This window comes from Zingiber officinale, chromosome 6A, assembly GCF_018446385.1.
Source record: "Zingiber officinale cultivar Zhangliang chromosome 6A, Zo_v1.1, whole genome shotgun sequence".
Lineage (NCBI taxonomy): Eukaryota > Viridiplantae > Streptophyta > Magnoliopsida > Zingiberales > Zingiberaceae > Zingiber > Zingiber officinale.
In genome coordinates, this window is record NC_055997.1 from 6,589,859 (window position 1) to 6,734,037 (window position 144,179).

The following is a 144,179-nucleotide window of genomic DNA, read 5'->3' on the forward strand; positions in this document are numbered from 1 at the left end:
AAAGTCAAGGTAAATACCTCCCTTATGTGCTAATCACTATTCCAAAGGCTAGTAGCCGTCCGTGATTTACCTCCTCCGTGTTGACCTTGGGACGGGGTTGACGAGGGCGTTGGGAGCGAACGTATTCGCCTTTTGCCACAATGAATACCGGACGCAAGAATGTTATTTTGTTTGTTTACTGTCTTTGCTTAATAAATTCTTGCTAGGGCATCTTTATCAGCTGTTGTTGCCGACTTCATCAATTTGTCCTTGGACTAACACGGAGAAAATAAATCACGGACGGTTACTAGCCTTTGGAATAATGACTAGCACATAAGGGAGAGATTTACCTCAACTTTGTCGAGATTCGAATCCCAGAACTCATGATGACAACACCTCATGCGCTAGCCACTAGACCATCCGAATGAACAAATTCTATACATGATCAATTTAGAGTCTAAGATTAGATTCGAAATCGGATCATACAGCATAGGATGATATTAAAAAATTCTTAAAATTTTATAATATATAATTAATAATTAGAAAAAATATTTAAAAAATATTTAAACAGATCATTTAAATACAAATAATTTAATAATTTTATATATATTGTCGCCATTCAGTATTATAATGATATTATTATATGTATAAATTTAAATTAATTATTAATTTAATTATCATTTAGTAAATAACATTTAATAATATTTATATTTTCATATCACAAAATGAAATAATATAAAATTTTAATTAATGTAATAATAATAATCACATTCAATCTTAAGAATGTTTCCTTGGTTAGCAAGATAACTCAGTCAAAGGATAACAAATTAGCTGATATAACAAAAAATATCGAAACCTTTGATTTGAAGATGAACATCGAAAATAGTTCTATTAATTCTGTAGAATTCCCAACAATAGACATAAAAAAACTTTTAATTGATATGTTACAGGTCTCATTATTCAATTCGAATCAAAAGTTATAATCTCTTCGTATTTTTACCGATCCTACTCTGATTCACTTCAAAAAAAAAAAAATAATAATAATAATCCTACACAATCCAGAATCAATTGAATGTTCCGGATCTATCGTAGTGCCATCCTCGGATTGCAATTTTACAAACACGGTCTCCAACTTCAGCGGGCTAGGCTGCATTACATTCATTTACAACCGTACATGCCTTCCCATATCATTTTTTTTTTTTCACTTCATCCCTAGTTGGGCAAGAAAAGAACAATTAAATAAGATGTAATAGATAAGAAGGGCACGAAATATATCATTCAATCGACAAAAACAAATATTTAATATTCCCAAAAGAATACACTCAACCGAGATGTACAACAATTTTTCGCCTGTAATGAAAAGCAACTTTGCAGCCCCATTTGGAGAGCAAACTACGTTCTTATCTGAGACGACAATGGTATAAACGTTGGTATGCATGTATACATTAGAGACAAGATTGGATGAGAAGAAGAGAAAAAGAAGCAAAAAAGAAAACGTCTTTAAGTGCAATGAACTTGTCATAATTTGTTGTCTGAAACCTTGCTCCAACTGTAGACCAACACCATCACAAACTCCTTGGCTGAGGCTCCGATTGCCGCTGGAAGCCTTTGCGAAGACTTCTCGCTTAGCCACTGCTCTACTAGCTTGTTAATGGCCGTTGTAGGGCTCACTGGTTGTCCAAGGCAAGTGATTTGTACCTACAAATACTGGTTATAAATCGTAACTATGCTCATGCAAATTGTGTATTCCAGCTGATCATTTATAGTAGATAACATAAACAGGTTTAGATTACAGAATGTACGAAAGCATACTGTCTGTAAATGGTAGGATCCACATGTTGAGCCACAACACATTCAGAATTAAGACACTTAAATTTGCTCGCAACGGTAATGCTGAAAAGTGTATGCTTGACAAATTATGTTACTGATACAACAAAGAAGACCTCCTTGGCAAATGCATCATGGCTGTCATCTGATATAAACTGAAATCTAAAGAAGATATGAATCCATAAAACTCATCGCCTCAACCGACATGATTCTTAGGATACAAGTACGAAGGAAGCTAAGGTTGTTATTACAAGAACTTATCATGATCGGGAATCACAGTGATATACTTAAAATTATATATTAATGACTGAAATCAACTTTCATGAGCAATGCAAATGCTCGCAAGACCTATTTTTCATACTTAATCGGTTTATTCATTAGTGAGAAAGCATATGACTTTGAATTTCCTAGAAGTATTGTGATAATGAGGCCATTCTTCCTTTTGTAAGCAAGTCAACAATTTTAACAGTTTAAACAACTTTAATTATATAGACAATGTTAAAGGAAACAATGTTACTAGAAGAGAATAGACAATGATCCCCTCCATGAGATGCTAGTCAATTCTGTGGATCTTAGTGGTTACTCATTTTGGAACAAAATTAATAGATAAGAAAACAAAACTAATAAATAAGAAATCAACTCAGCATAAATCAACTAATAAGCTCGGACAGAATATGGAACAAGCTGGTAAGAATCATTCTGCATCAGGATCAAAAAGCAATGAAGCTTTACCGAACTCTAAGTTAATGTAAATTTTAGCATGAATTGTGTGATGAAGTAAAATGCACAAACATGCAAGTACAAAGTGATTTAAACTCATTTGCAGAAAAAATATATTATTTGCAGAAAGAAGATAAATAAGCAAGACTGAAATGAGGTAGTGTGAGATTGATTTTAGGAGACATTAATAGAAACTAAGGCTATGCTTACATGGATGGAAAGTCAGGAGGAGGAGAGAGAAAGGATCACAAAATTGCATATTGAGATCCATCATTCATATACATGTTTTGTTTCACCTTCTCTTCTTCTCCTCATATCTTCCATCCAAGGAAGCCAACCCTAAGCCTATATGTTTTTGGAGGGGAGAGGCTCATTTTGAGACCCTTTCCCCTTCTTACTCATCCCAAAATGCTGCAGAAGGAGAGAAAATGGCTTTTTGTAGACATGTTTTGCACCATTCCAGCATCCACTGTTGGGTTGACTAGGGCAGATGGAAGGATACCAAATTTTGAGAAGACCTTCATAACCAGACTCTGGATAAAATTTTACATCTTATATGCATCTTCTCTCTTCATCCTCTACATCTTCTTCTCCAGCATAAAATGCCAAGGAATGATGCTTGTTACTCAGTTTCCATTCTGGCCCAACACCATCACCATGTGCCTTGAATGGTGATGCTACAAGATCGTGGCACTCCTTTGTGGCCGCCTCCTTGCCACCCCATATTCACCATTTCCTCCATGGGAATCCTCATCCACTACTTTCCTGATCTCAATTTCCCTTCCTCTCAACTTTGACGTCTCCACCCACATTACCATTGAGCTCAGCGCCAAAAACCCCCCAACCACCTGTTGTTGACTATTAATAGCACTAACACAGTAATATATTTGCACCAAAATAGCAAGCATGCAATAAACAGGTAAATAAAAGAATAAGATCCAGAAATTGTTATCTTCCGGTTGAAGCGTCGGTGTGCCGACTATCTTTAGAGAATATATTGCCGACCGCGGTGCAGAGGCTCTCCGGCAAAATTATCCTAAGATCCGACAACCACTCGCGTCGTCGCACTCAGACCCAACCTCATATCACGGAACACCAAGCCTCAGGACCACACAAAGAGGGAAGAAGGAGAAAAGCAGACTGCTTGAGAGCACTCGAACGACGAACAGAGGCTCAACATTTATTCACTCTGACACGAGCTGGGGATTTGCACCCCCCCTGCGCGCGATGATTGCGTGCGTCGCACCTGGTTTATGGATTTCCGGCTCGAACCCCCCGAAACCACTTGATTTGGGCTCGGCCCGCGCATGCGTGTAGGTCCCCTTAACTTTGCTAAGCAAGGATGGAAGGGCTCCATATATAAGGTCTTCCAACTTTCTTAGCTTAGCAATGTGGGACTAAATGCATGCACATATGCATTACTAGAACAACAACAAAAAACAAGAAAATAGTTTGAATTAAAAACACAGAACTCAACACCACCCCCACCACACAGCTGCACTGTGGCACCATGCTCAGGCTCAGATTTGCTGTGGCAGTATGAATAAATAGGCATGGGTGGGAGAGGAGCAGCAATGTCGGGAATTTGAGAGGGGATCACTTGAACATGAGATAATTTAGCTTCTCCTTACATACTACTCAAGTACACAACATTTTTGGGCTTTCCCACCCTTTCCATTCTCTCTCTCTCCCTGCCTTCTCTTCCATTCAAATACACACAGCCTAAAATTTTGGATATTGGAAACTCCGGTAAGGGGTTACTTTTATTTACCCATTTCAGGGCCAAATAAAATTTACAGTTATATGAAATAAATACAACCAGAAAACAAACTTGAATTCTTTGCAGTTGCTCATTATACCCCAAATCAAATTATTCAAAGCATACTGTTCAAACTTAAAAATGCTTCCAATGATTTTGGGTTTAAACAATGTAGTAGTATAATTAAAGAAACTATTAAAAGTGTAAGAAAAAAAGTATCAGTATTCAGTAGATAAAATGTCCATTAATTAGATGCGCTATCTATCTACATCATTGTCTCAGAAGTAACCTATGTGTTTCCATAGATGGTTATCAAGTTAAATTTTGGTTTTACAGCCACACATATGGGCCAAATTTCCCAAAACATCGATTTGAATCCAATGTTGGATCAAACAACTTTTTGCTATAATTACAAAATCTTAATTGAGCTTAGATTGATTGATATGGAATTATTAGACCATGTTTTACATTGTATTGGTTGCTTAGGTTGATTACTTTTTGTGTTATATAATAATTATTATATTTTTACAGAACTAAAAATTGGTAAGGTTTGTTAGGAATCAATAAAGTATAAACAAATATTATCAAAGATTCACCAAGGATTGCCAAGTCAGATTACTGGTGGAGCATTGACTAGCTGAAGTGTCACTTGAACATCAATGGAGTTCAAATTGGGTTCGATTCATATGATATTAAAAATTCTTTCAAATGACTGGGCAAGGGGTAACATGTACAAATTTTGAAATTGAAAGGAACATCATATACAACTTTACTAATTTAAGGGGGCTAGTTCAATTTGACCTTAAGTAAATATTTTTTTTTATGAACTTCATACATCTTAGCATTCTTCATATGGATTAGATAATAATTCAATTCAATGCATATGATTTTTAAAATTTAACACTTGATAATAAATTAAGTTGCATGTCATATTCATTGAATCTATCATTTATCATGTTCATAGTCAAAATTTAGATTCAAGTTATGAGATATCATGTTATCCAGACAACAATGAAACAGAATTGATTCTATCCTTTTATGATTTTAACAAGTGAAAATAGGAAGGAATAAAAGAAAAAAAGAAAATGAGTTTACTTCATTTGCATGACATGTACCAAAATGAAAGGGCAAACAACTCACCGAAGCTTCATTCTGAAGATTAAGCTTCTTTACAAGGTACTTGTGAATGAATAACACAGGCATGCTACCATCTCTATAAGCAAACAATACACTGGATATCAACAACATCAAACAGAGAAAAAAAATGTTGAAAGAAAAAATGGCAATGTATGTGCATATTGATGCAAATTTATTTCCAATAAACCTAGAGGAAGAACCTACTAAAACTGCAAAAACAATATATATTACTTGTTGACTTATGCTTCTGAGAAATCAAATGAGGTAAAGTGAGAAAAAAAAGGTTTTTTTAACCGACTACCAACCAATGATATATACAATACAAATTACTTCACAGGTCAATTTGCCTCTTTTAGCAATCTTTGCAATAATAGAAACATAGATGATCCAACTATAACAATATATTGCTTTCAATTCATAATCATTAAGTTTATATATTGAAATTTGCTCTACTAATTGCAGTGAGAAACATTATAATCATTGTAATACTTAACTATTAAGATACCATGTGTGATTGAGAGAGCAACTAATCAGTCATCCTTATACAGTTTTGCTTTGTTTTCAATATTCGGTTCGTTACTATTTGAACTTACCACTCATGCCTATTGTGAATGTTCTTGCTATTTATTATAGTCGAGATAATGGTCCTTGCCACACCACAAGGCACATAATGCATGGCAAAATTTGAAGTAATCAGCTTTCTATTTTGATGTGACATGGGATATAGTTATTAATTATTCTAGACCATGTCTGTGAAACAATGTATAAGACAACTAATTTCACGAAATTGACTATTTAAACCATTCCATTTCCATACCATATCTATCTGATTTCAATAAATATACAATTTTGCTAGGTTGATTGTTGTAGAGTTTATGGTAAAATGACTTTGCAGTAGGTAACGCAGCCCTAACCGACCAAAATGCCCAGCCCCTGTCTTAAGACGACCAATCTTTTATCCAAGTTTCAGTCATGATATGAAAAAGAGTCCAAAAGAAAACTCAAAACAAGACAAATTTAAAACTAATAAAAGTATCATGCAAACATATTCAACAAATCTATGCATTTTGATTTTTTTTTTGAAAAATAAACCCAAATCCTAATCATTTGATCAGAGACAGTTCTAAATTAATTTAAACACGAGGAAAACTTAAATACAAAAAGATACTAAATAAAATGAAAAATTCAGACTTGATATGAGAAAAAAGAAACAAGGTTTCTATAAAGGGTTCTGGTTTGCTTGACTTTTTCAAGTGCACAAGACTTTTTCAAGTCATGTTTTTCCTTGAGTCCAACCCAACCTTGATCCATGCTCACCCTTACTTTCCAAGCCATTGCATTTTTCTTTCACTAAAAAATCTAAGAGAGGCACATCTATCAAACGATTAAAATACCACTAGGAAAAGTGGGTGATGTTAGGGACATGGTTGAATAAAGAATTTATTGATTACATAAGCATGATACACGTAATATTAAAACTCACTTGACTCTCAGATAGTTTGAAGAAATCTGTGGAAATTGTGGATCACCTATCCTGTAACAATTCACACCAGATGAAGCTACTCAGAAACATAAACACTTGTGAAGGTAGCATAATCAATATAGATTCCACATGATAAGTACTGTAACTGTTCAACAGAAGGGACCAAGGAGAACCATATAGGATTAATCTTCCTAACAGATTGAGAATTTTGAGCATCATGGGATGATCGAGCTGATGCAGTAAGATCGTTGCTTCTCGTGACTTTTTGCAACCTGCTTTCTTTCTGTGTTACTGGTTGCATTAGAATGCTATCAGTCTTTTCAAGAATTTTAGACTTATGCTGATGCACTTTATGCCTTTCATTGCTAATATTTGTTTCACCACCATAGTCATTAAATTTTTCATCCTTAACAACAGGTCTCTGAGGAACAGAGCTAAAAGCTTTTGTCCTGTTTGCAGCTTCCACCAGACAATTTAAAGGGTTCCAGATATCAACTTTATCCTGAAATGACAAACCACCATTCTGTTTACCCTCATAAAACATGTGGTTGGATGGCTCAACATTTGAATGAGTCTGGAGAACATGCAGAGATGATTGTACGATTAAAGGTCAGCAATGTATTTTCTGCTAAACAAACAAGTTGGTTAACTAGGAACCTAAAATTCACTTCCATTACCTGTTTTCTCTTTAGAGAAACCTTCCTCATTTTCTCAATTGAGTTAGACTTTTCCACATAATTATCAATAATGTTGTCATCCTTTTCGGATGATTCATTGAAGGATGGCCTCAGACCTCGTGCATAGACTGCTCTTTTAGTAACTGCTTTTGTTCGCCTTCCTGTTGAACATGTCTGTGTTGCTATGTGTGAAGTGCTGACAACCAATGAAGAAAGGGATTTTTCTTTACGTTTAGTTGGTATCATTGGGGTAGATGTTTCATCAAGAGTTTCGGTTTTGCTTCGTTTAGGAGGAAAAATCTTTGTCTTGATATCTTGTAAATTGTGGTCCGGTCTGTAAAATGACTAACATTAAAGGCATGCTTTAAAAAAATATATATTTTTGTAAAGTACTTCCCATGGCTCAATGAATATAACTGGACACAAATGGCCGATCTTGGTGTTTCAAAACAAATTAGAGCTAAATTTCCACTATGTAACAAACATTTACACTTTGACAAGCATGGCACATGAAACTTAACACACGACACATCATAAGATGCAATGGCTAAACTAGGCAATTTAGAATAAAATTTAGCAAGAATGCTTGAACAAGATACCTCATGTAATCAGAAGAAGGCAGACATGTGGGCTAACCTCAGAGCAATCTCAATCTGTTAAAATGGATTTTATAACCTAATATATTTTGGATACTTATGTTTCAATATATCCCTAGAAACAGCCTCTTGCAAAAAGTAGGGTAAGGCTGCGTACAATGGATCCTTCCCCGGGACCCCGCATGGTGGGAGCTTCGTGCACCGGGCTGCCTTTTTTTTTTTTTTTTTTTTTTTTTTATGTTTCAATATATCCTAAACATTATCTTCAATATTAAATATTCAACAGATTATTTCATTTAAAATATTCTATAAACTCATATTTTCATTTATTATATTTACATAATTTTATTTTTGGTCTTTGTCCTAGTGTTGCTTAAGATGGATCCATCTAAGCAAATGGTTTTAGTATCCTTGTATATCGTTGCATATTTTTATTTATTTTACTTATTTCAATATCTATTATTAAGATAAAAATATTTATGAGATCATGACGATGTTATCATGCCTCATTGACATAAGTGATCAGGCTAGTTCAACAATCTGAATGAAAAAACAAATAACCAAAAGGGTCAAATTTTAATTTCAAAAAATAAGATGAAGAATGGAGTCTTTTGATTTACTAAAATAACTTCCTCTTATAAATTGTAAGTCATTTTCCCGAACTTTAAGGTATTATTATTTTCAGCTTCTATAATGTTTTTTTTTCCTGAAGTAGTTTCTATAAAACAAAAGAAGTAAAAAAGTAAATATATTGGCTTATTGACAGGATGCCAAATACCTTCATCTTTTTTACTTCCATTCCATAGGCCATAGGGTACGGCTCATATGCTTGAAGAATATCTTTACAAACCTATTGAGTAAATGGAAGAAAAAAAATCCAACCTTGAGACTAAACCATGAGGTGCTACAGCTTCCAAACCAAAATTAGTCATTACTCACAAGCAAATGCAAGCCCATCTACCCCATCTATATGATGGAGGAGGATTAAGGAAAAGGTTAACTGAAAATAGGAGTCCAATTCAGTTACATCATTTTCTGTGTCTCAACTCATAGAACTAATTCATTAACTTTCAAGCTTCACCACTGAACCAAAATAGTTAAACCCAAGAGCTCCCCAGACTAAGCTTATAAACCACCTCAATTAGCTCACGAGTTACCATGTACAAATAAACTAGCATCATCAACTCTTACCAAATGAGACTTGATTTCCCTACCAAGGCCCAAACCAACTCATAGCCTGATATCATCTCTTACCAGTATGTGAATTGTGAGGTGCAATGCTGGCTCCACCATCACGCAAGCAACCCTTTCCAATATGTTACCACCATGCTTATGCTCCAAATTAATAATAGATGGTTCATCTAAGTTTATAAACCACTCCATTATGTACAAGTCATCATATAGAACCAAAGTAGGATGAGAACTGAACTAAGATATCACATTCTAGACAATCTATAAGCATAAAAACAATTTTAAATAAAAATATTTTTAAAAACTCAGATTCACCAACAAACAGATGTCTGAGAAGGGATCATCATTCCTTGTATTCAATTCAGGGAAGTTTGTTTTATTAATGGTAACTCTAAATATATGGTTTTGCAATTCCATTTGTAAAAAATTTTGATCCAATATATAATCTCGTACAGTATAATTCATACATCACAAATATCTATCATATAATTGAGCTAAATAGCATTACCACCATCTTAGTTTAGTTAATAGATTCTCTCAGTAGGAAGTGAAATAACTTTTACGAATCCAAAGGACAAAAAGATTACATTTTAATGGTCCATCTCAGAGTTGATTTTCAAGTGAATGGTGATGCTATTCAGTTTCATGTCCAGAGAAAGAGTCTTGGAGGACAGGGTCTCTTTTTCCGAAACAATGTGTGAACAATCAACTTATTTTAGAAATTACAAAAAGAAAAAGTAGTAAATTTTTAGACCACTTTAATATGAGTAATGATGTTGAAATTGTAATGATGATGTCATAGACTTAACTCACTGTAGTAATAATGCATGCGTCATTAAAAATCTTCAGGGATGTACTGATTCCCTTCAACTTAAAGAAATGGTTAGACTAAAGCATACGGATCCTATTAATGAAATCACCATTCTAGCCCACAGTAGATATTTGTTAGAAAATTAGAAATTAAATGCAGTAAAATGACTAAACTGATGCCTTAGAATATCACCAAAAAACATTAATAGTCAAGCTGAAAACTATAAAGGACAGAATACTGTTGGGAATCCTGTTCTTGATAGGAAAGTTCAACATTCTATATTCCCAATTTGAATTGCTCCCTTTTCTTTATTGTATTCACATGTGGATTACTTTTGTAATCAGCAATTCATTTGCAGGGATGAAGCTACTCTCCTTCTTATCCTAATTTAAGTCATTGTATTTCTTTTCCTTTAGCCTTTTACGATTCATGGCAAGAACTAATTTTGAACTGCATAGAGAGAGAGAAATTTTGAATGAAAACAATTTTAACATACGTAAGAAATACTAGGGAAGAGAAAAGAAACTAACTCTTCAATGAAAAGAAATTAACCTGAGTTTCTCCATTGGAATAACTCCCAAACAAATATTGCATACAGGGCATTGATATGTCTCCTCATCATTGAGTTTCTCAGTTATGCATTTCCTACAAACTGATCGAGTGGACAAACATCAAGAAGCTGTATGTCTCATATGAAAAATACAAAATGATTGAGTAGTCCTAGATCTAAATCATTTGCATAGCCTAAATAATTTTAAATTACACAGAAATTTCAAAGAAAGAAATATCAAAATATGCAAATAAACATCTTAGCAAGTGTTGTGTTCTACTTTATGAACAAAAGAATCAAATGAAATTCATGTGCAAAGAGTGAAAGCTGAGCAAGACTAACATCATCCACAAGTCTAAACTAAAATTTCAGATTTCAATTTCTCTTTCCGGCACTTCATCTAAGATAAAATCTAAGGGATTTACTAAAGATGTAGGCACTGTGCACTGTGAATAAAATTCTCAAATCTTCACGTAGATATAGAAGCATGGTTTAACATTGTACCAAATTGGTAACAATCGAAGGTTACACAAAAATTCAAATTTGGTTCCAGTTAATCAATGTATGCACGGATTCTGCAGCCTAAAATGATTCTATCCTTTATTTATTTGTTTCCCCAGCAACAAAGAACGGAATTAGTGAAGAAAAATCTCACATCGTAGAAACATGGACACAAAGAACAGCACGTAATTGAAAAGCATTGCATGCGATCGCATACCCTTACGCTAAGGCTTTGAACGTCGTAAGAAAACTATACTCTTTCGGTCTTTTGCTTCACTACACAAACTCGCAATATCATAAGAATACCAAGAGAAAGAAAGAACTAAACCGAGAGAAAAACTAGAATTTTTCCCCCCCACAAAACGCACATCATGAAAAATAATAATAAAAAAAGGAAATTTACGTAAGCAGAGGGAACCCTACATTCAATCACGCCACAAAATTTTTGTAGGCGAAATCGTGGTACAAGGAAAACGAAGAGCGAGAGTTTTCGACCGAAAGGGAAACGGTAGGCGGAGGGAATAGGGAACTCACACGTGTGAAGGCATTCGGGGATGGTGGTGGCGTCCCGGAGGAGCTTGTGGCAGAGAGGGCAGGTCATGCAAGCGACCATGACCTCCCTCCTCACTTTCACAACCATCGACGGCCCCCTCGCCGCTGCGCCTACGTCCGCCATGGGTCACGCCCCAAGTGCCAGCTCACGCAGGGCACTCCAGGGAATCCAGCGCATGCAATCTCTCAGATCCGCTGGTCTAGCTCACAGTTGGCAAGGCTTTCCATTTTATCGACGAATCACGTAGCGGCGGGCGGTCGGGCGGCGGGGATCCGGCGGCGGGGAACACGAAAGACGATATTTTGACGGCAGGTGAGGACGAAGAACGAATCCCAAGCGCGGATTGAGAGAAAGGGAGGAGGCGTCGTAGGAAGGATCCGGAAGGGCGGAGAGACCGCTGGGCGACGACGACGACGAGCAGACGCGAAGCGAGAAGGGGACGAGGAGGCAGCAGAAGAGAGCAAACAATATGTTAATGTATCAATAGGACAATAATAATCAAAAAGAGGTAAAAAAAAAATAGAGAAAAGGAAACGATCCAGTTAAAATTAAGGAAAATTTTCCTTCTCGCATGTCAACTGTTCATGGGACTTACCCCCCACTGGCTGGACGTTTGCAACGGGGATTCAGGAGTTGAAGGCCGTCAATTACATACGGATGTAAAATTTCGATCTACTATATTTTAAATTTCACTGTCCAATTTAATCATAATTTATCTCCTCTAAATATTTGTAGGGCCGGATTCAGAGGCGTTAAGGTGACCATTCCCCCTTTTACAACTGTTCATGGGACTTCGTAAGAAAAATTGTCAAAAATGGAAATTTTATTTGAACTTTCCAAAAACTACGCGATTACCGTCCTCCACTTTGACTCAGCCAGTACGACCGCCGTATCGAAACAAAAGACTTCCTCCACTTTGACTTAGCCAGTACGTCCTCAAATGGAAATTGGGAGTTTATGAGATTTAAATACGTAGATTCTCGTTAATTCGGCTTCAGCAGTTTTAGAAAACAATTTAGTAATATTCATTTTCATTAATAAACAAATTTAATAATTAAATCAAAACACATAAATTATATATAGATGGAAAAGAAAAAATAATTAAATATTCAGAAAATATTATGACAAAAGATGAATACGTCCTCCCAACAAAATATTCTCAATGTCATAGAGGGGGCTTAAACCAATGATATTCTAAATTTATTTTAGTTCTAGTAGGGGTTTTAAATGAATTAAATTTTTTATGAGCTATTCGAATCTCGATTCGATAAAAATTCATTTGAGATCGTTTAATGAAGTTCGTTAAGATAAATAAATCAAGTTCAAGCTTCACAATATTTGACTCGTTAGTTCGTGATGATATTTGTTAAACTTATTAATTAATTTTTAAATAAAAAAATAATATTATTAATATTATATTTATAGATTTTACATTTTAGAAATATATAGATAAATATATTAAATTTATTTATTAGAATAAAATTATAATTTTTAATAAGAGTTTTTTCTAAATATATAATTTAATTTTTAATAAATATTTAAATTTATAAGTTATATTTATTAAGCTCGTTTAGGCTCGATAAAAATTCGAATAAGCTCGTGAGCCATGAATATATTCATTAAATAAAGTTCGAGCTTAGTTTGATTATAAATGAGTCAAACTCAAATATTCAAGAGCTCGGCTCGGTTTGATTACATCCACCCCTAAGTTCTTGGTTAAATGTATGGATGCCCCGGGGGCTATGGTGCAATGATAGGGCATCCAGGTTGTCACTCAGGCATCCGCGGTTTGAGTCCAAGTTACGGTGAATTTGTTGGAATTTTTCCTCCAAATGAGACACGCAACTAAATAATACTGGACTCCTGGGATGCCTACTACAAGCGCTTCCCGATCTATCCTGGTAGTTGCTAGAAAATTTTCATGGAACCAGATCGATCATTCCAGATTCGATATTATCCAGTCTGATTAATTATTTGAGCAATGATATACTTAAGGGAAAAAAATCAAAGAAAAACTCAAGGATAGACACATAAAGTCATAATCCATCATTTCACTTTTTATGGATCCATCACTTTATGTGTTTATCCTTTAATTTTTTTTTAATTTTTTTGTATTGAGCATATCATTTTTCTAATTATTTTTTGGGTTAAATGTAAGGATGCTTTATGCCATTTTCCAAACTGCGAAGAGTCTTTTTTTAAGAGGAGAAAAGAAAAATAAAAAGTAGGTTTCCGTCCGCCTCTTCTCGTCTCCGGACTCTAGCGCCGGCGACGCCGTAGCGATCGGCCTTCCTAATCTCTTCTCATCAGCGCAGTTGGAAGAAGTCAATCACCTCAACCCCTCCTTTTGTTGGTCCTCCTCCCCGGAACCGACGCTGCGGTGCTTCACAAGCGAGTAGGCATCCCTCCCTCTCTCTCTCTCCAATTTCTATCAAGTGGTGATCTTGTGCTGATTTCAATTCATGTTGCGGGAAAACTTGTGCCTGCTTTTACGATGCTGCATCTTTCATGTAAATGGTCGTGGACTCGTGGTTTCTTTTATGAATCGCATGCAGTGGAGCAATATTTGTGCTTGTTTGTTCTATATCTTTCTGCAATTTTATGTTGAGTGTTTTCATCCCCAAGTCAATATTGTTTAAACTATTTGTGCTCTCATTAGTAAACACAATATGATCTGCAAATAATATACACAAAGGATGTGATGATAGGAAATTTCAACCACACTCTTGTTGTAGTTATCTTCTTAAATTACAAAAGACATGGCATCCAGGCGCTGAAAAGAAAATAGGAGTTAAGTTTAAAATGAGAACCCCAACTTGAGCTTACCATAATTGCTTCTTTACATAGGAAACTAAATTCTGGCCATATAATCTTGGAGGGACAATATTAAGCTTTGCAACAAACTATTTCTGAAGATCTTGCAGGCGGCTGCTGCAGTCATCATAGAATGAGCTCGTGCATAAAAAAATCTAAGTATTTTTTGCCATTGTGAGTAAATCTGTTTCCCACTAAGAAATTAATAATTAAGCCAAAAATATGAGGTCTAAGTATTAGGCATCCCTCCATCTCCCTCCAATTTCCTTCAAGTGGGGATCTTATGTGCTGATCTCAACTCATGTTACAGGATAACTTGTGGCTGCTTTTACTATTGTTAATCTTGTCTGTAATTTTTTATGTAAATAGTCGTGGTTCCTTTTATTTCATTGTCGGGAGGAGGGGAGATGTTGATTGCTGAACTCAGCTCCAGCCTGTCACAGGTGGAGGAGCAATACTTGAGCTTGCTTGTTCTATATCTTCCTGCAATTTTTATGTTAAGTATCTTCATTCCAAAGTCGATATTATTTAATCGATTTGTTCTCTCATTAATTAACACATTATCCTCTTCAAATAATATACACAAAGGATGTGATGATAGGAAATTTCGACCGCACTCTTATTGTTGTTGTCTTCTTGACATGGCATCCAGTCGCTGAAAAGAAAATAGGAGTTAACTTTAGAATGAAAAGCCCAACTTGAGTTTACCATAATTGCTTCTTTCCATGGGAAACTAAATTCTTTGGCCATATAATCTTCGAGGGACAATATTAAGCCTTACAACAGACTATTTCTGAAGATCTTGCAGGCTGTTCTTTGCAATTCTTGGGATGAACACTTTTGGTCTAAAGCCCAAAACTTAGGAGCCTACCACTAATGTTGGAGCCAGGCTTCAACGAGTTAATGGCCTGAAGGAATTTGATCTAATATGCTACCCTCATGAAAATGGGATGCCCATGAACCTTAACTCTCTTTGTCATATAAGACTCGGATAATATAGCTTTGTATTGAACTTAATAAAGGGATATAATTCATATAGCCGGTCCCAAATACTTGCAACATATATAATTATGATGATGATGGCTCCTACATTTCCTATTTTCATTACTTCAGATTGTTTTTGTTTGCTATAAATGGATAGTCCTCTGATATGAGAGATAAATTTGCTGAGAGTACCACTTCCATTTGTGTAGATGATGTATTTGCCACATGCAATTACCATCTGCTAAATTATTCTTTTTATTTGACTCATAAAATGGGCCATTACTTAGTGCAGATTTTTAGAATGTAAATAATAGATTCTGTCGCTGCATTTTCTTATTTTGCTTCCTAAAGAAGACAGCTATTTTATTCTTGTTGTTTGTATCATTGTAGGTTTATACTGGAATGACAGACAAGTTTGTTTTCTTATTCATTTCTTATTTGTTTTGTACTTTTTGTAGACTATATTTGATCACTCCATCTAATTAGTCATGACAAGTGAAGAATCTAAAGGTTTGCTGAAGGATATGGATTGGAAGACAGCAAGCAATGCTGCTAGTGATTCAAGTGGGCCAGTTACTAAAAAGCGACTTCCAAAGAAGATTAGACAGGTGCCTGACTACTATTTTCTTCCACGAAGGTCCTTGCCTGCTACGGTTGCATTTTATGGTGCTTTTTGTGCTGCTGGAGTAGGAGCAGGAATGTTACTTGAGGTTTGGATTAAGAAAAAGATTAAAGGTATTAATTTCGGTCCAGTGCTTTTTTCGTATAAACATTGCAATTTCTATGTGCATTTAGATACAGTTTGCAAACTGTGCCGACCATTCTTTTTGACCTGTTAGTTGTGGTTTAGTCTAAACTTTGATCCACTCGTTGTAGAAAATTAAGGAAACTGAACACTAGTCAAGCACTGAGAAATTAGGAATATGGAAAAGTTCTATGAATTAGTTATGTTTTATTTTCCCCCCCATATTCTCATTCTATGCTTCCACAAATCTCTGAGTGTTAACCTGAGAGGTATCCATGAAATAAAGATTTTATGACTTTCACCTCATTGGCTGCACTGGTCTGAAACCAATAAGTTCACTTCCTGGAGTGACTAACATAACATTGCTTGTAGCTGGCTGAATTTAATAATCTATTCTATCACTATAGATTCATCCTCTGATCTAAATAATGCTCTCTATCCATAATTCTCTTCTTGAATTTTCTGCTCATATTTTGTTATGAAATATATTTATTATTATAACATTACAAAGTACACGTTTTTTGTATAATTTTTTTCTTCTTTTCCATCTTTAATTTCCACTGCCAAACATTGAATGATTGGGCATTGTGAATATATTGTATTTAAAATGTTTTTTTTTGTCATTACTGATGTATATTTAATATTATGCCATTACAAAGTCTACTTTGTATAGTTTTTTGTTTTCCGTCTTTAATTTCTAGTGGATGATCAGGCATTGGTAAACATTTTGTACAGTTTGTTTTTATTTCAAATCCATTATTCTCATCTACTCTTGGAATCTGTAGACAAAAAGAGTTGAGGCAAGTATTTGGTTGTACTTGATTTGAAGTTGAACTGTTAAGTCTTGGGATTTATTGCCAAGGTCTTCGGTTCTAAATTTGCCTTCATAAAAAATAGTGCTTGCATTTATTTTATCTATAAAAAAAAGACTAATTGAAACACAAACTAGTCAGAAATGCAGTATTATTTCATTATTGTACCATTATCTAACTCAGCTAATTCTCACTGGCAGAGGATAGTGGAGTCATTTGGGAATTTGACTGACACTGAGAGCCATTCATATGGATGCAGCAATTCAGCACACCTAGAATCATCAGAGTTCCTCGTTGCGTAGAATTGTTTGCAATCCGCTTCTTGTTGGTTATCCATCTTTATTTGTAGGCACCCATTTTCCAGGAGTACTGCGTCTTCATCAAATGGGGGAAAAGTTGTAACCTTCGAATAAAAGGAATGACAAACCTTGTAAGGGTTGATCTTTTTTCTATCTTGGTTGTGTTATCCTAGTAAACATTGACTGTGAAATTTTATGTCAAAATTTTGGCAGATGCAGCTATTCTTATTTCCACACTTTCATGAGCATGTTGTTGTTTTTTTGCTTTTTGGCTTATTTGTGCCTTGTAACAAGATCGCATTCAGTTTTGTGATCAGCTTTTGTTTTAACAATTCACTTTTTAAGCAAGGTATCACCATGTTCGTGTTATCCTGAAGCATTCTTATTTCTCCATGCTGAAAAATTCCTTTAAAAAATGATTTTAGAATTACGTACTAGTAACTAGTAGAACTGAAGACCTATCCGTCAATCCGATAAAAAAAAAAAATATTGAGTTCGGATTAGAAGTTTTTGGATTTGGATTGAGGGTTTTTGGTTGTGTTAGGATGGGTCAATAGGGATGATAATGAGTTGGGTTTAAATTTGGCATCGTATTAAATCTGTTTCATTTAGAGTGGGTTTAAATTCGAACAAACGAGTTACGGAATAAGTTAAATTCGTTGATCGAATTTAAAAACAGGTTTAGGATAGTTATATATATATATATATATATATATATATATATTTTCAACTTGCCCCAAATCTGTCAGGTTTTTAACCGGATCGGGATGGGACCGATTAAAAAAGTAACCAAGATGATCCGAATTTGAGTTTATTTTTTTTTTACAGAGTGAATTTTGGGATTAATCAAATCCATTCTTAATTCGTACCATTGTCATTCTTAGATGGGTGCTATAGTGGAGCTCGGACTTTCTCTGGATCATTTTTTACGGTTCATTTACGGTTCAAGGAATGATCCATAGATATATATTGATGGGGATGAATAATTTCTATCTATTTTATAAGTGGAGGTCATTCATCCTCTGAATCGTAAAAAATGGTCCAGAAATTCTATCCTCGCCGTAATGCCGCTGACTTGAATTAGGATTTAATTTTCAGGTTAAATTATATTTTATTTTTAAAATTAATATGAGATAATTTTTTTTAAATAAAATTCTTGTTTCTTTCCGATTCTAGCTCATTCGATCCATTCGAATTGATTGCTACTCTGCGTTTTCGTCAACAGACGTCACTCAAGGCTCGACATGATGAGGACAAAATTGATTAACATAATCACAAAATAGAAAATATTATTATATATACATGTATATATATTATTGTTGTTATAATTGTTTTGGACAAAATGAAACTTCTTATCAGATTTGTTAAATAATTAACGATATTGTCATACGCAATCGCGATGGCCTCGTCGCCTCCACGTCAACGTCGACTCGGTGAACTAACTCAATTTCTCGCTCGGTCGCCATCTTTGACTTACTTTACGATTCGTGCCTCACCATCCCAAAAATTCCGACCCACCACCAACCAAGGATTCCCTCTTTTGCCGTGGCATCGCCGGAGTCGGTAGATCGGCTCCCGAAGGTCGCCTCCGCTTTGGTCCATCATTTTGGAATTTCTGACCTCCTTTTCCGCTTTTATTTTTCTTGCTCCTCTGGTTTGGTATTTGATTCGCGAGCTCACGGTAGAGTGAGGAACTTTCCGAGGCAGTTAAAAGATGGGGGATTTGTACTCTGGCTTCGTCGATTTGATGAGGAAGCCGGTGGTGGCGGAGACTCTTCTCGACATTCTTCTGTGCGCGGTCCCGATCTGGGTGGCGGTGATGATCGGGCTGGTCATCGGCTGGTCGTGGCGCCCGCGGTGGACAGGGTTGCTCTTCTTGGGATGCCGGAGCAAACTGCGGTTCCTCTGGACGGCGCCGCCAGGACTCGGCGCTCGCCGCCTCTGGATTGCCTTCACGGCACTTTCAGCTTTCTCCGTTTGCCGAAAGCTCTGGTCTTCGTGGAGCTTGAAGGGGAAGGGCGAGCCGTCCCAGGATAAACAGCTGGTGTCGGAGGAGAATATGATGGCAGTCGAAGCGGATGGAAGCAAGTCCAGGTGTTTGTTGATTCCTCAACTTTTTCATAAGTTATTTTTCTTTCTTTTTTTTTTTTGGTGCAACCCCAAATGAATGCTGCTACTTCATGGATGGGAGGTGTAGAATTATGTGGGTTACGTAAAGAATTTGTTAGTGCTGGTAGTTTGCGGTAGTTCTATCCAACCAATGTTCTGCGTATTCGACCTTAGTAGCCACTAAGGAAAGCGGTTTGAGTGGGTGAGTGGTTCAATGCGCCACTGGAGAGAGATTTGGTCCACAAGGGTATGATCCAACAACCTTCTAACCTGCATAATTGAGGCCAAGGGTTCGGTGCTGGCACTCTGATGCTCAATTCAGCCTGACTCTGACAATGGATTAAGCGCCTGACTCTGACAATGGATTAAGCAACTTTGAATGAGAAAATAAGGGATTGTTAAGTCATTGGAAAAAAACCTTTATTTAGGCTAATGTCGCAACCTACCTAGCCTTTTGTAGGCTATGCGGTGTATGTACAAAGAATGCCTCCTCCATCCTTGACCAGCCCAAGAATTAAGTCTGAGATGACCCATCGTATTTAATGTGTCTAATGTTTGTACTCATGGCTGTAGGTCTCTTGCTTGTTGAAGTGTCCTTAGTTAATGCTCCTGGGAAAATAGTATTTTCTCTATCGGTCGAAATCAAGAGTGAGAGAGAGTCTGGGGTCCCATTGACCCATCTAGTTGGCATTTCCTCTGACCGAGTTCTTATGATCCAATTACTCCTTTAGTAACTTAAATAGGAGTAACCCAAATAACTATCAAAATTCTCAAGGAAAAAAAATTATAAACTAAATGAGTAGAATGTGACTTTATGGTTTTGTTATGCAGTACATTTTACTAGTTGAGTAGCATGCATACTGTACAAGGGATATTTAATTCCTTTACTAATATACACAACTTGGATGGAATTAAGCTAAATATCTCAGTGGGATGGTGTGCCTACATATTTTTCAAATAGTTCGCATATTAATATAGATAGGATGTTTTATCTTGTTTCATTGAGATGAATTTTTCTCCCGCTTTTACACTCTATTTGATAAATTAAATTGAATAGAGAAGTTGGTGTAATGAGTAGTCAGTAGAGTAAGACCATTGAAACCTCTTGTTAATGTAAGAAAAAGTGATTTTGTTTGTTTGAATACAAAACTAACAAGATTGTTTTGCAAGTTCAATGGGCAGATAAGATCCACGTAACATACTCAAACTAGTTGGTAGTTACATGGCTTGATGGTGATGACCCTTTAAACTTAGAAACTACATGGAAATGTTTTCCAGCATCTGAGCTGATTCATGTATGTTAATGGAACATGATTATCAGAGAACTCAAAATGGCACTATACATCGCATTTTAGAGACAAACTAATGAAATTTGATTCAGATTCAGAAAGCTGCTGTGGTAGATTTTGAATTTAGAGTTGACACTTGACACAGTGAAGGGGTAATATGAGGTCATATGATCAATTTTTACTAGCAGAAGATAATGGCTCTCCAATTGGTTTGCCATGAAGAGATGGCTTTTTGCTTTATTATTATGGTTATAAAAGAAAGATAGGTTTTTTATACAATATTATTGTCATGTTTTCAGCATGGATTAAGTGAGTATTACATAAATCTCAGAGTTTGATGAGATGATTCAAGGAAGAATATTTGAAACAGTCAAATTTGATCTATGTTTGAAAAATTCTATAAATTTACAATTCTTAACACGATACTGTGAAAGTTATGTATAAAGGTGAAGCATCATTTGGTGGATGTCATGTTGGCATATCACAATATCCTTAATTTTTAATGTAAGACTGGTCATTAAATTTTTTGTTGTTTCATTAGTTTTGATGCTAGTTTAATATAGTGATCAATGTAAAGCTTGAACACTTTTCATGAACATTCTTTTACCGAGGGAGTAGGATATTCATCATCTTGATTTGTTTTTCTACCACATCAGACTATTAGAAGAAATTACCTTTAATAATGTATGTTTTATGAAGAAATAAGATTGAGAATTGGATAAACGGCATTTCATTGGATTGCCCGTTCAATATCATATGTTCTTCACTTAAGATTGATGCTGACCCATGAAAAGCAGTCCTATACTACATGGCATATGCTGTTCTATTTGTATAAACATTTAAATGATAATTTTGATTTAGTGTATGCTTATAAAAATCTAACATATGCTTCTATTCTGTTATACTGTTGTTTTCTATTTTAATTTTGTTTGAATGTTTATTCCAAATTTTTGTGTTTCAACTATATATTGGTATCTTGTTTGGACCAATGGCAATGATTGTTTGTCTATCCAAACATTATAAATTATTATCATGATTTAGTTCCTTAGTTCAGTAAGTTTTGAATTCAATTAGATAAAACTTTCCAGATATTAGTGTTGAAAGTTTATGTTACCATCAATCCTCCACCTTATAATTGGCTGAGTGTGGGTGTCCTACTTGTGAGTATATTATGGTTTGCCTCTGTCAATCTAATATTCATTTTGGGACATAACGACTTGATAGTGCTTCAACATGGTATAAATGCCATGTTGCTTCAAATGGTCCATGTTGAAGTGGGATGAACCTCATTCGATAATAACATGACTAGCCACTTGGAAACTGGCATCCCAGAATATATTCACACTTAAGATTCCCACACATGACTACATGGGACTATGAGATGGAGAACCCTCTATATTGTTGGTTTATGGTTTTAAAAATGTGGTTGTCTAGGGTCCAAATTGCATTTCCTAGGTGGAACCATATGGTGGCTGCACATGACATATACAGCCAGGATATGGAGGTCAAAAAGGGAAAAAAAATCACATTTAGTTCATTTATACCTGCTTTACATTGAATCAAATTGGGATAAAACTTTAAGCTACCCAATTTGTAGCTTTTTGTCTTGTAAGTTGTAACATTTGCTTCACAAGCTTTAAACAATTTATATATTGATAAAATGCATGCTACTTAATTGTCATATTTTTTGTATCTTTTATCAATGTGTTTTTATACTTACTAATTCATCACCGTTATCAGGTTTATTTTTATCGTTTGGATTCAGCTACATGAATTTTGTCTCTCCATTAAACTCTACGCATCACTTTAGCACTAATAATATCCAAATTAATTAAATCATTTTTATTACATTAATAGTATGTTGACCATATAAGCCCCTTTGTAAACCCTCTTCTGCATATGGCTTATAGTGTGGATTGACCATGTACTACCATCATATACCTTTTGAAATGCTGGTTGATTGTGAAAGAATACCCTACATATCTCACAAAAGTTAAAACTCAAAGGTACAAGTTAAGGCACGGACCCATATTGAAGCCATGCAGAACCAATTCCATCCAAAATAATTAGCCACCTAGGACAGGGTGACCTCTTAAAATAATCACTCATTCTAGCATGTGGAGATATGAGGTGATATTGCACTCTTTGCATTGATATATGTGAAGCACCTGAATAAGCACTGCATGCAAGCATCCACATAAGCTACCCTATCCAAAGATTTTATCCTAAATCTTGGATAGGGTAGCTAAAAAACCTTTACATTTGCTACCTTATCCATTCTCTAAATTTAGATTTGATGAATAGTGATTCTTTAAATTTAGGGAATGAAATCTCTACCATAAAAATAAAATAATATTTCTTTTTAATCTCTCCTTCCACTCAATCTTTTCAATCTCTCTCCTTCCACTCATTCCATAAATATAATAATAAAAAAAAATAGAAGAAAGAGAAGAAAATAATAAAAAATTAAGGATAATGAAAATTTTAGGGTAGTTGATGTAGTGTGTAGTGAAAAGTAATTGTCTAAATTTAATAAAGTGAGTCATTTACCCTAAATTTTAGATATAGTAATAGGGAAACTAATATGGATGCTCTTAATACCATAACGAGAGGAGTGAATCCCTATACAACCCAAAATGACTAAATTTATTTATTTGGGATACTTCATTCACATAATTGCTAAGACACCCACACTTTTCGATGTGAGACTATGAACTCAGAGCCCCATTGCTTCAAGATGCCCCTTCACTTCATCCTGAGGTACATCAAATTCTTGTACCATTTTTAAGAAGGACACTCTCCAGAGTCCAACTAAATGCTATACTATCTTGAAGGAGCTGTCCAAATCCTAACCCAAATGACTTGCCACTTTGGAAGGCAGCACCTTTCACATAGGCTTAGAAGATCATCATGCTCCCTATCGTCTGTGGGACTATAGGATGGAGAACTCATGCTCCAACACACCACTCATGCCCATCTCATGGTGGGGGCTCACTTTGATAATATTGAAGTGGTTAGGGCTTAAATTATTCTAAATTGAATAGCCATTTGGGAGGCAATCACTCTCCAAACATATTGATGCAGCACAAGTGGAGATTGAGGGTTGGGTGGGTTGGGAAGTAAAAATTTGGAATGAAGGGGTAAAGAGATTGTAGAAACTTAAGTATCACACCTAAGGATTCCTAGGCATCACACCATAGGGAGAATGTATAAAGAAATGTAGAAAGGCATCACACCATAGGGAGATTGTAATCATTGTATCACACAACCAAAGAGAACTCTCAAAACTTTGATATCTATTCCATATTCTAGCTTTATAGCAGTACACATATTTACACTAGGACTCACAAAGGACTCAAGCAACATAAATGCTAGTAGATAGACTGGTTGAAAACACAAAGGACTCATAAAGACACATAGAAAACTTAAAAGACTCACACATAGGAAACTTAAAAGACTCATAAATATGTTACAATTTTTCAAGCATGGGAAATTAAAGCATATTAGAATCGTTGGTCATTTAATGTTGACTTATGACTTTAACCCTTAGGAATTGATGAACTTTATATCATTTTCCAAGTAGGCTTATCATCTTCCAAGACATGTCAAATTAATAGTGGAGTTTTAGAATCTTTATTTATGTGCTTATAGACTTTTAATGGAGTTTGTAACTTGTCTCCATCACATATGTCTCAGTAGATTTCTGCTCTCCCTATGCAAGGCAATGGCGAAGAACAATCAGGCTTCAACATAACTTACGACCATGGAATACCCTAGCTTCATTAAATGACATCTATCAAAACATAAATGTGGAGATGGTGTTCATTTTTCCATAATATCATTAACGGTAAATCTATCTAGCCAGAATTTGGCTGGCCAGAATTGAATTGTAATGCATGCATGTAATTAATATATAGAGATGATATTACTAAAATATCCTTAATAATGACTTACAAAGTGTATTCTGGCTGGCCAGATTCTAGCCATTTAACATTGCCCTATCATTAAATAATTTATTAACCTGACCTACATCACTTTTTATTTATCATCTTTTGCTATTGCTTAACCTATTCTACTTTGCGGTCTATTTGATGAAAAACGTAATATGTGTTAAGTGGAAAAAGTACTTAACACATTAATTTCTGTTCATTTCCAGCTTTGGCCTATCTTTGAGTGAGCATGACATTGTGGCAGAGAAAGATCTAGAACATATGTTGCATCTTCTGGATGGTGATGTTGGAGATTCATGTTGGAATAAACAAATGGAACGCACTACACCAAACATGATCTACCAAGCATGGTGTCATGAACCTGAGGTACAATGTAGCATCGTAGAAAGTCTTGCTTCATGACTTGGATAAATGACTGACTATATATGGCACCAGCCACCAAACCTAGTGTATAATAGTGGCTTCCTCTATTTCTTCTTCATTTGGTTGTCATGTTTAGCTTGTTAACAGATTTTACACTCATTGAATGTCAGTATCATTTTTTGTTGAAATTAGTCATGGATTCTAGCTTCTTAACATCCTCAGGTTGGCCCTATCATTTACCGTAGCAGAACTGTTTTTGAAGATGCATCTCCTGAAGTGGTCAGAGATTTCTTTTGGGATGATGATTTCCGATTTAAATGGGATCCCATGTTTGCATGTTCTACTGTACTGGAGGAATTCCATCAGAGTGGGACAATGATCACTCACTGGATCAAAAAGGTAAGAAGCTATATTATAGTTTTATAGTTACAGTTATTATTCTACTAATAGCTGAACATAAATAATCTAGGAGCAATTTTGTTGTTTACAGTTCCCATTCTTCTGCAGTGACCGAGAATATATAATTGGTCGACGGATATGGGAATTTGGAAAGGCTTATTATTGTGTGACAAAGGTAGTATGTCCTTTCTGGCTTTCTACAATTGATCATGAACATCTCTTTCTCAATGTTTTATGTTGTAGATCAATGGAAGTGCCTTGTCATATCATAGTTTCTTTGGGACAAATACTAGTGAATCAGTGGAACGCTCTGCTTAGCATTGTTAAATAATTTTCTAAATGAATGACTTGAGAAATACCTTAACTTGGCTTGCCAATTCATCTTTAGGCTATCATTTACTTGGATATTTCCTTGTTTATTTTTCTCAGGTATACTAACTACCCCAAGGATAGTATATTACTCATGTTAGGATGCAAATATTCCCTTCTGCTTTCATGATCTCTTTATCTCCAAGAACAAGTATTCTCATTGGTTTTAGCAAAACTTAGTTTGTTTTGGGCTGAGTTATATTTTAGGACAAGAAGATTATTTACAAGCTTAGAATCATAGAACTTAATCTTCTTGTTCTAAAATATTTCTTAGACAAATTCTTAACTATCAACAATTAAACAAGTTATTATATGCTCCTTTGATATAGAAAATTGTAAGTTTTTATCTGTTGTTCATTATCATTTCAACGAATTTCAATAACACAACACGAGCTTAAAAAGCATGACTAAAAAAAATTACTCAACTTGTGCTACCATTTCCCTTTTTTATAGAACAAACCTCCCTTCTTTAAATTTTCAATAAAGCAATGATTTGTTTAGCTTTTAACAAAAAAAAAAACTTTTTTTCTAAATTTTTGATCAAATAATTAAATTTTCCCCATAATTATGGTAGGGCATGTGCCCTAATGTTGATCCGCCCCTGATTGTGGTTGCCTCTTCATTGGGGAGCGGATAGGTGGTGTGTACAATGGAGGCAATAGGTGGTGTGCTCACATTAACTCTCATGGAACCAGATCAAGTGTCAAGCTGCGAGACAGTGGGGTGGTCAATAGGATGAGGCATTGTTAGTTGTTAGAGATGTTGAAAGGAGGAGTTGTCATCAGGGTTAGTTCCTAGGAAGGTCACCGAGAGTGTTAGCAAGTGTGGGAGAAGTTGTAAGTTAAAGGGACCTCTGTTGCTTAATGGGAGAATTAGATTGCATGGGTGGGCACCGAGCATCAATAGAACTAAAATATCGAACTAAACAAGAATTCAGCTCTGAGGCCACTATATGTTGAAACAAAAATGTTGGAGGCAATCTATGTAATCTCATACAGAGGTAAAGGAAAATTTTATCAAGCCAAAGAATGAATTACACTAGAATCCAATCACTTTTATAAACTAAAAACAATGGTCAATTCTCCTAAGAAGAAGGCTAAATTGCCCACTAAAATATTTAAAAAAAAACTAAGAAGAAGGCTGAAATTGGATATATATATATATATATATATATATATATATATATATACATTTTTTAAGTTTGCTTATGCCCACATTTGAGTGGAAAAGAAGTTTGCATCCAAAAAACTTTCTCCCTGTAATCTTTAATAAATTGTCTTTATAATCAAATAAAGGGTAGTTGTGTCTTTTGCATAAGTTTATAAACTTTTGTCCTTCGAAACTTTAAAATAGTTTTCCTTCTTCCAAGTAAACAAGGAAATTGAATCCTGTTATGGGTTTGGATATGTAAAGCTTCTATGGGAAAATATGGAAGGGCAAAGGGCCTATTTGTGATATTCCTTATGTAGAGGGGACTAGAGATTACATAAGGAATAATTCTCCATAGTATTAGAGCCAGAATTCCTTTTTGATCTTCAATCTCATCATTTCCTCTTTAAGATCATGCGATTTTGTTCCTCTACCTAGTTGTGTGTCACTGAGCTACTGTTCTTGTGATTATCCCAGCCGATGCCCTTCATCCCTTCCGTGTTGCATGTCATTGCTCTTGTGATTCTCCTTTGCCACCCCCACTCTCATTGTCTGTTGTATTCCTGTCATCTGTATGAGCACCAATTTCCAGAGTCATGAGTCCTCGGAACACAATGCCTGCAACAACACCCACTGCTGCCTCCCTCTGTCTTCAGCAACCAGTCTGGCCCCTTTGTCCTGCAGTGTCTCTTATAGCAGCTAAAAGCAGCCACTGCTTCTCATTTTTGCTTGTTTCACAGCCATTTCTCGTAGCTTGTGACTCCACAATAAGGGAAGACGTCGTCCTTGAGTATGGACTTGCTCGCATCCCCGTCGAAGCAATCTCCATCAAATCAGTAATCCTTGGCCTGAAAAATTAGTAGTGTGGTTTCCTTTGGCAATTCTTTTAGCTTGCTAGACTGATATCTGTGCCCTTCCAGCTGTACTTCGTGGCCTTATAGTTGGTCCATCCTCAATCAACAGTACAGCCGTACAGGTTCCTCTCTTCCTGTTTGGGCTTGATTTCAAGTAGTGCTTCTCTACAACTGTAATTTCAGCAAGTGGTCTGTTTACATTCTTGAAATGTCTGATTCTCAAGGAGACTGACGAAGAGGTCAATGAGGATGTTTTGGTGGACAAGACAGGCTCAAATCCTATTCTCCTACTATTCATATAGCTCAAGGAGATACTTCCTCACTAGCTAGTTTAGCACCATGATTGTTCTAGCAGAGGAATACTCAAGGCACCTTTGGCTCCAAACTAATATTAGTGCTTCATCTCAGTTGATCACCTCATATGCCCATGGAGATATATCTGCTGTTTGTCTATTCTGTGAATCCTAAACTCAGATATCTTTGAGCATATCTCTGCTAATATATTCTCTTTCTTTGCTCTCACACCACCAACAATGTTGCTACTGTATGGGCACTGGTGAAACGATGGATCAAGAAAAGGCACTACATTATTCTTGTAGGTGAATCCCTATGTATTTGCTAGCATGGGCATGCATCCTAGAAACTGTCTGTGCTATCAATTACAATTATTCTATTATAGGTGACTCTTGGTATATTGTCTACTATATCCATGTTTATATAAGGTTCTTGCCAAGTGCTTAGGCATGTTTAGCTTTCGGTTACAACATAGCTTTTGCAAGAAATGCATTTCCTTTGAAGTGAATTATCATTTTAATTTGTGGCACTAGAGCTAAAAAAACGTATATATCTAATGGATTCTAAAACATCTGCAGGGAGTCCCATACCCATCTTTACCTAAGAACATAAAGCCGCGACGTGTTGAATTGTATTTCTCTAGTTGGCGCATCAGGGCTGGTATTTTTCCTTTCTCATCTTTATTAGGGTACAGGCTCTTCTATTGACATCTCTTCCTTTTAATAATGTTGCAATCCTATCAAATATAATGAGTCCATTTCATTACACTGTTTTTTTTCCTTCTGAAGTACAAAGTCATTGTGAGTTGCATTATTCACAATTGCTGATACGTCACACTGTGTGTAACGTGCCATGACCATGATCAACACATTCTATGGTGGAGCAACAGATCTTGTGCATTGCTAAAGTGTTACTCACAATTTAATTTTAATATTTTAAAAATATATTTGAAATTTATAGTTTTGTTTCAATCAATATGTATATTTCGAACGTTATTATTCATATTATAAAATTATTAATATGAAATATAAATAAAATTATTCATATTATAAATATATGAAAAATACAATATAATTTTTTGTATTCCATATTTATACAACAGGTAACAACTACTATAAATTATAATTATAAGACGAATGCGAATAACAACTATTAAAAGGAATTTCCTGTTAGGAGTCAATTGAAATCGTATATTTTTAAAAACTTTCTCAAAGGATATGGCACAAAAAAATTATTTTATAGTAAATGTCAATTGTTAAAATGTTTGATTGAATACAAATATATTCTAATTAAGAGTGTTGGGATGAAAGATATAGGAACTGTAAGTAGATATTGGATCAGATCATAGGATTGTAAGTTGTAACTCAATTCAGATCATACTTGGAAAGTTCGAATTTAAATCTTTTAGGTCTTTTTTTTATCCTGAAGTAGATATTGCAATTTCGCATCCATGACAGTCCACATAAAAATACATACCAAAGGTAGTCTTTAGACTGATAAAAAACTGAGTTTTCAAAACAAAAGTAGCGAGCAATATTAGGAAATGTGAAATTTTTTGAGGACACCATCTGCATGCTAATGTGTTAGCTACGGAGAAGTCTTTTAAAAGTGGGCTAAGTTCAAACTTGATACTTTTGATAAACCTGCTACCCCCTAGTGTAAAAACACCATCATTTTAGCCCCAACTTTATGCATGTGATTAATTATTATAAAATGCATAGATATTGAGAGCCATCAAGGGTAATATCAGAGGCTAGAAGCTATATCTTTCACGACTTATGGTTGCATTTGCTAAACCAAACATGATTCTTATGTCACCAAAAAGTATATTTTTAAGAATCTAATATACGGGGAGATTGCTTTAGTTATTTGGTATGCAAATAACTTGTATTTCTCGAAGAATGTTTGTTTTGGCTGATCAGCTGTGATGTGTTTTTAACTTAGCTGTTGGATGGCTATATCTTGAATACATGCACCACAAACTCGGTCAAAATGTTGAGGCACCTCTTAACTTCATACTGCAAATTCACTCGAGGTTAATCAATTGAATTATCTTTCTTCTAGTTATCTTTTCCTGTCTGGGAGCTCCTTATTATGGAAAATTTTCTATTTTTATCTTTTCTTCTTTCAATAATGTAACTTGAAAAGAGAAATAAAACAATATTTGGCATTTATGGTTTGACACTTGAATTTATTAGAGTGAATGGTGTTATAACTATTTATTTTTTCAGTGCGTTTGTTTACAATTACAAATTGAAAAAGAAATTCTCACAAATAATGCTTATATATTCCCTTTTTTTTGTTTTTTCTTAAACAGTTGAATCCCGAAAACAAGACGGTCAGCTATCAGCCTGTGAGGTAACTCTTGTCCACTATGAGGATATGGGCATCCCAAAAGACGTAGCTAAGGTTGGAGTTCGTCATGGGATGTGGGGAGCAGTCAAGAAGTTGCAGTCTGGAATGCGAGCATATCAAGCAATGAGGAGAACAGGAACGTCTCTATCTAAATTTGCACTTACGGCACAAATCACAACAAAGTTGCCAAACGATGGAACCATCACTCCCATTGACATGGAGATTCCAGACACTTCAGAAATAGCCAATGCCAGTGAGAGTGCCAAGGGTCATCATGGTATCGATTGGAAATTGGTGGTTATTGGTGGAGTTGCTATCGTCTGTGGGCTTCAAGCTGGTCTGGTCGGAAAGGCACTGTTATTTGGTGCCGCAAGGAGGCTTGCTAGGAAGTGAATCTCTCGTCAGGGAAGGTCTCCCTTGTTTTAATGTCGTGGCTTTTAGAACTATGGTGGAAGTGTCTATACAGAATCATATTTAAGTTTTCATCATAACCAATCATCCTTCCATCCTTGCATGGTTTCCTCATTTATCCATCTTGATTTGAAGTGCTAGCATATGGACAATCGAGTTCCATAACATGGAATGATGTGTGCTTATGATGAAAATTTCATATGATTCTCTATAAGGATCCTCTCTCTACAGAATTTTTTGTCGACCATGCAATATTTCATAAAAATTATTATGTGCATACATTGTAGCATAAGCCTTCAACAGGATAGCCACTTCAGCTGTTGCTATAAAGAGAGTTTTTTTCACATTGATTTTAAGCCTAATATTATTTAATTTTTTGTTATTTTGGATATTGTGTGTGTATATGTACTCCATAGACGTGTGTGCATTCATCTAATTAATTTTTTTTTAGGCACAAAATTTATCCCAGTACATTCATCTATTTGATTAATAAATGTTTCCAAATCTAGTGATTAGGGATTGATCCAGTGGTAAGTATAAGGGGACTCACATGGACAGTGGTCAATGACACGTGGGAGTCAAAGTTAAGAGGGTCAACCTAAGGGTCTTGCCGATCGGAGAGGTCCCATGGCCGCTCGGCCAGGATAGCGCCAGGGCCGGCGCGAAGATAGCTTGACCACGGATCGGGTTTCCGACGTTCATGATTTGCCTGTAAAGAGGAGTTGTTGCGTCGAGCGGCCCGTCCACTCGGTCGAGCTGCAGATTAACTAAGGACGCATTCCCGTTCGAGCATGTGCCCGAGGGCCTTCCCGCTTGGTCTGGCACGCCTTTACGCCCGACCGCCAAGGTGGCCGAGCGGCCCTCCTGCTCGGCCCGAAAACAGACAAAAGGCGCAAAAGAGGGCAAAGGAGGCAGACAGCTGGTGATATCCTTCTTGAGCCAGGAGCCGCCTACGGGCAACATGGTCGGCGGTTGAACCGGATAGAGAATCGTACGGTGGAAGTTTCCAACTGTCATGTCAGAGATATGCTCGGATGGTTGTGGTATGGTGTCAAACACACTTTTCTGACACGGTCATTCTGAGGTATGCTTTGGGAAGTGTGCACGTCTCGAGAAGCGTGCACGCGCCTCCCCAGGATCCTATATAAGGCCCCCAAACTTCGACGGAGGTATGGGCTATTCATCACTGTACCTACAGTCTCGTTACTCTGCTTCTGTTTCATCCCGACGTTGCCTGACTTGAGCGTCGGAGGATCGTCGCCGGGAACCCCTTCCCGGCTCGACTTTGTTGCAGGTTCACCGGAGGTCCACATCACCTCGGAGCTCACCCGAAGACATCAGTAAGCGTCACGTCCCCAGCATCCGTCGACTCGACTCTCGGACAGGATCAGGGATGATAATGGATCAGATTCAGATTTGATTCTATATCCTCGTCCTCATATCTATCAGGTATTAGTTATTCATCCTTATGTCCCTATTAAAAGATCAGATATTTTTTATACTAATAATTTTTTTTTCTTTTCAACTGTTATCATTCAACAAAGTATGTTAGCATTAATATCATATTAAAATATATATAATAAAAAAATAGATTAAACATTTATATAACATACTTCTAATATCAATAAAAATAGTTAGCGGTTTTTGAATATATATGTATATACACACACACTAGCGATCAAGACCTATGCAATAGTACAATACAAGAGTGATGCTAACGATTATACACACGCGTTGCATGTGTAATATAATACATGAATACATATAAATGTTATAAGAATAAATGCTACACTTAATCTTAGCCAAAAGGTCATCCATAAGTTGAGTAATGGTTCACCAGACTCATGCAATAGTGTAATGCAAGGATGATGCTCGAGAATTCCACCAGCAAGCTATTGTAACGAACTCACCCTTAAAAAAATTAATTTAATATATCATACTTGATCTTAGCCAAAAAGTTGAGTAAAGTATGTTTTCTAACGTCGTCGGCCCAAGATATTTATAGAAACTTCTCTGCTAGCAGTGTTGTCAATCCTAAGATGTGGGACCGCCGCAACTAAGTCTCGAACTCTAGATCTCTAATTGATTAATGAGAAAATTTTCTAATAATATGACGCAACTGAGTCTCAAACTCGAGATCTCTGATCAATTAATGAGAAAATTTTTTAATAATACACCGCAACTAAGTCTTGAACGATCACTGATTGATGTGTATGTGGAAATTACTAATAAACCTTAGAATTATTTTTAGTGTGAATAAAAAAAAAAGACATTAACTTCATTTTGGGCTTCACCAAAGCAAAGTTGTTAGTAAAGGGTCCAGATTTTTAATAAAATAGTATATATATATATATATATATATATCGAGTCGGATATCGGTAGTCCATCCATACTCTCCTCCATTCAGATCAAATATTGGATCCTCAATCGGGTTAAGAGAAAATTGTCATCCCTACTAATGATCAATGACATAACCAAGATCTTCAATTATCATAGGTTAAATTATGAACAGTTAGCATCGGAAAGAGCACAGGGCAGTTGGCACCAATGAACGCCATGCTTCTCAGTCGACCAAAAAGGAACAGGGAGGTCGGTGCAGCCCAACACTGAACTATGATTTAGTGTCAGTTCGCCAGTGAACTCCTTATTTTCACGATGAAAATGATAAAATTGTTGGGCTACACTAATTTGAAGCCCAGTGTAGCCTAGCACTGGCTAGGCCATTGTTAGTGATGCCTTAGACTACTTTTCATATTTTCCATCCCACATAGCCTCATTTTTTTTAAAAAAATTGATAATCCAAGTGTATGTCTTGTGATCCAGCTAGTCTTAGAGGTGGACGGACGGTCTGATCCCACAGATTGACCACTAGATAAATTTGGAAGTACAAATGATTCATCACTCAACAGTCAGCATTTTAAATATTTTACCTTATTAGAAGAAAATGTCTATCTATGTGTCATAGTTAGGATTTGAACCCAACTATAAAGTATATTCTCTTTTACCTTTTTTTTTTTGTTTTTGATGGAAATGGGTAACCTTTGATAACCTCATATTTGCCAAAGCCAAGTAAAAGTTACATATAAAGCAAATGGCACAAGTGTAAGTTACTTAAAGGTTTTACACGATGGACAAGTAATGTTAAGTGTAACATTTTTGAATGGAATTGAGGCATTTTTATGCACGTTGGGGGTTGTTGTTAGCTTTTTTTTTGTCGAAATTTACATGCTTTAATCAAATTTATATCTTTTTCGTATATTAGTGATGTGTAGGTACAAGGAAAGAAAAATCATGGCAGCCAGCTCTTTATCAACATCATCTTTCACTCGACGATGTACGAACGACGAGCAATGGGAAGCTCCCGCATATTATGTTATTTGGGTTACGAGTTGCTCTCCAGACATCATGGAAGGAATCCAATCCAGGAAGACAATTTTTTTCTTGTCCAAATATAAAATAAGTTTTCGTTATGTCAACACGGTGTTGTAAATTTTTTAATTATTGAGTTTTAATTAAGTTGATTTAAAATTCAGCAAAGGGAATGTGACTTCTTCTTATGGCATGACCCAGAATCGTCAGAGAGAAATAAGGCAATTATTAATGAGTTGAAGCAGAATAATAAAAAATTAAAGTTGAAAATTAGTGAATTGAAAAAAAATGTACTAGCTACGAGGGTACAGTTGAATACAATAATGTTCTAGATGATGGAAACAACAATCATGTAACTATGCAATTGAGTGATGAAATATATTCATTAAATAGAAATTTTTGAATTGCTATCATTATAGTTATATGTACTTGGATTGTGATGACGAGGATGTGGTTGATGTAACTTGTTTTATGATATAACTCTAAGTGATGTAACTTGTTTTGTGATATAATTTGACATTGTGATGTAACTTATTTTGTTTTGTGCTTACAACTTTAAGATTATCTGATTATCGATCCTAGGCCGGAAATCTTTGACTTTGGCATTTACCTTCAAGCTCTTCAATTAGATATTGTTAAACCAAGAAACTTTCTGGAAAAGTTCTTCTATTGCTTTTGGTGGGACTTACAAAATTTAAGGTACCTATAAAGAAATATTCTTTTTAGTTTTGACTTGATTTTATAGGCTACTGGTACTTAATTTTACACTTAATACAATCCAGTGCAAACTCGATAATATGATTAGGATATTGCTAAATGAAAAGAGAATTGATCACACCACCAATATATGTATACCAGCTTGTTACACATTAGAAAAAGATAAAAAAGAAAATATTGTAAGAGAATATTTTCTCTATTATTTGAGAGAAAGAGATGTTAGAAAAGAAACAAGTGAAGTTTTGTCATCTATTACAGCAAAGAGGGAGGGCAATACCAGAAGAAAGTTATTAATTTGTCATTGGAAGTTGTGGTAAATTGATGAATTTTTTGTAGACAGAAAATGATACTAAGGGTTAAACAGCAATTCTAAGAGAATAATGAGAAATGTGAGTAAGAAAAATTTAGACTAACTAGTCTCAGTTTACTACTAGGCTTTGAGCTGAGGTTGAATTTCGATTGTTAAATAATTTTTCTTTGATGATTTATAGGCCCATCTGTTGATTTTATACTTGATATCTTACAGTGCCCTCGGACAAAATATACAAACTAGTACTTTTTTGTGGGAGATCTTATCTTGCGGTTTTCGTCTCAATGAGTATGGAAAATGTTTAGGACACCTAGTTCCAAGTAAAAAAACATAATGCAGCACCCAACTTCATACACAAGAGCAGCAAAATCTCCAAACCTCTTCAAAATTTAGGACACTTTGCCCAACCATGAAAACATGTGCAAAACTATGCATCCATAATATAACACCAACCATCATTCCTGACTACCATAAACCCCAACCATCAACACTCCATCACTTAGACAAAACTCCACCAATTAAAAATGCAACTCCCATATAGAAACTAATACAAAACTCCATAATACAATATGAAGAAAACAAACATATACCTTCATACATCAGACTCCATCAACCATTATATACCCCCATGAATTAGAAAACCATCAAACATCTCAAAGCACGCCACATCATAATAAACAACCATCAGAATAAAAACATGCTCCACCTTCTTTCAACACAAACTCACAATTCCACAAAAGAGATCACCATATAGCAAAAACAAACTGAATGCCAGTCATACACCAAATCTCATCCACTTATCATCATAAAATAATATCATCACAAGATCTACACATTCGACATCAATACATCCACACTAAAATCCTTACAACCAAACCAATACATCAATAGAATCTTTACAAACAAATACTCCACAAAAACAACAATTACACACCAAAGCTTGCCATCATAGTTCTGATCAACAAATATCACAACAAACTTGCCAACAAACCCCATAAATCAACATAAACTTCAATTTAACACTAAAGAAGTGCACTCAAACTAGCTCCACTAAAATTCTGATTCTTCATCCATAGTTTTCACAATATAAGAGAAATCCAAATCATAAAAAATCTCCAACTTCCAAATTTAACACAAACCTGCAAATGCACAACACTTGAAATTCCAACATTGCATACATGAATCACCAAACCGAAGGAAAAAAGTCATCATACCTTTGTACTAGCCGCATTGCGATAAAAATAACTACCTTTTGTAGCATTATTCTAGATAATTTGTTGGAAAATGATCAAGATGAGATGGTTGATGCACCTATAACATAATAGTAAAGCATTATCAAGTATATACTCAACCGTAAACTATTAAAAAAACAAGCTAAATTACTAAATGGTGCAACTTATATGAAAAATAAATACGAGTAGTAAACTAGGTCATCTAATAAAAGATTGTGAACTTGTATTAAAAATAAATACCTGAGAAAGTTGTGATGTCGATAATGGTGGGAATTGAGTCTCAGTTATACTCACACTATCAACAGAGCTACCAATTGTTGGCACAGAATTTATAGACTAAAACAAGAAAATAAAATACTGTTTTAGATAGTTATAACATAAATTATCTTAGATTAATATAAGTCAAACAAATACCAACTTGATGATTGATCTGGTCACATTGTAAGCTGGCCATGTTAGAAATAGTTTGATTTACATCCTGTGTTATATAAAAAAAAAAGAATGATTTAAGTTGTTCAAATTTAACAACAAATAATACCAAATAAATAAAAATTTAGAGGTTATGGAGTAGAAACCATTACAATCGTTGAAGCTTGGTTTGTTTTTGTCGCTTTTCTTTTCCTTATAATCTTTTCTGATCCACCTTTCAAGACTGTTTCAAATTCCCAGGATTTTTGGCTCACTTTTGATTGTTGGACATTTGATTCATTAACTTGTAATTTATCATCCACCATCTTACACAAGCTTAACATAACATCTCTAACAACCTTGTAAGTGTCATCCCTTTCCGCTGCCTTGGTAACCAATTGAACATTCAACGCACACAAATCTTTGTATCGCATGTTTTGAAGTACTTTTGGATCCAAACTAGCATTGTTGGTCATTAAATCATTAACTCCAAAATATCCAATTTTTGCTTTTCTTGTCCACCTTTTCAATACATACTCACTTGGGATCTTCATGATATTTTTCCATGTAAATATTTTCAGAATATGAGAGCATAAAATTCCAGCAAATTCATATTTTTTACAGCTACACTCAATTTTTTCAGACTTCTTATCAAGTGTAACTATATGATGGTTTCTCTTTTTGTGAGGAGTAACTTTATATTTTATAAATGTATCAACATCCTCACAAATTTCTAGACTAGAATCATGAGATAAGCACCACTCCTGTTGAAAACACTTATATGCCTCAGGAGTATAAATTTCACTAGCATGCTTTAAAATCTCAATTGGAAACATTAAATATGAAACAGTTGTATTTGATCTGAAATCAGCTTTTAATTCCTCATATCGACGATCATCAAGAAGTTTTTGGAAGTGATTGAAGAAGTCTAAAAACTTGTGTTTATAAGTGACATACTTTTTCACAATACTATTCATACTCTCACTTCTTTGGGTTGTAGTAATATCTGCACAAAACATTTGCCGCCCATATACTAAAGCCCATTTTTCCTTTATGTTGTACATGCACCTCAACCAATCATTGTCTTCAAGTGCATACTTTGCCAACATCATGTTCCATGCTGAAATAAAATCTTCCTCTTCATCAAAATCATATACACATGAGGCAAAATCTTTAGCAAAGTCGCTAAACTGAGAAAAAATTCCACTCAAATGTATGGTGGCATTTTGATAAATGTGCCAAATGCACAAACGATGATGTGTTTCAGGCCATTTGGAAGCTAACGCCTTTGCCATTGCTGTATCTTGATCTGTAAGAATAGTAGTTGGTTTTTTCTCACCCATAGCTCTAGTTAATGTATCAAACAACCACTCAAAAGTCAAACTGGTTTCATCATATAATAAAGCTGCACCAAAAAGTATTGATTGCTTATGATGATTAACACCTACAAACAACGCAATTGGGCGACCTTCATTATTCTTTCTGTAGGTTGTGTCAAAGCAAACAACATCTCCAAAATTAGCATAATCAGCTCTCATCTTAGTATCAGACCAAAAAATATTAGTAATCAAATCATCTTCATCAACTTGAATAGCATAAAAAAAATTAGGATCATCAAACTGCATTTTCTGCAAATACTCCAATACACCTCCTGTATCCCCAACTCTCATATTTATTGTTCTTTTGGATCGCAAGTAGTTTTTGTAATCCCCAGGAATACATTCCAAATTCTCCCTCCCACCTACTTGCCTCACCATAAGATCATGAGATGCTTTTGGAGAGATTTCCATATCACTTGTCATCTCAATCTGTTTCGCTGCAGAAGAAGATATATTCCTACGACTTCTATAAAGGTGCATTTTGTTTGGGCTTAAGAGATAATGATTATGCTCTTTAACAAATTGCACCACAGTAAGCTTGTTTTTTTTCCGATTACTAATCTTCATTTTAGCCTCACAACCAAACCTTGTTTCATCACGACTTGCTTTGACATAAAGATTTCGTTTGTCTTTTCCTCTTTTACCTTGGGCACAACAATAAAAAACTCTATCAAGTAATTTACCCAATTTATCACTGTGGATTTTACCTCTTCTTACACCAAATCCAACCTTTTTAGCATATGCCAAATAAAATTGATATGCATCTTCTTCTGTCTCAAATTCCAACCCCATTTGTGGTATATCCAAATCTGTTTCAATGTTCAAACCTATAAAATCAAACAAACAAAGCAAAATGTCTAAAAAGGAAAATTTGATATATTGAAACTCAATACATTTCTAATATGAATCTTATTACCTTCATCAATAACATCAAAGTCACCTTCTCGACTAGCTTCATTTCCTTCAAAATTCAAATGACGACAACTCGTAGATTCACCCTCCATGAGAATTACTTTGATCCTAAAAAAATAACAAATTTAAGGCTAAAAAAATAGCGACAAAAGAAGCATTAAAAAACTACAATTTTATGTCAAATTTCTACATGTCTAACTTCTCTAAAAACAGCGACAAAAGAAGCATTTAACATGAACTTTTTCTTTTACAAAGGAACTATATATTTATGCCAGTGTCATAGACATGAAGAACTACAGAAAATAGAAGAAACTAATTATAAGTCAATTTCATTCAACAAAGCCATATCAATTTTCATGTGATTTTCAGCTAACAGTAACAACTCATCCACAGATGCACTCTTTAGCAGTAGCCAAATAAATCAATATGCAACATACTTATCTTTCTTCTTTTACGAGCTAAATGTGAAAGTGTATGCACAAAATTTAGCATACGTTGAAGAAACTTCCTATGAATCAGATAATCAAATTTAGAGATTTGAATAATTCAACTCTAAGGGACATCTAACATTGTAATACCTTTAACCAAATCAACTATAGTTGAAAGGATTTCCTTTCTGAATTTCTCTTTCAACTGCGAAGAAGGATCAGCAGCACAAAAAAGATTAGATCAGGAAATTCTGACCAGGAGGAAACAGAAACCAGGAGGTCGAATGAAAAGGGAAATCGAAATTGTAACAATAAATGAGAATCGTTTACCTAATTACACTGGCAAAATGGCAGAAGCAACAACCGAAAAGGTCCTCGCTTTCTTCCGCACACTGCCAGGGAGGGAGGCAGCTGGAGGTCGCGGAGGTCGCTGGAGGCCGCGGGAAGGAGGTCGCGGGAGGGAGGTCGGGGCGGACGCTGGAAGCCGCGGGAGGGAGGCGATGCTGTAGCGAGGTCGTGGGAGGGAGCCCGCTGGAGGTCGCGGGAGGGAGGTCGGGGCGGACGCTGGATGCCGCGGGAGGGAGGGAGACGACGTTGGAGGGAGGCCGCAGGAGAGAGGTCGCGGGAGGGAGGGAGCGACGCTGGAGGGAGGCCGCAGGAGGTCGAGAGGTTAGGGTTTTGCACGTTGGAGCGTTTATGCGCATTTCTGCGTGCACGCGTTTTGCACGTGACCCGGACCCCCCCCCCAACAATAAACTTTTCTGGTGTTGACCGGCCATCATCTGATCCAGTCGCATCGAAGGGCCGGCGACGCTCTTAGGTCAGCAGCGCCAGCGCCGGAAGGCGGTTGCTCACAGGTTCTTCCTCTTCTTCTCATTGTTCCGCGATTCGGACTGACTTTTGAAATCTATGATGGATTTGGGGAACTAGGTCTTCGTACCTATACGGACTTCCAGCCGGCGGTTCCGCTTTTCCGTATAGATATTATCGATCAAATTTCCACCTTGATCCTTTTCAAGTTTGTTTTGCTTTGGTTTCTCAGTATTTAGATCACAATGGAATCCGGAGCAGCCTTCGAGGACGAGCTGATGCTGAACGATAACTCTTGGCAACTGGGGGAAATTGATCCAAAACGAGCTCGCTTTCCTTGTTGTATAGTTTGGACTCCTCTTCCTCTCATCTCTTGGTTAATTCCCTTCATTGGTCATATCGGCATCTGTAGAGAGGATGGGGTGATCCTGGACTTCGCTGGACCCAACTTTGTTAGCGTCGACAACTTTGCTTTTGGTGCAGTGGCACGCTACGTACCAGTTCACAGAGATGAGGTGTGCACTCATTTCATGCTTTCAAATTTTAATGCATTGCAGTTTTGCCACAAAAATAGAGAACCTGAATACTTGTTGTTAACCGAGTGCGCTCTAATGCATAAGATGGGCCATATTGCGTCAGGTGTTTGCTTTAATTACAGCTCGTCTAGATTACTTCATTCCTTGTACCAATTGTTAGGATTAAGGAAAGCAGAGGGCACAGTATGGCAAATTATCAAACAAGTTTTCTTTAACAACAATCCAAAATAAGCATTCTGGCGTTGAAGGCTCTTGCAGATGCCTGGCTTACTCCTGTAAAGGAATGAAGTGTTTACATGACTTTGTTATGAAATAATCTCATTGTGTTGCATGGGGATGACAATTACTTGAAAACCTAACCAATATCTACATAAATTTAATGAAACTCCAGTAAGTTGAACATGATATCTTGGTTGAAAAGAACCTGCCAGTTTCATAATGACTAATAGCATATTTCTCTCTTCAAGCTGTTGCAGCCCCTTGCATTTTTCTTCATCAAACAAACTCTCCAAATTAATAGTTTTGTAAATAGCTCATTAATTTGCATAAGCAAATTTCGTTTTGCTATGTTTTGTTATGAACTCCATATTTGCTGAAGTGAAGTGAAGTTTTATTTTGCTTGTTCAACTTGATTGCTTCTTCTTCTAGGTCAAAAGAGAACCTGGTGGCATCATGAAAACATGTCATGTACCAGATTTGTAGTTTGGTGATCAATTGAATTGCAGTTGTGGCTGTTGAGCCCTATCCATTTAGCCAATTTGATGATTCAGTTTATACAGGAGATCACTACATTTCTAATAACTAACCACATTTCTAACAAAAATAGCAGGAGATATTGCAAGGTTGTGTTGTTTGGCATAGAGAGTTTAAATTAACCTACAAGTTATTTGTTTGCACAGAATTTTTAGATTCACAGGCATTCAAGGTTATATTTGTAGATTATAGATCATTTAGATTGAATAACTCTCTCAAAGAAGCTTCTGAGTACTAGTAGGTGCAGTCCTGTGTTATGGAAAGGATGTTTTCATACAAAAGACATGTCACGCTTCTAAAGATTTCCAATGTCACACTCCCAAAAGTTCACATTTTCATAAATGTTTTTTATATACTCCGCTTTTGCTCTCCCCATATGCTCCATACAAATTCTCTTGGATGCTGGACTTTTTTCTCAGAAAATTCAATTCCCTTAAAATAAATTTCTCTGAAGCTGTTTACAATATTGACATGACTGATGTGCTTCCCTCATAAGTTCTTTGTCGAACTGCAATTGCTTTGGTACCAGTTCTCTAATGCATCCTATGCATCTTTTTTAGTTTTATTCTGGAACAATTGAAGGAGCAAATCATCATACATCTGGCCGTGATGAACTATTACTTTCCATTTACCTTGATTAGTACTGAATATCAGCTAGGCTACTTAAATTTAGCAAATGACAACAGAGATGAAAGATAGAAATTCAACATACAAGGTGTAAACCAAGGAGCAAATTAAACCCTAAACTATTATACATTCTATTCAACTGTGACACCACCATTATCTGATGAGTCTGTCCTCTATGACCACAGCCACTAGTATCTGTATGAACCACTGAACATGCTAGAGTACTATCCCTTCTGAATCTTTTAACCATCCTAGGAAAAACTGATTGACTATGTATGTCTGACCTGGCAGTGTAAGAAGCTGACAGAGCCGGGTGGAGGAATGACTTGGGATGACGCACTCCGAAAAAGCACACAAGAGTTTCAGCACAGATCCTACAGCTTGTTTACCTGCAATTGTCACTCTTTTGTTGCAAACAATCTAAATAGATTGATGTACCGCGGACACGACGGATGGAATGTGGTAAACATAGCAGCTTTCATTTTCTTGAAGGGCACTTGGGTGAGGAGAGCATCACTACTGCAAACCTACATACCTTTCCTACTAGTCTTTGGCATTGGGGTGTTCCTGGGCACAACAAAGTTCTTGTTGGGTATTTTGGCTTTTGCAGTTGTGCTTATCGGCTGGTTCCTCATGGGGACATATTGCTTCAAGAATCTTATCCAGTTGTAAGCTCGTGGTATTTTTTTTGAACTGGATAGTTTAGGTTCAAATTGTTTTTGTTCTATCACTTGTCCTTCAAGTGTTTGAATCTTATATGTATATTTTTTTACATGAATCTTGTCTGAATTAAACTAATCTTTTCATCCCAGGTTAAAGATGACATTATTGGTTGTTAATTGCCAACTTAAGTTTTTGCCCTTTTCCCCCCCAAAAAAATATATATAGTAATTTAACTGATGTGCCATTTAAAATAAAAAATAATTTAGCTCATAACTTCTTATCAAAGTTTGGAAGACATCTCCACAGGCGATGCATGACCAAAAGAAACTTTCTAAAAAAACGACAATTTTTCTATTTATGCATACAATGATTTTGTTAAACTGCATGCAACATATGTCATTACTTGAATGGTCTCAAACGAACAAGACCTTCGAAATATGAAGGTATATGAACTACAAATATATGTAAATTGGTTAGGAATGACCTAGACATGGCCAATTATGTTTTCTGCAACATTATTCATATATAGGGAGGTCATATGGCTTCTTTTCTTGAAGGGCATCTGTCTCGGATGTGGAGGTGCATTGCAATATCTTGCCACCATTGTCTTTCTTCATTTTTAGGAAGAAGCTGTGCCTGATGAAGAACAGCATGCCTTTAACACAAACTGAAAATTTGCTGAATAACGCATAGCTCTCATCAAACGATGCTTACCATCGCGAGTCGGAAGTCAATTCAGGGTGAAAAGCAGTTGCAAGTAAGTTCCCTTGCCTAACTGCAACAATTACTCTGTCACTTGAAGCTATCCCCTGATACACAATTGAATATGAGCCATTAGAGGAGTACTTGAATTTAGAAAAGCTCAGACTCATTAACTTGCTATCCAATTGTTAGTCACTGAGTTGGGTCCATCATCCAAGGAGTTGAAAGATTTGTCTATTTGATAGGAGTTCATAAACTAAAGTTTCTCTGCTTAGAATTTAGTAAATATAAAATAAACAATCCACACAAACTTTGATGACAAGCAAACAAAAAACTCTAGCAGTTTGGCAAAGTTTTTGAGTTGTCTGATAAGGGTTATAAACATTAGATTTAAACAAAGTAACTGCAATGAAAAAGAAATGAAGGTATGTCAAATTAACTATTGGTTTGTGCTAATATAAATTCTGGACCTGATACATCAACAACAATTATAGCTATAATACAAAAAGTATAACAGAATTAAAGAGCAAAATAATACACACACACACATATGAACCCTAGCTAGACCCTTCTTAAGAGAATTTAACCTCACAAAAATTTACTTGAAGAAGCATTCGATTCAAGGAACTGTACAGAAATGAAGCTAGGCAGCATATAGAACAAAACAAAAGACGAATTAAAAACTCCAAAAGGATGCAATGAACTTAATCATATTTATGATCAGATCAAAGTGACTTATTAAACAGAAAAAGGAACCGAAACCCAAGTTGACCCTGTTTTTTTTTTAAATTCCCTATATGGAGAGAGAGTGGTAATAAATGCTGTCTGACCAATTTCCTTTACAGGAAAATGACGGCTTTAATGAAGTGTCACTACTACAGTTGTTGGAGTAAATGCCACCGATCATAAGTGTAAACCAACTATGGACCAAAATATAAAGTTCAAGAGTAAATACTACTACGCTAATGAAGACAAACCTTCTGATCATTGGCAATAAGCATCATATTCTTCCTAGTCTCTGGAGGAACAGGACAGTCTGCTAATACCTCTACTTCGGGTCCAACTTCTAAGATGGCTGGTGCACGTATAAAGACTCCACGGAAGCTACTAGGCCCCCCTTCTTCCTCTGCAAGTTTAGGCACTGAAAGTTGTATTTCAAAGCTCTGAAGCTGCAACATAAATGGGTACGAATTGTGTTTTGAAATTAAAAAGAGACGAAGAGAATAATATTAAAAAAATTGACAATGACAAAGTGACAGTTGAGGTGAACACCTGACTACCAAAAAAATTTCGATGAACCATGCAATCTAGTCCCCCAATAAGCTCCTGTCCTCCTGATTTCTGACCTGAATAGATGTTCAACTAATTGCATTTAAAAGACTGCATATTGCAACAGTAGAATTTTGTAGTGTGCTGGCTCACCAATTGCATTGTCTGCCAAGAATATGAGCCCTGCACAGGTTCCCCACACAGGTTTTCCAGTTTTTACGAATTCTCTTAAAGCAGGAAACTGGTGATTAAGAAAATATGATCCATATAACTTTGTATTCAACTAAAATCAAAGGAAAGGCATATAATAAATAACTTTTGAGAGGCAGTAGGGAGACTCTAAGGCTGCAGACAATTCTCACAAAGCCAGACAGTCAAAAGAAGATTATGTTTGATAGCCAAAAATAAAGGAATACATTTAGTGATTTATTATGAATTTTGAATACAAAACCATAAGTAAATGCCCAACTTCTTCATAGTGGATGCGAAGATGAAATATCTACATTTAGTTAAACAGATGAATTTGAAAGAAGTTGAGTATAAGCGATATTAGAAGGATGTGGCATCTACAATAATTTTGTAATTACTCAGCTCTACCAGTACAAAGAACAGTCATGCGAACCTGAATCTGAGAGTTAGGAGAAAAGAGATATTCATTAAGCTGGTCACTTTACACTCACTATAAATTTACACTCAGAGTCGGAGTATCAATCCCCGTCAAGCACACTTGCTTTCTCTCAAATATACATAGGTATATAGATGTGGTGAAACTGAACTCGGAGTGCAGTGTATAAATTATAGTGTTAAGCTATGTTAATCAATTAAGAACTGAGCAGTATGTTTTGCTGTACGACAAATGTAAAACTCACACTTATGAACTAATATTGGAGAGAGGAATGGAAAAGAAGTGAGTATCAATTGCAGTCAATTAATGGACAAGAAAAAATATACTAAATTTTTTCCTCATGAACTCTCTCTGAGTTAGTGAGCTATGGTGGGACATTCAAACAAAGCCAGATAGATACGTTCAAATACTACTTCCATTTCAGAATTTGGTTTGAAGCAACATCACTTTTTTTTCTCAGATTTCTCCCAGAACAAGCCCCTGAGAAAAGGAATCTGAAAACACTGTTGACTATTCTAACACAACCTGAGTTCTTAACAGTCAGTGCTATACGATGAAAGATTCATAAAATGGGCAGCCGAAGCTCCTGCCAATGCAGGGTCCGGGAAGGGTTTATTGTACGTAGCCTTATCTTGCTTTGCAAGAGGCATTTCTAAGACTCGACCCTGTGACTTCTAGGTCACATGGTAGCAACTTTATTGCGCCAAGACTCCCCTTCTATGAAAGATTCATCATGCAGGATAATTGCAAATCTGCAATGAAGCCCAAAAATCTAAGATCAATCACTACTACTACGTGAACCTTCAGCAATCACATTAGTGTAATTTTCTCAAAAAGGCAAAGACAAGAGTTCCGAAGGTGTTCAGGCAAAAGAAATGTGAGAACTAGGAACAAGCTAGAGATTTTGTTTCTACATATCCCTCTTCTCCATTCTGTTCTTGATTAATCCATGTCATCCCTCCCTCTTTAAGTGTTCTACACTAAGAACTTTGAATCTACCAATTTAAGAGACAAATTTGCTTTTCCACTTTTGAATCTTCTGTTAGCACCTTTTGACTTCGTTCTGATACCGCTGTATATACGAAACAACGTTCCCCATCTCCAATTGGAGAATCTCCAGGAGACCCAAACAGCCAGTTGCAAAATCCAAACTTGTTCACATTATATGCATATACTGATACACACCTACTACTATGATAGCATATATAACAATCAAAATGTGGAAAAGGGCTAACAAGATTGTGGTAATGGGCGAGCTTGGCCATGGTGGTGCTCTCGCCGCCAGGGATAATGAGGGCATCGACGGCCTCCAGCTGCTCCGCTTTCCGAATCTCCACACCCTTCTCCCCTATCCTTCGCAGTGCTGCCAGGACCAAACCAATCCATAAGGATCAAAGAAAAGCGAAGAACCAAAAAAAATAAAATAAAATAACAACCCCAAAAAATGAGCAATCCGGAATACCCGTCAAGTGTTCGTTAAACGAGCCCTGCAGCGCAAGCACACCGACCGTCATAGTTACAACTCAATAAGAAGAAAGATGGATGCAGGGGAGGAAGCGGAGGCGGCGGCCGGAGAAAGATCGCTCTCAGAAGAATCTCAACGATGGAAAGTTGAGTCGACACGGATTCCGCCGTCGATTAGTAGAAGGTTTGTTTTCCTCCTCACATAATATAAGGTGGGCAATTTATTCCTTGGAGGTTTACAGAAACTTAACGTACCAAACTTATATTACACACCACACTCTACCTGGATCTCTAGTGGATGTTTTATAGTGCAAAATAACCCAACGCATATCTGATTTCTGTTCCTATATATATATATATATATATATATATATATAATCTAATTTTAATTTAATTATATAGAAATGTCACGTATTAACCATCCCTTTGTCAGGAGACCAAGATCTGCTGGCCCATTTTTTTTAATCAAGGGATGGTTGATTTTTAATGGTGGTCGGATTGTAATTGTCATCAGGTGATAATTAGTTATGATTTTTTTTTTTTTGGTTCATCATCTCTATTATTGTGATAAAAGGTGAAATGTTCGTCCTAGTGCTCCCGTCATACCCGATCTAAAGTCATCATGGGGGAGGTAAATCGTAGCATCCGAACGGTCATGTGGCAGATAAGGTGTAATATGAGGATAGGGGATTTATTCTCCAGTTGCCCCGAAGATCGATCCTGCCGCCTCATTGTGGCAAGTTCCGCCACATACCAATCTGGATGACCCACGGGGTTGTTCATCATCTCTATTATGTTATAGTTTGGGTCGGAGCGGATGGTCGGAGGCCGCCGAAAGTGAGCAAGTGTCCAGGTTATCAAGCGCTGAGTAAGGAACGGCCTCCCGAAGGCCTTCGGTCGTCCGTTCCAACCCAAATTATAATTCGATGGAAACAATAAACCTAAAAAGAAATCACAACTAATTATAATTAGATCGTAATTGTGATCCGATAACAATTAAAAGTGGATCATCTGATCCAAAAAGAAAATAGACCAAGAGATCTGTTCCTTTGGAAAAATATCACTAATTAATAATTATATAAATTGTTCGATTACTAAATATATATATTTATTTTTTATGAACCAGGAGATTGTCTCATTGTGTCTTCAGAGAGCGCCACTAATTAATAATTATATAAATTGTTCGGTTATTAAATATATATTTACTATTACTGTGTAGTATTTCTATTCATAAAAAATTTATTGAGATACTCTAATTTACAAAATTATTCTATATAGTAAAAAATTATACAAATTTCTTTCGTCGTGAGAAATAAAATAACTTTATATGCCACGGAAATTCACCTTTTAACAATTTAGGAAGTGACCAAAAAGAACTCTATGAGAATGTGGATTATCTATATAGAAGGAGATAATCCGAGGACAAAGGAGATGTCACAATGCTCTAGAGATCATTTAATGCCAATGTTCAACTATCAACACAATCAAACACATTTTTCAGAAAATCAATTTGAATTTGAATGTTTTTGTATCTCTATATGTAACAACATCAATTAATTTACAAATAAACCAATTCCAGAGACAACTCGTCCCTTTAATCACATTACATAAGTGAGGTAAGGAAAACAAAGCGTACATGTGTTCTCAGGAATTCATGGAACTTAAAGGGGGAGGAGATAGGAAGGAAATAGAGATGGGGGCATTAAGGGAACTGATCAAGTATTTGTGAAATTTATCTCTAAGCTTTTGATCATGCCTCCCATGAAAACCTTAAAAATGCATTCTCCTGCAAAGGATAAAAAAGAAGACATGAGTTCCTAGTCGAGATTCTCAAAGAAGTATATATATAAATTAGCATGAATGATTGACTAGCACATGAGCTTAAAAGAATATATAACCCATTCAGTAAGACAGTAAAAGAACTCATAGACTAACAATGATTCTACATTAATTACCTTGCGACCAATAAAATTTATAATTAAAACAGTTGAATCTAGTAGAAGGTCTAAAGGCAAACAGGAAGGCACAAAGTACTAACTAACATAATAAAACATATTTAATTACTTTAAATATTACAAGTGGTATTGTTATACGAAAAGTTCGATGGAGGGATGATATTTATTTAGTCCACTTCAAATAGTTGGGATAAACACAGCTTAATGAGAATGATGATGCCCTTATGATCACTACAAGTAGATTAGATTAGACGGTTTAAGAACTAAAATTATTAAACAAGCTTTTGTTAATGAAAAAGATTTAATATGCAACTGAGAGTCTGAGACATGAGAAGGAAAGCAAATATTAGAACTCCAACAAGTATTTTCAAAACCAGATCACTGACCTCAGCGGGTGCAAAATGAGAGTCACAAGAATCAACTGAGACAAATTTATGTGGAATGAGACTCTCAGTTGCACCCAATGGCATATACAAATTTATGTGGAATGAGATTCTTAGTTGCAATGATATATACGAAAGGCAAATATTAATCACACATGTGGTCATAACCTTGACCTCATACAATTTAGCGACACATTGTCACTTAAATCCATTTTCAAACAAAAATTATGAAAAGAACTATAAGATACAAATTGTAAGATAACCTTTTGAAGTATTTTGGTTCTGATTCTTTACTGGGGTTTAGCTAAAGTAACTTGATTTTTCTCGGCTAATCATAAATTTAGTAATATTCATAGTGGACTTAACAGACTCTCCGTACAACTTGATTAGACCAGGTTGGTCCTGATGTTGAAAAGACATGATCGAGTCAATGATACAAGATTGCTGAACCTCCCACGTCGATATAAAAGAGAGAGTTTTAAAACTCAAAGTACTTCTAATATGACACCAAAAATGAAAGTATCAAACTAGCTGGACATGAGCTAGAATGATAAACACTGCTATCAAAATAGACAAGGAAGAAACAGTATGCATGTTCTATGACAAAGAAAGAGAATTTAAAACAGAATTATATGGAGGTATCTCCACTTGGCTACATTGCTTACTCTATCAGAAAGTATTCATCTTGAGTGGGAGTGTATAGTAACCTACTGAACAATGCATCTGGAGTATCTATTCTAAAACATCTTGAAGGATCAAACATTAAAGAATACTTATTATGTTTGAAAAATAATAATCAAGGAACATAAACATAACAGAATTATCTTGAATGCAAATAATTCTGACTTACTATTATGCAAGTGAAGTTCCTCCATGGTCTCTTTCAACATGCTCTACTAGTGCTACAGGATCCCTAAATCCTTTGCTACATTTTGGGCAAACATCAATTGTCACTCTGTTGGCTGCTGGTTTAGAAGTTTGACGATGAGACCTCTCAACATGGTCAATCAAAGCAGAAACAGTTGAAAACCTTGCTCGGCATTGAACACATTGTTCCACAAGCTCACCAGTGCTGCTGCTTTCTGCAATTCCAGTTTTTGCCTTTTGTATCGCTTCAGTAGTTGCATTACTAAATTTCTGTATACCCGATTCAGCAGAGGCACGGAAATTTGAAACTGCATTCATTAAGCCAGAACCCCACCATGAGGAAGTAGATGTGCTATTTTGTGGTGACTTTTGGCTCTTACTGAACAAGCCAACAAAAGGGAAACCAGAATCAGTTTTTTTTGGCCCAGAGCAGCTGTGATCGAGCCCAAATCTATGCTTCAAGCAGTGCTCTTTACTGCAATCTCTGCATCTGATAGAGTTGGACAAATTTAGCACCTCTTTGCATCCAGGAACAGGACAACGCCTTTTCTTGGTTGCTTTCTGGTAGTTTGAAGGATCGCAATCAGTATTAACATGCGAATCCCAAGTAATGTTTGGGTCTTGATCAGGGACTAGACGAACTCCCTTGGCACATAGAGGGCATATCAAAACTGTCACATCCTTTTGATTGGCATTAGGGCATCGATGATTGATGTAACTTCTATGTTGCAGACAAAACACCTTGCAACATAGTAGCATGATTATAAGAACGCTTAAACAGAAGAGTGGAATGAAGAAAAACTGCATATATTAAAAATGTAATGAAAGAACTTGTTAACATGAGAGACAACATAGCCTCCTTTTTTTTTTTTGTCAAATAGTATTAATTTGGTACAATCTGTCTGGACAAAAATTAAAATATTCGAACTTAATATTATGTGTACTCTCAAGCATGATTTTGGATCTTGTACCTTACAGGCAAAATCTGCAGTAGCTGCTCATCAAATGAGGTACCTTTTGCCATTTACTCATCTAATGAGGTAGCTTTAGTCCCAGAGTAATACGAAGTGAAGAATCCAAATGTTTTGGTTATGATTCTTGAAAACTCTCCACTCATTAAGACACTTTTTAACAAAAACAAAATAGTGAACTTCTCACTTTGAAAGTAGACAATATTTTGACAGACAGACAATATTTTGTCAGACCCACTAATCAGGATCTATGTTTAGAAGATATCCTCATTAGATGCAGCTGTTGGGAAAAACTCTAAGTCATCATTAAATGATTATTATATTTAATTTTTCCATCAACGGCTGTTTGTACTAGTAACTACATCAGCACCACATTAAGGATCCCCAGTGATAGTCTTTAAACCCACATTGGAAATAAGTGATGAGCCTAAATACATTATATTAGAATGCTCAAAGAGATCTTCCGCCTTATACTCACCTTTTGAGAAAGGATAAAACTATGAGGGTACCAAAGTAGACAATACCTCAATAGGCAATGGACCCAGATCAAGTGAAACAAAATAAAATAAAATAAAATAAAATAAAAATAAGAAACAAAAAATCGACAGTGGCATATACAGAAACTGTAAATTCCTTAATTTTACTCTTAATTTACAGTAATAACTGTAGGTTTCTTAATTTTAATTCATGCAGTATGTCTGATGTATGTTAGTAAAACAGTGTACATATCACAGTCAAGATGTTTTTTTGTTATTATTGGCAAAAGTGATAGGAAACCTAAACCATCCTGATTGCAGTTTTGCAGTGTTTCATTTAAATGAAAGGTAAGTACAATAGTTTTAGGTAGCTGATTCCCAAAGCCTATACTCAGTTCTACCATTAAATAAGCTTGGAATGGCGTATATATTACAGACAAGTTCTTCATTCCACATAAATTTGTCAAGTGCTAGAATCAACTGTTAATCGAAGAATGAAACAAGAAGATAAATTAGTTAACTCTTTCTGTATTAAATAATTGATCATGAGAACTATCCTTGCACCATGTCCATTTGAGACATCCACATTCTCTATATTGAAGCAAGATAATGTACACTGTGAAAAACAAAGTTTTTCTTTTATCCCATGTTATGCTTCATTGTGGCAAGTTGAACTGCAATTGGCTAGCCAATCTGATTCGACTGATTGCTCGGCTATGTCTTGGAGGGTCAACAAATGTAGGGAAGAAATAGAAATGGTTCAGCTATAGCGAAATATGAAGGCGGGTGAAAGAGACAATAAAAGTAGCATAGCTTCTTAATGATTTTTAAAAAAAATGCCCTTTTGATATTTTTGATAAAGGGAAGCACCGTTTTGATATTTGCCTAAAAGATAATTCCTACTATCAGCAATTAGAGAAGGGCCTTCAACCAGTCATTTAACATATTATAGCCATTCTACCATTATTTTTGTGGTCAGGTCTGCTTACTAGCTACTAGACAGACCATTCTCTCCTGTTGAAACTCAATCAGCTCACTTACATACTCTTCAAATCATCTAGCAACATGAAGCTCGCAGTCATTCAATTTGTAATATTAAGTTCTATTATGAAATATAAATTAGCACTCATAAACCAGTTTCCATAAAATGGTAGGACTATATGTTTTCCCCATATGCCAATGGTGTGCTTTTAACAATTTTAACTGGTGTCTATCAAACAGCTCATATCCACTCGTAGCACAATACCTAATAAATTTTAGTCCTGATAACTTGTGTACCATAGATGCTAACATTTATTAACTGCAACAGAATGTTTAGCATATGAGCTTATCGCCTATTATCTTTAACTGTGGCAATGACAAATAGAGGTCTTTGTAAACAAGGACGGGGAATGATGGCCAAGAAGCATGAGATTTGGAAGGTTTTAAATATACAAACGAAGATTTAGCTTCAATAATATATTCTAAAAGTTGAATTAACCATAATTGATACAGGAGTTGAAAACTACCACGACTTGTGTGGAACTGCAACCATAGGTTTGATTAGCTAGAGTGGATGATTTACTACATTATGACAAATTTGAAAGAAAGGTTGATGGAGGACCAAATCTACTTTTCCAAACTCAGCATTGGAGAACATCTCGTGCACACAAATCCCTCTTTCCTTCCTTGGGAAATATATATCTTTTTATAATCATAGATGCACCAACAACTTTTTATATAATTCATCAACTCAACGTTAGGAGAGGGAAAAAAAAGACCTGACAGAGGAAAGAGAGAAATCGACAAGCAGACCAACCAAAAACTGTTTACCTGATTGCATCGGTCGCAGGTGAATGGCAAGAAATCAAGCTGTCGGCAGTCTCCGACGTTACAATGCTTCCCTAGATTAGGAAATGCCGGCGTTCCCATATCGTCCGCCAAGAGAGGAACAATTGCCTAGGGATATTAAATCGAAACGAGGGGTTAGATCGCCTGCCGTCTTCTCGCGAAGAGGCGAACTGTTCCCCAATCTCCGCTCCGCGTCGATTCGCGAAGAACCCAATTTGTTCTTCGAAAGAGGCCAAAAATGGTGTGCCGTGTACACCGGTGAAGCTCGACGGCGTGGCTTCGCGGTTTGACCGGAGCCGCGGAGCGCGACCTTGTCGTGCGAAATATGTTTGTTTCGTAGTCTACGCGTCTAGTCGCGGTGATCCGCTGCAACCTCCACTTCGAATGGGACCTTTTCAGCAACGGTGATAGCCGTCCACGGATTATGTTGGACCGGACGATGGCCGCTTCAGGTTGTGTCGAGTCGGACCGCCCGGTTTGATTGATGGTTTGGTTCATTTTTCACAAGGAAATCTTTCAAATTGAGTAGGGATCCTCCTATCCGTAATTCCTATTCCCTTCTTAGTCCCTTTTTTAATTTGTATGTTAAATCGTAATGAAAATTCGATCAAAATTGATTATAATCTTTCCTAATTTTATCTTTCTATTTAGATTAGAATTTTAAATCGAGTCAAGCGATTAGAGGTCATTGGCCGTGGACGGGTCGCCCTTTGATACCATATAGTTTGCTCATCGCTGACAACCTAAGAACATTTGATTCGATATAAGATTATAACTTAGATAGGAAAGTGAATTTAAAAAAGATTATAGTCAATTTTGATCCGATCATGATTCAACATATAAATTACAAAAGGAATAAACAATTATGGACTAGAGGATACTCCTTCAGAATATTTCGAATTGTTTTACATATTTGATTCCTTTGAACATCTATAAATGGCCAACGAGCTCGAACGTCATGTTGATGCTAAAACAAAGGTGATATTTCATGTCAAATACTTCAACATCGTCGACTAAATACATATACAAATAAATAAATTAAGTACTGAACGGATCTTCAAAGGAAGGATATTTTTGATTTCATCATGATTCGACTCTTATCTTATACTGTAAACCTATCAGATAATTACAGACTTTATTATGTCCGACAGACAACGAGCTAAGATTTAAGAATAAACGTCTTTTCGAGACATCTAGTGACTAACACATAAGATATTATCATCATAAAGTCTGAGATTTGAATCATCCTTGATTAAATACCTCTCTCATGTACTAGTCATTATTCGAAAAACTAGTAATCATCCATGATTTATTTCCTCTGTATTGACCCTGAGATAAATTAACAGAGTTGATAAAATTAACAAAGATAATGAGATGAATATATTCATCTTTTATCATCATAAGATTTAAGAACAGACAATGAATCAAAGCAATATATATTTTTTAAAATTACTTTTTTAAAATCAAATTTGCTTATAAATTCATTCAAACACACCTGCTCATTTGAGGAGTATAATATCTGACTAAAAAATATATTAAAACATAATAAAGACAGTTAAAAGGAAAAAAAATTGAAGAATTGAAATTATAATATAATTTATTATATAAATGTGAATATACATAGTATCGCTTTAAAAGGCCTTTTGGGATAAAAATTTTTGTTGGGGAGTTTTGAGAATAATTACGAGTCTACCTAAAGAGTAAACTTAAATCTCTTGACATATATTTTTTAGTTAAATTAAATTGTGAAAAAATTATTATAGTTAAAAATTATGTTTTTATTATAGTAAAAATATAATATTAGTCGAGAGATGAGAGAGAGGATATGAAATAGTATAATATTCAGATCATAAATGATAATAATTTTATTATAGTTAAATATTATGTTTTTATTATAGTAAAAAAAAACAACATAATATTAGTCTAGAGATGAGAGCGATGATACGAATACTAAATGCTCCTTGAAAGAAATGTTCATGGTTATCCTAACAATTCATGAAAAGTTTTTATGGGAGTTCGGTGTTAGTTGATTTATCTTTTTTTTTTTACTTAAAAAAAATATTGAATTGAATAATATTAAATTTGAGACAATCGGTTCAGTCCTAAATAACGTTAAATCTAAAATGACTGACTCAATTCTATAAAAAAATTTTATCGATCGTCAGAGGATAAATCGAAAAATGCTTACGATGAATGGCCAAGAAACTCAGTATTCTATGAATGTGCGTCCTATTTAAAGGAAAAATCTCTATAAATACAGTACCTAAGATCAAATCATGAGATATTTACATGATAACTTAACACCTTTCCATTGCATCGTAACACCGGGCTATAAATGCTCCTCTAATATCATATATTAATAGTATCAAATCAAGTTTTCATCCATATTAAAATTAATTAGAGGAAAAATATCTGTAAATATGATAACTAGGATCAAAACATGAGAGTCTGTATGATAATTTAACATCTTTTCATTGCAGCATATCACCGGGCTCTAAATGCTCTTCTAATATCATATATTAATAGTATCAAATCAAGTTTTCATCTATATTAAAATCAAAAGATGTGTATGATGAAAATCTTTAGGAATTGAAATTTTATAGAGCATCCACATCATATTTCTATCCAAAGTTTAAAATTTAGGATAGAAAAACTATTTTATTAAATTTAAATATTGAATTTTCATTATACAATATATTAGTTTTTCTATAATTTAAGTTATCTTTATTCTTTTTATTTTATTTTTCTTTCTTTTATATTTTTTTATTATATATGAAACGATACAGTAAAAAGTGAGAATTAAAGAAAATAATATGTTTTAATATTTAAATAATGAATTCAATTTTCTAAATTTTTTAAAAAATATTATTTATAAAATTTAAATTAAGTAAATGGATAATATTTGATGTAAAATATTTTTATATAGAATATAAAATTTAAGATAATTTTTTTTCTAGAAAATATGACATGAATGCTCTAAATGAAAAGTGTATGTTTGAGAAGGAGTAGTCACATCGCTTCAAATTCATCCTCCATTTCTTTAATTTTATAATAGGTTAAATTTTAGTCAAAGCTGCTAAAATATAATTTTATCATATTTATTTTATTCTTTCATTTAATTATTTAATTATATTTTATGTGCTATATATATATATATATATATATATAGTTGATATGTGGTAAAAACTGATTTACTTACCAGTGTCCTTGTCACTCTATTTCTAGCTAAGCATTACTGATTTACTTATCAGTGTCCTTAGTACAGTTGCTAAGGCATAGGGAAAGGTATGTTCGAACATACCGAGTTTCAATCCGACTTATTGTGATAACACTTCATACCTTAACCATCGTACCGCCTCGAGAGAATTACATATTTAGTTGATATGCTTCTTACTCTCATCGTACAACTATACATGATTTCACCATAGCAGTGCTTTGTCAAATTTTTCTATGGTAGAAACTCCATATATATTAGAATTAAAAAACTCTAAATTATTTTTCTACTATAACAGTGTTGCGTTGTACGTAGCTGCTATAACATGGCATTGCTACCGTGGTTAGACTACAAACTAGAATGTTATAGCAAGTTGCTACATTGTGTTTAGATCAAAACATTGTAGCAGCTACAATTTCATAGCTGCTATAATATGGTTAAATCAGAATAGTAGTATTTTATAGTTGTTACAACATGATTAGACCAAAACATTATAGCAGCTACGAAATCACAACTACATACTACAACATGGTAGGACCACAAGCAAGAACGTTGTAGCAGGTATGGATCGTAGATGGTACAATGTTGTATCTACTAATTTTGATAGCATGCTACTATAGTAGAAAAATAAAATGGTAACGGAGCACTGTTACAGTGAAAATTGGACAGTTGTTGTTGTTGTTGTTGTTGTTGTGTGTGTGCATGTATATATATATATAGGATTTTGAAATCCCACATCTTTTACTCCACACACCTCATGAGCACCTAAATTTTTTCTTTTTGATTTTTTTTTTTTTTTGTGCTTAATATTATAACCTAACCCTCAAACCCTAAGGGCGTGTTTGGTTCAGGTTTATCATGGATAACCTTGGTTATCCGTGTACGGTTATCCATGATAACCATGTTTAGTTCAAGATTTTTTTGGATTCCAAAGTTTTTCTCAATTCCTACATGTCATCAAACGTCATCAATTTGGGCATCTTACCAGGAATAAAAAAATCTCGATCTACCTTGGTTTTTCTCGATTCTTGAGGTTAAGCAAAAAACTATTCCACAATTACCCTCTAAACAGACCATGATCGGAGCGAGATCGGAGCGAACCGAGGAGCGGTCGTTAAGCTGGGCGGTGCCGGATCAACAACGAGGCAGTGTCGAGGAGCAGGAGCGGGAACAGGCGGTGGGAGCAGGAGCGGGCGGCGGGAGCGAGTGACGGGAGTGGGAACGGGAGCAGGCGGTGGGAGCGAGAGCAGCCGCGCGCGAGCAGGCATGACAACCGGAGGTGGCAGCAGGGGGTGGGAGTGGGGGGTGGCGGCAGGCGGTGGGAGCGGGAGCAGGCGACGTGAGCTGGAGCAGGCAGTGCGAGCAAATATGGAGGAAGAGGGAGAGGCGACACAAGCAAATCTGGAGGAAGAGGTGTTGGTGCAATATTCCCTAGGTCAAGGTTGACCTGGTTAACCAAGCCTGAGTCTTGGTTTGGGTTTCGATGTTTGACAATATATTGAGTTTAGATGATATGGACAATGCAGGTGCAATTGTTCATTTGGCGAGATTGTTGATACAATTCCCGTTTGGTCAAGGTTGACCAGTTGAGGTGAGAAGGAAAGTCAAGTAGGTCAAGGTTAACCGAATACTTGACTAGAAAGTCCTGGTGAGTGAAGTCAGGCAGAAGAAAGTCCTAGTTGTTGGGATCCTTTGGATGGCTAGAGAGGGGGGAGTGAATAGCCTCCACCAAAATCTTAATCTTTTCACAAAAATTCTAAGCGAGTTTGTTAGCGCAGCGGAAAATAAGCAAACAAAAAGAAATTATACGAGAAAAGAACCAAGCACCACTAACACAAGATATACGAGGTTCGGGGATAACTTGCCCCTACTCCTCGGCGTGTCCGTAAGGTGGACGAGCCTTTGATCTTCGGTAGATCACACCCCGGATGACTCCGGCTAATGAAGCTCTCCTTCTCGGTGGAGAAACCTCTCAACAAAGTCTTCGAACATATTTAAAATGAAGCACACAAGACTTACAGATCATAGTGGCTCAAAGAAAATCGAAGTAAGCTCACAGCCACGAAGATGATGAAGACAGAGTCCAAGAACACAGCAAGCTCTCAACCGAAACACACACAGCTTTTCACTTGCTTCTTGTTCTTTTTTTCCTTTCCAGCATACACTGCTTCTTATGTCTCTGCATTCCATCAGCCTGCACCGGATCGCTGCCAACCTGCACCGAATCCCTGCTGCAAGCTACGGCGTCGCCAATCGCTTCTCTTCCTCTTCTGATTCTCTGAGCTCACACCAATAGAACCATGGTCTTCACTGGTGCCTCTGAGCTCGAACCAATCACCAGGAGTTAAGTCAATCGCCGCCTGATCACTACCAGAAACACAGCCAATCGCAACCTGTAGCCGTTGCTGCTTCAAATGCATTCGACGCAGAGAAAGCAGTGGAAAGATCCTTTGTCTCATTCCTTTGATGAGACTTAATTTGAAACTAAGCACTGGTATGGTACCTGCAACCTGTATCTCCAAAAGACTCACAGCAGAAGGTTAAACAGAGATGAGCAAAAAGAAGTGCGAATCAGAAAATATCAGAGAAAGCGCATGCACAATGAACTTAAGCGTGGATCGGTCGGACCGATCACGAGACTGGACCGATCGGACAACGGCTGATCGGCGATCGGTCGATCGGTCGTGACGACCGATCGATTGATATGGATCGGTCCAGACCGATCCAACGCCTTTTCTGCGACATTTTCTCACGATCGGTCTATGGGCCGATCAGGCTACGATCTGTGCTACTGAGTGTTTCTGATCGGTCTGCCGATCGATTACGCCATGGGTGGATCGGTCAGCAGACCCGATCGATCAGAAAATTTAGTCTCACTAGATCGGTCTACGGACCGATCGGTCACCAGACTACGGATCGGTCTGTTGACCGATCCAACGCCTATGTGATACTAGGATTGGTCCGAGAACGAGCTACCGAGCCCTCTCTGACCTAATCCGGTCCAGAGAACGAGCTCCCGAGCCCTCTCTGACCTAGTCCGGAGAACGAGCTGCCGAGCCCTCTCTGACTTCGTCTAGTCCAGAGAACGAGCTACCGAGCCCTCTCTGACCTAGTCCGGAGAACGAGCTACCGAGCCCTCTCCGACTTCGTCCGGTCCAGAGAACGAGCTACCGAGCCCTCTCTGACATGGTCCGGAGAACGAGCTACCGAGCCCTCTCCGACTTCGCGTGCCAAGTTTCCAACTTGGACTTTTCCCTTCCACATGATCAACCTTGATCAGTAATAAATCCGAGTTCAATTAACATCTGATACAAACTTAAATCAGTGTCAACATTAAAACAACAGCCAGGTCAGACTGTATCAACAATCTCCCCCTTTTTGTTGTTTGACAACACGATTTAAGTTTAGATCAGAAATGTTCTTATTTTCATAATTTTAGGGGAATCAAGATCCTCCCCCTAAGATGAATACACCACGATGTAAGGAAGTCAATAACGGGAATCAAGATCCTCCCCGTTATCTTCTCCCCTAAAATCAAACATTCATACATCTCTAAACTTAGATATCCTCTCCCCCTTTGTCAAACACCGAAAATGTGCGAATGGGGTGATAAGACTCAAAAGACTCCCCCTTAACCCATACTGTCTTTTTCTTAATGCACCTAGAATACCCTCTAAGTGTATTATGAGACAGTAATAAAGAAATAAGAGGCAGTCAAGACAAAGCATATGAACAACATATCAATAGCCAATAGGAAATGACACATAAAAAAAACAGGAAAATGAGCAGCATAAATAGATGAAATAAGCAAATATCCAGGTCATACAAAAATATCCAACAAAATAGCATCCAAAACACAGACAGTCAAAGTGACAAACAGAATGTATCAATCAATGTCCTCAACACGAGGAACATCATCATCATCTGCAGGAGGCACATAACCCTGAGGCGGCATGCTGGAGCTCGAAGGTGGATGGCCCGAGAAATGCTGCGGAGGTGGGTAGTTGGCCATCCAGCCCAGAAGCAGCTGCTGCGCCACCATCTGCTGACTGCGTAGATCATCATAGCGCTGGTCAGCCAGGAGCACATTGGGCCGATCGAAGCGGCTCTCCAGCTCCGCAATCTGCCATCGCAGGTCAGGGTCGGCCTCATCAGCAACAGGAGGAGGAGCAGCAACCTGTCGAGGAAGTGCCCGTGGTAACTCTCCCAGACCTCTCCCATCCTTCCATCGAACAGTCTCATTCTGTCCCAAGATACCGGACTTAGAAAATGCCCGTTTCCCAAGTCTGTAATCCTGTCTGACCATCTTCACTATCCTACCCTTAGACACATCTATCAGAAGGGTCTCGAGCCAATCTGTAATTATATGCCCATAAGGCATATAAATAGTGGAGCTGCTAGGCTGAGTATATGAGATGATCGAAGAATAGATGCTCGACATGATATCAAAATCGAGACGCCGACGCAAACCATAAAGCATCAGGCAGTGGTATGGTCGGATCTCTGCTAGAGGTTTGGATGTGATTGGAAGAAGACAGTTTGTGACTATCTTAAAAAGAATATAGTCAGGAGGAGATAGTCTCAGAGCCGCAAAAGTAGGAAACTCGACATCCAACTCATCCAGTCCATCCGGTCTAGGGTGTCCAAAGAAATACTCATAGATAGTGTCAGGTGATACATCAAGTGGAGGAGGTAACGGGTCTGGTAAATCAGGATAAATGGGAAAAGGATCTCCTGAACACATTCGGCAACCTAGATACCCAAAGAATTCTACGACGGAGAAATCGACAGTTCTCTTAGCGACTCTGGTTCTATAAGCACCATCACTAGTCTGATGAAGATTGTTGTAGAATTCAGATACTAGGTCATAGTTGATGTCCCTTTCTAGGTAGACTAACGAGTCAAGTTTATAATATGCCAGGGTTTCGAATACAAAGAGACAAAACTCATCCATGTACTTTCGATCCACAGATCGACATGGGAGTAGCTTGAATGTCCTCTGTTGAAACGTTTGTTCAAACTGTCGGTTCGGGAATCTCGAAGAAGAAGAAGGTTGAGGTCGGGAGGGTGCCTGGGACTTGGACTTCTCAGCAGATGACTTAGAAGTACCCTCACCAGCTGATTTCTTCCTAAATAGGTCAAAAATGGGACATAATCGGGACAAGTGAGAGTGCACGGGAGCCCCAAACAATCAAGAACCGAGACAAGAGACAATATACAGAGATTCAGTGAGAAATGAAACCAAAATGCCAACAATGAACATATTTCGGGAAGGAAAAAGGAGTTACCTGGGCGCCATTTGTAGCTTTCGGAGAAGGTGGAGAGAAGAATCGGGACTAAGGAGAGTGCTGAGGAGAATGTCGGCTAGGGTTCTTTGGCGTGAAATGAGAGGAGAAAGGGTTGGGGGAAGTTAAAGAGGGTGATCAGATCATAAGATCGGACGGCTGCCCGATCAGGAGAAATCCTGACCGATCAGGGAACGTCCTGATCGGTCAGGGAGTGTCCTGATCGGTCGTGGAGACCGATTAGGGAGCTTCCTGATCGGTCCCTGGACCGATCAGATGTGGATCAGTAAGGTCGATGCGTGCCAGTGTCTCCTGATCGATCCCTGGATCGATCAGTGAACCTTCTGTGGTCAGGGAATGTCCTGATCGGTCGTGGAGACCGATCAGGTATCGAACAGAGAGGTCAAATGGGTCTGGAACTCTCCTGATCAGGCAACCTCCTGATCGGTCGGTAGACCGGTCAGGATGATATCATGCGTATCAGAATGGCCTGATCGGTCCCTGGACCGATCAAAGAGTATCAGATTACACAGATAGAGTTCTGGCGCTCCTGATCGGACTGTGGACCGATCAGTGTCTGATAATACTGAAATTCTGATTTCAGTAATTTCAGTAACTGAAATTTTGAGTCGTTGTCTATCGAGAATTCTAAAAAGTTCATAACTCAAGAATTCAGAACCTCCCAAATTCATAACCTAGAACCTAAGAATCAACACCCACAAATATATTCAAAAAAAATGAGCTCTTATGGTCTGAGCTTGTTTAGAGCCCGAAAGTTTCAGACTTTAAAACCAAAAACGCAGACATTTGGAATCTTAGGGTTCCATTCTCAGAAAACCTTATAAAACTATTACCTATAGTGAACCAAGGTATTAATTAAGACTTAGGATTGCTATGATCAATTTCAAATTTGTTAAAATATATCCAAGTTGCTATTATTTCCTTTAACAACCTATCTTATTATCAATCAAAGTCATGAAATGAATCAAACAACAATATCAATCAACACATCAACCATCAACCATAATTAGATAATTTCTAGGCAAAAGTCCAACCAAGATTCCTTGGTTGGAATATATGAGTAAGATCTAGGAACCAAATACACATGAATTATGTAATGGTCTTCCCCATACTCAATTTATGTCTCTTCAACCTAATTATTCAAGGGATGCATGATACATTTTGAATAATTTGGTTGATCCTAGCATCTCACCCCATTTCTAGCAAACAAAAATATTTTGTTAAACCTTATAGTTTGTGTGAGATGTTCCCAAGTTGCCCAAATTAATTTCCCAATTTCTCTTGTCATTTTAATGGTCCTTATTGATCATGATGTGGTCAAAATGACTTATTGAGCCAAACACATTCCCAATTCCCTCCTTAAATGACTAAATTCATTTTCCGGAAAGGGTTTGGTGAAAATATCGGCTAGGTTTGACTTTGACTCAACATATGTGAGTGCAATGTCTCCCCTAGCTACGTGATCTCTAATGAAGTGATGACGCACTTCAATGTGTTTGGTCCTAGAATGATGGACTGGATTTTTCGTTAGGTTTATTGTGCTAATGTTGTCACACAACACTTGCACTCCCTTATACGAAAGTCCATAATCTTCTAGAGTGTGAATCATCCACAACAATTGTGATACACTCTCTCCCATGGCAATGTATTCAACCTCGGTCGTGGAGAGAGCAACACAATGTTGCTTCCGACTTGACCAACTAACCAATGATGATCCTAAGAATTGACAACCCCCACTAGTGCTTTTCCGATCCAATTTGCACCCAGCATAATCGGAGTCGGTATAACCTATCAAGTCAAAAGACTCAGTACGAGGGAACCAAAGACCTACTCTAATTGTGCCTTTAAGGTATCTCAGAATTCTCTTAACTGCAATTAAATGAGATTCCTTGGCACAGACTTGATATCTAGCGCACATGCCCACAGCAAAGAGTATGTCCGGTCGACTAGCTGTGAGATATAGAAGACTACCGATCATGCTTCTATATCGCGTTTGATCAACTGATTTTTCACTCTCATCATTGTCCAGACGAGTGTTTGTCGCCATTGGAGTGGACACTTCCTTAGAGTCACTCATGTTGAATTTCTTGAGCATCTCTTGAGTGTATTTCGTCTGATGGACATAAATGTCATCTCGAGTTTGTTTGATTTCAAGTCCAAGGAAGAAAGTCAATTCTCCCACCAGACTCATCTCAAACTCACTCTCCATGTGAGTGATAAATTCATTCAAATAGTCCTTGTTATTTGAGCCACAAATTATGTCATCGACATACACTTGGGCTACAAAAATATTTTCACCATCTCTACGCAGAAATAGTGTTGGATCTATTTGACCTCTCACAAAACCCTTTTCTAGTAGGTAAGTTGACAACCTTTCGTACCAAGCTCGAGGTGCTTGTTTAAGCCCATAAAGAGCTTTCTTGAGCTTGTACACGTGGTTTGGAGCTTCGGTATTCACAAACCCTGGTGGTTGTTCAACATAGACCTCTTCTTTGATGAATCCATTTAAGAAGGCCGATTTAACGTCCATTTGATAGAGTTTGAAGCCTCTATGTGCAGCAAAAGCTAGCATTAAACGAATGGACTCTAATCGTGCCACGGGAGCATAAGTCTCATCATAACCGAGGCCTTCGACTTGACTATAGCCCTTGGCTACAAGTCTCGCCTTGTTCCTTACGACTTCTCCCTTTTGGTTTAACTTATTTTTGAAGACCCATTTAGTTCCAATAATGGTGGTCTTCTTAAGTCTAGGAACTAAGTCCCACACTTGGCTCCTTTCAAATTGACCTAACTCATCTTGCATAGCTATGATCCAGTCAGGATCGTGCAATGCCTCATCAACTATTTTTGGTTCAATTTCTGAGATCAAGGCGACCTCATTAGACTCATTTCTAAAGAATGATCTAGTCCTAACCCCTTGTTGGATGTCTCCCACAATCTGGTCTTGGGAATGACTAGAGGCTATCCTAGATTGCCTTGGTGTTGGTGGTGCCTCATGAATGGTCTCACTAGGCACAGGCAGAGACTCAGTATCAGGCAAATGATCAGCCTGAGCCCTTTGTTGCCTTTGCTCATCGTCATCAGAGTCAACCTCGATTCTTTCTTTATTTTGATCATTCAAATTTAGATTTCTAAGTTCAAGTTGAATTTCTCCTACATCCCTTGATTGATCATTCGATTTAGGGATTTCTTCAAATGCTACATCTGAGGGCTCTTCAATCAATTTAGTCCTATTGTTGTAGACTCGATAGGCTTTGCTGAAGAGAGAGTACCCGACCAGTATCCCTTCATCAGCCTTAGCCGTGAACTTTCCAAGATGATCCTTGGTGTTCAAGATAAACACCTTACAACCAAACACCCTAAGATGTTTAATTGTAGGGGGTTTCCCAAACCAAAGTTCATGAGGAGTTTTTCCTAAAAACCTATGTATTAGGACTCGGTTTTGCACATAGCAAGCTGTATTCACAGCTTCAGCCCACAAGTAGCTCGGTAGTGAGTACTCATTGAGCATGCTTCGTGCAGCCTCTTGCAAAGCTCGGTTCTTTCTCTCCACAACCCCATTTTGCTGTGGGGTCCTTGGAGTAGAGAACTCATGCCTATATCCTTTTTCTTGACAAAACTCTAAAAATCTATGTTTTTGAAATTCTCCACCATGATCACTTCTAATTGTTTTAATTGTTGTTGATTTTTCATTTTCAATTCTTCTACAAAAAGAAATAAAAATATCTATGGTTTGATCCTTATTTTTCAAAAAGAAAGTCCATGTATATCTAGTAAAATCATCAATAATCACTAAACAATATCTACTACCATTCAAAGAAATGACACTACTACAATCAAACAAGTCCATATGCAGTAAATCTAAAACAGTAGAGGTACTTACAGCGCTTTTACCTTTATGAGTTGCTTTTGTTTGCTTACCCTTTTGACATGCATCACATAGTTTTGTCTTTTGGTACTTGATGCTTGGTAAGTCTCGCACTAATCCTTTGTTGGCCAGCTTTCTAATATTCTTCATGTTCACATGAGCCAACCTCCTATGCCAAAGTCATGATTCTTCTTCTTTTGACATGAAACACTTAGCAGAGGTATTAGTAGCACTTTTAAAAGAAATTTGATAAATGTTATCTACTCTTGTGCCTACTAGTACCGTGTCAAGTGTGTCAATGTGTTTGACCAGACATTGACTTGAATGAAACTCAATTATGTAACCCGTATCACACAATTGACTGACACTTAGGAGATTAAAAGTCATCCCCTTGACTAGAAGGACATTCTTGATTTGGAGGCATTCGGATATATGAATGTCTCCAACTCCTATAACCTTAAGACTACCATTGTTACCAAATGACACATTACCTCTATTTTTATTTTGAAGGGTAGTAAAAAGTGACTTGTCCCCGGTCATGTGCTTGGAGCATCCACTATCAACAAACCAAGTTGATAGACGCTCCCCCTTGACCAATGCCTACAAGACATGAAAGATAGATATTTTAGGTACCCAAATCTTGGGACCTAATGCATCTACAATGAAAGACTTAGGCACCCATGCCTTGGTTACACCTTTCCTAGTCTCATGAACCCTAGAAGCATGTGATCTATGAAAATGAGTTCTAGACACTAGAGAAATAAAACTTGACTCCTTGGGTTGATACCCTAACCCAGCCTTATTGTAGACCGCCCTTTGGGCATTTAGAATCATGTCTAATGTCTTGGAGCTAGTTGAGAATTTCTCAAGCATTTTCTTGAGTTTCTCAACTTCACTCTTCAAGGCTTTGTTTTCATCTTCAAGGAGCTCTAGATGTAGGTCATCAACCTTATCTTCCCTAAGAGCTCTCAAGTTCTCTACTTCATCTTTTAAAGATTTAATTTCAGTTTTTGATTTTTTAAGCAAGGTAGACAAATGTGTAATAGTCTTATAGCATTTTTCTAAGTGAGAAGAGGTTACCTCTTCATCATCCGAAGATGATGAAGCCGTCGCTGAAGTGCTTGCGTCCCCATCACTCCCGGAATCGGATTCCTCCCTTGCCATGAGTGCTAGTTGCCTTGTGCTCTTCTCCTTCTTCTTTTCCTCCGATGAGCTCGAGGAGGATTCATCCCATGTGGCTTTAAGGGCTTTCTTTTTCTTGGCCCTTTCCTCCTTCTTCTTTAGCTTTGGACACTCGCTCCGATAGTGTCCTTTCTTGCTACACTCATAGCAAGTAACGTTAGACTTATCAACATTTTGATCTACAGTTTTACCTTTGTATCTCCTGCTTCTTCTCATGATCCTCCTCACAAAATTTGCCATCTCGCTTGTGTCCTTTCTTGCTACACTCATAGCAAGTAACATTAGACTTATCAACATTTTGATCTACAGTTTTACCTTTGTATCTCCTGCTTCTTCTCATGATCCTCCTCATAAAATTTGCCATCTCGCTTGATGATGATCCACCTTCATCATCGGACTCGGAGGAGGATGAAGATGAAGGAATCTCTTTCTCCTTCTTCTTTTCTTTCTTTCTTCTCCCATCCTTGCTCTTTTCTCCTGTAACCAAAGCTATACCTTTCTCCTTTTGACCTTTGTTAGCAATTCATGAAGTTCCATTTCACAAAAGAATTCATCTAACTTTACAATTGAAAGATCCTTAGAGACCTTGTAGGCATCTACCATAGATGACCACAAGGCACTCCCAGGAAAGGCTTTTAGAGCGTACCTTACAAGATCGCGATTCTCCACACGTTCATCCACGGAATGGAGACCATTGATGATCTCTTTGAATCTTCCATGTAGCTCACTTACTGTCTCATTTTCCCTCATGGTGAGGTTTTGGAGTTGGTTTAGGAACAAGTCTCTCTTGGCGATCCGAGAGTCCCGAGTTCCTTCTTGGAGCTCGATGAGCTTGTTCGATAGATTTTTTGCGCTCGTGAAAGGACCTACCTTGACGAGTTGGTCCTTGGCTATTCCACATTGCAAAGTGACCACTGCCTTAGCATCGGCTTGTCCTTTGCGGGTTTGCTCGGTGGACCACCTCGAGGAGTCGAGTTCCTTACCTTCTTCGTCCTTTGGAGGCGTAAATCCTTCCTTTACAGAAAACCACATAGAGATATCAGTTTTGAGATAATACTCCATGCGACTCTTCCAATATTGGAAATCTGCTCCATCGAAGAAGGGTGGTCTGTTGGTGCTGAATCCTTCCTTTATGGCCATCTTCTTGCTCCTTAGGATGTTAGTCCAGATGAAGAGCACCAGGCTCTGATACCACTTGTTGGGATCCTTTGGATGGCTAGAGAGGGGGGAGTGAATAGCCTCCACCCAAAATCTTAATCTTTTCACAAAAATTCTAAGCGAGTTTGTTAGCGCAGCGGAAAATAAGCAAACAAAAAGAAATTATACGAGAAAAGAACCAAGCACCACTAACACAAGATATACGAGGTTCGGGGATAACTTGCCCCTACTCCTCGGCGTGTCCGTAAGGTGGACGAGCCCTTGATCTTCGGTAGATCACACCCCGGATGACTCCGGCTAATGAAGCTCTCCTTCTCGGTGGAGAAACCTCTCCACAAAGTCTTCGAACATATTTAAAATGAAGCACACAAGACTTACAGATCACAGTGGCTCAAAGAAAATCGAAGTAAGCTCACAGCCACGAAGATGATGAAGACAGAGTCCAAGAACACAGCAAGCTCTCAACCGAAACACACACAGCTTTTCACTTGCTTCTTGTTCTTTTTTTCCTTTCCAGCATACACTGCTTCTTATGTCTTTGCATTCCATCAGCCTGCACCGGATCGCTGCCAACCTGCACCGAATCCCTGCTACAAGCTACGGCGTCGCCAATCGCTTCTCTTCCTCTTCTGATTCTCTGAGCTCACACCAATAGAACCACGGTCTTCACTGGTGCCTCTGAGCTCGAACCAATCACCAGGAGTTAAGCCAATCGCCGCCTGATCACTGCCAGAAACACAGCCAATCGCAACCTATAGCCGTTGCTGCTTCAAATGCATTTGACGCAGAGAAAGCAGTGGAAAGATCCTTTGTCTCATTCCTTTGATGAGGCTTAATTTGTAACTAAGCACTGGTATGGTACCTGCAACCTGTATCTCCAAAAGACTCACAGCAGAAGGTTAAACAGAGATGGGCAAAAAGAAGTGTGAATCAGAAAATATCAGAGAAAGCGCATGCACAATGAACTTAACTGTGGATCGGTCAGCAGACCGATCACAGACCCTTGGACCGATCAGACAACAGCCTGATCGGTCTGAGGCTGGTCTGATCGGTCGTGACGACCGATCAGATTGGATGTGGATCGGTCCATAGACCGATCCAACGCCCTTTTTCTTCTGCGACATTTTCTCCTGATCGGTCTACAGACCGATCAGATTGCACTCAGTGTGCTACTGAGTGTTTCCTGATCGATCTACAGACCGATCAGATTACACTCAGTGTGCTACTGAGTGTTTCCTGATCGGTCACCAGACCGATCAGAAAATTTAGTCTCACTAGATCGGTCTGCGGACCGATCAGTCATCCAAAGTATCACTGGATCGGTCTGTTGACCGATCCAACGCCTATGTGATACTAGGATTGGTCCGAGAATGAGCTACCGAGCCCTCTCTGACCTAATCCGGTCCAGAGAACGAGCTCCCGAGCCCTCTCTGACCTAGTCCGGAGAACGAGCTGCCGAGCCCTCTCCGACTTCGTCTGGTCCAGAGAACGAGCTACCGAGCCCTCTCCGACTTCGTCCGGTCCAGAGAACGAGCTACCGAGCCCTCTCTGACCTGGTCCGGAGAACGAGCTACCGAGCCCTCTCCGACCTGGTCCGGAGAACGAGCTACCGAGCCCTCTCCGACTTCGCGTGCCAAGTTTCCAACTTGGACTTTTCCCTTCCACATGATCAACCTTGATCAGTAATCAATCCGAGTTCAATTAACATCTGATACAAACTTAAATCAGTGTCAACATCAAAACAACAGCCAGGTCAGACTGTATCTGTAGGACCGTTGGGCCGGCTAGAAGGGTTGGTAAATAACCTGTCAATTAAAAACAGATGACCCTTCCTCGAACGATTAAGCTAACACTTGTAAAATGAATTAAGCAGATAAATAAAAGCATAAAAGAAAAAGACGAGGCACCAGATGTTTACTTGGTTACAACCGATGTGGTTGTTAATCCAAGGAAGATTAAGCTCAAAAACTCCTTCAGGCGGAGAAGCCTCTTACAACGTTTAGGCACAGAAAGAAAGAAGCTTAACTACAACTAAAGCACACAAGTGTTTGGAAATAGAATGATCGTGATTGTTGAAAAGCTTCTGGACCAAGGCTATATTTATAGCCTTAGTCGGGGCGCCTGGAAGGGTTCTGGGCGCCCTGGGGGGATAAAATTTATCCCCCAACGGTTGGATCGAGTCAAAGCTCGATCCTGTGAAAAAGTCTCTTCCGGGCGCCCCGGACAGCTCCGGGCGCCCCGGACAGTTCCAGGCGCCCCGGAGCCAAAAGTCAACCCAGTTGACTTTTGGTCCGTGCTCTCTTCTCCGGTTCAGCTCGCCTCTGGTCCGGGTCTTTCTGCTCCGGCTCCGCTTGCTTGGGTGATCTCTGACATCCGGAATAGGGCTCACCCGAACCCATCTTCCGGTCTTCTCGAGCGTGCTTCCTTCCGGCTTCTCGTCCCTCGGAATTACCGCGTGTCCCTTCTCGTCCACCAGCGTACTCATCCGCAGACTTCGTCCCTTGGTCGCACCCCGTGCCGACCTTCGTGCTAGCTACGTCTCTTGCTCCCCGCGCAATCTTTCGCTCCGGCTTTCGTACCTCGGAACCACCGCGCACACTTCCTTCTCATCCGCCGGTGTACTCTTCCGCAGCACCTCGTCCCTCGGACGCACAGCGTGCCGTCCTTCTAGCTAGCTGCGTCTTCCGCTCGAGTACCTGTGCTCCTAAGCTCTTGCACACTTAGACACAAGGTTAGAAACAACGCAGGACCTAACTTAACTTGTTGATCACACCAAAACAACCTTGGGGTTCCAACAGTATCAACAGGCACCGTACCATCAGGGTCTCCCTGCATCTCCCCATCGAAGAGTTGATGCCCGAGTCCGATCGTCCAACCGCGCCCGAGCACATGATCACAATGAAGGGGCCTCTAGCCGAAATGTGGGCCGACGCTCGGGCACGCGTCGCTATGATTCCACTCAGCAATCTGGCCAACAGCCACATGCAGTAGGCTACTGGGGTAAGCGTATTTTCTCAAGTCTTTTACGCATTCTTTCCGATCGGTAATTAACAATCTTGCTTATGCCAGAGATGGGTGGAGGAGATCGCCGTCTGCAATCGTCTAGCCATGATGGACGAAGAGTTAAAGAGGCTGAAGGCTTCAGGCGGCCCGTCCAGCTCCCAAGGCCCCTCCTATGCCGAGCTGCAGAAAGAGCTCAAGAAGGCCCAGGATTTGTTGAAGGCGGAACAAAATAAGACGGCCGGCCAGGCCCATACTCTGGCCGAACTCGAGCGATAGGCGAAGACACTTAATCAGAAAATAAGTCTTGCCACCGATCGGAAGAAGACGGCCATCGTCGATCTGGAGAAGAAAAACGTCGAGGCTCGGGGCCTGGAGCAAAAGGTTAAGGAGCTGACGGAGCAGCTGGCAAACGAGAAGGCGAGCCGCTCGGCCGAGGCTATTAAACAGAAGGATGACCTGAAGACTTTGCAGGAGTCTCTCGAAGCTTCTCAAGTTGCCTTTAGGGAATATCAAGAGGCGGAACCTGGCCGAGTCACAGCCCTGAGGATGAAGCACATCCGCTCGACCGAATTTTCAGAAAAAATGTGCAAGCGGATGTATAATGCTTTTGAGCTTGCCATCACCGCCACAACAGACTACCTGAAGTCCAAGGGTCAGCTCCCTGACTCCGCCAGCATCCCGGCCCAAGACTACGCGGCGCTCCTCAGCAACATCCCTAAGGACATTTATGATTTTTTGGAGTAGAAGTCTTTGTGTAATTCGGCCGTTCGGCCAAAAACTTCCCTTTTTTTGTAATTCGGCTGCTCGGCCTTAATTTCTTTACTTTTCAATGAAAAATTTATCTTTGTGCAACTTTGTTTTTACTCTACATGCTCGTGGGTGATTGGTCGGGGCCTATGACACACAACTCGGCCAACTAGGCCTCTCGAGCGGGCGTAGGTGGCATACGACTTGTCCCTACCTTCCCTTGCTGCTTATCTTCAAACGTCTTTCGCTCCGGCCGGGGGGTTTATAGTCCCCGGTTCGACTCTTGCTATTTAACGTCGGAGCTCGACAGTCTTCCGGCCAGCGGGATTATAGTCGCCTGTCCGACTCTCGATATTTAACGTCGGAGTTTGACGATCTTCCGGCCGGCGGGTTTATAGTCGCCGGTTCGACTCTCAATATTTAACGTCGGAGCTCAACGGTCTTCCGGCTGGGGGGTTTATAGTCGTCGGTTCGACTCTCGATATTTAACGTCGGAGCTCGACGGTCTTCCGGCCGGCGGGTTTATAGTCGCCAGTCCAACTCTCGATATTTAACATTGGAGCTCGACGGTCTTCCGGCCGGGGGGTTTATAGTCGCCGGTCCGACTCTCGATATTTAACGTGGGAGCTCGACGGTCTTCCGGCCGGGGGGTTTATAGTCGCCGGTCCGACTCTCGATATTTAACGTCGGAGCTCGACGGTCTTCCGGCTGGGGGGTTTATAGTCGCCGGTCCGACTCTCGATATTTAACGTCGGAGCTTGACGGTCTTCCGGCCGGGGGGTTTATAGTCGTCGGTCCGACTCTCGATATTTATCGTCGGAGCTCGACGGTCTTCCGGCCGGGGTGTTTATAGTCGCCGGTTCGACTCTCGATATTTAACGTTGGAGCTCGACGGTCTTCCGTCCGAGGGGTTTATAGTCGCCGGTCTGACTCTCGATATTTAACGTCGGAGCTCGACGGTCTTCCGACTCGGCTGATGATGCCCTATACTTGCGCTAATTTCCTGATTTTTTACTCCTGCATTTCAAGTATACAGCCAAACGGAAAGTATACAAAATACATTACATTGGCGCACCTTTCACCCCGCCCGGTAAGGCTGGAGGTGGTTCTCGCTCCATGGTCGATCCAGTTGCCGTCCGTTTTCATCCTCCAAATAATAGACGCCCGAGCGGAGCTTTTCGACGACTTTGAAGGGGCCCGCCCAAGGAGCTGTCCGAGCGCTGATTCCGCTCGGCCTCCTGACGCTGACGTCGCTTGTTGCTCCAGTCGCTCGGCTTGCGCCTTCTGTTTCTGTTGCTCCACGAGCCTAGCTGCTCTTGCCTCGATTAGAGCGTCGAGCTCCTCCTGGGAGAGCATCACGGTGTGAAGTCGTCCAGCTTCGTCCATCTCTTCCGCTCGGATACAGGTGCGTTCCCACAGATGGCGCCAATTTGATCCTGTCCGAACGCTGAGTCAACGGACGCTGGGGACGTGGCGCTCTCCTCTCTCTCCGATCCACTGAACGAATCTCCGACGAACTTGCAAGGAAGTCGAGCCGAGAGGGGGTTCCTGACGACGACCCTCCGACGCTCAAGTCAGGCAAGAAGAAAACGATGAGGTGGCTCCAAAGATGAGAGATCGCGTACCTCCGGCGAAGTCTGAAGGCTCTTATATAGAGCTGTGGGGAGGCTTATGCACACCTACCGAGGTGTACACGTGTCCTTTACCATACCTTAGTATGGGCTTGCCAGACGAGCATGCCTGACACCATACTGCTACAGTCCGAGCACCTCTCTGATGGGACAGCAGAACCTTCTGTCGTAAGATTATGCGTATGGTTTGGTCGTTGAACATGCCTGTTGTCAGAAGATGTTCCCCAATGTCCCCTTGTCCTTTTGTCTCTTCTTTCCCCGAGCCGAGCGTCCAGCCGCTAGGAAGGCACCTCTCCATCCGACCGGGAAGATTCCCGGTCGCGTGCTCGGCTGAGACGGTTCCTCCACACCATTGCTGCTTCATGCCTCAGCCGAGCGGGCTGCCCGCTCGACCCGACGACCCTTTTCACCATGAGCGTCGGAAACCCGACTCCCCGTCGGGCTGTCTTTGATTCCGCTCGGACTCGTTCGGCCGGTCGACCCACCAGGACAACTCCGATCGGCCGGGCCTCATGCTGACCCTTTTGACTTTTGACCTCCACGTGGCGTTGACTCCCCTCTAGAGGAGGTCCCCTGACTTTACTGCCGGATCAAGAATATTTTTATTATTTTATAATAATATACATTATATTTCCTATAAAAAAATAATGAACATCAAACCAAAGAATATAATCACATTTGCAATAATCAAAGATTACATGCATAATATACAACTTTTTCACCAACATAGTAATATAATATTAATTACATTACATTACAAATTTAATTATATTACTTCTAACCAAGGCAAGTTTAATATAATGTTTTTTTTTAAAAAAAAAGTTTTATGATTTAAGGTAAAATTTTAAGCACATATATATACTTCTAAAATGCTAAAAATTATATCTTAAATCATAAAACTTAAAAAAAAAAAACATTACACTAAGGCTACATTTGGTTGGACGTAATGTAATTGAGCTTGTAATGTAATCAAATTTGTAATGTAATGTAATCTTGATTACATTACTACGTTTGGTAATGAAATATATGTAATCTTTGATTACAAAGGTGATTACATTATTTTGTTTGGTGTCCATTATTTTTATAAGAAATGTAATTCGTATTATTATAAAATGACAAAAATATCCTATGACTTCTACCGGCGGGCGCTACATCTTTGTCGGAGCTTGCGGTGGTCGGTGCCGCCAGTCGTTGGCCGCCGACCATCGCCGAGCGTTGCAGTCGCCAGCCGCCGATGGTCGCCGACCGCCGGCCGCTGATGATCGCCGATCGCCGGCCTCCGATGGTTGCCGACCGCTGGCCGCCGATGGTCGCCGACTGCCGACCGCCGATGGTCGCCGGCCGCCGGAGGTCACGGGTCGCCGGCCGCCGACGGTCACTGGTCGCCGCCCGCCGGCGATCACCGGTCGCTGGCCGCCGACGCCCCCCGTTCGTCAGCCGCCGGGGGCGGTGGCAGTGGCGGCGAGTGAAGATGGGCGGCGACAAACTAGGGGTATATTTGACATTCAAATTTTTGTTAAAAGATGACCTTGTAATGTAATCTGATTACAATGTGTGTGTTTTGTAATCCAGATTACAAAACTTCATTACATTTTGTAATCCATATTACATTACATTACAAGTTAAAAATGAAACCAAATAAAATAATCAGCCTTGTAATGTAATCTGGATTACATTACAAGGCAGATTACACCTTACCAAACGCCTAAACCTTATATATATATATATATATATATATATATATATAGGAATTTGATATCCTACGCGCCCACATAGTGTGCGACTGTGCGCGCGCAGGAGATCAGTGATTTTATTTTTTTTTAATTTTTAATTTTAATTTTTGAATTAAAAAAATAATTAAAATATTTTTTAAAAATTTTATTTCTAGGGTTCAGACTTTGGGTTATAGTATCAAAGTTATTTTTTTTAGATTTTACCTTTGGGGTTCAGACTTCCCAATTAGATTATAGCGTTTGGTTTTAAAAAAATTTTAAAATAAAATTAATTTAAGTATTTATTGAGTATTGTAACATGTTAAGGGGATTTATTAATGTATTAAGAATTTATATAAGGAACTGTTAATTTTTTTAATTGATTTTTTTTAATTTAAAATATTAAAAAAGTAAAAAAAATAAAAAAAACAAAACGATCTCCTGCGCAACACGCACAATCACGCACTGTACGCATATATATATATATATATATATATATATATATATATATATTAACTGATACGGTACTTGACTTCCCTCACTAACTATATATATATATATATATATATATATATATATATATATAAACTGATATGGTACTTGATTTCCGTCCGTGACTCACACACATCCGAGAATCCGAATCACTTCTGAGTCCCCTACACACTCACTTGGGGATGAGAATCGAGTACGAGGGTTAGACATCATATCAAACCCATACATGCCCAACTCTCATCCCTGATTGAATTATAGAGCAATCAAATGTCTATGAGAGTTTTATATATATATATATATAATATTTGTTTATTTTTTTCTGAACTGCTGATTATACTAATCAAATTTTACTTTTATAATTTAAGGATTAAGTATTATAGGATTAAATAAAAAATAAATCAAAATAAATAAAATTTATAGGTGCTCACGCAGCGCAAGTACGGCATATTAAAACTTTTTGATTTGTAGATTATATAATATTTTTAGAGGGGAGCTCAGAGTGTTTTAAGACAGAGGAATTAAGCTGATTACGATAAAGGGTCTAAAAACGGTTGTTAGGGCAATTGGCCAAAAGGGGTTTTAGACGGAACTAAATCCAAAGCTAAAGGGAAGGGGCTTGCGTTTTACTACGCTGTGCCCGCTCGCTATGCAGATCGCACGGAGGCGGTTCTTCCAGACTGTTCTCTCCTGCTGCTCTTCTCCACCCTTCTCCTCCGCCGGCATATCAACTCTCACTCGAAGACGTGATGGATTGAACCTTTCGCTGCATCGCGCCACCCTGGCTGTACCATGGGCGGCACTGCAGTCCCGAGGCGCTAAAATACTCGGCACCGATGTAATTCATACGCCCTCCATCTCTTTCTCTCTGATCCCTTTTCCTTTTTTTTTTCTTCCTAGAAAATTAATCAATGGATGAGTTTGGATTAGCAGGGGAACGCGTCTGATTCCAGATTATTATTGTTATTATTATTCATGATGGCATGCTATGCCATTTTACGTGAAAATAAAGGGAAGGCCTGATCTTCATGGCCTCGTTACAACTTTTTTTTTTTTGGATTCTGAATTATGATGGTAACATTAAGAGCATTCCGATTGGTCAATGGATGATTAATTCAAACAGAAGATAGTTTTTTGGTTCGATACGGTGTGAAACTGTTTCGAATTTTGCATTATTTTTTTTAATGAATTCTGGCAAACAACATCACCATCAAATTTGCATCTCCTATTTTTTATTTTTTTTTCTAAATGAATGAGCCATGTAAATTAGTTCACTGAAAATTTTAGCTTTTTGTTGGCAGAGTAATCTTTTGCACTTAGGGCACAATTTTCATGCTCATTCATATGGAAATACTTTTGAACCTTAGATCGTTTAAGACAACTGCTTGAATTTGTATTGCATTTTTTTCTTGTTGTTGCCTAAGTTTATATCTACCATGATCACATATCTCTAAAAGTTTTGACTTCTATGATTATGACTGGTACGATGCTGTCACTTTATTTTAAGTGCAATAAAATAAAACTACCTGAATCTGTGGTTTGGAGCTAATTAATATCAAGGAAGTTTTAGAATACTAGCATTGGAATGTATTTTCTTAACAATATGCCTGGAAAACTGTCGAAGGTTCTCAAGCCTTTTAATGGATTAGAAAGTTGTTAGTTATCTTTTATTCTCTCCTTTGTCAAATTTTACATCGTTTCTTCTTTAGCTTATTTAAGAGATTTTTTGTTGTTTTAGTACAACCAATTATAGTTTTAATGCCAAATTAAATCTGTCTAAATGTTTTGTCTGACTAATGCTACTTGTATGATGTGTCATCGCTATCATTTTCTCATCTAACTATACTGTCCCGGATTGGAGTTGACTATAGGAATATGTTTGATTCTATTGAGGGCTGTTGATAGTAGTATTCAAATCAATTAATTAGTTTTTTATTTTATTTCGCTAACTATAGTTTTCTTTTGCTTCCTTCGTCTCCTATACCTTCCACTCTAATTGACTTTACTAACCAGATCTATTGGTTGCCTTTGAACATATTGGTTGCCTTTGAACATATTGGTCGCCTTTGAACATGTCCATACCATTTCAACCTTTATTTTATTTTTATTTTATCATTTATTAGAGCTAGATCTAATTTTTCTCTGATATTATTGTCTCCCTTACACCTAATTGTTTGGACATGAAAATATCATTGCAACAACTTGCTGTATTTCTTTGTGTTTTTTCTCTTCTTATCTACCTTTTCTCATTTTGTCTCAATGTTCCACCTACATTCCTTAGTAATTCGCTACTTTAGTTTGGACTCTTAGTTTCATTGTTCACCAAGAAATCTTGGTTCCAGAATTCTAATATATTTTCACCTTTGCTGCCACTGAAACTATCTCCCCCTTATTTTGCCTGCCAATGCATCTGTAATTAATGAGGTGAACTTCTTTGAGGGCTTTTTATGAGAAGCATGTTTGAGGTGCCAATATTTTCTGCTTCTCAAAACGTTTCTTCTTTCTTTCATTTTTCTCATTGTGTGCTTTTAAGAATTTTTTTCTCCTGTTTAGTTAGTATTAGGGGGCATGGGGCAACTTATCTTAGTGGTTGTGTACCATGCTTGCTGTTGATTTTTATGGCTTCTTCCTCGCCTTCAATGTTTCAGCTATGGCTCCTTTCATACTAGTATTGCAGTTGCACCTTGGGTGATCAATTATATATTCTGCTTGAAATAACTTCCAATAGGAGACGTTTCAACCATCTATTTTGTATAAAGTCAAAACTGGGTGGAAAACTATAAGCCTTCTATTAAATCTTTTCCTTCACTAAATTGCTTGAAAAAAAACATTGATAGCATACTATTGTAGTTGTTTAATTTTAAAATTCAAGATAAACTGATAATTTTATATCTGATCCTCTCTTTGGTGAAGCAAGACAATTGAACTGGTTCATTTAATTACTTGGTTTTCTGAGGTATGAAAATTTATAAATTTAACCATAGTTTTGATTATCTTTTCTTAGTCTTTATGATTGTAAATGACATAGCTGTAGTTGGATGGATTTTTTTTTTATCAAATTATCTGTTTTATAAATATAATTATAATTTAAATATTTTAGGAAAATCTTTTTATTATCAAGGTGTTGCTCTGACATATTGTGATGTGGTGGTGTTCAGGTGAGGCCTGGAAAGATCGTGCAAAGAAAAGGTTTGCAGTTTGATCCACATCTTTTCTCAATTAGAAGTTTCTCGTTATCATCTTGCTAATCAGGAGGTTCTCATTTCCATACTTCACTGAAAAAGGTCGTATTTATCAGGTACCATTGGTAGCTAATCTGCTAGATATTTGATCTAGATGATGTTTTTATTTTGCTCTTTAATTTATATATACATCTTCTCTTATATTATTTTATAGGTACTAAAAGCACAACATACACAACATGGAAGAGGAGGAGCAACTATACAGGTATTGAAGTTGGGATTCTTTGTTAATTTTGGTCCTTTACAATAATGATTCATCTCTGCAGTAATTTCATGTTGTGCTCTGAATATTGTGTTTGATGGTGTTCCTTGGAATCACAATGAATTGACTCTTGGATGCTAGGCACCACTGACACTCATTTGCCTAGGAGAGTCATCAAATCACTTATCTCTCAGCATCTTTATGATTTTCAGATATTTGTTTGGCTTCCCAATTCCTTGTGGAGTACTTAGAAGCATTCTGCATTGAGCTGTTTTTTCGTTTCCACACATTGAACATTATTTCTAGTCTGTCCTAACATAATTATAAGACAATTAGATGGCCTTGGTACTCCTGACTGATATTCTGTACCTTGGTGGCTCTTTTTGAAGTATTGGATAAGTGGTTATATGGTAAATGGGTAGTAGCTATGGATGAGTGCTTTTGTGATCAATGAAATTGGTTGTAGTGGTTATCTAGTCAATGCTCTTGTTTATGGCATTTTGCACTAAGGAAGAGTAACATGATCGGTCAAATTTCCTTTAAAGAATTAGAATTTGGGATAAGTGAGTGACTAGTTCACAGTTAACACTTAACACAAATACAAGAAAAAACAGGACAATGAAGAACTTAAGATAGAAATTTGCAACGGACTTATCCACATGACTTCCTCCTTGCAATATTGTTCACACCCTTAAAGTTGTTACTTGACAGCTTGCATTTTCCCTGGAGCAATATCCCAAAGATAGAACCCACAACTTTAACAAGAAAAAATATGCAAGGGTTCAAGTATAACAACACCTATTAGCTTCAAGTGTTGGCCAAGTTGGGTATTGGAGGATGTATGTGCTTCGCAACACTTACATGAAGGTAGCAGATTCAAAATAAGGGCTTGTGCTTAGAGTTCTTCTACACAACCATTTTTCTAGGTTACGGAGAAAGAAGAAATATTTAGTAATTGTATTGGTATGATAAAAGGAGAGGAAGAGGAGGGTGGAGAGGGGTCGATGGCAGAAGATGGTGACCAGCGATGTCAGCGTGCCAAGGTGGCTTCATGTGTGTGTGATTGGGAGAGAGGGAAAAGAGGAGACTGAATATAACTCCTCAAAAAACTTCTTAACCTGTTTGAATTAGGGTATTCCCACTTAAAATTTAGTTCAGCCATAAATTAGCCAAAACAAATCCAAATTGACTCCAATTCAAACCTGTGTGATTCTAGTCACCATGCCTACCCGATAGATTCAATCCGAACGTAATTCGACTTCAACTTGATGCTCTAATTAAATTCATTTGTCCAGTTCAACTTATTTTATTGTTTTTTCTAAAAAAAAATCTATATTTTTTAAAGATGTGGAAAGATTTTAGACAAATTTTCGGTATTTAACACTGCTTGTCCTTGTCAAACACTTTTATATCACCTTTGCTACTTCTGGTGTCATTGTCTTGATTTCATTAACCTTCTTAGTGTCTTCCTAGATATTTACATTGGACAAAGATGTATTATGACGTTACAATGCTGAAACATCTGTTTTCCATTTTGAATGATGCTTAAGAAATTTGCACTTGAAGCTACTGTACAAGTAAATTTAAGTTAATGTGGTTTAGTTTTTACTGCACAACAACAACCAAGCCTTATCCCACTAGGTGGGGTCGGCTTGCACCATTTCAAATTTTTGTTACTTTAGGACTGATTGATACCGTGAATAGAAAATAGGAAATCAAGATATAACCTATCTGTTTTAAGAAATTAATATCAATATTGTGTTGATTCAAAGTTTAACCAATTTACACTTTCATCAGCTGTAGCTTGATCATCTTTGGCTCTGTTGACTTTCTGATTAATCCATAATTGTCACTGACTTATTTCCATTCTGATTTGAACCATCAATATTCTACAGGTGGAACTTCGAGATGTTGATACTGGGAACAAAGTAACAGAAAGATTTCGCACTGATGAGGCAATTGAGAGTATGCATTCAACGTTTCCTAAACAGTCAGCATATCAGTGTGGATGATTATTGATCTTTTGATTTAGTACTCTTATGCATCTTCTATGTGGTGCAACACATGCATCTTGCAACACAAGAAAAGAGATTGATTGTTCATATGTTTGTGGAATAGGAATTTAAAAAGAGAGCTTGTTTGTTTGATGGTTTTGTAGAGTAGGAATTTGAAATTTGGAGTAATGAAGTGTAGAAAGGTTATAGAAACTTAGACATCACACCTAAGGAATCCTAGGCATCACATTGTAGGGGAATTACATCAGACGATCTGCAAAAATTGTTAAAACTCACTTTGTATCTTGTATTCCAGCAATATAGCAACACATTGATGCTATTAGATGGACTCTTTAATATAGAAAACATTAAGGTCTCATAATGACTTTTAAAGACTCATAATTGACGGTTCAATTTCTCAAACATTGGAAATTAAAAAACATTGGAATGGTTGGTCTTTATCACTCACTCTTCGACTTTCAAACTTTAACAATTTTACAGTATTTCTAAATAAGGTCGTCATTTTTCAAAGTAGGCCAAATTAAAAATTAGGCTTTGGAATCTTTATTTCTGCGCTATAAAAAAAGGTTGTCCCCATCACTATGTTTACTTCAATAAGTCTTCTCCACAAGGATTGATCTACACATACTACTATTCATACTTTTTCTCTGAAAATGAGGAAAGGCTGATGGTATCGGCTGCAGTAAAATTTAGGATTTGGATGACTTAATGGTCTCCTTGATACCCGAATATAGAATATCAAGGAAAATATTTATTATCTTTTGCGAATGTCCAATATGAAGTTATGGATTGAAGTTGAATGTTGATCACCTTATGCCTTGCATAGTACTTTCAGAACTTGGGCATATGCAAAACTCTTTAAAGTTCATTTTCTTATCGTGCCTAATAATTATTGTCAAAGCAAGAAAGGCCATCATTGGTTGATTTTTATGGGGATTTTAACCAAATAAGTTTTGAAGTGCACCTGCTCTGTGTATAAGCCATTTAATACACTTAATGTCCATATATAGGATATCTACTAGTGGCAGGTAGTTCTAGATAAGTATGGATCTGTGTTGAAGATGGTATTATTTTCTAAGTCGAGAAGGCAATTTTAATTTATTGGTGAACTTGTCGCAGATTGTCACTACATAATAATTACTTATTATGTTGTTTAAATCTAAGTTATTATCATAAATGATTGATGTATCATATATTTATCTACTTCAATTAAATAATAATAATTAGATTGTAATAAAATTTTGGAATTTAAAATATTATAGATATTTAATATTGTCTGAAGCAGGTGAAATATGTCACAATTGAATTTTTGTAGCCATATCAGTACTGACAATATCTGCATATTATGAGCTTAGCAAAGTCATTTTTTGCTTTTATTGCTTATAGAAAGGGAATATTCATCTTACTGATAATTTGACAATGTTGCACAAAATTCTACATCCAGTATTAGTTTCTACACTTTTCATGTTGCACAGGTGTCTTTGTTGAGGAAAAGTCATTCACATACTTGTATCAAGAAGGCAATTTAGTAACGCTTATGGAGTGAGTCATTGTTGTTGTACATTTGTTTCAAGAATTATTATTTGTTAAAAATAATGAACCTGTATTTAAGTAGGCCGAGCACATTTGAGCAAGTGGAAGTGCAGAAAGAAATGTTTGGCAAAGCTGCTGCCTATCTTAAAGGTAATAAAAAAAATCATCAAAACAAACCAAATTAACATTGTCATGTCCTGCAAGTGCATTCTCTTTCTTACATTTTTCCGCCTATCTTCTTTTTCTTTATATAAAGGGAGTGTCTCCATCGTCTACTCCTAATTTATCTGAGCCTTCAGGAGCAAAAATTTCATGTATGTTTCCTATTCTAATTTAGTGTGACTGTACTCACCCATACAAAATTGGTAATCAGTTTTGCATGTTATATGCGATGCACATGTACAAATTCGGAATCAGAATATTGACCAAATGAGTGAAAAACCGTAAACGGAATCTTGGACCATAATCTTAAGCTGCATGTCCTAAGATATTATTATAATCACTTTTCCATTGATTTGCATATTCAAGGTCTAATGCCTCAATGCTTGCCAAAATTGCTGGTGTTCCTTCAGTATCTGCTCTTGGGCGTGAAACAAAAAATCTGTCTCTTGTGTGTGCAACAAGAATTAACATCATAACCTAATTGATCTGTCTAGTAATTGATAAAATTTCTATTAATGTATTATTAAACATATTTCCAGAAAGAAATTTTTGTGACTAAGCTCTATAGAAACTTCAATTGACAATAAAAAAATGTTGGAAATTAAAGAGGGCCAAGAATTACTTTCTTGAGCTCAATGAGGTGCATTTACTCTAGCAATTAATACCTAGTTGAAGAGAAACTTTCTTAAGGTAATTTAATCTTAGAACTTTAGAACTTCTAGATTGGCTAACAATAAAAAACATGGCAAAGACATATTCTATAAAGAAACTGAGATGGTTAACATTTTAAAGATGGATTGCAAACGATTGTTTTAACTGCTAATAGGTTTAAGGTACCATTATCCAAATGGCAATACTAGAAAAAGTCTTACTCTATTGTGTTTGGTGAACAAGGAGAGACTACTTATTCGATGTGGAGATGGAGTCATTTTATTTTATGACTTGGAGAATTTGTACAGTGAACGAATTTTGACTGACAATAATTATAACTTTTTGCACATTTGCCTCAAGACTCCCAGGTTTGGTCTCAGATTCTTTAATTGTGAAATTGAACAAACTTAGGTTGTTTTAACTTTTGATAGAGAAGAATTCATACAAAATTTCAGTTTAATTTGGCTTATAGCAATTGCATATCTAAGAGAACCAAACTAATAAAGTTTTTTATTATTAAATAATTCAATAATTTGTTATCTGAGTAATTTTTCCACAGATTTGGCCTATCTTCTTTTAGATATTGGTAGGAAAAAATTTCCTTTGAATTTACATATGTTTTATTTATATCAAATGAAGCTGAACTGATTGGTTTGATTTCAAACTCCAATTCGGTTTGGTTCCAAAGCCTTCTAATAAAATAATTGGTTTTTGACTTTATTCAATTTAGTTTGTTGATTGAACTGATTTAATCCTGGGTAAATGCTACCCATGAAACTTAAGCCTGTAAGAAAATTGGAAGATGATAATTTGTTATATTTTTAAAAGATTTTTCATTCCCATTATTCATCCATCAAAGTTCAATTGTATAACAGGGGTTTTTTAGCACAGATATCAATTATGCACAGCAACTGAGTTTGATTGTGTATGAGCTGTTCATTTTCAATATGACAGTGTTGCTTCTGCTGGGAGGGCTGTATATGCTTCTTAAAAAACGCACTGAAAAAAAAAATGTTATAAGAATAATGTTTGCAAGACATTCAAGTTTGGTTGCTAATCTATAACTTTTTATGACTGATATAACAGCATTCTCTTATCTTTCTGCTTAGAGAAAAAAAATCTAGATTTTGTGAGGGATTGATTTTTTTGCTTAATGATTATTTTCGTGGAACCGACCTCTATATTTGAAGAAAGAATCACCTGTTATTATTTCCTTATTAGTTTCTCTCTCGTAAGCACTTCATTTTGTTATTCATGCATTTTTTTTTCAATTTCTTCAGATGGTAAGTAAATTTGGTTCTCTTTAATTGCATGTACAATTTATTGGATCTATTTCTTTTTCTCATGTGCTTTTAAGCATATTAATGCATAATTTTTGATGTTGGTTATTTCTCTTCTCCAAACAAGCAGAAGACATGGAGGTGACACTGCAGTATTATGATAACAAATTAATGTCTGCATCAATTCCTCTTCGTGTAAAATGCAAAGTTGTTGAAGCACAGCCTAATGCTAAAGGGATAACAGCTTCTCCTCAGTAAGTTGTTCTTATATGCCATAAGCTTTTATTCCATCATCCTCAACTTGAATTTCTCTATTCAAAGTTCTTGTGTTTGTTTTTTAACTTTCAACATGTGTTTGCTATAGTTATATTCGAGCCACAAGTATGACTTTCTTTATTTGATTGAAAATTCATTATTTTTTATTATTTTTAATTATATTTATTTTGTTGTCATGCTAGGAATATTTGTGCGTTTTTACCTCTTTTATATTATCATTTTTGGGGTAATAGAAAAGAATTGCAAGCTCGGTTGACTAGGAAGGTGAAATTAATATAAAAGAGGATAAAAAAGGGTTGGACAAACAACCACAAGAAATACTAGAAAAAAAAGGTAGGAGCAAAGAAAGGGAGAATGAGAAAAGTCACTATGTTCATAAGAGTGAAGAAAGCCACTGCCAATAAACTAAAAATCATTAATCTTCGAAGGTGAGAATTTAGTGGAGCCATTGAAGTAACATATTACATCACTTCAAATAATGGTTGCTAATATGTGTTTAATTTTTCTTGTACATATCTCTAAGTACTAGGATAACAACATTGGCAAAACATTCCTAGTTGGGAGGGTATATAAATGTTAGTTGAAGGCTTAAAATTACTTTAAGTTGGTATTTTGATCTGGCTATAATTAAATGAAACTAATTGCCTCCAGCCATGGGCGGAGCTAACATGGGCACACTGGGTTGTGTACTTTGGGCAATGTCATTCCACTCCTTGATTCAAAGGAGGGTGGCCCCCATGGGTGTAGTGTAGTTGGTACTCGGGCGGCAGATTTGCCGCCTTGGGTTCCCTCCCATCTAGGAGGCCTCTGTACCGTGATTTACTATCTTGCCATGGGGCCGGTGACACTAGGCCGTTTGGAATGAGTGATATCACCTTTTGTTGGATTGATTCAAAGGAGGATGCCATTGATTTAAGGGTTGTTTAGGAGAATCTATCTTTCTGAATTGGTGAGAATTGAAGTAGAGCAGTATCAGGATTCAGATAAAGAGTGTTCTAATCCATTTCTACTTCAATAAAAAATCTATTCAATCATATGTGGAGTGTCAAAAGCTGTACGATGATGAAATCAAACTTGTGATGAAAAAGGTTTGGGATAATTGTGTCGAACCTGGTGATCTACCACATTTGCGAATCAAAAGTGTCGTATTTCTAAATACATGATAACCCTCAAAAATACGTGTAAGAAACATCCATTCATTGTTGCCGATATTGAGACATTACTAATAGGTGATGTGCATGTTCCATACACAGCTGGTTATTTAGTGGTGAAGCCAGGTGATGATCTCTCTTCTATCCCTCCTCATTCCTTAAATGTATATTTTTGTGAGGAAGAGATCCAATCCAATCCCAACTTTGGGGAAAGGAGTTCAAAAATGTTATATGACTTCATATCCAATTTAGGAAATTGCAGCGAAGGAGAATTCTGGTGTTTGAACTGTTTACTTCCATAACTTTACTAGGTTCGCTGGTATTCTTCTTTTGAGGAGCAGGACGAGAGAGATCTTTGAGGTGAGGGGCAGCCCAACGTTATCCGATCAAATATATATGGTAGAAGGCAGCCCCCTTTGTGGCAATGTAGCGAGATAGTGATCCAAGCACTCATATATTAACTAGTGTTAGGCCAACTTTGTGATTTCTGCTTCGTAGCTTGCGAATGGACCATTAAGAGGACTCACTGGGCCCATCCAAGGGCTTAATACATAAATGATCAGTTCCCAGTCTAGAGAAAATGTTTTATGTAATGAGAATTGTGAAAGACATTGGTGATGATTGGATGAATGATAGTTTTATTGTTTATGTAGAAAAAATATATTTCTAAGAGTTGATAATGGAATTATTGTACAAAGGTTTCAAAATATGAAGACTGGAAAACAACAGTTGTAAGATAATTATTTTGTGATGCTAAAATTTGTTTGCGCCTGCACTGAACCAAGATCCTATCTCTGCCCCTGCCTCCAGCCCTTGAAGCACACTGCTACATTTTAGCAAAGAATTCTATGATGCAATATAATGTAAGTTTGATGGAGAAACAGAATATAAATGTTGGCCAAGCGCTTAAACATTACTTTTAAGTTGGGGTGTTGATCTAGCTTGAGTTACGTGAAACTAATTGCCTTAAGGTTCTCTGTTTCATATTAGTAAAGTAGGCTAAGATTACTATATATATATATATATCATTCTTACTTATCTTATGTTGCTTCTCTAAATTCATGTGCTGCCTTTGATTTTATTCCCTTTATTGTAAGTTGTTGAAGGGGAGCCTTGGCGCAATGGTAAAGTTGCTGCCATGTGATCTGAAGGTCACGGGTTCGAGTCGCAGAAACAACCTATTGCAATACAGGTTAAGGCTATGCACAATAGATCCAATGTAGTCTGATTCTTCCTCGGGACCTGAACTTTGTGCACCAGGCTGCTTTTTTTTATTGCAAGTTGTTCTTGACCTTTTATGGCTTGCCATCATTTTGAGGTTTTAACATGACAACTCTTATTCGTTGAAATGCTCCATGCTCTCTGTGACATACAGTCCAATCAACTTCATCTTCCCTCCTGCTATTTGATGACAGTTCTTTATCTATTTGTTTTCTTTTAAATAATTAGAACATGCCTTTGTATTTGATTAATGATGTATATTGGTCCTTGGTCTCCTAACTTTCTCTTTGATTGTTAAACAATGAATTATGCTTGCTTCTATAAAACAGCCTGACCTGAATCATATTCATATTTCTTAACCTTTTCTTGCTTTGGCTGCACAAAACTATTTGATTAACTAGTGCTGCATGAATATGTGATGGAGAATTTGAAGCAATTTCAAGTTTATTTGAAATTTGAGCTCAAAGTTTAAGGCTTAGATCATAAATCTTTTGGTCCATAACTTTGTGCACACCTCTTCTAGTTTTTGTTTTGTAGTTTACTATGTGGTAGGTTCCAAATTCAACCTTAATGAAATCATAGCACTCTTAGTCCAAAATTTTGTCCTAACAAGTTTAGTAACATACTTCTGTGGATCACATCCTAACGAAATTCACATACACTGAACAATGTTATATACAAGCATTATATTTGCACTTTGTTATACATTTTCACTAACCACTACTTGTTATGCTCTTCTCTGTTTACTGTATGCTTCTCTTATCTCTAGCCTATTTTTCCAAAGGATTTATTTTAGGCAAAAGTTTTATTTCGCCTCATGGACTCAATATTATCACTTTGTCCACAAGAGGTTTCTGTTGTTTTGCCTAATACCTCATACCTCTTAGGGCGTGTTTCATATGAGGAAGTTAAACCAAAAGATTCAAAAAGAAAAATCTTTTTCAAATCTATATTTGATTTATGTTTTTTTATCTTTGATAAAGAAATAGGAAGAACAAAAAAGACTTAGTTAGCACCAACGATAAAACAAGATAAACTTTATTTAAATATGTAATAATGATATTGTAAAGGATAGAATTCAATGATGTAGGAGGATCCATATAGCCAACCCATCTAGTAGAAGGCTTGGATGCTATTGTTGTATCTTTGACAAATAAAGTTTTGTTGCTTCTTGCTTTCCTTCCATCAACGAAAATGACTGGATGGAAAATATTTCACAATCATGTTTTTTCTGTAAGGTTTTTTTGTTGCCCTCTTTCTTTCTCTAGGTGTGCTCTCCTTTACAGGAAACAAAGTTTAAGAGTTCAATGTTATACTGCACCCGCACCCAACACTTCACAAATCCTAGTCCCTTTAGCCCTGTACCTTACAAAGCCTGGTTAGGGTGTGGATTAAACTAAGATTTGTAAATTCTAGGGTCATTTTGACAATATTGAAACTGCAGGAGCCATTTGGACAGAAATAATAAAACTTGAGGCATTGACTATTGAAATTCTAGGGCAATCAGTGTCTCCTTACTTTTAACATATTTACTTTCTGTATGTCTGACAAGTTCCTAAATTGCTTTTAAATGCAGGTACAAAAGGGTTGTAATAGATAATGGCATTACAGTGCTTGTAAGTTTGTTATTTTACTTGAAGAGTTTATGTACCTCTATCATGTTCTTGATTCTCTTATAGCTCTCATGCATCTTTGATATGCAATTCTTAATTATTATTATATTTAAGATGTATCGGATTATAGAAGATATATTACAAGACTTAGGTTGTTTTATAGGTAAAAGTGAAAAGGAACGATGTTTTTTCTTTGGATGAGTACAATTTAACTTCGCAAATTTCTATGAATGTAGTTGACATGTTTAACTTACAACTAGTCCCCTCGGGGTGGTGCGGTAGTTGAAACATAGGGTGTTGCAACATGAGATTTTGGGGTCAAAACGTCCGAACATGCCTTCCCCTATGCCTAGGCCACGTGCACTAATGGCTAGTAGCCACCCATGATTTATCTCCTCTGTGTTGGCCTAGTGACGGGTTGGCGGGTGCGTTGGGGGTGAGCAAATCGCCTTTAGCCACATGTTTAACTGACAACTAGATATTCTTTAACAACCTAATGATTATGATGCAGGTACAAGAATGTTCTATGGAGTAAAGCACTTGTGAATTTGTAGATCACTGGATACTAGTTGCTGAATTCTAGATTAAAATATTGAACAAAGGACAGCTTATTTTGAAACAAATTAACATTAAAACCAATGTTAAGTCATTGTCATAGCATCTGAACCATCAATCCTTGTGATTGAGCTACTGTCAATTTGTACTTTCCTATTTAAAATTTCGAAGGACCAAGGAAGCAGCAGTGGACTGCCACCAAAACTCCAAAATGATCACCTCAATTCTTACTAGTAATGCACCAGGAAGTTTTGCACTTTTTGCTATCAAAGGCACTAGGCTAAGCACCTAGGTTCTGAAACTCAACAATCAACTTGAGCTTTCCATCATTTGATATGATATATTTTTATTGCATCACCATAATTGTAAACATCTTAATTATATCCACCAATGTTACTCTGATTTGTGCTCAAGTATCTAACATGAATATGGATATAGATGTGAAGTATGTGATTTATGAAATCTGGGAACATGAAATTTTTGATGTGGATATAGGGACTAAATAAACGTTATCTAACAGGTGTATTATTACCTACTGAAAGATAATACATCATCTCTATTCCCACTACCAAAAAAAAACATTTAAGGTAGAGAAAGTTGCCTCTTCCTCTTCCTTCTTTCCTTTTCCCTCTTCTTATTATCCAACCCATAACTTTTTCCCTCTTCCATATTCTCTACCCTATCTTTTCGTACTATTGTAGTTTGAACTCATGAACTTATAACAATAACAGCAACCAAACCTTATCCCATTAGGTGGGGTTAGTTTTATGGATCCTTTTATGTCATGGAGTTCTATCTCCTACTATATCATCATCTATACTTAAATAAATTTTATCTTGTTTTATTGTTGCTAACCAAGTCTTTTTTGGTTTTCCTCTTCCTTGTTTGATATGCGTGTTTGTCATACTTTCACATCACCTAATTTGAGCATTTATTGGTCGTCTAAGTACATGCCCGTACCATCTTAAACATCTTAAACGTTTCTCTTGGAGTTTTCCCTCAATAGATGCAACTCCGATTTTCTCTCTAATGCTCTCATTTTTTATTCTGTTCATCTTCGTATGTCCACACATCCATCTTAACATCGTCTTCTCTGCAACTCTCATCTTCTGCTCATGTGGTCGAGTCATAGCCCAACATTAAACTCCATATAACATAGTAGGTCTAATTGTCATTTTATATAATTTTCCTTTAAGTTTTAGAGATACGCTCTCTTCATTTTCAACCATCCTACTTGTATTCTATGTAAGACATCTCTCTCAATCTCTCCATCGTTTTGCAAAAATAATCCTAAATATTTAAACTCTCAGTTTCAGGCAACTCGTCATCTCTTATTTTAATAATTGTCTCGTTACGTTTAATATTGCTAAACTTAAATTTCATATATTTTGTCTTTATTCTACTAAATCTAAAATTTTTCCCTTCTAGCGTTTCCTGCCAAGATTCTAGTTTAGCATTTACTCCTTCACATGTTTCATCTATCAAAATAATATCATCTACAAACAACATGCACCACAGTCTTGAATGTGTGCAGTGAGTTCATCTGTAATTAGTGGCGCTAGCCTCTCCTTCTGGTTCTCTCCAATGATAGACTAGCAGAAGATTTGGAAAATTGTGTTGTGTTTCAAGGTTCAAAATCTCGAGCCAGAGCTTCTGTCTTTAGTTGGAACGATACTATTTCGGTATCGTGCCGACATTTCGATGCATAATATTGGTGATAGATTAGAGGCCGAAAGACGAAAGAAATGAAGCATAAGAATGAGATCATTTTCTGTGTCAAGTGGTATTGAGTTTTGGTAATTTGTCGGAACAATACGTTTCGACCGTTTTGCCTGAAACAGTTCTAGATTTAAAACCATGGTGTGTTGTTATTCTCAACGCTACAGGGTAATTCCCCTCCTCTGCTTCTGCCTCTGCCTCTGCCTCTTTTCTTCCTAGTTTATTCTCCTTTTCTCAGCATGTCAAAGTAAATAGAGTTTGGCTCGCTGGACTTGTATTTCAGGCTTGTACGCTTGTCTTGTTACGTCAACATGTACAGATAGAGTTGGAATGCTGAGTCCGATTAACAGAAGTATACACCATTAATTTAGGACATTACTTCATTTTATTATTGCATTTTCTTTGCAAATGTTTTTTTTAGTTGACACTTGACACCTAGTATCCAATTCTTTGAACCGACTAATTCTGGGTGTGACTGGCCTTAGTCTCACAGAAGTTTTCCACCGGTCATCAGATAAATCGGGAAGTGCTCACGGAGGCTTATTCGGCCAGCATTCTTAGGTCTGCTTTTCACTAGAGGAAAAATAAATTCATTGCAAATGTTGAAGTAAAACTTAAACATTGATATATCTTAGCTCACCGCTTGACTGCCAAATCACCTATTAAAATCCGTCAGCCCAAAAAATTATTGATGAAAAACAATTTAATTGTAGACTATTTAATTATTTATGACCCATAGAGTTTAACATTTATTACCGGAACCATTTTTAGCTCTCAGTTAGAATTTAGAGATATCATGTGAGTATGTTATTCTTTAATGTTTTCCTTCTTAAGACATGGCAAATAACATTTGGGATTTAAAATGAGGACCATATCAGGTTCATTCTTGGCACTATTAATTGCTATCTATAAGACGTCTGTTACACTGAAACATTTTCAATTGCTTGATTGCATCACTTCTCTATTCTCTCTTATGATTGATGGCCATTTTCTACGGCTGACGTTTAGTTGCTTTATAATTCTCTTATATTTTTCACTCAGCAACAAATCTATTTACTTTCTAGCGTAGTAACATTGGTCTTCTATTGTAATTCTTAGGCACCTCCCTTCGTTGACATTGGCGAAGAGATCATGGTCAATACCACTGATGACTCATACATTACCAGGTTAGTTAAATTCTTTCTTTGTATATAATTCAGAATTGCAAGTCATGTCCATATACTTTTTCCTTGTTAACGAGACACTTTTACTGGCCATGCAATTGAAAGCATATGTCTGCGAGCTTCCGTTTTAATAATACCTCTCTAAAGTCACTGTTAGGATGCCTAATTTTACATCTTTCCTACCTGAAAGCATTCTAGTTGTATTGTAACTCTTTTGATCTTATTGCCAGGGCATAAGAGTCGAATCTCCAGGTGGAACTCTACACCTGAGCCTTTTTGTTTAGTATTGTAACACTGGCTACCGCAAATATCTTAATTATTTTCCATTAGACGAGTTTATTATTTTTCCTTTTAGAGTTCCATGTAATTTGACAAACAAAGTGTCGATATTGCTGATTAAAAACGCTTCAATAAATAATGTAATCTGCCCATTACTCCACATCATTATGGAGTTTTATGAGCTATACCCAAAGGGGTGCCTTTTAGTCCACCTTCAAAGGGAAAATGTACTTTAAATTCTTGCAATCAGTTTTATTTGAAACTTGAAAGTAATACAGATTTTTTTTTTTTTTTTAAAATGATCGGTAAAATGTGTAGATGATGAGTATAATATACAATGTTGGTCAAGGACTATTCATGTCTTCGAAGGACCATATTATGAAAGCATGACTTAGCTGCATGTAACTCTTTCACACTGTGCCTGCCCATGCTTTTCTTGGACTGACACTCCTGAAGAAGTCATATATCTTCTTTGTCTTGCCTGTTTGTCCAAACACTACTGTCCGGCTACCAGCTGAGGTTGGGATGGCATCCCTGATCTACAGGTTGTGTTTTATCAGTGATGAGTCTGTATGCTTATCATGCCTATAAATCCACCTGCCTTAGGTATGCATAATGAATTCGTCTAATTCATAAAGTATCCTACTTTTCTTGGATTTTCCATATTACATTGGCTAATAAGACAATCCTGAAAAATAAAAATCAGGTCTCAGAATAGGCTGATGTAATAGTCATGCTATATACTCCATGTAGATGCCCAAGAGATAAGTGGATAAGGGATCACCTTACTTGAATCCTCCACCACCACTAAAATATTCATAAATATCTTCATTAATTATTAGGGAGAAAGAAGTAGCGGTGATGCAACTCCTTATCCATGTAATGAATGTTCTAGGGAATCGCAAGTCACTTATGACATCAAAAAGAAAGTCCAAGATTCTTGATCTTTGTAACAAGTGTTGTTGCTCGAATTTATATCATTGTTTTTCTTGAATCCTACCATGATAAGGTACACAAAGGATGTAAATTTTATTCTCGTCCACTGCGTTTGCAATAATATTTTTTGTTCTCTTATTTTTTACTCATCCACAAATCAAACCCGAAACATTAATCTGGGCATGTTCTTTCCTTCTAACTTGGACTCTGACATGGAGAAGAATGAGGAAGGCCAAACTCATCGCCATGGTTAATCTGGAGCTCCTCTCGTTCTCTCTGCTGCTGCTCGTCGCCGTGCTATTATTATTACCTTCAAACGAAAAGCTTTTCTCAATTCTCAGTAATGAACTTGTTGAGTTATTAATGACCTATATATTTTAACAATAAATGTATTATAATTAATTAATTAATTAATTACCTAAGGCACCGGCAGCAGAGTCTGCATCTGGATGATCCTTTGCATATTGTTCGAAAATTTGAGCATCCGTCGAATTAGGCGCTAGGTTTAGTAATCCTGCAGTTAATTAAACAAAACAAATTAGTTTAATTATACTTTCATAAATTACTTTTTGGTATTTTCTTTATAAAATAAAAAATTAAAAAAAAAAAAAAAACTCACTGGGGCAGTCGGAGACGTTGGACTGCACGCTGCACTTGGACGGCAGGCCGAGCGCAAGGGAGGCGTTGATCGTCAGGCCGAGCTGCGGTTCGTTGCGGTCCCTGACGATCATGCAGAGGCACTTGATGCTGTTCGCTGCCACCACCTGCTTCAGCCCGGAGCAGCAGTTCGGCGTCGGCGCCGCCGCCTTACCCTGCACGTACTGTAGGCACGTCTGCACCGCCGGCAGCTGGCTCGAGCACTCCTCCCGGTCGCTCGCGAAGTCAGACCGGGCCGGCGGCGGCTCCACCACCCCCAGGAGCAGCACGACAACCAGCATCCAGTACTTGTAATTCGAGCTAAGGCTTAACGGAGCCATGTTTGATCAAAGATACATGTAAGAGACTTAGAGGGGAGGCGCAGGAGCCGGAGAGGACTGGTGAGCGGAAGGCATATTTGTATGTATATATATATATAATATATAAAAGAATTTATTTTCTTTGGTCTTTTTCATTGTTAATGCATGAAAGCTTTGGGCAACTAACACTTCAACAAAGTGGTTGCATTTAAGAGGGTTAAAAGGAAGGACTGTCGCTGGTGATAGACAGAAGTGAAAAAAAAATTTATCAAATGCCTTGTAACTGATAGACGAGCGACGGCTCTAAATCCAGAGTGTGAAGTAATTACAGTATTTTTCATAATTGAACGATGGCTTTAAGCCTAGGTCGATAATTGATAGTCGAGCGACGGCTCTAAATCCAAGACAACAGTGGTAGTTGAGCAGTGACTCTGTCACCGAAGATATTGTTTGTCTAGTCAGTCGGACTTACAGTCTCTATCGACTAGACTTGAGGGGAAAACTTGTGATACGACGATAAAGGGGGGCCACCGAGCGTGGGTCAAAGGCGGAGATAGCAGTCGACATGGAGGTCAAAGTCAGAGTGGTCAACGCCAGGAAACCAACGGTCTCATCAAAAGTAGGCCGACTGGAGGTTGACTTCAATTGTCGATCGGGCCTGAAGGGTCCGATTGGCCAAAAAGCTCATCCGAGTAGATCGCTTAGTCGGTTGGGCAAAACACAGCCTACTGAACCGAGGTATTACGGAGGAGAGCAGTTGCTGGGATCGACTGGGTAGGGAGTCCCGGTCGAGCGGCTATCCCACTCGGCCAAAACAGTGGGACCCCTCCCATATCTCGTAATATTCATCTAGGAGGTAATGTCATTGACAACATCGCATAGTCAACAGGTAAATAGTACGATGGAAGTTTCTATTATTATGTCAAAGATTTACGTGCCCTGTTAAAGTATGGTGTTAGAGACACTTTTCTGACATGTCTTTTCATAGGACTGTTGAAAAAACGTATCCGTGTCTTGAGGAGCGTGCACGTCACCTACTATATCACTATATAAAGGGGGGTCCATGTACCGGCGGAGCTATGTGATATCTATTATTTGTGCTTGTGCTCTCGTTGCTGCTAGATTGCTCCGCATTCTTTTTACTGTTCGGGTGATTGACTTGAGCGTCGGGGGACCAATGTCGAGAACCCTTTCCTTGGCCCGGCACTAACGTTTCTTGTGTTGCAGATCGGAATGGAATCTTCACACAGTCAACCAAGGAGTTACATCTCAGCTAGCCTTCTTCATCATTTTTAGATAGGATTATGCCTTCTACTTATAATCGATCGTCGCTCGAATAAGTAACTGCAAAATTATGACTAAATGGCCGAGTTGATCATGAAATCTAAGTCAAACGACCACTCAATCATGAAATTAATTAATTTCGTGGCAAGGCGATCGTCGACATCGAAATCTGAGCCTGACAACCGTGAAATCATGGTTGAGCTGACGCAAAAATTACGATCGAGTTGCCATTAAAATTGTGACTAATTAAGAGGCTACAGAATCTGGTGACATCATTTCTCCCAAGTGGTTTAGTATTCTCGATCTTCGGTAAAATATAGATAAATAAATTATGGACAATATTTTACGTTAGTATAATGACCTTTTGTATGGAAAAAGTCATATACTCAAAGAGACCTAGCTCAACTCTAGACTGAGCTCGAGTCAAGTCGGTCAACTCATGGCCAAGATGGATTCGAATTCGCCCAAATCACATTTGAGTTAAGTTCAACGAGCCAAACTTAAAACTAGGCTCAGATCAAGCGGCTCTCAAGAGGTATACCCTTTGAGAATCCCAACAATTCTTAGCTCTAAGATAATGACTATAAGGAGAACAAGAGAAATATAATGTCTCACTTCTTTATTATTTTCTCATTCAAACCCTCCTTTTTGACTTGAGTTTTCTTTATCAAACCTTTTGTTTGATCTTTTCAGTTCCTTTATCATGCCATCATCAAAAATTTTCACCGGAATAGGACAAAATTTCTCACCAAGTGTCCCGAGTCCTTAGATTGCTTGATCCGATAAGAGCCAATCCGATAAGAACCGATCCGACAAGAAGTCGATCCGAGAGGAGCAACCTAATGCACATCTGACCTATCAAAAGAACTCGAATGCAAATGCAACGAGGAGGAGTCAGTCTATCTCTTTATCTCGACTGAATCATATGAAATAGATATATATTTGTTAAACTTAGGTTTGTGATTTAAAAAAATTATTGTTTTTCCTAAAATAAATAAAAGCAACCATTCGGAATTAGAAACATGATGGCGCCAAATTGGAGTGGCATGATCGGGACTAGTACTTTATACTGATTATATTATACCGGTGAATCAATTTTATAAGTCAATTGTATCTTTTTCCATCTATTTTCATATTTAATTTTTAAAAATCATCACTCTATATGAATAATTAACTGTATTTTTAAAATAACATGCATTATTAAACACCAAATAGTATCATTTTCTAGCCGGCAGATTCTAGTGAATAAGATTTACCCATAACAGATATTATATATTACGGTTGATATAACAATATTAATAATTTTAATTAAGTTGAAGAAATTTAAATTGTTTAAGAAATTATTAAATTGGTAAAAACATTTTGATATAATAATAATGTCTAACAATTTTAATCAAATTGAAAATTTTTTACTAGTAATTATAGTCATCGCCAAGGGCGGCTCCACTGAGGGAGAAGGGGCAGTTTCCTCTTAAATATTACTACGGTAATAGAGTTATAAGGAAGGGTACCCTTTTTGTTTTAAATACAATTTACTACTTTATTATTTATAATTATTACTATATTATTTGTTTTTAAATTTTATACATAAATTATAATTAATAAAAGATTCCTCTATTAATCTGTCTGAATACAAAAAATTATTTTTTTTTCAGAGATGTTCTTTATCGAAAGTCTTCATCAATTAATTTTTATTTTATATATATATATATATATATATATATATATATATATATATATATATATATATATATATATATATATATATATATATATGAGAGATATCCAGTTCTTTACCGCTTGATAAAATTTTTGGATAGAAACTATAATAATACAAAATAAAATAATTTTAAGATGAACTTTTAATATTTTAAAATATATTATTTTTTAATAATAAATAAAAATAAAGTAGACCTTTTAAATTTTTAATACCTTTTCTCATGCATTGATTTGAAGAGACTTCGATTGTAACGTCCGCCCTTCCTCTTGCCCTGGTACAGTAAGGACGGTGCTACGCGAACATACATAGATACATATGAAATCATTGCAGTAGAAAAATTCTTTTTATTAAAACTTAATCATATAAACAAAACATGTGAACATGCTAACATTCAGGCATATAAATTTGATTTTTACTATCTATTACTTGAACATGGTACATGCTTGTTTAACTAGAGCATAAAACTTACTAAATAAAGGGAAAACTAAACATATATATATTGTTCTCTAGAGTTCATGATAACTAACAATTCTCTAATTAAACAAATACTTAACATTTCAAGATTTCATGAACAAAAGAGAGTAATAGTTCGCATTAAGCATTCAACCATCCAAATAAGTTCAAGTTAATATCAAGTAGCAACCATCAAAAAACATCAAATAGGAAAACAAGTTAACATGCAGAACTTAGAATATGCATAAGTCCTGAAACACAAAACAGATCTCTTTCACCATGCCATTGCCACACACATTTTTTTGTCCTTCCTGCTACTCCCTTTAGTTTAGCCATGCTTTACCCTTTCTGCAGTACAAGGAAAATAAAACTATAAGCACATAGGCTTAGTAAGATCCTTTCATACTCACAAAAGCCATAATTCATGAATTAAACATGGAGTAGTGATATATTCATTTAACCAACATCTAGATTTAACATTTCATGTTAGCATGAGGTAGTGTCATATTCATTTAGGCATATCATAACATAATAAAAAAGAGCATAAGCATAAAGTAGTAGCATGTTCTTCTAGGTATCATAGACATATCTCAAGAGAGCATCTTCCTAAAGTATAATAATCACATAACATGAAATCACATATATATGCAAGATGTTCTTTTGAAAACATATATTATATAAATACTTAAACATAAATCTCAACATGAGGGCCCGACATTGTACCACATACATGAATTGTGCGCATCCTAAATAAATCCGAGGTAGCTAATCTCGAATCTACTAGGAACTAGGCCCGTGCTTCGACCTAGGGGCAACTTAGGAGCCCATCCCATGGACCATTCTTAGGGTCCGGTACAAGCCATACAAAAGTAAAATAGCATATCATGTTTCTTGTCATATCATGAAGAGTGCTCTTAATCCCAACTTATAGGGAAGCATCTCTTAGGTCTTATGTTACTTGTCATATCATGAAGAGTGCTCTTAATCCCAACTTATAGGGAAGCAACTGTTGGTGCGGTTAGCACTAACGGTCTAACTCAGGTTTTGATGAATGACAAATCAGGTTAAGTTAGGTTTGTCGTTATCTAACAATCTTACCGAGTGTGCAGGCGAAGTCCAGACAGGTCGACGGGCTGACCGGATGTCTGGCACGAAGTCCAAGCGGGTCGACAGGCTGACCGGACGCTTGGCACGAAGTCCAAATGGGTCGGCGGGCTGACCGGACATTTGGCACGAAGTCCAAGCGGGTCGACGGGCTGATCGGACTCTTGGCACGAAGTCCAGCTGGGTCGACGGGCTGACCGGATAGCTGGCGAGAAGTCTAGACGGGTCGAAGGGCTGACCGGACGTCTGACAGGTGAGTAAAGGTAAATCACTAGAAGGGAGTCACTGTGAGGACGCGTTCCCGGGAAGGAAACATTAGGCATCGATCCGACTTAGATCCATTTTGGATATCTAAGTCGAGATCGTGACTAGATTCCGGTCTCGGAAAGACGGAATCTAAGTCATACTCTTTTTTGTCAAACTATAAACTGAACTAACACTCTGTTTTGCAGGTTATAAATTATATATGTGCCTCGGACTAACCTTGTCTTGTAGGAGAAGGAATCTCTGGAGAAAGGTGGTCCGGGCACCCGGAAGGGATCCGGGCGCCCGGAAGGCAATTTCTATCCTGATCGCGGTGTCGACACGTAGAGCTCGCTGGTTGAACCTGATATGTCACACCAGGGCGCCCGGAAGGGATCCGGGGCACCCCGAGCCTCATATAAAAGGAGGGTTAGAGGTGGAGCCTAAGAACAACAACTGATAAGAAGATTTTCTACTACTTGCTCTGCTGCTCTGCGCTCGTGCGATGCCAACAAAGCTCCGACAACACACTCTTTCCTTTTGATTTATTCCTCTGTCGGTATTGCTTTTATTTTCATTAGTATTTTCTGTATTTAGTTTGTAATAATTTTCAAATTGCTAGCGATTGCCCACCGAAAGCACTCAACGAGTGCGAGCCTTGGAGTAGGAGTCGACACAGGCTCCGAACCAAGTAAAATTAGTTTGTGTTAGCATTGCTTACTTTTTCCGCTGCGCTTAACTCTTTTCGAAAGAATTTTTGTAATCGATATTCCCCCCCCCCCCCCCCCCCCCCCTCTATCGAAACATCACGATCCAACAAGTGGTATCAGAGCAGGTACCGCTCTGAATTGGTGCAACCACCAATCGAGCAATGAGGTTCTTTTTAAAAAGAAAAATAGATATTGCTTTTGAAAAATACATCATCATCTCTTCACCATTGCTTAGTATAGACAAATTATTACATTTTCAAAAATTTGAAATAATATTTTTATTAATATTTTAATAATATTTTATTACTCTTTTTGAAAATAGTGAAATATTATTTTTTTTCAGCACTACTAATCCAAGACCAAGTCTTGGGATTTTTTGTTTGTTTCTCTGTGTGCAAGAATAATGACTCTTCTAGAAGGACGAAACTCTCATGAACCACCACCATACGATCAAGATTTCAACTACTGGAAGCGATTAATGGAATACTTCTTAGGAAGCTTATATTTTGATTATGTGATAATATTGAGGAAACCTTCTCAGGACTTGGAACTAAACAAAAATGTAAGTAAAATTATTTGTAATATTTTACCTAACAATATTTTATGCAGACTAGAAAAATACAAGAATGCATATGAGCTGTGGACTCAGTTGATCAAGTTTCACGAGACGCCGATGGAGCTAGAAGATCAAGTTAAAGTCGAATCCGGACTCGAGTCAGATCCAACGGAGAAGCCTGCTGAATTAGGGGTTGCGCTCAAGGTTAGTAATATTTACCAAAACACTCTTGCTAGTAGTAGTTTAAAATATGTGCATGTTAATTTGGATATGTCTGAAAGTATATGAAAATAGTGTATATGACAATACTTGCAAAAATACCCCTAGGATATTTTCTGATAAAACAAATATAATTAATTCAGAAAATACCCTAGGATATTTTCTGATAAAACAAATATAATTAATTTAAAAAATACTGAAAATAATTAATAAATCTAAAAATTTGAATTTAAACTTAAACAAATTTGAAAATTCAAACAAAAAAGATGACAAGGTCAATATTGATCTAGATAAAATTAATAAATTATTTAATCTAGACAATATTAATCTAGAAAGTCTTATCCAAACTCGAGATAATCTAATTAACAAAAAATTAAATATTAAAGATAAAACTTATCTAATAAATTCCACTAATTATATCAACTTAAAAGATAAAGAAAATATAAGGATAAACTCAAACACTCTGATAAAAATAAAAATAAATTTAACAAATTTAAAATTAAATATTAAAGATATCATATTAAACAAAGATAATTTTGAAAATTTAAAAATTAACAGCTAATAAAAGATTAAAAGATAAACCTTTAAAGAAATATATCTAATTAATTCAAATTTAAAAATAAATAAAAATTTAAACTTTAAAAATAAGCTATTAAAGAAAGATAATTCAATTAACCCAATAAAATTGAAATTGAAAGAAAATTTAAATATTAAATATACTCTTTTAAAGAAAGATAATTGGACCAATTTAATTAATTCAAAATTAAAAACTTAAATTTAATTAAACATTAAAACTTAACTAAAACCAACTCTATTTATACAAAAATCTTAAAATAAAAAGCCAATAATTCAGGGGGAGGCTCCAAAATAGCTGGCACCTCCAAAACTAACCTACCGGATAACTTAAACCAACCTACCCGGTAGGGTAACAAGGACTAATTAGAAAGGGACCAACTTTAACTTGACCTACGGTACTGGTGAAGTTTTGGATGATAGTACGTTATGAAAGCTTAGTCTATGCATGTTTAGGAAGATATGACTTCGACCTGGTGCATTTGCCTAAGTGGAACTAGCCGAAGCTACCCCTTACGGATCCTAACTAGTTAGACCAAGATTTTGTATTAAGTTCAGTGGATAGGACTATTTGGAAAACCTCGAAGGCATGGTTACTCTAATGATAGCCCAGAAGTTTATCCAGAGAACGCCTATTTGTTGAACCCAAAGCTAAACCTGAATCTAACACAAGTTAAAAACAAACCCTAAAATTGAACCTAATTCATCTCACAAAATTATAGAATTCCCTGATTGAAAACATATATCGGGTGAGATGATTAAGGACTTAAATTAAATTAAATTTAAATTTAAATTAGATTAAATTAAAATTAAATTAAAATAAAATAAAATTAAATTAAATTAAATTAAATTAAATTAAATTAAATTAAAATAAATTAAATTAAAATTAAAATTAAAATTAAGATCAAAATTAAATTAAATTAAAATTAAAATTAAACTTAAACTTAATTTTTTTAAACCAAAAAAAAAATATTTTAAAAATTAATCTTAAAAATTAAACTTAAACTTTTTTAACTTAAAAATTATTATAAAAATTATTTTAACTTAAAAATTATTTTAATTTAATAAATTATTTTAACTTAAAAATTATTTTAACTTAAAAGTTATTTTAAAAAATAATTTTAACTTAATAAATTATTTTAAAAATTAGTTTAAAAAAATATTTTAACTTAATAAATTATTTTTAAATAATTTTTAAATTATTTTAAAAATTATTTTAACTTAGTAAATTATTTTAAAAATTATTTTAACTTAGTAAATTATTTTAAAAATTATTTTAACTTAATAAATTATTTTAAAAATTATTTTAACTTTAAAAATTATTATTTTAATTAAAAAATTATTTTAAAAATTATTCTAAAAATTCTTTAAAAACTATTTTAAAAATTCTTTAAAAATTATTTAAAAACTATTTGAAAAATTATTTTAAAATTCTTTAAAATTTCTTTTAAAAATCCTTTTAAAAACTCTTTTAAAAATCATTTTAAAAATTCTTTCAAAAATTATTTTAAAAACTCTTTTAAAAATTATTTTAAAATCTCTTTGAAAATTTATTTTAAAAATTCTTTTAAAAAATATTTCAAAAATTCTTTTAAATTATTTAAAAACTGTTTTAAAAATCATTTTAAAAATTCTTTCAAAAATTCTTTTAAAAAATCTTTTTAAAATTATTTCAAAAATTCTTTTAAAATTATTTAAAAATTCTTTTAAAAAATCATTTGAAACCTCTTTTAATAATTCCTTTAAAAATTATTTTAGAAACCCTTTTAAAAATTATTTTAAAAACTCTTTTAAAAAAATCTTTCAAAAAAATCTTTAAAAATTATTTAAAAACTCTTTTAAAAATTCTTTTTAAAATTTTTTTAAAAACTTTTTTAAAAATCATTTTAAAAATTCTTTCAAAAACTATTTTAAAAATTATTTTAAAAATCCTTCTAAAAATTATTTTAAAAATAATTTTAAAAATCCTTTTAAAAATTATTTTAAAAATCATTTTAAAATTCCTTTTAAAAATTATTTTTAAAATCATTAAAAAAAATCCTTTTAAAAATCCTTTTAAAAATTATTTTAAAAATCCTTTTAAAAATTATTTTAAAAATCCTGTTAAAATTTATTTTGAAAATCCTTTTAAATATTATTTTAAAAATCCTTTTTAAAAACTATTTTAAAAATCCTTTTAATCCTTTTAAAAATTAGTTTAAAAATCCTTTTAAAAAAAATTATTTTAAAAATTGTTTTAAAAACTATTTTAAAAATTATGTAAAAAAAACTTTAAATCATTTTGAATTTTTTTTAAAATATTATTTTTCACTTTAATAAAATTTCGTTAACAAAAATAATAATAAATTATTTTATGGATTATTTTCACTTTAAAAGATATTATTTGGACTTTAAACTTATTTTTAATCTTAAACATTATTTTAACCTTAAAATTATTTTTAAACTTAATTTAACTTAACTGAAAATTAAAACTTAATATTAAAATTACAATTAAAATTAAAATTTTTACTTAAACTGAAACTTAAATTAAACATTAATATTAATTTAAATCTAAAATCAAAACTGAATCAAATGTATGTTAATTGCCATGAAACATATTATACAAATCATTTTAAATTTCTTTTAAACAGTGTTTTAGAAATCCCGTTAGAAATACCTTTAAAAAAATAAATAAAATAATAATAATAATAATAATAATAATAATAATAAAAATGTTTTTAAATTCATTTAAAACTTAGACACCTATCTTAAAAACTTAAATTCCATTAACTTAAACTTTAAACCTAATTATGTATAACTTAATTGTTTAAGTCTAACTTTAGTTGAGAACTAAACTTGACGTGAATTAAACTTTACTTAACTGTGTTTAATAACTTTAACTTCATGCTAACTTAAAAATAAATTAATCCTACTTAAAAGGAAGTAAAAAATAATAATAATAATTATAACTAACACTTACCAACTCAATCAATTAATATGAAATTTAAATTATTTCACTAAGTATTAAATTATTAAATCAAGTAAAAATTAATCAATAAATTATTGATAATGGTTAACTATTATTGAATTAATAAAATTTTATCTTATTTAACCTTAAACTAAAGTTAAGTACCTGAATCCAAAATTAATTATTGATTAATCAAACTCAAATAAATAATTATATCAAGGATAAAGAGATAATTATGTGTTACTAAATCCCCTAAAACACTTAGGTAGAAAAATGTGTTAGGATTTTAAAATTTAACACACCCAAACCTTAGCACTATATTAAGGGGGATAATAAAATAAGGAAGATTAATAAATTAAGGGAGAGTAATAAATTAAAGGAGTATCAAATTCAGGAGGAGGTTTATTTTTTTAATTTCCTTAAGTGTTATTTTTTTCTCTTTAAAATCTCTTTAGAAAATCCTACGTCAATTTATTTTAAAAAAATTACTTTGAAAATCTTATATTAAATACTCTTAGCAAATATTTTCAAAAGCTTTTTTTTTTTAAATGTTAGGTTTAGGGGAGGATTAAATCAACCTATTTTCATACTTAATACCAAAATGTCTTTTCTTAAAAATTTTCTTTAATATGATCTTTAGAAATCTAATTTGATAAATCTACTTTTGAAAATTAGCTTTTATAAACTAAGTTTTAAATTGGATTTTATAAACTAAGGTCTTTAAAAATTGAAGCTTTTACAAACTTAGTGTTGAAAAACAAATTATAATTAGTTTTGAAAAGTAGATTTTTCAAACTTAATTTTGAAATTTTGGTTTTAAAAACTCATTGTTTCAAAGTTGAAACTTATTTTGAAAATTTAAACCTTGATTTTGAAATTTTGGCTTTGAAAACTCAGGTTTGAAAAGCGTTTCTAAGTTGAAACTTGGAGAGAAAAATTTACACCTTGATCATGAAACTTTGATTTTGAAAATTCATGTTTGTAAAGCATTCCAAATTAAAACTTATTTTGAAATTTTAATTTTTTTGAAGTTTGGAACTTAAAAACTTATGTTTGAAAATTAGACTATGTAACGACCGACCTTCCTTACTACTCTCTAAGGTGATCGTTACTTAACTATTAACTCTACTCACTAGTGTTACTTATGCTAATATTAGCAACACTTAAATTTGTCACGCCCCCAGAGAAGTTCCTACCGAAAAATTTCCGGCAGCATCTCCCCTGTACCGGTGACAATATAAGCATATATACACAAGCAAAATAACACCATCCACGCAGTTTAATAAATCAGATCATGCAAGTAATGAATAGCGGAAACATATTGACATAGTCCCAAGGCTTCTATAGTCCAGGCATCACACATCCATCTGCACCTCCTTGTCACCTTCCTTTGCTATAGCTTTTCCTTTCCTTTATTTGCAGTAAGAGGAAAATGCATCTATAAGCAAAATTGCTTAGTAAGCGCTATCTAACTCACAAAACTCGAATATGCATGTTGCTGGAAGAAATCTAAAACTGAATGCTCAGAAAGAAATACTACTCATGCTCATCTAATAGCAAAAGAAACATAACATACTGAAATGCTAAACATGTAAAATAAATCTATACAATCATGCTAGCATAAAGAACTAAACTTGTTGAATTTTAAACACTTTCTGAATCTTATTTCACTTGTTTAAAATGTATACTTTTATACTTATGTGAAACTTATTTCACTTGTTTAAAACTTATACTTTTAATACTTCAAAATAATAATCAACTTCTCTTGGGGCCCAGACGTAGTACGATCTCATGCGCGTTCCCTAATAGGTTGGGGTAGCGAGCCACCAATCCTAAAAGAGCAGACCTTGGTCTACCAGGGCCAAGACCTCGGAATTGGACACCTGGATTTGTTTAACGACAACCTCGGAAGTCGGGTACTAGCCTCTTCAAAGTAAAATATCTTAATTACTTCTTCTTAAATGTCTTGACATTTTAATAAACACCTTGTGTGCCAAAATCCCTAAATTCTTGACTTTGGGATATACTTAAGGCCTTGACCTTTTTCTTTCTTTTCTTTATCTTGCTTATATTTGTTAATACCTCTATTAAAAAGGTGTCTCATACAAAACTGCACTAAAATGTTTATTAACTCTGCATTGAAATGTTTAACAGAATTGCATGGAAATACTTAATAGAACTGTACTGAAATGCTTATTGAAACTGCACTAAAACTAAATCTGCATATAAGCTTAATCAAATCTGCCTACAAACTTAATCAAAATTCTGCACTATAAGTTTAATCAAAATTCTGCACTATAAGCTTAATCAAATCTGCCTACAAACTTAATCAAAATTCTGCACTATAATCTTAATCAAATCTGCCTACAAACTTAATCAAAATTCTGTACTATAAGCTTAATCAAAATTCTGCACTATAAGCTTAATCAAATCTGCCTACAAACTTAATCAAAATTCTGCACTATAAGCTTAATCAAAATTCTGCACTATAATCTTACATAAAAATCTGCACTATAAGTTCCACCAAAAATCTGAAAGTAAAGTTTCCATCCTTAATTTACGTCATCAACATTTGATCATCATCTTTTCTGAATCTAATATTCCCTTAAATTTATGCATTCTCTTCCCATAAATTAATCAATATGATATCTGTCTCATGCTCACTGCATAACAAAACAATTTACTCCTTTCCAAATCTAAATGAACTAAATTTAGTTTTATGGTAGCAACACCAATCAAACAATAAGGAATAAACTAAACCACATATTCAAATTAATTAAAACCTCTTCTCATCTTCTTTATGAAACTCACGACAGGAAATCTTCAAAATCATTAATCTTTGCGGCATGCGTCGGAAATCAAGAACACATGAATCCGAAACTACTCTACTGCAGGTGAGGAAGCACTTACCTTGGTTTCTTGGTCTTACAATCCGAATTAGGCTTATAAGGTTTTCGGAGAGCTTGAGATTTTGGCTCTTCTTCGTGCCCACGGCTTCTCTTCGACGAGAGGATCTTAAGGAGGTGAAGAACTCTCGGGATTTGCCCTTTGCCGGCCGCCGGAGAGAAGCCTAGCTCTGGCTTGTTTCCGCCCGAGAAATCGTCGTCGCCGCACGCCGAAGAAAGGAGAGGAGAAAGGTTTCTAGGTCACTAGAAATAAAACCCTCTCCTAACTTATCCCTTTTATAATCTCCAATATTCTGTTAACTTCTTAAATAAATTTTGCTACCTTTTCTAAGCAGAACCGCCCGCTTGGGCACTTGGTCAGCCGGATTCGCTTAAGGTTCGGTTCGGGTCGGAGGTCACGGGTTCGAATCTCGGCCACATTCCAATTTATTTTCTGTTTATTAACTACCACTTAAATAATTTTCACTCCTCCTTTAATCAGCAATGCCCACTTGAACACTTGGCTAGCCGCATTTCGCTGAAACCTCTGACCGTGTTAGAGGTCGTGGGTTCGATTCCTCATCCGAACCTTTAATTCCCATTTATTTTCTATTTCCTAACTACTGCTTAAATAAATTTTGTTCTCCTTTTAATCAGCAACGCCCACTTGGGCACTTGGTCAGCTGAGATAACTAAAGGCTTTGTTTCACCAGAGGTCTCCGGTTCAAATCTTGATTTATTTATTTTTTATTTTTTGCAACTTGTTTCTTTTGGTAAAAATACCAAACGAACTCCAAAAATTACATAAAAATACTCTAAAAATTTCTAAAAATCTCTAGAATATTTCTATGGTATTTCTAAATATTTTTAAGTACTATTAGGACTCGTAATGAGGAAATTTGGGTCGTTACAGACTATCTAAACTTAACTTCCCTAAACTCAAACTTGAAAATTAGCTTCTTTTTTTTTTTTAAAAAAAAAAACTTTCTCTTTGAGTTTGCAAATTCATTTAATTTGGCAAAAACTATTACTCAAAATATACTAAGTTATGTTGCTAAATGAGTTATTTTTCAAAACTTAGTTATGTTACAAAGGTTAAATTACTATGTGTTGAAATCTAAAACTCCCCCAAGTTACCTTGACATCATTTCTTACAACTTTTATTCTGTTTGAATTTTGTATTGGTTACTTGACTTATGTCCTTATTTGACGAATGCCAAAGGGGGAGGGATATGTGGTTAAGTTAGAACAACAAAATGACAAATTTAAAAACTAACTTAAACCTTAAAAATCATGCTTAGTTTTTGCATATTTTTTCACTAACTTAACCAGGTTGTCATTTCATCAAAAAGGGAGAGATTGTTGGTGCGATTAGCACTAACGGTCTAACTCAGGTTTTGATGAATGACAAATCAGGTTAAGTTAGGTTTGTCATTATCTAACACTCTGACCGAGTGTGCAGGCGAAGTGCAGACAGGCCGACGGGCTGACCGAATGTCTGGCATGAAGTCCAAGCGGGTCGACGAGCTGACCGGATGCTTGGCACGAAGTCCAAATGGGTCGATGGGCTGACTGGACATTTGGCACGAAGTCCAAGCGGGTCGACGGGCTGACCGGACGTTTGGTACAAAGTCCAGCTAGGTCGACGGGCTGACCGGATAGCTGGCGAGAAGTCTAGACGGGTCGAAGGGCTGACCGGACGTCTGGCAGGTGAGTAAAGGTAAGTCACTAGAAGGGAGTGACTGTGAGGACGCGTTCCCGGGAAGGGAACATTAGGCGTCGATCCGGCTTAGATCCATTTTGGATATCTAAGTCGAGATCGTGACTAGATTCCGGTCTCGGAAAGACAGAATCTAAGTCATACTCTTTTTTGTCAAACTATAAACTGAACTAACACTCTGTTTTGTAGGTTATAAATTATATATGTGCCTCGGACTAACCTTGTCTTGTAGGAGAAGGAATCTCTGGAGAAAGGTGGTCCGGGCGCCCGGAAGGTAATTTCTATCCTGATCGCGGTGTTGACACGTGGAGCTCGCTGGTTGGACCTGATACGTCATACCAGGGCGCCCTGAAGGGATCCGGGGCACCCCGAGCCTCATATAAAAGGAGGGTTAGAGGTGGAGCCTAAGAACAACAACTGATAAGAAGATTTTCTACTACTTGCTCTGCTGCTCTGCGCTCCTGCGACGCCAACAAAGCTCTGACAACACACTCTTTCCTTTTTGATCTATTCCTCTGTCGGTATTGCTTTTATTTTCATTAGCATTTTCTGTACTTAGTTTGTAATAATTTTCAAATTGCTAGTGATTACCTACCGAAAGCACTCAACGAGTGCGGGCCTTGGAGTAAGAGTCGACACAGGCTCCAAACCAAGTAAAATTGGTCTGTGTTAGCATTGCTTACTTTTTCCGCTGCGCTTAACTCTTTTCGAAAGAATTTTTGTAATCGATATTCACCCCCCCCTCTATCGAAACATCATGATCCAACAGCAACTCTTAGGCATTTCCTCATACATAAGCCTTGCATAAGCATAACATGGTGACATAAAGTCCACATATCACATAACATATCATGAAAAGTCATTATCAAGCATAATTGGGGTCTTGATCTTTCTACAAACCCTAACTCCATGTCTTGGCCGAAACCTATAAGCATAATTCTAGGGTTCTTATAAGCAACTTTAAGCATGAAACCTTAAATTAATATCACATGATACATGGTATAACAAGTGAGATTCTTAGCAAGCATACATGAAATTTTCAACCCTAATTCCAAGTCTTGGCTGAAACCTATAAGCATGATTCTAGGGTTCTTATAAGCAACTTTAAGCATGAAACCTTAAATTAATATCACATGATACATGGCATAACAAGTGAGACTCTTGGCAAGCATACATGAAATTTCCAACCCTAATTCCAAGTCTTGGCCAAAACCTATAAGCATGATTCTAGGGTTTTCTTTTAAGCAACTTCAAGCATGAACTTTAAACTAACATCATATGATACATAGCATGACATATAAGAAAACATAAGCAAGTCTAGTTGGAGTTCAACTTCCCTAAGCCTTTTCATTTTCTTCTTGGACGAAACTTACAAGAGTTGTTCCTAGGTTTTTAAGCAACATAAATCATGAATAACATCTTAATAACATCACATAACTTATTAGGTATCATGAGAGAAAGCATAAACAAATCTAATTGAAGCTTAAACTTTCCTAGGCCTTTTTATTTCCTTCTTGGCCGAAACTTACAAGGCTTGTTCCTAGGTTTTTAAGCAACATCAATCATGAATAACATCTTAATAACATCACATAACTTATTAGGCATCATGAGAGAATACATAAGCAAACCTAAATGGAGTTTAAACTTTCCTAGGCCCTTTATCTCTGCTTGGCCGAAACTTCAAAGCATGAATTCTAGGTTTTTAATCAACATAAATCATGAATAACATCTTAATAACATCACATAACTTATTAGGTATCATGAGAGAATACATAAGCAAACCTAAATAGAGTTTAAACTTTCCTAGGCCCTTTGTCTCTTCTTGGCCGAAACTACTAGGCATGATTCTGGATTCTTAAGCACATCAAACATGGAAAACACTCGTAAACTACTTGTACCGTAGGTGAGGGAGATACTTACATCCTCTTGCTTGGTTTACTAGAGAATACCCTTGGTGGAGAAGAAGAAGAAGACCCTTTTTGCTTCTAGAACTCCCTTTTCCTTATTTTTGCTTGTAATAAAAAGTATGTTTCAAGGACTTCTCTTTGTGAAGTTTTCCTAGGAAGAAAACCCTTAGCTTGAATTCGGCAATGGAAGAGAGGAAGCTTGGAGTTTCGGTGGAGGAAGAAGAAGAAGAAGAAAGGAGAAATCAAATTCCCTTGCCCTCTTCTTCCTTCTTATTCTACATGAAAAGGAAGAAGAAAGAATGAACTTTTCTTTCCCTTACCTTTTTATTTCTCTTTATTTCTAAAAAGGAAGAAGTAAAATGAATCTTTTCCATTCTAAGTGGAGGGAGAAAGAAAAGATAAACTTTTCTTCTAAGTGAAAGGTGTCCCTTCACCCTCCCTACCCTTAACTACAACTTCCCTTTTCCTTCCTAACAATACTTCCTCTTGGGCTATTGGATATTCCATTCTACTTAAATCTTACCATTTGTTAAGAGGTTCAAGGTTCTAACCTTGGCCATGTCTCTTTTTTTTTTTTTTGTAGAAGGAACCCACATAAAACTCATTCTAATCATGCAAAAACTACATAAAATTACTAGAGACTTTATGGGTGTTACATCGACGAGTCTCCGAGGCTAGGTATCATAGTAGGACATTTAAATTATCACCTAGTAATCCGTAATTCGATCCCTAGCTATGACATATTTGCAGTAATTTTTTCTCCAAATGGGGGGGGGGGGGGGAGTGCAACCAAAGGATGCTGGGCTTCTGGACTGACCGCTGCGTGCGCTTCCCGATTTACTCTGGTGGCCGGTGGGAAATCTCTGTAGGGTCGGACTAGTCACCCCCAGTAATAGTCAATGAGGCTAACTAGATTATCACTATTTTTTTTTTTTTTGAAGAGACTCCAATGAACTTGCAACTTGTATGGGACTTACCATCGGTTGGTCATGTCTTGAGAAGCAATTTAAGAATCACCCCATCTAAGCATGACCCCGGGTTGGGTTCGGTCTGGACCTAGCTCGGGCCTATAACTAGGTCAACAAGCCGGTTTCCCATTGACCTGAGTCATCAGGCAGAATCATAACCATCCGACAGGTTATAGTTCCAAGCCTCTAAAAATATACGTGCCGCCAGTTAACCATCGGTTCGACCCACTGGTTCAAGTTGATTTTTTTTCTGTATATCCGTTGGCGGTTCCTAGCCATGGGGGGGGGATGAGGATATTTTTTAGGTATTTTTTTGACAGTTAAGATTATTTGATCATTTTTTTTATCAATGACTATGATTTAATGTCTATTACTATCTAAACTCTATAAATAGAGAGTTCATTTTATCATTTTCACACGCATCTTCTCTACTTTCATTCTCAATTACGCATTCTACATGTTTTCGATTCCAAGTCTCTATTTCTATGCACTTTCGTTTCCAACTTTGAAATACAATGGAAGGAGATAGTAGAGGTCCATCATCTATCTCCTCATAAGTGACATTAACATCTACAAGTAATTGAGATATAGATTGGAGGTGTGAATCAACTGAATATCTTTCCACTTCGTAGGTATTCGAGTAGTGATGGTATTCGACATCTCTATGGTCAAGCAAGGCTTTAATTCGACAAACAAACAACCATTCACTTGATTTTCTTCTCTTCGTAGAGTATTCAAGATAGAAAACTTGACTCAGTTGTATCTTGAAAATGAAAGGTTCAAACTTATTGAACATTTTGTTTGCACGAGCCTCAACTAAATTATAGTTTGAATGTATTCTAGTACCTATTCTGGGTGTCAAATCATACCATGAATATTTGAACAATGCACATATTTTTATAGGTAATGAAATATATTCAACTTCTGTGACTTCGTCAAGTCTACCATCATAATCAAACTCAGTGTTACTGTTGTCCATAGATCCTTTAAGGTAAATACTAGAATTATAGGTTAATCTCCTTGAATCTTGTTGTGTCACATGAAATTTGAGACCATTAACATGGTAACCAGAGTACACAAGTATTTTATAGAGGAGTCTTGATGCAAGATTTATTATCCTATCATCTTACACATTTGATATTCTATGGTCTTTCACCCATAAAAATAGTTATGATATAAATTAGGGCCGGACTTAATACACATGAACTAATTTTTTTTTTAAAATTCTCTAACTTAAATATATTTGAAACCATAATACAAATTCGACCTCTAACTTTTAGCTACCTCACTTGTACTCATTGATATATTTTGTAAATATAGTTATTATTCATACAAGTTAGAAAAGAAGGTAATTTTAAAATAATTGGGATATCAAGCAAACAAATTATTTGGGGGATAAATATTTAATTAGAAAAGTCAATTTATTTATGCAAGGTTTGATCTCATTATAGTTTAAAAGTATGTATGTTCTTGCAGCATGATATTCTTCTTCAGTTAACTATCTAGAAATATATGCACCTATTGCCTTATCAGGAAACTTAAAAATAGAAAGCATCGATGGTTTATCGGTTGAGTGTCATCAGAATTTCTAGGACACTTGCAAATTTGGTTTTCATATTATCAGCAAAATAATAGGAGCAGAAAGAAGATATTTCTTTAATTATATAAGCATTACATATTGACCCCTCAACTTTTGCTTTGTTACTAACATTATTCTTTAATTTCCTCAAAAACCATTCGAATAAATACATCCATCTGTACTGCATAGGACCAGCTATTTGTACCTCATATGGTAAATGTACTGGTAGATGTTCTATTGAGTCAAAATATAAATGGAAATATATGCTCCAACTTACATAGTACAAGAGGAATGTTTGTTTTTGGCCGAAACATGTCAATTGTTATAATACACCTCGCTATCAAATCTCTGAAATATAAACTCAATTCCGTAAGTGCTTGCCAAACATTATTGGAAAGTAAATCATGAAAAACTATTGGAATAAATCTTTGCATGAACATGTGACAGTTATGACTCTTTATTCCAAACATCTTTTAACTTGTTCATATCCACACATCAAGTCATATTCGATGTATACTCATTTGGAAATTTGATTTCTTTCAACTAACTACATAAAACTTATTTACTATCTTTGTCTAATGTATAACAAACCTTTGAAAATTTATTGGTTGTTTCATTCTGATGCAACTCTGGTTTGTTGACTAGTTCTTTTAATTTCTCACGTGATTTTATAGTGTCTTTAGATTTTCCAGACACACTTATCATAGTGTTAAAGATATTATCAAAGAAAATTTTCTCAACATACATCACATCTAAATTATGTCGAATGAGTAGATACTTTCAATATGATAGCTCCCAAAAAATGCTCCTTTTCTTTCAACCACACTTGCACATCCTAACAATGTATTTATTTATCTTATTGTAATTAGGTTGAGATACTGTTAGAAATTTATAACTGTCAATTTATTCAATGATTTCTTTACTTGAAGCATGGACTGTTGGAGGAAGTTTTTCTGATAATGACGTTATTTAGGATTTTTTTTATTTCGTCTGAAAGGATGATCAACTGGTAAAAATTTAGAGTAATTATCAAACTAAGATACCTTCTCACTGCAAGGTAATGAAAAAGCATTAGATTCTATCATGTAGTGTGGGCATGCTAATTTATCAACCGTGCTCCATTCCGACAACAATGAGTATGCTGAAAAATTACTGATCGTCTATAATAATGCAACATGTAATCTAAAATTAATTTTACTTGCAACATTATAAATCACCTATCCTATATTCTATAATTCATTCAACCCGACAATCAAAAGTTGTAAGAAAATATCTATCTTATCTTTGAAATTGGTTGGACCAGGAATAACCATAGTAAGGAACATAAATTCATCTTTCATACACATCTATGACATAAATTGTACGGTGTTAATATAACTAGGCAAAATGAATATTGATGTCTTAACTGATCAAATGACCGAAATCCATCTGTGAAAAGTTCCAATATTACATTACGTGGTTCCATTGCAAAAGAGAAAAATACAATATTAAGATATTTCCATACAGGAGAATTACAAGGATGACACATTATACCTCCTTCGTACTTATGCTCATGATGCCACATCATATGGCAAGCTATAGTGACAGATGCTTACAAGCGTTAAAGTCTAGCAGTTAACTGAAAGTAATACATAACTTTTCAAGCAATATTTTTCTTCTTCTTCCATGATATGTGAGTACGACGCTTATAACGAGGGTGAGTACAGATATGCATTCAATCAATTTGTTGTCATCATTCTAAAATATCATACAGTTGTTTATACAACAATCAATCTTCTCTATAGGCAAACTTAAATCTTTAACCAATTTCTTTATACTACATTATATTATTAGCAAGGAACAACTTTGACATCAATTGACATATGTCATCGTAGCATCTTTCTGAAAAATGAGATTCTACTTTCATATTCAATAATCTTGCTGTAGCTGATAGTTGGGAATGATTAGAAGGAATATCTTCCTACAATTCTCTTTCACTAGTTTTTAACATTTCATATAGTTGTTGATATTCAAGTGTTGATATTTCATCTATATTAGAATAATCAACTGTATTTATCACATCGTGAATCATTGATTACATTGCAATATTATTAGTTGATAATTCTCCAACACTAGTTGTGATAGATGACGAACCACCATAAGGCCTAAATGGTTCATACAAATACAACTTTCCGTAACAATACTAGTTGTGGTAATTTGACACAAAATCATTTCTGCATATATATACTTTCACAGTATTCTCATGGAATACTCTATTTTTACATTTAGAATGATTACATAGACATCATAACTCGACACCATTTATACATTCTGGATGACTCTTAGAAAAGTTCACAAACTGTTCAACTTTATCAATAAAATCATCTCTAATAAATCTATTTTCTAATCGATTGTACATCCAAGCTTTATTCTTATATATTGTTATTTAATAAGAATATAATTTCATACAATTTGTTATAAAGCATATGAGTTGTTAAAACTATTAAATTGAGAATTAAAAATATAATTTGTTTTCCCATATATTAAACTTGTAGTATGCATCAACCTAAATCATAAAATAATAAATTATACTATCTATGTTTCAACCAAAGATAATGAGGTCTAAAATTATCTTAGATATAAATATACCAACACTAAAATAATAAAATGACCATATCATATTATAGATCAAAATACTAACTTAACATACATCTAAATTCATTCATGTAAAATAGTATATAGGTATTGTTTAATAAATTATATCTGAAAATGTGTAGTCCAGCTAAAGAAGAGCAGCAAATACAATATACTATAAAACAAAAAAAAAGAAGCTAAATTTAATCACAAACAACTCAGTGATAACATCGTATATCTTAATCATTGCACCATCTTGAGGAGACTATTTGACGACTCTATAAGAGATGGTTAAATTTAACCTAAAATAGTAAGAGAATTATATGAAGAAGTTTTTATTATTTGAGTATATTTTAAAAATATATTTTAAGGATATTGAACTAGATGATAAAATTTATACTACTTCCTACTTGGGGGAAGAAGAGAATTATACTATAAATTAATTTTCAACATAAAAAATAAATAAAATAAATAAATTTAAAGTAAAGACTTAGCTGAAGATATCCATTGTTGACGGATCAGAGATGAGTTGGAAGAATTGAATGGTAGCAATTAATTATTGATAAATTGGATGGCATTGATTATATTGGTTGTGGATTAATAATATATGTGTGTGTCGATCATAATGTTGATGTATCAATCAATAGTGACACACAACCAACACTTAGCTACCTCATTTTCAGGTTAGCTTTAACCACCATGACAAATAATTGCATTATTTAGGAACGACAATGTTACGGAGCACTAGACCTTAGAGTTTTAAGATCGTTTTAATTGGTGGCCACATATGGATATATTGGTGCAATTAACCTCTGATAAAGTTGACCAAGTTAACCAAAGTCAATGGACTTTAGTTTGAATTTTGATATTTAATAAATATATTAGTAAGATATCAAGTATGTCAAGGTTAATTAGATATTTAACAGTAAAAAGAAGTCAAGTAAGTCAAGATTGATCGGATACTTAACTATGTCAAAAATCTAATAGGAAGTTGGCATAAGAAATTAAGTAGATCAATGTTAACTGAATACTTAATGATGTAAGAAGTATAATATGGAGTTGACATGAGAAGTCAAGTAAGTCAAGGTTGACCGAATATTTCACTAGAAGTGGGAAGCCCAATAGGAAGTTGATAAGAGAAATTCAAGTAGGTCACGGTTGACCGGACACTTGGTGATCAAATACTTGACTATGTCAAAAGTCTAATAGGGAGTTGGTATGAGAAGTCAAGTAGATCAAGATTGACTAAATACTTGACTAGAAGTGAGAAGTCCAACAGAAAATTAGCAAAAGAAATCCAAGTAGATCATGATTGATCAGATACTTAGTGATCAGAAATGGTGGAAGTCCAAGTGGGTCATGGAGGACTAGACACTTGGAACGGACGAGAAGTCCAAGTGGATTACAGAGCACTAGACACTTGGTACGGGACAAGCAGTCTGAGCGGGTCATAGAGGACCGGACACTTGATGATGATGGAAGTCTTGGTTGGTCAAAGTTAATTAGGTCCTAGGCAACGACGAAGTCCCAATAAGTCAAGGTTGATCTAATATTGGATAATAAAAAGTCCCAGCATGTCACAAATGACCGGATGTTGGCCAGAGAAAGTTATGGTAGGTTGAGATCAATTAGATACCAGACAAAATGTGAATTCAACTTTGAAAAGGTTGAAATTAAGATTAACAATTGATTAATGGGCATCACCAATCGATTAACAAACACTAAACTTGGAATTATGAGTTTGCTGCTTGAGCAATAGATTGGTGCAATCGATTAGCAACTAACAATCATAGCTACAATTAATTGATACATGATCAATCCAACATGACCTGTTGAACTTCAAACAATCATAGCTTTTGACTCGGGACTTGGAATCAGGCTCTGTCTGTCGCCACATGTACATAATGTAAAAATCTACATTTATTATAGGAGTTCTAGTAACCACCAATTTTAGGCTCAAATTTCACCGTTTAGGCCCTCAATCAAGTCTCCAAAGGTTTTATTACTATTTGTCATAATTTATATTTTATGGTATTTAGGATATTATTGATATTCTTGGTAATTATGATTAGTCTATAACAACATCCTATTTTATTAATTTTAATTTCTGTCAAGAGATTTTTTTTTTCTAGAAAGATTTTTTTTCTTTATAAAATTAGAATTGAGGTCCATAAATTGAGATTTCTTTGCTTTTTTTATCTTAGGGTCTAGAGTCTATATAAATATGTGTTTAGTTATATGAGGATTAACCCCTCTTTTATTAATAAAGTTTCATTTTCTGATAAATCCGATGAGTTTTTTAAATTTTTTTTAGCATTCTAGCTTCTTGATTTTCTCCTCCAATCTCTTCTCTTATTAACCTACAGGATAATCACTATCCTTCTCAGTGTCATCAATTGATCAGGTAAAAATAGTCATTTTACAGGTTTAAACTGTTAGAATTAATGTGATAATAAATTGGTGAGTAAGGTGTCAATCGATTGGTAGATAGAAATTAGCCCAAATAGTAACTGTTTAAGTAGGGCTTCATTTAGAGGAGATAGTGCTGAATCTTGAGGGGTTAGAGGCGAAGTGCTGTTGTATTTCCATCATCAAGAGGCTATCCAAAGCAACAAGGAAGCTTCCAAAGCAAAGATTTCATATGTAAAGTTTGCTTTACTTTCATTTGCTTTTGTATTTATCTTTCTTGTTATGGTGAAAGTCCAGTAGTCGAAAGCATCACTAGCTTACACTCTGACCCGAGTAGCATGGGGCACGTGGAATCTCGTGTGAATCAACAAGGACCATCTTGCAAGGCTAAATACTCCTGGGTGACCGATAGCGAAGTAGTACCGTGAGGGAAAGGTGAAAAAAACCCCTATCGAGGAGTGAAATAGAACATGAAATTGTGAGCTCCCAAGCAGTGGGAGGAGAATACGATTTCTGACCGCGTGCCTGTTAAAGAATGAACCGGTGACTCATAGGCGGTGGCTCGGTTAAGGGAACCCACCGGAGCTGTAGCGAAAGTGAGTCTTCATAGGGCGATTGTCACTACTTATGGACCCGAACCTGGGTGATCTATCCATAACCAGGATGAAGCTTGGGTGAAACTAAGTGGAGGTCCGAACCGACTGATGTTGAAGAATCAGCGAATGAATTGTGGTTAGGGGTGAAATGCCACTCGAACCCAGAGCTAGCTAGTTCTCCCCGAAATGCGTTGAGGCGTAGCAGTTGACTGGACATCTAGTGGTAAAGCACTGTTTCGGTGCGGGCCGCGAGAGCGGTATATGTTCTTGTGAGAACATTGTAAGAGGCTTCTCCTCCTCCAAAAAGTATCCAAAAAGTAGAAGATTATTGGTGCAATCTACCGCAAGTTAAGGTTGACTAAGTTTACCAAGCTCAAGTTGGTCCGAGTTTGAGTTTTGATATTTGATAATATATAAAAGAGAAGTCAAGTAAGTCACGGAATGACCAGATACTTTACTTAAAAAGTTCTAACTGGAGGTTAGGTAAGGAAAAGTCCTAACTGAAAGTTACGCAAGGGAAAGTTCTAACTAAGGTTAAGCAAGGGAAAATCCAACAGGAAGGTGAAAAGAAGAAAATCCAAATAGGTTAAGGAAGACCGCACTTGGTGAACAAAAGTCCAATGGGAAGGTTAGCAAGAGGAAAATCTAAGTGGGTCAAGGAGACCCGCATTTGGTGAATGGAAGTTCAACGAAAACTTGGCAAGGGAAAAGTCTAAGTGGATCAAGGAGGATTGGATACTTAGTGAAGAAGCCTTGACAAGTCAAGGTTGTTCGGATGTTGGGTAACGGGAAGTCTCAGCAGGTCATAGATGATTGGATGTTGAGAGAAGGAAGTCTTGATAGGTTGAGGCCAAACAAATACCAAGCAAGACATAGATTCGGCCTTGAAAAGGCTGAAATTAGGATTAGCAATCGATTGGTGGGCTTCACTAATCGATTAGCAAATCCTAAACTTGGAATTTCAAGGTTGTTGCTCAAATCAATTGGTTTGATCGATTGAGGCATGATTAGCAACTCATTTCGAAGAGTACAGTAGGATTCGAAATTAATTGGTAAATCGATAACCCGAAGGTCAATCGATTATGACAATCAATTGGCTGTTTTTTTACGAAGCACAAAGGCTGTGGAATCAATTGTGGAAATTGATTGAGGCTAAGCTAATTGATCAGGCTAAACGATTATGAGTGTTTTTCATGAGAATAGAAAGATTCTAAATCAATTGGGTCAATTGAGTAGAAGTTGTCAATCGTTAATCGATTGGACAGGTGAAAAAGAGTCGTTCTGTATGTTTTGAATGTTTGATCTAACGTGCTAATCGATTAAAAGTAAGGACAATCGATTAGGAGACGTTTTCCAACCTGACAACAACCCTAGAAAAGGAGTTCTTGTGGACATTTCGAGCAATCAATTTTTGAGGATTTGGAGGAGAAGTGTTACTGCATTTTCAACTACCAAGAGGCAATCCAAAATGACATGCAAACATCAAAATCAAGTTCTTATTGTAAAGTGTTTAGCTTCCATTTCTCATTTGTGTTTTGTGGTGCTTGTATTTTGTTCTTGTAAGAACAAAGTTGTACGAGACTTTTCCGACTTGTAAGGAGATTGTTCTTAGTGGATGTAATTGTTAGGAGTGGACCCTTGGATTAGTCACGTTTGGCTCTCAAGTGTCTTAACAAAGATTCCAGTGGAGAGAGATCTCTAGGAGTATTTGGATTAGTCATCTTAAAGGCGGATACCGAGTAAATCTTGGAGTTGTGCAATTGGCATTAAGTTTGATGCAAGGTTTTGCTACGCATTCAATCGACGAGCATGAGATTAAGATGAGAAGCTATTCATCCTCCTCTTGCTCGCACGTGTCCTAACGTGATAAAAAATTTAAAAACTCATAATTTTTGACTCGGATCAAATAATATGATCTTTAATCTTTCCGAAATTTACAATTGTAACTCATCCAAATAACATCGTTTAAATTTTTTTCAAAAGTTTCGAAAAATTTTAGACTTTTTAAAGATTATTTTCATCTTTTACGTAATTAGAATTTTAAGGCTATTTAAATAAATTTTTCAGAATTTTTTTCTGAATAATTTTTTCCCCAAATTTTTTTCTCCCTCTCTATTTGGTCACTAATTAGTAATTACATCCTTTTCTATTGTCTCACATTTCGTTTTTCTCTCTTTCACCATCACTTCGATGCCCATGGGCTCAAGGTTATATTTATTTGATATTTGAAAAGTATTTTCCAAATTTTATTTAAATATATTTTTATCAATTTTAGAAAATAAAAAATTTATCTCAGATTATTTCAATTATTTGGTTCTCGCTACGTACCATATTATACAATTTGATAATTATGATGTTATATTATTTGTATTAATTAATATTGTGTACGTATTGTATATTTATAATCAAAATAGGAACATTTTTAATTATTTTAAAAATAAAAAATATTTTCAATCTTGTCATTATTTTTAAAATACTAATTAATTAATTAACTTCCAGTCACATAAAGACCAGACTATTTAATTAAAAATTTAGATATTTAATAATTAATTTTAATAAAACCTGAAATTAAATTAGGTTAATATTTTTTTTCTTTCACATTTAAAATTTATTAGTAATTTTTTGATTATTTTTATATATAAAATATGTATAATTATGATTTTTTTATTCCAAGTCTTAAATTAATAATACTATAAGTAAAAAAAATTCTATAAATATTTTAGTCAATAATTTACAGTAACTTACTGCTAGCCTTCTAGACATCGTCCGTATATTATCCTACTATATGATTTGATGTAGGGATGTAATCCAGCTTAATCAAGTCGAATTCTTAAATGTTTGAGTTTGACTTGTTTATAATCGAGCAGAGCTCGAATTTTATTTAATAAATATATTCATGACTCACAAGCTTATTCGAATTTTTATCGAGTTTAAACGAGCTTAATAAATATAAAATTTAAATTTAAATATTTAATAAAAACTAAATTATATATTTAAAGAAAATTATAATATTTTTATTAAAATTTATAACTTTTTAATAAATAAATTTAATATATTTATCTATATGTTTTATAAATAGAGTGTAAAATCTAATAAATTCAATATTAAAATTATTATTTTTTTATTTAAAAGTTAATTCATGAATTTAACGAACATGTTCACAAGTTAACGAGTCGAATATTGTTAAGTTTGAACTTGATTTGTTTATCTTAATGAACCTCATTAAATGAGCTCAAATGAACTTTTATCGAATCGAGTTTCGAATAACTCATAAGCAGCTTGATTTATTTACGCCCTTAGTTGGATGTATTTTTACAAAGTTAAATTTATGAGTGGGTGCGGCTAATATATGTATTAAAAGAGAAAAATATGTTAGAACTGTAAGGCCTATTTATTATATTAATTGATACGAATAATTATGCACAACCATTTTACTTTAATTATGGGAAATTTAGCCGATAACGATTTAAATAAATAATATATGCTCAGAATTTCTATCCCTCCAAAAAGTTACTCATACAAAAGTCAACGTGATTTGACTTTTGATTGCCTTTTACTTGTCGTAGTGAACTTTTCTTTTTTACTTTTTTCTAATTCAGTTCTGACCTCTAAATTTTAGATATTCATTATTAGCCTTTTTAAAACTAATTTAATTCGGTGTTTCTCTCCCGAGTTACTTATTAATAAAACATAATGCAATTATGTAGTTTCTTAATTATTAGGGTTGAGCTAATGATTTTTTAATGGCGAAACTAAATTTTTCTTATAGATGTCACAAAAAATAAAAATAAAAAATTAATTTTGGATGATATTATTGACTATGTATTCATTTTCCTCTCCAAAATACTTTTAAAAGGATATCAATTTAGACAAGCTAATATATACTTTCTTCCAAAGAAGCTAAATCGATAGGATGAAAATTCTATGGACCAAATTGAGAATAATAATAAAGTAACTCCACCCCGAATTGATATATTCTTTGGTTTTTTTTTTTAACTTTAAAGTTTAACCCTTCTTTACGGGTGAAATTAGTTGTCGCATCTAATTCTTGTTCTACACATGACTTAAGGAATAAGCATCTTTCTTTTACAATTTCAAGGTTTCGTTTTTTGCGGCCAACTATAATTATCCCTTTCTTATCTTCGATAAAGTTTGGGAAAAAAATAAAGCGAGATATCATACAAGTCGGTTCACCCATGACTAAGTTCGAATTTGACACGATTTGGATCGTGCCTATAATATGATTCGTTAAGGATTGAGGATTATTGTTGTACTTAAGAGATTACGAGGGTATGTAATTTTAGAATTGAACATTACTTAATGATGCATTATATTGGTTTGTAGGAGCCTTCAATTAACAAACAAGTGATTCATTTGAAACTTAGCATAGGTTTAGGAAGTCATAAGTGGAGTAAATCAATATCTTTAATATTTTAATTTAGCAAAGATATATTACAATGTACATCTAATATCCAAACTAACAAAATGGAATAATTAGTTTAATAAAATTATTCTTTTATTGCTAGTTTGAGTAAAATATTCGTAATTGCATTTTTAGATAGTTGAGCGTTTAAAAAGTAAATATTCACCTGCATTATCATAGAAAATAGCTAAATCTTTTTTATCTTTCCAAATCAGTGAAAGTGAATAATTTTAATAGCACCCTTTCATTTTTAGTAAATCAAAATTAGATGCCTTTTTGAATAAATCAAATTAATAATTAATCCTTTTAATTTTGTACAAAATTGAAGTTGATAGTACTCTAAATTAATATTACCATCAAAAGGATATTCTTATTTTTAAATAAAAAAATAAAAAAGCACCCTCAATATTGAATATTAAAATTATTTTTTAAATTTAATTTAATAAAAAAACAATACATAGTGTACTTTTATATTAAAAAAAGTATCAAACGAGTTAATATTGTTTAATTTTGATCAAAATTATTTTAAAAATATCAAAATCAATTTTAAATGGTCAAAATGACTACTACAATAGTAATAACTGCTATAATAATTTTAATTTTAATTAAATTTAAATAATTTTGTTCAAATTTATAAAGCATTTTTTAATATAAAATACTCTAGTTGAATCTACTTATTTTTACTTGTATAATTTATATATAGATTTTTACTCATAATTATTATTACAACATACGAAAACAAGTATATTTTTAATAACTTTTTATATATACTGGTAATTCTTAGCGCTGTGTGTATATATATATATATATATATATATATATATATTTTATAAAATAAAAATTTTCTATCAAATAATTAAATAATATTATTCAATGATAATATGATTTATTTTTGAGTGTCACACTCTCCTTCATAGAAAAAAAAATAACAAATATTATATTTAATCTTAGTCAAAATGTCACTCGTAAATTGGATAAGCTATTGTAAGATCTATGCAATAGTGTAATGTAAGGATGACGCTCGAGATTCCTAGTAGTAAAATAATACAATGCAAGGATGATACTCGAGAATCCTAGCTGTAAGCTACTGTAATAGACTCCCCTTATAAAAAGTTAATTTAATATCATATTTAATCTTAGTCAAAAAACTAAAAAAAATATACTTTCTAATGTCTCCGACCCAAAATATTTATAGAAGTTTCTTTATCTCTATTGATTAATGAAATTTTTTTCCAATAATATATCAAGTCTTGAACTATAGATCCCTAATTAATAAAAATTACTTTAAAAAGTACTTATTTTTTATAAAATAGTAAGATATATATATATATATATATATATATATATATATATATATATATATATATTGATGATTCTATTAATTTAAGGCGTCATATATCTTTATTTTTTTTTCCTTTTAATTTTAGCCTAATTATCTTTAGTTTTTATAGTAAAAGAATTACCTTTACCCTCTCTCAATATAAGTGGAACCAACCGTTCTCAGCTCTCTACTCTCGGCAGAGAAATAGAAGGCCAAAAACAAGAATCCCACAAAGCATGGGCCTTGTCTTCTCCGGCGCCTCATGCAACCCAGCCGCCTCCCGCGTTGAGGAGGCCGACGGTGCCGACTCCTCCTCCGCCGTGATCGCCATCCACTCCACCGCCGAGTGGTCCCAGAACTGGCAGTCTCACATCCAATCCAACAAGCTCGTAAATATCGATCAAACAACCCAGCTGACACAATTTTCTTTTATTATTTCAAATACTATATATATATATTCTTTCTTAATTTGTCTGGGTTAATTATATTATAAGATGGTGATCGAATTTACTGCGGCATGGTGCGGGCCGTGCCGGGCGATGGAGCCGGCGTTCAAGGCGATGTCTTCCCAATTCTCCGACGCCGTCTTCATCAAGATCGACGTCGACGAGCTCCGGGTGGGCACTCAATGATACACACAATATTATTCAATCAATCCCTACTAGTTCATGCTTTAGTTTATTTATTTATTTTCTTGTATCGATAATTAAATAGAATACATGTGAATGGCGAATGAATTATGCAGAAGGTGGCGCAGCAGTGGAAGGTGGAGGCGATGCCGACATTTGTGCTGGTGAAGAGAGGGCGAGAGGTGGATAGGGTGGTGGGTGCCAACAAGGACGAGCTCAAGAAGAAGATCCAACTCCATCTCATCAACTGAATTTTATATATATATATATATATATAAATAAAAGCATGCATGCATGAACTAATTAATTATTAATTATAAGTTAAGTATGAATCAAGGAGAGCATGGTGTGAGTTACTTATGATTAATGGTATTTCTGATGAGATAAAAATATTTTACTGTATTAGGCTCGATTCTATTAACCGATAAAAAAAATTAATTAATTCGGACTATAGCTAAATTTAATCAATTTATAAATAAAAATAAAAAAATCTTAATATATATATATATATATATATATATATATATATATATATATTTAAAAAATTATCATTTAATAAAAATAATAATTTAATCTGCTTAAACAATTTTTAAAATTTAAAACTGAAATCCAGTTTATTTTTTTAAAAAAATGAATTTTCAAATAAATGGAACAAATTTTTTAAATTAATTCGGTTCAATCGATTATTTCGATCTAAGTTTCCGAATTTAATTGATAATTCCTGCAGCTGTCGGATTTCATGTTGGCAGGATTTTGTGCTGCACGTGACAGACTTAAAAGGAATGGCTCCTTGAAATATGCTTAGGTTCTCATGAGGTAGCTGTAATAAACGTACGAGTGTGTAAAGATGGAACTGAGGCCCAAATGATTCCTCTGCCACAGCTTTTTCTTTTACGTAGTTTTCCTTCAGTTTTTCACATACTCATATTGGACTGTTTTAACTTTTGATTCATATATAAATTAAAATCATATCATATATTTGGAATATTGACCACGTCTCCATGATCTGAATGATGAGCTATTTTTTATATTGACTGAGTCATCAGAAGGTCTCTAGTCAATACTACTTATAGCCAGCGACCAGGTTACCCTGGTCTCTAGTACCCCGATGTTCGAGGTGTGTCCCAAAAATATATAAGCAGCCGCATAAAAATGGAGCAATGAAATAAATAATAAGTACGAGAACGTACCCTGGCCCCGGGGGGAGGGGGGGCGCCCTCGGGTTGACCAATGGACTGGTCGTAACGCTGGGCCCGTAGCAACGCGCAGAGGAAATAAGATGTCTCATGTTAGCCTCCTTTGATATAAAATATAATGACGAATAGCAATATCATATGTAAAAAGAAGAATGATAACCTCCCTATACCTGGGCCCACGAGGGCGGGACTTTCTATAGTATGACGGATCAGATGGGATGGAGAGCTAGGTCGACACGGATCGGTGGTAATACAAGTCGGAGGTCCCATGGAGTCAGGGAGTGGGAACATATGAACGACTCGAAGGTCGGAACCATATCAGCTAGCAGGCCGAACACCACATCGGCTCACAAGCCGAACACCCTATCAACTCACAGGCCGAAGCAGATAAATACTATGGAATCTAAGAACTCAAGTGGCGGTTGTCCGAAGGGCGAAGACCGTGGATGAGGCGGTGACGGTAGCTGCTGGAGGCGGCGGCAATGACAGCAGTCGAGGGAGGCGACTGCGACAATGGTGGCTGCGGCAGTGACAACAGCCAAGGGAGGCGGCTGCAACAACGGTGGCTGCAGCAGTGACAGCAGCCGAGGGAGGTGGCTGCGATAGCGGTGATTGCGACAGACGCTGGAGGAGGCGACGGCGGTCGCTGGAGGAGGCGGTTGCTGAAGGCAGCGACCGCTGAAGGTGGCACGACCGTTGGAAGAGGTGGCGGGGCCGTTGGAAGAGGCTGCTGCGGCCACTGGAGGTAGCAGCAGCAGCGGTGGCCATGAGGCGGTGAGGGCGTCAGTGGCCATGGGGACTGCGATGGTAGGCTAAGGAGGTGATAGGTGGCGATGGCAGTGCTCCTCGACGACTTCAGCGTGGAGAAAGGAGGAGCGTCGGTTGTCCCGTGCATCCCTGTACGTGAGGCGTCGACGTGTCTACCAGAGAGCGGCGCCGACGTGTCTACCCGAGAGCGGTGCCGGAGTTGTCAACCGGTATCGACCTTGGACTACCGGAGGCGGCGGACCAACACCCATGCCCCTTTTTCTCCTAGCGGCGGAAAAAACCAGCCCCTCCTCTCCCCAATAGTGCCATCTCCCTCTCCTTAAAACCCTAGACCGTGAAAGGACTAAAATGCCTCCTCTCCTTCTCCTTATTTCTCCTACACCCTTATGCTACATCCGCATCACAAGTCTTCCCCTCAAGTCTAGTCGAAGGAGGCGCGAGTCCGACTGACTGGGCAGTATATCGCAAAGACTGAATCACTCTGGATAATCGAGTCAAATCGCTGAATCCATCGTATAATGTCATGCGAGTAGTCGCTATAGTAATGGTGTCGCATGAGATGGTAACAGTGCCGAGCGGACTATGAAAAGTAGTACCAAGTCAATAACCGGACCAATGCCAAGCGAGTGGCAAGACGTTAAGTGAGCAATGAGTAAAATGATAGTCGACTGAGCGACAAGTGGGTTGCCTGGTGCACGACCACGAGGATGTCGACCGGGCAATCAAAAGGATGCCAACCGGGCAACCGGAAGGACACCGCTCAGGAGGAGAGACGTTGGGCAAGCGATGCCAAGCGCGCGACCGTGAAGATGCTGACAGATAGATCGGGAGAATGCCAAGTGAGCCACCGAAAAACGTCAACCAAATAATCGTAAAATGCGACCGACCGACCCAAATGTCGACCGGGTGATTGTAAAATGTCGACCATGCGATCACAAGGATGTCAAAAACTACAAGCGAGTGGCTAAGCGGACGGTCAAGAGATAAGGAACGGGCGGCGACGAAAGTGTCGACCAAGCGTTCGAGAGAATGTCGGCCAGTCGATCGTAAACTGCTGACCAGACCATCTAGAGAATGTCGAGTGTTCAACCAAGTAGTTCAAGTGTGTGGTCGAACGAACAGCCGAGCGATACCGATCGGACGACTACGAGAGTGATGATCGAGCAACCGAGAGAATATCGCCTGCGCGATCGTAAAATGCTGGCCCGACAATCGAGTAGTACCGAGCGGGATGATGCTGAGTGGAAGGATCGCGAGAGATCGAAAAGTATAATGTCTGTGTCCCGAGCGGGTGCAAGGCTTAGGCGATCGAAGGGCATGGAACCACTCGACCCCGAACGAGGGAGATAAGGGAGTCCGCTAAAATAGTCCGAGACCAATAAAGATCGCTCAACCCTGAACGGGGGAGATAGGGTATCTGATATGCTGGTCCACGACCAATGAAGACCGCTCGACCCCGAATGGGGGAGATAGGAGATCCGATATACTGGTCCGAGACCAGTGAAAATCGCTCGACCTCGAATGGGGGGGATAGAAGATTCGATATGTTGGTCCACGACCAGTGAAGGCCGCTCGACTCTGAACAGGGGAGATGAGAGATCCGATATGTTGATCCGAGACCAGTGAAAATCACTCGACCCCGAACGGGGGAGATAGGAGATCCGATAAGCTGGTCAACGACCAGTGAAGACCGCTCGACCCCGAACGGGGGAGATGGGAGATCCAATATGCTGGTCCGAGACCAATGAAAATCGCTCGACCTCGAATGGGGGAGATAAGAGATCTGATAAGCTGGTCCCCGAGCAGGGAAGACCGCTTGACCCCGAACGGGAGAGATAGGGGTTTAAAGTCGCCGCTCGACCGTTAGCGGAGACTTGGGTTTAACGTCGCCACTCGACGGTTGATGGAGACCCAAGTTTATAGTCGCCGCTCAACTTCTAGGGTTTATAGTTGCCGCTCGACTTCTAGAGCCCGTGACTCTAATATAACTCAAACCCGACCGATCGGCACGGGAGTCTTTGACTCAGGGGTTTATAGTTACCGCTCGACTTCTAGAGCTCATGACTTTAATATAATCCAAAACCGACCAATCGACACGGGAGTCTCTGACTCAGGGGTTTATAACCGTCGCTCGACTTCTAAAGCCCATGGCTCTAATATAACTCAAATCCGGTCAATTAGCACGGGAGTCTCTGACTCAGGGGTTTGTAGTCGTCGCTCGACTTCTAGATCTCATGGCTCTAATATAACCCAAACCTAGCCGATCGACACGGGAGTCTCTGACTCAGAGGTTTATAGTCGCCGCTCGACTTCTAGAGCCCATGGCTCTAATATAACGCAAACCCGGCTGATCAACACAGGAGTCTCTGACTCAGGGGTTTATAGTCGTCGCTTGACTTCTAGAGCTCATGGCTCTAATATAACTCAAACCTGGCCAATCGACACGGGAGTTTCTGACTCAGGGGTTTATAATCATAGCTCAACTTCTAGATCCCATGACTCTAATATAACTCAAACCTGGTCGATCGGCATGGAAGTCTCTGACTTAGGGGTTTATAGTCGCCGCTCGACTTCTAGAGCCCATGACTCTAATATAACTCGAACCCAGTCGATCGGTATGGGAGTCTTCGACATTGAGCCTGTGGTTCTAATATGATATAAACTCGGCCGATTGGCACAGGAGTCTTCGACATTGAGCCCATGACTCTAATATGATACAAACCCGGTCGATCAGCATGGGAGTCTTCGACATTGAGCCTGTGGCTCTAATATAATATAAACTCGATCGATCGACACGAGAGTGTTCGACAACTGACCTGCCGACCAACAGATAATCTGACTCAATTCCTCGACTCCCGAATACCTGTGGAGTGAGGAGAATATGATATGCTCATCGAAATCTACCAAGGTCATGAGTATGGTAGAAGTTTCCGGCGTCATCCATCTTCACATTCCAGATCAGGCGAAGTTCCCACAGACGACGCCAATAAGATCCTGTCGGGAATCTGAGAAGACGGAACTGCCGGAATGACATGTCTGGAATATTGGCCACATCTCCATGACCTAGATGGTGAGCTATTTTCTATGTTGACCGAGTCGTCAGAAGGCCTCTAGTCAACACTACCTGTAGCCAGCGACCAGGTTACCTTGGTCTCTAGTACCCGATGCTCGAGACGTGCCCCAAGAATATATAAGTAGCCATATAAAAATGGGGCAATGAAATGAATAATGAGTACGAGAACGTACCCTAGCCCTGGGGGGACGCCCTCTGGTTGACTAGTGGACTGGTCGTAACGCTGGGCCCGTAGCAGCGAGCAGAGGTGATAAGTTGTCTCAGGTTAGCCTCCTTTGATATAAAATATAATGACGAATATCAATGTCATATGTAAAAAGAAGAATGATAACCTCCATATACCTGGGCCCACGGGGGCGGGACTTTCTATAGTATGACGAATCAGATGGGATGGAGAGCTGGGTCGACACGGATTGGTGGTAATACAAGTCAGAGGTCCCATGGAGTCAGGGAGTGGGAACATAAGAATGACTCGAAGGTCGGAACCATATCAGCTCGCAGGCCGAACACCACATCGGCTCACAGGCCGAACACCCTATCGGCTCAAAGGCCGAAGCAGATAAATACTACGGAATCTAAGAACTCAAGTGGCGGCTGTCCGAAGGGCGAAGACCCTGGATGAGGCGGTGATGGCAACCGCTGGAGGCGGCGGCGGTGACAGCAGCCAAGGGAGGCGGCTATGACAGCAGTGACTACGGCAAACGCTGGAGGAGGCTACAGCCGTCGCTGGAAGAGGCGGTAGCGTCCGCTGGAAGAGGCTGTGGTGGCCGCTGCAGGCGACAGCGACAGCGGCAGCGGTGGCCATGAGGCGGTGAGGGCGTCAGTGGTCGTGGGGACTGCGATGGAAGGCTGAGGTGATAGGTGGCGACGACAGTACTCCTAAACGGCGTCAGCGTGGAGAAAGGAGGAGTGGTGACTGCCCCGTGCGTCCCTGTGCGTGAGGCGCCGACATGTCTACCCGAGAGCGACGCTAGAGTTGTCAACCGGTATCGATGTTGGACCACCGGAGGCGGCGGACCAACACCCATGCCCCTTTTTCTCCTGGCGGCTGAAAAAACCAGCCCCTCCCCTCCCCAACAGTGCCATCTCCCTCTCCTTAAAACCCTACACCGTGAAAGGACTAAAATGCCTCCTCTCCTTCTCCTTATTTCTCCTACACCCTTATGCTACATCCGCATTAACTATATAATTGTAACAATTATGAATCACTATAAACTAAACACTCGTTGCCACAAAGTTTGATCAGTTATCCATATGATCAGTGCTTCACGATAAAAACACAGAAAACTCTTCGTTTCATGATTAACAAATTATTTAAGTCATAATAATATTAAATATTATTAAAATTGGTTAAACCAGATCCTGTTGAGTTATCAAATAGGGTTAAAATATGATACCGTCTAAAAGCTGTGAGCAATGGATTATTGGTGAACTGGCTTAGAGGTTGACTTGAAGAAGATTTTGAACTGGGAACGCCTATAAGCACGAGCAGAAAAGATCAAAAGAAAAACTATTAATATGCAGGTCAGGGGATTCTTGAGCAACTACTTCTACGATTAAGTCAGAATCTTTGAAAGAAAAAAAACAGTGGAAGGAGAAGTAAGTTCGTAGACTCACGTACCTATACTAGTGGAGAGGGGCCACTTTACAATGCCTCTATGATCTTCGCATTTAATGAAACATCATATCACTGCTAGACAACATGTGTAATTGTAAAGAATTAAATGTTTTATTTTATAATATTTATTGGAAGTGTGTCCGAGTCTTAGTTTGTCTGAGTCTTTAGGTGTGTAGCTATTTGATTTCATGGCTGAGAAAGTGTCTTGGGTGATCCTATTATATAAGAGACATGGTTTATTGCTAGCTTGAAATATTCTAATGTAAAGCCTATTTATAGGCTCTTTTTCTTCATCAATTAATTGAATCTTTTCATTCCAACACGTCTCTTTTGTTTTTCTTTGCCATTATATCAGTGGTATTAGAGCCACAACTTTCATCTTGCAGCAGCAAGACTCAATGGTCTCTGAACACAATTTTGTGTAACCATTGATTTCACATATTGATGGTCACTATGACCATTGGAGTATGATAATGGAGAATTTTTTACCATCAAACGAATATTGATCAATCGTTGAATTTGGAATTCAAGTACCTGTTGGTGCGGTTAGCACTAACGGTCTAACACAGGTTTTAATGAATGACAAATCAGGTTAAGTTAGGTTTGTCGTTATCTAACACTCTGACCGAGTATGCAGGCGAAGTCCAGACAGGTCGACGGGCTGACCGGATGTCTGGCACGAAGTCCAAGTGGGTCGACGGACTGACCGGACGCTTGGCACGAAGTCCAAATGGGTCGACGGGCTGACCGAACATTTGGCTGATGGAATCTAAGTCATACTATTTATATTGAACTTATAAACTGTGCTAACATTTTGTTTTGCAGGATACATATTATATATTTGCCTCGGACTAACTTTGTCTTGCAGGAGAAGGAATTTCTGGAGAAAGGAGGTCCAGGCGCCCGAAGGCAAATATTATCCATTTCGCGGCGTAGACACGTGGAGCTCGCTGGTTGGGCCTGCCACGTCTCACCAGGGCACCCGGAAGGGATCCCGGGCGCCTCGAGCCTCATATAAAAGAAGGGTCAGGGGTGGAGCTTCAACAACAACTCTGAACTGAAAACCTGCTCTCCTATGCTCTTGCAATGCTGCGAAAGATCTCCGACAAAGCTCTGTCCGTGTCTTCTTATTTTCTATTGTCGGTATTTCTTGTTCTAGCTTTTCTGTACTTACACTTTGTAAATATTCGAATTGCTAGCGATTTCCCAACGAAAGTACTCAATGAGTACGGGCCTTGGAGTAGGAGTCGACACAGGCTCCGAACCAAGTAAAAAGGTTCTGTGTTAGCATTGTTTTACTTTTCTGCTGCGCTTACTCTCGATGAATTTTTGTAATCGATATTCACCCCCCTCGATCGAACGATCACGATCCAACAAGTGGTATCAGAGCAGGTACCACTTTGATTTGGTGCAACCACCAATCAGACAAAGGGGGTGATCTATTTTTTTTTATTTTTTTGGATTTCAGTTTTTCGTTTAATTCCAAACTGATATTATTACCTTTTTGGAAATCTCCTTCCGTTGTAATTAAATCTAAATTGGTGCAACACCAATTTAGTTATTTTTATTTAATTCTTCCCGCACTACTAATCCAAGACCAAGTCTTGGAACCTCTCTATTTATTTTTTTTGTGCAGATTAAAATGTCGCAGATCAAGGGTTTCAGCACAGTGCGACCTCCGCTTTTCAACGGGGATGATTTTCCGTACTAGAAGAAGTGAATGGAAGTGTACCTCAAGACGGACTTCGACCAATGGCTAACAGTCACAAAAACCTACAGACCTCCGGTCGACAACTCCTGGAATCCACTAGATCCGGAACAGTGGACTCCGAACATGAAGAAAAAGGCATCGACGGAGAACAAAGCAATCAACACTTTGCAATGCGGACTAATAAGGGAAGAACTGAACCGGGTAGGACCGCACTAGAACGCTAAAGAACTGTGGGACAAACTGATCGAGTTGCACGAAGGAACTAGCGACGCTAAGGTACCAAAAAGGGATTTATTATTAAATAAAATATTTAATATAAAAATGCAGAAAGGAGAAACAGCAAGTTAGCTACACGCGAGGATCAAGGATATCCTCAACGGCCTCCACGCAATAGGCCACCAGATGGACAATAGAGACCTAATCAGGTATGCGTTAAATGCATTTCCACGTAATAGTTTGTGGGCATCCATAGTGGATGCCTACAAAATTTCTAAGAATTTAACTAAGCTTAAATTAGATGAACTGTTTTGTGAATTGAAATTACATGAGCAGATTAACACTGGGGCTGAGAAAGGAATTGTCTTATATGCAGGTTCCTCCAAGAAGAACAAGGTTGAACCCGAAGAAGACTCTGACCAGAGCTCTGAAGATGAAGAACACCTGATGAACCTCGTAAGGAAGATGTTCACCAGGAGGAAGAGAAGCTTTAGCAAGAAAGATCTACAAAAGATCAGTTCACCAGCCGATTCGAGGAACGTGACATGCTTCGGATGCAACAAAAAAGGGCACTACAAAAACGAGTGCCCAAGACTGAAGATCGACAAACCGAAGCCGACCAAAAAGAAGACCCTCAAAGCGACGTGGGACGACTCCTCCTCGGACGAATTAGAAGCAGAAGATCAGAAGCACTAGAGTCACCTCGCGCTGATGGCCCGCGAAGCAGAGTCGGAAGACGAATCGGAAGGCAGGTCTGAACCCGAATCGAGCCATGAGTCCATACTCATTTCCGAAGGTTCCGAAGAGGTTTTCCTAACCTTAAACCGAAAGTTTTTTAAAATTATTTCTTGCTTAAATAATAAGTTAGTTAAATTAGAAAATGAAAACAAATTGCCCCTCGAGGAAAATCAAACCCTCAAGGAACAAGTTGTAAATAATAAACCAACTCAAGATCTAACACTTGAGGAGGAGAATTCATCATTAAAATTAGAAATCATAATTTAAAAAATATGTTAGAAAAATTTACTACCAGTTCAAAAAATCTAGACTTAATCCTAAATAATCAAAAAGCATGTTACAATAAAACTGGACTCGGATATATGTCGAACTCAAATAAAACCTTTAAATCATTAATAATCCAATACAAACCAACGAATAAAGCCTGGGTTCTGAAAGCGTGTTTGACCACGCAAATAGGATCTAACCAATATTATATCCCTAAAGATAAAATATATTACGTAAAGTCAAATAAACCAAATCAGAAACGAGAATCCAAACCTAAACCAAAAAATTTTAAATCTAAATATATTAGAACTCACCAAAATTTATACTATCACCAAGTAAAGTATAATTATAAAAGAAATAGACATAAACCTAGAACTAAAAAAATTAAATTAACGACCATTAATTCAGGGGGAGGCTCCAGAATAGCTAGCACCTCTAAAACTAACCTACCCAACAGGGTAACCCTAACCAACCTACCCGACAGGGTAATTAGGACTGGTTAAAAAGGGTTCAAGTTTAACTTGAAAAATGGTACTGGTGAAATTTTGGATGATAGTACGTTAGGGAAGCTTAGTCTATGCATGTCTAGGAAGATATGGCTTGGACCTGGTGCATTTGGCTAAGTGGAACTAACCGAAGTTACCCTTTATGGATTCTAACCAGTTAGACCAAGGTTTTGTACTAAGTCCAGTGGATAGGACTATTTGGAAAACCTCGAAGGCATAGTTACTCTAATGATGTCCAAGTGACTCACCATAGCCCAGAAGTTTATCCAGAGAACGCCTATTTGTTGAACCCAAAGCTAAACCTGAATCTAACACAAGTTAAAAACAAACCCTAAAATTGAACCTAATTCATCTTAAAAATTATAGGATTCCCTGATTGAAAACACAGATCGGGTAAGATGACTAAGAACTTAATTAAAATTAAAATTAAATTTAAATCAAAATCAAAATCAAAATCAAAATTAAAATAAAATAAATTAAATTAAATTAAATTAAAATTAAATTTTTTAAAACTTAATTTTTTTAAAAAAATTATTTTAAATTAAACTTAAATTTTTTTAATTTAAAAATTATTTTAAAATTAAACTCATTTGGCACGAAGTCCAAGCGGGTCGACGGGTTGACCGGACGCTTGGTACGAAGTCCAGCTAGGTCGACGGGCTGACCAGATAGCTGGCGAGAAGTCCAAACGGGTTGAAGGGTTGACCAGACGTCTGGCGGGTAAGTAAAGGTAAGTCACTAGAAGGGAGTGACTGTGAGGACGCGTTCCCGGGAAGGCAACATTAGGCGTCGATCCGGCTTAAATCCATTTCGAATATCTAAGTCGAGATCGTGACTAGATTCCGGTCTCGGAAAGACGGAATCTAAGTCATACTATTTATATTGAACTTATAAACTGTGCTAACACTTTGTTTTGCAGGATACATATTATATATTTGCCTCGGACTAACCTTGTCTTGCAGGAGAAGGAATTTCTGGAGAAAGGAGGCTCGGGCGCCCGGAGGCAAATATTATCCATTTCGCGGCGTAGACACGTGGAGCTCACTGGTTGGGCCTGCCACGTCTCATCAGGGCGCCCGGAAGGGATCCAGGGCGCCCCAAGCCTTATATAAAAGAAGGGTCAGGGGTGGAGCTTCAACAACAACTCTGAACTGAAAACCTGCTCTCCTGTGCTCTTGCAACGCTACGAAAGATCTCCGACAAAGCTCTGTCCGTGTCTTCTTATTTTCTATTGTCGGTATTTCTTGTTCTAGCTTTTCTGTACTTAAACTTTGTAATTGAATATTCGAATTGCTAGTGATTGCCCAACGAAAGTACTCAACGAGTACGGGCCTTGGAGTAGGAGTCGACACAAGCTCCGAACCAAGTAAAAAGGTTCTGTGTTAGCATTGTTTTACTTTTCCGCTGCGCTTACTCTCAACGAATTTTTGTAATCGATATTCACCCCCCCCCCTATCGAACGATCACGATCCAATAGTACCAGCAACAGATACAGCCTTGACTGATGTCTAGAAAATAGAGTTAGAAGGGAGAAAGCTCAAGGACTTGAAGGCAAAAAATTACCTTTTCCAGGCAATTGATCGCCCCATCTTAGAAACAATTCTTAGCAAAGAAACTTCCAAAGATATTTGAGATTCTATGAAGAAAAAATATCAAGGCTTTATTAGAGTGAAGCGTGCATGCTTTAAACTTTGAGAAGAGATTTTGAGACTCTACAAATGAAGGATAAGAAATCTATCACTTGTTATTGTGCCAGGACTATAGAGATCAAGAACAAAATGCGATTTCTTGGTGAAAAGATGGGAGATGCCACCATTGTGGAGAAGATATTGTGTTCCCTGACACCAAAGTTTGATTATGTTGTGTGTTCCATTGAAGAATCCAAAGACATAGATGCATTTTTTTTTTTGATGAACTATAGAACTCCTTGTTGGTCCATGAACAGAAGATGAACCAAAGTTCAACTTCAGAGGAGCAAGCTTTAAAGGCTTCTATCTCTACTCATTTCTCTAACTCTAGAGGGAGAGGTAGAGGTAGAGGAAGGGGAGATCAAGGCCATAGAGATGACAGCAGGTATTTCGAAGCCGGTAATAGTTATTTTCGGGGTAAAGATAGGATGAAATCAAGATTTTGACAAATCAAATGTAGTTTTAGATATCATAAATTTGGACATTATCGTTTTGAATGTTATACTAAGTTACCTGAAGACAAAGAAAAGGAAGCGCAATCGAATTTTGCCAAAAAAACAAGAAGTGAAAACTTTGTTAATCGCTATTCAAGCTAATTTGGAACTTGAGTCTGATGTTTGGTATGTGGATATTGTTGGTACCCCAAGGTGATTTTGATGTGATCAACCAAGTCAGGTTAGGTCCTGTTGATCTTTAACCATGTGTCTAAGTGTGCAGGAACTTAGGAGCACAGGAAGTCGAGCAAAAGATGCAGCTAGCCAGAAAGATGGCATGAGAGAGAGTCGACGGGCTCGGTGCGTCTGAAGGACGAGATGCTGTAGAAGAGTACGTGGGCGGATGAGAAGGGAGCGTGTGGTATTTCTAAAGGATGAGAAGCCAGAGTGGAAGATTGCTCGAGGAGACGAGCAAAAGATGCAGCCAGCGAGAAGGACGACACAGGAGAGAACTGACGAGCTCAGTGCATCCTAGGGACGAGGCGCTGCAGAAGAGTACGCCAACGGACAAGAAGGAAACACATGACGATTCCGAGGGACAAAAAGCCAGGAGCAGAAGGTTGCTTGAGAAGATAGGAAGTTGGGTTCGGGTGAACCCTATTCTGGATGGCGAGCAGAGTTGGATTGGAAGATTCGGACCAAGGCAAGTGGAACCGGAGCAGAAGACTAGGACTGAAAGTCAACAAGCTGTTGACCTTCTTGGTCCAAGCGCTCGAAACCAGCTCGGGCGCCTGGACTCACCGGACTCCGGGCGCCCGAACCCTTCCAAGCGCCCGAACCAGGATCTTTATCCTAATCGCGTCAAACATGATCCATTGCGAAGGGGATAAAGTTTTATCCCCCTCTAGGCGCCTGGAACCCTTCCAAGCATCCTGACTAAGGTTATAAATACAGCCCTGGTCCCAGAAGCTAGATATGGACTTGAGAAACACTTGTAATTGATTCTAACTTTGTTATTGTGAGCCATCAATGTTGTAAGAGGCTTCTCCTCCTGAAGGAGACTTTGATATTGAGCTTCAACTGCCTTGGATTAACAACTTTCCCAGTTGTAATCAGGTAAATCGTTTGAATCTCTTCTTTCTTTTAGTCTCTTATTTATTATATGCAAATGTTAGTTTAATTTAGTTATAAAGAATCAAGAAAGATTGTTTTAATTTTATAGGACTATTCACCCCCTCTAATCGGCCGCCCAAAGATCCTAACAGATACGAGCTGCATTAACCATATGTGTGGAATTAAGTCTTCTTTTGCTTATTTAAATAAAGGTTTTCATTCTACAGTAAGTTTTGGTGATTGTTCCACTGTGAAAGTGATGGAGAAGGGTAATATAAAGATAAGAACCAAGAATGGTTCTATAGAAACAATTTCTAATGTCCTTTACATTCCTGACTTAAAAGTAATCTATTAAGTGTCGATCAATTACAAGAAAAGGATTATGTAATCACCATTTAAAAGGGTGTTTGTAAGATTTATGATCCCACTAGAGGAGTCATTGATGTTGTGCAAATGAGTTCAAACAGGTTATTTCCATTGAAGATTACAAATGTGCAATCTTGTTTGGTAGCTGAAGTAAAAGACCCTTCTTGATTGTGGTATTTTTGTTATGGCCACTTGAGTTTTGGTGGATTGAAGATCCTTCAGTATAAAAATATGGTGATAAGTCTTCCTCAAATTAGTATTCCTTCCCAAGTTTGTGAAGAATGTGTTGTTGGCAAACAACATCGTTCTCAATTTTCTTAGGGGAAGTCTATGGCCAGCAAAAAATATTTTGGAGCTAATTCATTTTGAAATATGTGGCCCGATAACACCATGTTCTAATGGAGGTAAAGGATACTTAATTACCTTCATTGATTATTATACTTGAAAAACTTGGGTTTATCTTTTACAAGAAAAATTATAAATATTTTATGCATTTCATAGCTTCAAGGCTCATGTAGAAAATGAAACAGTAAACACCACTAAAACCCTTCGAACAAATTATGGTGGAGAATATTACTCAATTAAAATTGAAGGTTTTTGTGAAGTTCATGGTATTCGAAGAAAGCTAACAGTTACTTTTACACCCCAACAAAATGATGTATCAAAGAGAAATAATAGAACCATCGTCAATCATCAATATGGTGAGAAGCTTGTTGACAAAAGGGAGAATTCCAAAAACTTTTTGGCCTGAAGCAGTAAATTGGAGTATTCACATCTTGAACAGAAGCCCTACACTTGTTGTTCCAAATATGACACCAAAGGAAGCTTGGAGTGGAAGAAACCCAACTGTAGATTATTTTAAAATTTTTGGCAACATCGTTATGCACATATCCCGAATGAGAAAAGGAAGAAACTTGATGAAATGGGGGGAAAGTGTGTCTTTCTTGGTGTTAGTGAAGTATCCAAAGCATATAAATTATTTAATTCACAAACCAAGAAGATTGTGACTAGCCAAGATGTTGTCTTTGATGAGGAAAACAATTGGGATTTGAATAGGAAGCAACCTACTCAAGTTCTTTTTGACAATGATTCTGGAAGAGAGCCAACATTAGCAGTCTTTATGCCTAAAAATTCATCAGAAGCTAATCCAACAACTACTGAAATTTTGCCAACAGCAGTAGAAGCTACTGATACAACAGCTCAATTTCCTCGTCAGATTCGAAGAAAGTCTACATGGATGGAAGACTATGAGGTAACAGAAATTGAAGATCGAATCACTCATTTTGCTTTATCTTCATATTGTGATTTTATAACTTTTGAAAGTATCGTCAAAGATGCAAAATGGTGTAAGGCAATGAATGATGAAATTGAAGTCATTGAAAGAAATGATACTTGGGAGTTGACTGATCTTCCAAAGGGCACAAAACCATTGGTGTAAAGTGGGTCTTCAAAACAAAGCTAAAAAGAAAATGGTGAAGTTGACAAGTATAAGGCGTGTTTAGTAGCTAAGGGATATAAGCAAGAATATGGAATCGATTATATAGAAGTTTTTGCTCCCGTTGCAAGACATGGCTCAATCAGATTGGTGATCGCATTGACAGCATAGAACTCGTGGTCTATTTACAAGCTAGATGTCAAATCAACGTTCTTGCATGGAAACTTAGAGGAACAGGTATTTGTAGAACAACCCCTTGGTCATATTAAAATCGGAAATGAGCATAAAGTGTAGATTAAAGAAAACCCTTTATGGATTAAAACAAGCTCCACAAGCTTGGTATAGTCGCATTGATGCCTATTTTTTAAAAGAAGTCTTTCACAAATGTCCATATGAGCACACTTTTTGTTAAAATTGAAGATAAGGGAAAACTGCTCATTATCTGCTTATATGTAGACGATCTTATATTTACTGGACTGATGATGTTATGTTTAAAGAATTCAAGAAATCTATGATGGTTGAATTTGAAATGCCCGATCTTGGTACGATGCATTACTTCTTTGGCATAGAAGTAGTGCAATCAGCTAATGGAATCTTTATTTCTCGAAAGAAGTATGTGCGAGAAATTTTAGACATGGACAATACAATTTACAAGCAAATTGTTGGCAGTTTGATCTATTTCACTGTGACAAGGTTAGACATAATGTATTTTGTGAGTTTAATAAGTAGATATATGGAAAATCCAATAGAAATACATTTGTTAGCTGCCAAGAGAATCCTTCATTACTTACAAGGAACTAAATATTTTAGGCTATTCTACAAGAAGGGTGAAAAGTTAGAGTTGTTCGAGTTCACTGACAGTAATTATGCAGGAGATCAAGATGATAAAAGAAGCACCTCAGGCTATGTTTTTATGTTGGGCACAAGGGTCATATCATGGTCTTCTAAGAAGCAACCAATTGTTTCTTTATCAATTACAGAAGCTGAATTTATTGCTACAACAGTTTGTGCTTGGCAAACTATCTGATTGAGAAGAATTCTTGAACATCTTCAGTTCAAACAAGTTAAAACTACTATACTTTTTTGTGACAACAACTCAGCAATCAAACTCTCTAAGAATCCTGTGCTACACGGGAAAAACAAACATATCGATGTGAAGTATTATTTTTTAAGAGATCTCAGCAATGATGGAACAATCAAACTAGTTTATTATTGAAGTGAAGATCAAGTTGCAGATATATAGACCAAGCCTCTCAAGTTGGCTACAATTGTAAGGTTGTGTGGTCTACTTGGAGTTTGTTCACATGTTGTTGTTTTTTTAAAATTGATTTCTATATATTTCAGTTTAAGGGAGGGTGTTAATTAAGAGTTAAATGTTTTATTTTATAATATTTCTTCGAAGTTTGTTCGAGTCTTTAAGTGTTTAGCTATTTGATTTTGTGATTGAGAAAGCGTCTTGGGTGATCTTATTATATAGAAGATATGGTTTAATGTAAGGTTGAAATGTTCTAATGTAAAGCCTATTTATAGGTTTTTTTTCTTCATCAAGTAACAGAGCTTTTTCATTTCAACACACCACTTTTGTTTTTCTTTGCCATTGTATCACTAATTTCCATACTTTCATCGTATCCAATGGTCTAATCGTAGGTATGGAAGAAGTATGTCGTATTTGTGCAAAGATATAGTCACTCCAATCCTTTGACAAACCCATGTGTCGTATTAATGATGAAATAGACTTATGGGCCGAAATGCCTATTGGGATGCTAGTCATTTAACTCATCTACAAGAAGATGGGCCGAGAATATGGAGCCCAATCTCTGATGAAGGGTGATTGGGTCATGATAGCACCCCAGTGGCGAGATGGACCTTAGGAAGTTCAGTTAGAGATATCTGATCGGTATGGGATGGGGAGCAGAGCCTCATAAGTAGCAGAGTGGGGAGCGGGACCCCAATAATACCTGAATGGGGAGCTGGGCATCTAAAAATATGTCTGATCAGCATTAGTTGATCAAGATGTGATGGGGAGTAGAGTCCCGCAAATAACTGAGCGAGAAGTAGGGCCCCAGTAATATCTGAGTGGAGAGCTGGGCCTCTCAGAATATGTTCGATCGACATTAGCCGATTGGGTTGTGATGGGGAGCAAAGTCCAAAAGTAACTAAGCGGGGAGTGGGAGCCCGATTATATCTGAGCGGGGAGATGACCCTCAAGAGTATGTCTGATCGGCATTAGCTGATCGGGATATGATGAGGAACAGAGCCCCGTAAGTAATAGAGCCAGGAGCAGAACCCCGATAATATCTGAGCGGGGAGCTGGACCCCAAAAGTATGTCCGATCGGCATTAGCCAATCAGAATGTGATAGAGAGCAGAGCCCCACAAGTAACTGAGCGAGGAGCGAGGCTCCGATAATATCTGAGTGGGGAGTTAGGTCCTTGATAGTATGTCCGATTGACATAAGCCGATCGGGATGCGATGGAGAGTGAAGCCGCGTAAGTAACTAAGCGGAGAGAGAAACCCCGATATATCTGAATGGGAAGCTGGCCCCCGAGAGTATATCCAATCGGCATTGCTGATCGGGATGTGGCCTCGATAATATCTGAGTTGGGAGTTGGACCCCCAAGAGTATGTCCGATTGACATTAGCCGATCAGAATGTGACGAAGAGCAGAGCCCAGCAAGTAACTGAGTAGGGAATGGGGCTTCGATAATATCTAAGTAGGGAGTTAGGTCCTTGAGAGTATGTCCAATCGATATCAGTCGATCAGGATGAGATGGAGAGTGAAGTCGCGTAAGTAACTAAGCGGAGAGCGAAACCCCGATATATCTGAATGGGAAGTTGGCCCCCCGAGAGTATGTCCAATCGGCATTGCTAATCGAGGTGTGATGTGGAGCATAGCCCTGTAAATAATGGAGAATGGAGTGGGGTCCTAATAATGTCTGAGTGGAGAGTTGGGTCCCTTAGAGTATGTCCGATCGATATTAGGCAATCGGGATGTGATGGGGAGCAAAGCCCGGTAAGTAACTAAGTGGGAAGCGGGGCCACCCGGGGTGTTCAGTTGGCTTTTGGCCAATCGGCATGAGGAGATTCCACCTGCCATGTTACTCAGGTTTGATCTACCTTGAACTTTAATTGTCATCTACTCTGGTCTATTGACCATCGGACCTCACTTGGAGTTCCTCATCATTCGTCGTATCAAAATAGTTGGTTGAAAATATATTATTGAGAATAAACAAAATGTTTTAGATAACATTGAAAGATAAAA

General features: G+C 36.7%; 10 protein-coding genes and 1 pseudogene across 16 annotated transcripts; 5 read left to right on the forward strand and 6 right to left on the reverse strand.

Moving 5' to 3' along the window:
* Positions 1 to 1,253: 1,253 nt before the first annotated feature.
* Positions 1,254 to 12,278, reverse strand: LOC121995671 (E3 ubiquitin protein ligase DRIP2-like). Of its 4 annotated transcripts, none has more exons than XM_042549408.1 (7): positions 11,766 to 12,278; positions 10,733 to 10,832; positions 7,583 to 7,916; positions 7,046 to 7,407; positions 6,906 to 6,956; positions 5,426 to 5,498; positions 1,254 to 1,677 (listed from the first exon to the last, which is right to left on the reverse strand). In XM_042549408.1, the coding sequence occupies exons 1-7, from the start codon at positions 11,905 to 11,907 to the stop codon at positions 1,498 to 1,500; spliced, it is 1,242 nt and encodes a 413-aa protein (XP_042405342.1). In that variant the 5' UTR covers positions 11,908 to 12,278; the 3' UTR covers positions 1,254 to 1,497. The 4 variants fall into 4 exon arrangements, with proteins under 4 accessions (XP_042405342.1, XP_042405340.1, XP_042405341.1 ...); XM_042549406.1 differs by having other exon boundaries at positions 7,046 to 7,479; positions 11,766 to 12,272; XM_042549407.1 differs by having other exon boundaries at positions 7,052 to 7,479; positions 11,766 to 12,270.
* Positions 12,279 to 13,964: 1,686 nt separating this feature from the next.
* On the forward strand, positions 13,965 to 17,680 carry LOC121995672. Its single transcript, XM_042549410.1, has 3 exons — positions 13,965 to 14,179; positions 16,041 to 16,317; positions 17,340 to 17,680. Exons 2-3 carry the CDS (start codon positions 16,071 to 16,073, stop codon positions 17,369 to 17,371), a joined length of 279 nt encoding a protein of 92 aa, XP_042405344.1. The 5' UTR covers positions 13,965 to 14,179; positions 16,041 to 16,070; the 3' UTR covers positions 17,372 to 17,680.
* A 1,265-nt stretch (positions 17,681 to 18,945) lies between these two features.
* LOC121995673 lies at positions 18,946 to 31,094 on the forward strand. Its single transcript, XM_042549411.1, has 6 exons — positions 18,946 to 19,532; positions 24,993 to 25,152; positions 25,372 to 25,548; positions 25,640 to 25,723; positions 28,793 to 28,874; positions 30,532 to 31,094. The coding sequence occupies exons 1-6, from the start codon at positions 19,153 to 19,155 to the stop codon at positions 30,960 to 30,962; spliced, it is 1,314 nt and encodes a 437-aa protein (XP_042405345.1). The 5' UTR covers positions 18,946 to 19,152; the 3' UTR covers positions 30,963 to 31,094.
* Positions 31,095 to 32,806: 1,712 nt separating this feature from the next.
* Positions 32,807 to 32,951, reverse strand: LOC121999032 (annotated as a pseudogene).
* A 3,203-nt stretch (positions 32,952 to 36,154) lies between these two features.
* LOC121995675 (protein FAR1-RELATED SEQUENCE 5-like) lies at positions 36,155 to 40,436 on the reverse strand. 3 transcript variants are annotated; one of them, XM_042549414.1, is made up of 8 exons: positions 40,066 to 40,436; positions 39,886 to 39,940; positions 39,312 to 39,415; positions 37,184 to 39,204; positions 37,027 to 37,086; positions 36,849 to 36,944; positions 36,591 to 36,687; positions 36,155 to 36,515 (listed from the first exon to the last, which is right to left on the reverse strand). In XM_042549414.1, exons 3-7 carry the CDS (start codon positions 39,397 to 39,399, stop codon positions 36,637 to 36,639), a joined length of 2,316 nt encoding a protein of 771 aa, XP_042405348.1. In that variant the 5' UTR covers positions 39,400 to 39,415; positions 39,886 to 39,940; positions 40,066 to 40,436; the 3' UTR covers positions 36,155 to 36,515; positions 36,591 to 36,636. The 3 variants fall into 3 exon arrangements, with proteins under 3 accessions (XP_042405348.1, XP_042405346.1, XP_042405347.1); XM_042549412.1 differs by having other exon boundaries at positions 37,184 to 39,222; positions 40,066 to 40,433; XM_042549413.1 differs by having other exon boundaries at positions 37,190 to 39,222; positions 40,066 to 40,428.
* A 45-nt stretch (positions 40,437 to 40,481) lies between these two features.
* On the forward strand, positions 40,482 to 43,259 carry LOC121995677 (protein RTE1-HOMOLOG-like). Its single transcript, XM_042549416.1, has 3 exons — positions 40,482 to 40,592; positions 40,778 to 41,060; positions 42,753 to 43,259. Exons 2-3 carry the CDS (start codon positions 40,791 to 40,793, stop codon positions 43,131 to 43,133), a joined length of 651 nt encoding a protein of 216 aa, XP_042405350.1. The 5' UTR covers positions 40,482 to 40,592; positions 40,778 to 40,790; the 3' UTR covers positions 43,134 to 43,259.
* Positions 43,260 to 43,494: 235 nt separating this feature from the next.
* Positions 43,495 to 47,401, reverse strand: LOC121995676 (probable pyridoxal 5'-phosphate synthase subunit PDX2). The gene is made up of 7 exons (XM_042549415.1): positions 47,183 to 47,401; positions 46,956 to 47,083; positions 45,249 to 45,336; positions 45,099 to 45,172; positions 44,804 to 44,995; positions 43,839 to 43,933; positions 43,495 to 43,760 (listed from the first exon to the last, which is right to left on the reverse strand). Exons 1-7 carry the CDS (start codon positions 47,232 to 47,234, stop codon positions 43,640 to 43,642), a joined length of 750 nt encoding a protein of 249 aa, XP_042405349.1. The 5' UTR covers positions 47,235 to 47,401; the 3' UTR covers positions 43,495 to 43,639.
* Positions 47,402 to 48,677: 1,276 nt separating this feature from the next.
* LOC121995678 (zinc finger AN1 and C2H2 domain-containing stress-associated protein 16-like) lies at positions 48,678 to 53,993 on the reverse strand. The gene is made up of 3 exons (XM_042549417.1): positions 53,649 to 53,993; positions 50,373 to 51,130; positions 48,678 to 48,970 (listed from the first exon to the last, which is right to left on the reverse strand). Exons 1-2 carry the CDS (start codon positions 53,745 to 53,747, stop codon positions 50,375 to 50,377), a joined length of 855 nt encoding a protein of 284 aa, XP_042405351.1. The 5' UTR covers positions 53,748 to 53,993; the 3' UTR covers positions 48,678 to 48,970; positions 50,373 to 50,374.
* Positions 53,994 to 76,480: 22,487 nt separating this feature from the next.
* Positions 76,481 to 93,275, forward strand: LOC121995679 (elongation factor P-like). 2 transcript variants are annotated; one of them, XM_042549418.1, is made up of 11 exons: positions 76,481 to 76,814; positions 79,135 to 79,165; positions 79,261 to 79,274; positions 79,373 to 79,423; positions 81,316 to 81,385; positions 82,911 to 82,977; positions 83,048 to 83,118; positions 85,192 to 85,315; positions 89,286 to 89,325; positions 92,695 to 92,762; positions 92,990 to 93,275. In XM_042549418.1, the coding sequence occupies exons 1-11, from the start codon at positions 76,626 to 76,628 to the stop codon at positions 92,994 to 92,996; spliced, it is 732 nt and encodes a 243-aa protein (XP_042405352.1). In that variant the 5' UTR covers positions 76,481 to 76,625; the 3' UTR covers positions 92,997 to 93,275. The 2 variants fall into 2 exon arrangements, with proteins under 2 accessions (XP_042405352.1, XP_042405353.1); XM_042549419.1 differs by having other exon boundaries at positions 76,485 to 76,814; positions 83,051 to 83,118.
* Positions 93,276 to 93,853: 578 nt separating this feature from the next.
* On the reverse strand, positions 93,854 to 95,029 carry LOC121993681 (non-specific lipid transfer protein GPI-anchored 13-like). The gene is made up of 3 exons (XM_042548033.1): positions 94,594 to 95,029; positions 94,393 to 94,488; positions 93,854 to 94,284 (listed from the first exon to the last, which is right to left on the reverse strand). The coding sequence occupies exons 1-3, from the start codon at positions 94,949 to 94,951 to the stop codon at positions 94,121 to 94,123; spliced, it is 618 nt and encodes a 205-aa protein (XP_042403967.1). The 5' UTR covers positions 94,952 to 95,029; the 3' UTR covers positions 93,854 to 94,120.
* Positions 95,030 to 125,322: 30,293 nt separating this feature from the next.
* Positions 125,323 to 126,194, forward strand: LOC121993682 (thioredoxin H2-2-like). The gene is made up of 3 exons (XM_042548034.1): positions 125,323 to 125,549; positions 125,655 to 125,777; positions 125,906 to 126,194. Exons 1-3 carry the CDS (start codon positions 125,397 to 125,399, stop codon positions 126,038 to 126,040), a joined length of 411 nt encoding a protein of 136 aa, XP_042403968.1. The 5' UTR covers positions 125,323 to 125,396; the 3' UTR covers positions 126,041 to 126,194.
* Positions 126,195 to 144,179: the final 17,985 nt, after the last annotated feature.

Coding starts and splice junctions, on each gene's coding strand:
- LOC121995672 (XM_042549410.1), top strand. CDS start 16,071: ATGACAAGTGAAGAATCTAAAGGTTTGCTGAAGGATATGGATTGGAAG. Junction 16,318..17,339: donor GATTAAGAAAAAGATTAAAG/GTATTAATTTCG, acceptor TCTCACTGGCAG/AGGATAGTGGAGTCATTTGG.
- LOC121995675 (XM_042549412.1), bottom strand. CDS start 39,399: ATGGAGGGTGAATCTACGAGTTGTCGTCATTTGAATTTTGAAGGAAAT. Junction 39,223..39,311: donor CTTTGATGTTATTGATGAAG/GTAATAAGATTC, acceptor TTGATTTTATAG/GTTTGAACATTGAAACAGAT. Junction 36,688..36,848: donor CGACATCACAACTTTCTCAG/GTATTTATTTTT, acceptor ATTATGTTATAG/GTGCATCAACCATCTCATCT.
- LOC121995678 (XM_042549417.1), bottom strand. CDS start 53,747: ATGGGAACGCCGGCATTTCCTAATCTAGGGAAGCATTGTAACGTCGGA. Junction 51,131..53,648: donor CCTGCGACCGATGCAATCAG/GTAAACAGTTTT, acceptor CTATGTTGCAAG/GTGTTTTGTCTGCAACATAG.
- LOC121993682 (XM_042548034.1), top strand. CDS start 125,397: ATGGGCCTTGTCTTCTCCGGCGCCTCATGCAACCCAGCCGCCTCCCGC. Junction 125,550..125,654: donor ACATCCAATCCAACAAGCTC/GTAAATATCGAT, acceptor TTATATTATAAG/ATGGTGATCGAATTTACTGC. Junction 125,778..125,905: donor TCGACGTCGACGAGCTCCGG/GTGGGCACTCAA, acceptor TGAATTATGCAG/AAGGTGGCGCAGCAGTGGAA.
- LOC121995679 (XM_042549418.1), top strand. CDS start 76,626: ATGCAGATCGCACGGAGGCGGTTCTTCCAGACTGTTCTCTCCTGCTGC. Junction 79,424..81,315: donor GAGGAGGAGCAACTATACAG/GTATTGAAGTTG, acceptor AATATTCTACAG/GTGGAACTTCGAGATGTTGA. Junction 82,978..83,047: donor AATTTAGTAACGCTTATGGA/GTGAGTCATTGT, acceptor CCTGTATTTAAG/TAGGCCGAGCACATTTGAGC.
- LOC121993681 (XM_042548033.1), bottom strand. CDS start 94,951: ATGGCTCCGTTAAGCCTTAGCTCGAATTACAAGTACTGGATGCTGGTT. Junction 94,489..94,593: donor CAACGTCTCCGACTGCCCCA/GTGAGTTTTTTT, acceptor AATTAACTGCAG/GATTACTAAACCTAGCGCCT. Junction 94,285..94,392: donor CTCTGCTGCCGGTGCCTTAG/GTAATTAATTAA, acceptor TTTCGTTTGAAG/GTAATAATAATAGCACGGCG.
- LOC121995676 (XM_042549415.1), bottom strand. CDS start 47,234: ATGACGGTCGGTGTGCTTGCGCTGCAGGGCTCGTTTAACGAACACTTG. Junction 43,934..44,803: donor TTATTGCCAATGATCAGAAG/GTTTGTCTTCAT, acceptor ATTGTGTATCAG/GGGATAGCTTCAAGTGACAG. Junction 43,761..43,838: donor TTGACTTCCGACTCGCGATG/GTAAGCATCGTT, acceptor GTTCTTCATCAG/GCACAGCTTCTTCCTAAAAA.
- LOC121995677 (XM_042549416.1), top strand. CDS start 40,791: ATGGAATCCGGAGCAGCCTTCGAGGACGAGCTGATGCTGAACGATAAC. Junction 41,061..42,752: donor TACCAGTTCACAGAGATGAG/GTGTGCACTCAT, acceptor CTGACCTGGCAG/TGTAAGAAGCTGACAGAGCC.
- LOC121995673 (XM_042549411.1), top strand. CDS start 19,153: ATGGGGGATTTGTACTCTGGCTTCGTCGATTTGATGAGGAAGCCGGTG. Junction 25,153..25,371: donor CATGGTGTCATGAACCTGAG/GTACAATGTAGC, acceptor TAACATCCTCAG/GTTGGCCCTATCATTTACCG. Junction 28,875..30,531: donor TAGTTGGCGCATCAGGGCTG/GTATTTTTCCTT, acceptor TTTCTTAAACAG/TTGAATCCCGAAAACAAGAC.
- LOC121995671 (XM_042549406.1), bottom strand. CDS start 11,907: ATGGCGGACGTAGGCGCAGCGGCGAGGGGGCCGTCGATGGTTGTGAAA. Junction 5,499..6,905: donor TCAAACTATCTGAGAGTCAA/GTGAGTTTTAAT, acceptor GTTTGCTTATAG/AGATGGTAGCATGCCTGTGT. Junction 1,678..5,425: donor ATCTTCAGAATGAAGCTTCG/GTGAGTTGTTTG, acceptor CAGTATTTGTAG/GTACAAATCACTTGCCTTGG.